General features: G+C 36.7%; 10 protein-coding genes and 1 long non-coding RNA gene across 12 annotated transcripts; 3 read left to right on the forward strand and 8 right to left on the reverse strand.

Moving 5' to 3' along the window:
- Positions 1–2,715: 2,715 nt before the first annotated feature.
- Positions 2,716–7,147, reverse strand: LOC131791686 (thiamin pyrophosphokinase 1-like). Of its 2 annotated transcripts, XM_059109051.2 has the most exons (10): positions 6,926–7,147; positions 6,713–6,820; positions 6,401–6,461; positions 6,107–6,193; positions 5,615–5,684; positions 5,206–5,278; positions 4,969–5,058; positions 4,564–4,710; positions 3,652–3,763; positions 2,717–3,222 (listed from the first exon to the last, which is right to left on the reverse strand). In XM_059109051.2, the coding sequence occupies exons 3-10, from the start codon at positions 6,456–6,458 to the stop codon at positions 3,107–3,109; spliced, it is 753 nt and encodes a 250-aa protein (XP_058965034.2). In that variant the 5' UTR covers positions 6,459–6,461; positions 6,713–6,820; positions 6,926–7,147; the 3' UTR covers positions 2,717–3,106. The 2 variants fall into 2 exon arrangements, with proteins under 2 accessions (XP_058965035.2, XP_058965034.2); XM_059109052.2 differs by lacking the exons at positions 6,713–6,820; positions 6,926–7,147 and adding an exon at positions 6,557–6,679 and having other exon boundaries at positions 2,716–3,222.
- A 1,995-nt stretch (positions 7,148–9,142) lies between these two features.
- LOC131791775 (rho-related protein racA) lies at positions 9,143–17,770 on the forward strand. Its single transcript, XM_059109158.2, has 5 exons — positions 9,143–9,761; positions 12,231–12,481; positions 13,283–14,076; positions 14,911–15,162; positions 15,641–17,770. Exons 1-5 carry the CDS (start codon positions 9,361–9,363, stop codon positions 15,830–15,832), a joined length of 1,890 nt encoding a protein of 629 aa, XP_058965141.2. The 5' UTR covers positions 9,143–9,360; the 3' UTR covers positions 15,833–17,770.
- Positions 17,771–18,344: 574 nt separating this feature from the next.
- LOC131791786 (myc box-dependent-interacting protein 1-like) lies at positions 18,345–29,400 on the reverse strand. Its single transcript, XM_059109176.2, has 16 exons — positions 29,289–29,400; positions 29,041–29,121; positions 27,621–27,675; positions 27,403–27,497; positions 26,856–26,951; positions 26,231–26,293; positions 25,562–25,609; positions 24,718–24,803; positions 24,258–24,333; positions 23,289–23,380; positions 22,557–22,672; positions 22,301–22,345; positions 21,160–21,374; positions 20,693–20,827; positions 20,204–20,305; positions 18,345–19,790 (listed from the first exon to the last, which is right to left on the reverse strand). Exons 1-16 carry the CDS (start codon positions 29,379–29,381, stop codon positions 19,710–19,712), a joined length of 1,479 nt encoding a protein of 492 aa, XP_058965159.1. The 5' UTR covers positions 29,382–29,400; the 3' UTR covers positions 18,345–19,709.
- Positions 29,401–29,417: 17 nt separating this feature from the next.
- LOC131791787 (sorting nexin-4-like) lies at positions 29,418–37,491 on the forward strand. The gene is made up of 15 exons (XM_059109177.2): positions 29,418–29,592; positions 30,665–30,776; positions 31,129–31,158; positions 31,260–31,337; positions 32,495–32,566; positions 32,775–32,822; positions 32,970–33,019; positions 33,286–33,358; positions 33,529–33,590; positions 33,874–33,939; positions 34,096–34,188; positions 34,456–34,558; positions 35,029–35,204; positions 35,583–35,697; positions 36,127–37,491. Exons 1-15 carry the CDS (start codon positions 29,420–29,422, stop codon positions 36,172–36,174), a joined length of 1,299 nt encoding a protein of 432 aa, XP_058965160.2. The 5' UTR covers positions 29,418–29,419; the 3' UTR covers positions 36,175–37,491.
- LOC131791789 (small ribosomal subunit protein uS15) lies at positions 37,383–40,369 on the reverse strand. The gene is made up of 7 exons (XM_059109178.2): positions 40,269–40,369; positions 40,034–40,082; positions 39,291–39,369; positions 38,760–38,843; positions 38,334–38,419; positions 37,823–37,923; positions 37,383–37,460 (listed from the first exon to the last, which is right to left on the reverse strand). The coding sequence occupies exons 1-7, from the start codon at positions 40,289–40,291 to the stop codon at positions 37,427–37,429; spliced, it is 456 nt and encodes a 151-aa protein (XP_058965161.1). The 5' UTR covers positions 40,292–40,369; the 3' UTR covers positions 37,383–37,426.
- A 487-nt stretch (positions 40,370–40,856) lies between these two features.
- Positions 40,857–43,100, reverse strand: LOC131791702 (uncharacterized). The gene has a single exon (XM_059109070.2). The coding sequence runs from the start codon at positions 43,042–43,044 to the stop codon at positions 41,089–41,091; it is 1,956 nt and encodes a 651-aa protein (XP_058965053.2). The 5' UTR covers positions 43,045–43,100; the 3' UTR covers positions 40,857–41,088.
- A 93-nt stretch (positions 43,101–43,193) lies between these two features.
- On the forward strand, positions 43,194–48,567 carry LOC131791783 (proteasome subunit alpha type-2). The gene is made up of 9 exons (XM_059109173.2): positions 43,194–43,260; positions 44,721–44,797; positions 45,298–45,371; positions 45,895–45,953; positions 46,354–46,476; positions 46,597–46,678; positions 47,283–47,356; positions 47,795–47,852; positions 48,051–48,567. The coding sequence occupies exons 1-9, from the start codon at positions 43,223–43,225 to the stop codon at positions 48,168–48,170; spliced, it is 705 nt and encodes a 234-aa protein (XP_058965156.1). The 5' UTR covers positions 43,194–43,222; the 3' UTR covers positions 48,171–48,567.
- A 4,413-nt stretch (positions 48,568–52,980) lies between these two features.
- On the reverse strand, positions 52,981–62,663 carry LOC131791782 (aspartate--tRNA ligase, cytoplasmic). The gene is made up of 20 exons (XM_059109172.2): positions 62,463–62,663; positions 62,284–62,377; positions 61,749–61,778; positions 61,462–61,519; positions 60,674–60,766; positions 60,377–60,479; positions 59,825–59,927; positions 59,580–59,654; positions 59,357–59,413; positions 58,412–58,523; positions 58,113–58,160; positions 57,717–57,803; positions 57,189–57,280; positions 56,977–57,032; positions 56,190–56,258; positions 55,783–55,860; positions 54,842–54,965; positions 54,140–54,251; positions 53,872–53,943; positions 52,981–53,363 (listed from the first exon to the last, which is right to left on the reverse strand). Exons 1-20 carry the CDS (start codon positions 62,630–62,632, stop codon positions 53,272–53,274), a joined length of 1,725 nt encoding a protein of 574 aa, XP_058965155.2. The 5' UTR covers positions 62,633–62,663; the 3' UTR covers positions 52,981–53,271.
- Positions 62,664–68,322: 5,659 nt separating this feature from the next.
- Positions 68,323–69,894, reverse strand: LOC131791760 (dickkopf-related protein 3). The gene is made up of 3 exons (XM_059109139.2): positions 69,644–69,894; positions 69,163–69,536; positions 68,323–68,856 (listed from the first exon to the last, which is right to left on the reverse strand). Exons 1-3 carry the CDS (start codon positions 69,806–69,808, stop codon positions 68,808–68,810), a joined length of 588 nt encoding a protein of 195 aa, XP_058965122.1. The 5' UTR covers positions 69,809–69,894; the 3' UTR covers positions 68,323–68,807.
- Positions 69,895–74,032: 4,138 nt separating this feature from the next.
- Positions 74,033–114,030, reverse strand: LOC131791631 (collagen alpha-1(III) chain). Its single transcript, XM_066173044.1, has 69 exons — positions 113,818–114,030; positions 112,172–112,191; positions 111,528–111,572; positions 110,705–110,767; positions 109,609–109,713; positions 109,159–109,203; positions 108,795–108,848; positions 108,460–108,513; positions 107,795–107,848; positions 106,957–107,064; positions 106,300–106,344; positions 105,466–105,519; positions 105,078–105,122; positions 104,432–104,530; positions 103,938–103,991; positions 103,561–103,605; positions 102,662–102,715; positions 101,779–101,823; positions 101,056–101,109; positions 100,544–100,597; positions 99,977–100,030; positions 99,151–99,204; positions 98,587–98,640; positions 98,398–98,442; positions 97,735–97,788; positions 97,126–97,170; positions 96,640–96,693; positions 96,056–96,109; positions 95,059–95,112; positions 94,473–94,526; positions 94,252–94,305; positions 94,034–94,078; positions 93,848–93,892; positions 93,443–93,496; positions 92,980–93,033; positions 92,517–92,570; positions 92,068–92,121; positions 91,390–91,443; positions 91,009–91,062; positions 90,559–90,612; positions 89,812–89,865; positions 88,805–88,858; positions 88,016–88,069; positions 87,586–87,639; positions 87,417–87,470; positions 86,922–86,975; positions 86,182–86,235; positions 85,594–85,647; positions 85,235–85,288; positions 84,683–84,736; positions 83,642–83,695; positions 83,414–83,467; positions 82,843–82,950; positions 82,274–82,327; positions 82,135–82,188; positions 81,788–81,841; positions 80,701–80,754; positions 80,209–80,262; positions 79,998–80,033; positions 79,442–79,459; positions 78,897–78,914; positions 78,702–78,728; positions 78,091–78,216; positions 77,693–77,716; positions 77,008–77,146; positions 76,635–76,738; positions 75,962–76,045; positions 75,276–75,500; positions 74,033–74,408 (listed from the first exon to the last, which is right to left on the reverse strand). The coding sequence occupies exons 1-69, from the start codon at positions 113,891–113,893 to the stop codon at positions 74,271–74,273; spliced, it is 4,182 nt and encodes a 1,393-aa protein (XP_066029141.1). The 5' UTR covers positions 113,894–114,030; the 3' UTR covers positions 74,033–74,270.
- Positions 114,031–118,665: 4,635 nt separating this feature from the next.
- LOC136284040 (uncharacterized) lies at positions 118,666–119,738 on the reverse strand. The gene is made up of 3 exons (XR_010719042.1): positions 119,658–119,738; positions 119,265–119,449; positions 118,666–118,848 (listed from the first exon to the last, which is right to left on the reverse strand). It is a non-coding gene; the product is annotated as an uncharacterized lncRNA (long non-coding RNA).
- Positions 119,739–124,490: the final 4,752 nt, after the last annotated feature.

Raw genomic sequence — 124,490 nt, forward strand, 5'->3', positions numbered from 1 at the left:
AAACCGGCTAGTTTAATAAGAACACTCCTAATCTACAGAAAACCAACGCAAATCGTGTGGAGTCTGATGAACACCGTCTGTTGTTTATTTTGATAAAGGCCTTATCGGTAATTGGTCATAATTCGGAATATTGGATCGTATTTATCCTCTTATTAAACATTTGTATTTAACTGTGCAATTAATTAGTCGACTGCTAATATCTTTTGAGACTATCGGCGTTAATCTTCTCTCGCTTTTTCTTTTTTTGCACAAGTTGTCTTGATTCTCAGTGAAGCTGGGGTGTCTAATGTAATTATTACTCGATAAAAAGCTTCGATGACTCGTGTTGTTTGTGGCGAGGTAAGACCTGTCTTTCCAGCAGAGACAATCTACCGCACATGTTCTTTACTGTTACTGAGCTGTGAATCATGTTGTGTTATCAAATAGAAGTGCGGTTTAGAGTTATTAAACTTGAATTCATTTTAATTCCTTCTTAATTGAGAGCAAACAAAGGGTAATGGGTGCCTTTTGTTTCAAGTGCACATGTTAATATTAAGAAATCTGCCGCCTAATTAACTCACTCTCGCTGGCTTTTATAAACTCTTTGTTTCACTGTGTTGTTGCTGTGTAAAATTCGCGACCTTTCCATTTTAAATCTCATGCTTTGGGAACAACAATAGATTCCGTGTAAATAATTTATTCCATGCTTGAAGCAAAGAAGTTGGCACTTATAAAAACTATCATTAAGTTTCACAAAATGAAACGTTACCTTAATTCAAACTTTGTACAAACACTATGCATAATTGCTTTTAATGAAACTTCCCTTTATCTTCAATAACGTACAATTACTTCTTCGTGTTTTTCTTGGCAAGACTTATTTTGCTTTTATCGCTTGAATAACCTCGTGATCAAAGGAGAGGTTATGTAATATTTTTTACGCTGTCAAAAGAATCAGAATTCTAATTTTCTGGAATAAATATTTGACGAAGGGTGTGTCAAGAGGTTTATTACCCGAACCTAGACGCTGGAGAAAAAAAACAGAAAATTGTTTATTTCCTTTTCATCACGAGATATATCATAATTCCACTAAACATAAACTATTTTATCACGTAGAAAAAGTAGAACCGAAACACAAAGATTATGCTTTACTACGAGTATCCAAGCAAGTTTCGAGACTTCCAACAAACTTATCATGGTCTGAGAACTGCTCAATCTGAATGTTGATGTTTGATCTTACAAAAGTAAGCATCTGATCTTCTTTACTTTTTCCAAGTAGATTTACTTTTTGAATTTCCCTCACTGTCCAGGTTTTAGTTAAAATTCGTTTTCTAATGTTCACTGATTAAAACATGAAAGACAAAGGCAAAAAATGTCTGTCGCTCTTCGCATGTGACCCGAGGTGAGTTTCACAACTTTGGTAAATATCTCTGCGTAGAAATTTATTAATTGCCCTCAAAAAGGAACGAAATAAAAGTATCACTATTGCTTTTTTTTTATGTTATTTTATTTTAGTGATTCAGCCCTAAGGACGGTTCATTCTTTACGGCGCTTTGCGCTTTAAAACTTGTCACAATAAGAGCGACAATTTTCGTTACTACGAGAAACAGAACTTTTTAGTTTCAATAAATCCAAAAGGAAGAAAGACACTGATGAAAAACCTACAAAGAGAAAAATTGGTGACAATTTTGTCATGGGCCTGAGACAAAGAAAAAAGTACCTTTCCTTACAGGGGCTAAAATCGCAGTTCTGTATTTGCAGTTAGATGCTCTGCCGAGTGAGCCACCAAGAACTGTCTATACTACCTCTCAGGCGTACTGCATGCGGAAAGGATTAGCAATATCGAGTGCATCCTGTGTTAAGATAGAGCAAAAATACGATAAGCTTGCGACACAACTGATCAAAGTAGTATGGTGGACGCATTAAACACTGGCGTAAACCTTGTAATGGCCCGGCCTGACTCTCCAGAGAGCTCTCAGTAGCTTAATGGTGGAGCATCGAAGCGCGCGGAATTTGCGAGTCTGAGGTTCGATTTACTAATGGAGACTCAGATTTCGTCTTTGTCCCACGCTAGTTCATGATATCTTTCTTTGTTTCACTACGTACCAAGCTGAAAATTGTCTATCTTTCCTATTGTACACGGGATCTTTCGTGTTTACGTCCATTTCGGTTTGTCACACTACAGTTCTATTGGAAGGGAGACTACTGTTCTGAAGATATGCACACCAAGTTCGTAAGTCTTCGTTCAAATTTCAATCAATACAAATTTATAAACATAAATTTTCATGAACTAGAACGTGTTTGTATAGAACGAAAACATAAGTGTTTCATACTCTTACAGATTCTTGAACGGCAAATTATGTAGAAGGAAATCCTTCTGCGATATAGGGCAAGATTTCCACCACATTTTGATGGTATGTAGCGGGACTTTAAAAGCGATGTTCAACGAGTCAGCCAGCGCTAGATTTCTAGAGTGAGTCAGCCAGCGCTAGATTTCTAGAGTGAGTCAGCCAGAGCTAGATTTCTAGAGTGAGTCAGCCAGCGCTAGATTTCTAGAGTGAGTCAGCCAGCGCTAGATTTCTAGAGTGAGTCAGCCAGCGCTAGATTTCTAGAGTGAGTCAGCCAGCGCTAGATTTCTAGAGTGAGTCAGCCAGCGCTAGATTTCTAGAGTGAGTCAGCCGGTATAAAACAAATGCATGCCTACCTAAATACAAAAACATTTCTTTCTGAAAAAAAATTTATTTCAAACTCATATTATTGCAATAATATTGTTAGGTATATATAATGATATATAATTTATGAGACAACACAAACCTCAGTAAAATTTCGTCAATTAAGCAACTTACTCTGGGCACAGTACACGTGTTTATTACACCGAGAAAAACGTAAATTGTAAATTTTTTTTGATGCTGTAAAAGTATGCATACAAAAAAATATATTAATAAAAAATTATAATTTATATTACAAACATCGAGGGAAGGAACTCTCAGCTCAAGTGGTTTCAAAAATATACTTTCTCTCATCCTCAAACTGAGGAACTGACTCTTCATTGAGTCACAAGCTATCTTTGAGAACTTCATTTTTGTCCTATATCTTACATGTCTACAGTTTTTTCTTTGGTTGATTTATTTTATTTAACTCCCATGGTCCACAAAACAGTGGTGTCGGTTTCTATGGTAACAACTCCACTTCCGTCATATGTGTTTGATGTACTGACCAAGGTTCCAAACTCTAACTGACCATCACCTGTGATAAAAATTCAATAAAAAACTTGACTGTGAGAAAATCAAAGAAAGAAAACTTGAATAAACATAAGGGAAAAAGGGAAATACGACTAAACATCGGAAGGGCCAACATTCTAGTGTTACCACAGTAGTCGCCAACCGCAATACTGGAGCGTCGCGGGACTGCAGTTAAACTCCATCTAATAGTTCCCGAAGCATCCCTCGAGACTACAGTTATTCTCTGACTGCGGAGCAACAAAATTGTGCAACAATGATCCAACACCTGAAGTCGTTACAAATAAGTGGTGTTTATTTCAGCGAGGAAACGTCAATTTCCTGAGAGTTGTGCAACTTTAATAGTAAGGGTTACAGAGAATCTGTTTTTAGCCCTCTAACTTTATAAAATTTTTTAACGAATATACTAGCCATAAAAAAAGTGAAGTTGACTTACTTAAGTTCCATTTCAGGCCAGTAGTAGTAATGTGTGTACACTTGGCGCCTATCGGTATAAGCCCGCACCAGTCTCCTTCTAAACCAGTGTTCGCGTGGATGATATGATTTCCCTTACATGGAAAGAGAGATCATTAAACGCTGCCAATACTCATCACAAGTAACTTCAAGATTACGCGGAAGAAAGGCATGGGTTTGCAGGGGTGGATACAGGATTTTGCAGTTTTCTACTAAATGTCCGGAAGTATGCGGTCAGGTTTTAAATTCCTTGCGAACAGGCACTCATTATCAGCCCTACGGGACGCGTGTCCCTCCGCCCGCGGAAAGATTTGAGACGAGTTGGAGAGAGGTCTGCCGGGGGTCTGGCACTCAAGATATCAAGGTTAGTTTTCGAACTGGTCCTCATTATCAGTGGACTCACACTTTTCTGGAGGCTGAGAAACAATCGTGTCTAGGGACTCACACTTTTCCGCAGGCTAAGAAACAATCGTGTCGCATGCTACTGGGACAGCAACGAGATCATCGATAGAGTCATGTGCCCTCTCGTGAAGAGCTTTGTGGTTGTGTTTTAAAAATACTTATTGTTTCGGGCTCTTACTGAAGGCCAATGAAGACGGGTAAACAGGGAAGGTCGAAGAAACGCTCGTGTCGTAGCGCTAATAAAGGTGGGCATCATCGAAAGGTAAAGAAGGATTTATGTCTCTCCTAGGGCGTGCCCTAGCCACTCCTTTGATTTGAATCATTTGGAAGACAAGGTCCCAGAAAAGAAGTACAGCTACTCAATCACTACAGTAAGGGAGGTGGGGGAAAGGGGGAAAGGGGGAAAGGGGGAAAGGGGGAAGGGGGAAAGGGGGAAGGGGGGAGGGGGAGGGGAGCAGAAAATTAAGTTAAAATCCGAGGTACCCGTATTTACCGGCATGAGAAGACAAGCAACTGAGTCCTCGGACATCAAATAAAGGGGTTTGTTTGTCAGCTTTGTGATGTGAAACATGGTTTCTATGTTAGCCATGGTGTGGTCAAGACGTCCACCAAATGCATTCATAACAACAATCTGATCAAACTAAAAAAACACATTCCAATATATTAGACAGTGTGAAAAAATCCTCAGGGTGGGTTGGGCAGGGGCTGAAGCTGCTGAAAGGAGCCAGCAAGTAGAAAAAACCTCTCTTTAAGAATTCACCAAATGGTTGTTTACCTTGAAAGTTCTGAGAAATAACGTGGCCTTTTTTTTAGACTAGATGCTAAAACAGGAAAGGTTATTAGGTTCAGAAACCTGTTTTATGTCAAAAGTAAACAAATTACATAGTTTACATTGTACCTCACTGATGCTTTTGTTGCTTATTAAAATTCTAAGACACTTTGTTAAGTCTGTTTCATTCTGGTCTGGGGTAGGGATTATCTCCACGCCCTGCAAAAAATGTAAGAGTGGAGTGCTAATGAAAAGTGATCAGCAGATTTTACATTTAATTTTGTCTGCCCATGGCCATAAGCCAGGATAAAACTCACCTAGTTAATAAAGAGCACAAGAAAGGTTTACTGCAGATTCACATCCTACCTTTCCCTTGTAAAAGTTTAAAATGTCAGGATCAACTGAGTCAAAATCACCACTGATATAGTCTGGCAGATATCTAGTGTAAATCACATAACAGAGGGCAGCACAAATTTAGTATTAGCTTACTGTGACACCTTGAAAGCCTGGTGAACACCATAACCCTTAGGAATGTCATTCTGTTCCAAGGAAAAAGCCAATTGAGTGTGAGAACAAATAAACATAAACAGTAACTATTCATGATTTTGAGATTTTCTTGTGTGTGTTGAATGCCAATATGATTGTTTAGTACACAATCAACCTCTAGGAATTAAATCAAAGTGTTCATGATTTTCTAAGTTTTGGTTTCTAGGTCTCTGGTGAAGAATAACAGAGATGTCTCCTTAAGGCTCATACAAGTTACATATAAACTCACTTTTCTTGCTCCTCACCAACTACGTTAAAAACTTGGCTGCTGCCTCCATCAGTGTAACTCTTAACACTTGCTGCAGAATGACAATAAATATACTTTTGAGCCTACCTCATCATAAAAAAATAATTAATCAAAAAAGCTTTGAACTAAGTAGGAAAATTTTTTAAATATATAAGTTCTTTAACAAATACAGAAATAAAAAATAAAAACATTGGAGAGCATGCATCAAGTTATAAGGATGGAAAAGATTACCAAAGATGACAACTGAAAAACTTGATCAAAAAATTTTAGAGGTCTGATGAACAATTCGACAGCAAGCTATCATGGAATTGAACAATTTAAAATGGCCTTGGCTAAAAGTAAATTTCATTCATTAATGTTCTTATGTAATGTTATTGATCACAATATTTATCTCTGACTCTCTTAAAAATACTTCAATGTTCAAACTGAAATTGATAGAACTTTTGATCACCAGAAAGTTTACATGTCACTCACCAATATTGCACAATTTCTTGAACTTGTCAAACATACCACCTAATGGCATATTTATTACAATAAGGGCAACTTTCAATTCCTTATCGGCTGGAAAAAAATTGAAATATTGTTATCAATCAATCAATTGATTATTAAGTCCAACTCATAGTTAATCCTTCAATTACCAATTGAATCTTATCAATCATTCAGTCAGCAATCAATCAAACAATCAAAAGTACATAACAATTTGCAATTCCACACTTCCTTCCAAAAAAAGGCAGATTGTCCTCCTGGTACAAAGTTTGGGAACCGTACCTTTATTTCTTTGCATGCAAGATGACAAACAAGCCAAAGGAGTCCACTCAGTGGCCATGATCTGGAAGAGAAGAAAAACTCCGTAACCGATTTAAAATGTAATGCTGTAAAAATGCTGACGGAATCAAAAATATACCCTAAGCTCTCTTGAACTACCTTCTCTGAAAAGGAAAACGAAAGTCTTCAATGGACTACATCTGGTTGCAACAGAGGGTTTGAGAGAGTAAAGATTTTTTATCTCCAGTTGTTCTGTTGTCGAACGTGCGTGAAATCTGAAACGGTGTAGTGTTGTCACGCAACATGCAATCTTACCCAATAGTTGACGTCACGAGTGAAACAGTGAAATTCCTGATAGCGAAGCAATTCTGGCAGCAATGGAGCACGAAAAACCACCTATAAAGATTGTCTTCCTCGGAGATTCTGCGGTTGGAAAAACACCTTTGTTACTCCGGTTTATTTCCGTTCGAAAATTTAGTTCCAGTGTTCGACTTTGCTGATAGTGTGACAGTGGAAGGGAAGACTTACCAAGTGGACTTCCTTGTCATCGGCAGCTCCAGCGGCGAAGAATATAATCGCATTCGACCCCTTTTGTACCCAAACACTGATGTTTTTATGTTATACTTCGACGTTACAAATCGCTTTTCGTTTGATAGAATCAAACAGACATAGATTCCAGAAATTCACCACTTCATGCACTTTGTACTAAACGTGTTGGCCGGAAACAACATGGATCTCAGGAAGTAAATCGAACCCAGTCTCTTATCATTCAGTTCTGGACTAGTAGCTGGGTCCGCAAGGCATCAATATGTAGCCTGAAGTATCTTTTAACACAACTTCAGAAGTAAGTGGACAACAGCTCTTAAAGAAACTAGGATTTACCAGGTTTCTATTTTCAGCAAAACCTGACTTTACTTCCTAGAAAGCAATAGATATAAAATTTAATTGTTTATTTTAATAAGAAATTGTGATCAGATGTACAAATACTTGCTCCACAATGATTAGAAAAAAAACCGTTTGGTGCGTATCCCAGTATTGACGGGAAATTGACAGAACAAGGACACAAACTGAGCACAGTGTCTTGTGAAGAAGCCTGGAAACTAGCTAAACTGCATCATATATACGTCATATGTTGAGAACAGTTCATTAACAAGAGACCAAGTTTATGAAGTCGTTCACACTGCCATCAGAAAGGTTGCTTACCTGAGGAAGCTAAAATCTAGGTGTTGTTGTCATCGAGGACTTTTCAAGAGGAATAAATGCAAACAGGACAAATGATAACCCCAAAGAACAAGCTGGTACGATTAAAAAAAAAAAACATTCCAAGCCTTTTACCTGCGGAGTGGACCCTTTTTGGAGCTACCTTTCCCCCTCCTCTTTGCAAAGGTATGTGGAAAATTTTCCCAGCAGTATGCTATTGAAGAATTTTCACGCTTTATGTTTTTTTAAAGATACCTGAAAAAAGCCTAATTTACAAGTTTCTGGCAACAACTGGAGCCCATCAAAAGCATTTATCTGAATATAAAACGGAACAAAAAACTCAGACATCTAAATCCTATTTGTACGCAGGTTCTTCTGTTAACCTCCCCTCCCTTCTGGCTGTCCTGAATTTGTCGCACTTGCCTCCCCTCTGCATGAAAAAATAAGAAAAGTCTTCATATCCGTTTCCATGGCCCCCAGCTGTTCCGGGTTTTCCCATCTTGTCGCTCTGATTAACATTAAAGAACTGAAACGTTCAGCCGTAATAGAAAAGTGGTTGCTTTTAAAACTTACTTTTCGAACTTACTTGTTCGTCTTTTCTCGGGAGACACATGATCCGAATACAGTTCTAAAACGAACCCCCCCCCCCTTACCTCCCGTTCCCGTTCGTTTCCTCCCTCCTATGGGTGAACCTCGTGTTCCGCCCCAACCATTCCCACCAATGATTTTTTTACTGCTTACGGTTGCGACATATTAGTTACACCACGTCTCATAAATGCATCTCTTGAGGCATGTTGGAATTAAAGTGATGATTTCTTTTACTTATTACGGTTGCGACATATAAGTTACATCAAGTCTCATAAATGCGTCTCTTCAGAGTGATGTTGGAATTAAAGAGATGTTTTTAAAAAAGGTTTTACTCAAGTATTGCGAAATCACTTGCACCTGTATTGAGTATAGCAGCTGGCAGTGGTCTCAGGCTCTCCCCAAGGAACATGGATGAATTAAACAAATTCAAAGGGTCGGTTGATAAGTTTAACGACAACGATGGCAAAAAAGAGCAGTTCTAGAATGTTTATAATCCTTTGAAGTTATTTTTTTCGTTGTCTCTTATGTGCGTGAAGAGAAGTATATCTCCAGACAATACGAAAACATCAATGGGCTCTTTTACATTTGCGGAAAAAGTGGAACTGAATTGAATTTCCGCTTTAAAAGCCATTTCCATGAAATTTGTGAAATTGTTTTCGATAATTTTTCCCAATAATACAAAACAATGGTCCATTATTTTTTTTTGCTCTTACTTAATGGAAAAAAGCACTCGGAGTACGCGAATGTGGGTTGGAAACGAAATTATTTACGGTTTTACCGCCACTTTTGCTACATGACTTGACATGATATAGTTCAAATAACATTTTGAACCTGATAGCTTCAGGGATTAGGAGAGGCAACGGACTAAATATCCGTGGGCTTTTGTTTTCATTTCGTCCTATTATTTCGTGATCTTTTGTTTATGCGTGTTGAGAAGTGATTATCGAAGAACAGAAGGTTTACTATAGGAAATAGAACAACGTCGTTGATTGGCTGAATTCTTACTGGTCGAGGAAGCCTGAATCTGAAATGGGTAGCTCTCTTCAAAAGAACATTTCTAAAGATTTCTTCACCTGTATTTTGCATTATACGGCTTCGTGGTGGAAACGTCCTTCGCGGTACTTTTCCTCTAACAGTAGCCTGTTTGTTCTTAAATTGTAACGAGAGGGTAAAGTATGCGTCGGTTGAAAGTTAAAGTAGTAGGGGACGGCGGAGTTGGAAAGACCTCCTTTCTCATTCGTTGGTACAAAGAGAACTTTCCTTCGGAAGATGATATACCGTTATTTCCAGGACGGGAACGGGTTTTACCTTCTGTGCAAGATCCTTTCTTCACGAACATGACTGTGGACCGAGTAAGCTATGTGCTAACTTTCTGGGACACAATTTGTGGAGCTGATTACCTAAAATTTCGACCCATGGAATACGAGGAGACTGATGTATTTCTCGTGTTTTTCGACATCTCGAATCCTAGCTCTTTCCAAAACGTCTCTACCGTCTGGGTGCCTGAATTGAAGCATTACATGCCCTCCACTCCAATCCTCGTCGTTGGAAACAAAACAGATTTGCGCAAAACATGGTAAGAATTTGTAATTTTTGAATAATGCTTTTGCATTATGGTACATTTAACAACCATGCAACCACACTCTAAAGCCTGTTACAAAGAAGCCCAACTTCTCTGCTCAACAGATGTCAGGTTTAAATCATTACGCTTCTAGTCTCGAAATTATTTTTACGGTTTTTCATGTATGAGAATCTGATTTTCTTACAGACTAGACTTTATACTTTCATTTTCTTTGTTTCAAGTTAATTTAGTGGGCAAAAGCGTGTTTTTACTCACGCTACGTCATTAGTGTTGGCCCGAAGCTGAGATTAAATTATTCCGCTTTGTTTCATAAAACTCCCTTCCGTTGAAACGTTGGAAACCGTTTATTTTTTCACTAAGGTTCATTTTTAAAGATAAAAAACACGAGCTCATAAGTTTATAAGTTCAATTTACTTCAGGCTCATTTTAATAAAGAAATATTTCGGCTGTCTATAGCGTAGTATATATATGCTTCAATAAATCTCCCGCGCCGTTTATTGACACAGAAACCATTAATTGTAACTACGAAATATATGAAGCATAACGACTTGTTCGATCTTCAGGTATATCTCTGATTATAGCTCCGTTAAGCTGATAGATTAAGCGGGGAAATTTGCGATATAATCATTTTAGACCGTGTTATTGAGGGGCAAACACGAAGTTTAAGGCGACATTTCATTTGTCTTCATTTTCATTTTAGGGAATTTCCTATGCTATATTGTTCCTGTCTAGCTGTATGTTGACGTAGGATTTACGTAGGTTCAAGACAAGCGGAAATTTTTTCATTGTTTTAGACAAGTTGTTTGGAAGGGCTATAAAGTTCCCATTCACCAGCTGTCCACAACTGTTGTTGTTTGCAATTAATTGTTCGATCTCCATATTTTATGAACTAGTGAAAAATATACGAAAGCAGAATTGTGAAAACATGGCAGCTGAAAGTGTTGGATTCCTTTAGTGTGCAACACATGTAAGCTTTTTATCATGCAATGCAAATCTGTAGGTATCTTCACTTGAAGCTTTCCTAGCGAACCTCGCTGGCCTTAGTTAGGACCTCAATTAGGAGGAATTGGAATTTCTTTTTTTTTTTTTTACTTACATTGCTAACCAAAAAAAAAGAAATTTTTGTAACCACTAGATGTTCTACACTCTCAAAACAAGGACATGAAAATAGTTCTCACCACCTTTTGGCCAATTTTCGATACAATTAAAGATCTTGTAATGGACACCATCAGGTTTATGTATTTACTCAGTTGAAGGATGACCCTACCGCACAAGAGCTGCATCACATACCTGCAGGATATTGTGTTTATTTATTCCATTGTTTTATGGTTTCAATGTTTTGGTACTGTTGTTTTGTTTTCAAATTGAGATCAGTGTATAAAGGCTTCTGAGCAGTGTGTACTTAAATTTTATGACATGGCCGAAAAACTTTGGGTTATGTAACAGCTCTTTGAAATAAACAGCACATTTCTAACACACAGTAATAAACAAAGGACAGACACACTTTGGCAAATTGGATATTTATTTAAATTTTTTAATTTGAGATTGCAGTAGAAGATGAGATAAGTACTTAGGTAAATTTTGATTGTCACTAACTTTCTGTTTACATGTGAGTTTTTGCTAATGTGAAAGTTTGTTATGACTATACGTGAAGCTAAAAAAAAAAACTGTCATCACCCTAATAGAATAAAAAGAGGTTCCTATCACCTGGTTGGCTTCTTCTTAGATTGGGGCTTTCATAGCCAATGTAACCTCAGGAAAGACTATAAAAAGTTTAATTGCATAACATGAAAATTTTTTGTTGGTGATCAATTTGAATTTGCAATCTTCTTAAACAAAAATCTAGTTCACATTTAAAAATATTGAAAATGTAAATTTATTCTTTTAGCAGCAACACTAGTTATCCTATGTTTTGTTGATTGAGTAACATACTATTGACATTTAGCATTCTATTTCTAAAAGAGGTCTATATGTTTCTTATCTCTTCTAGTTAGTTAAATCTGGCTCAAAATTTCAAGTGGCTTTTTTTCCCAGTACAATTCAAGTTGCTTTGAAAACTCATTCTGTTATCCACAGTAGGTTATTTGTGTTTGTGACAGTCCTTTAACAGGATTCCTTAGTCAGCTGCTGATGTTTTTGTTAAATTTGAATAGCCTGGATATCATTTTCACAAATATCAGCTGGTCATAGGCTGGAATGCTGATTATTAAATAATACAGTTTTTATTACCCTTTTTTGTGAATTATTTAAGGCAGAGCAGTTTTCTCCCTTGTTCTATACATAACAGGTATAATAACTTTTCAAAATGGTGGGGCAATCCTTTCACCTGTTAAATTTTCAGAGATCCTAAGCAATTTTAGACAGTAATTAAAGGTACTACAGGAAGTAAAGGTTGTAAAGGAGAACACTTGTCTGATAGAGTTGGTGTATACTCTATTCACACTTTGTTTCTTCTGTCCTCAGCAATTCTCCTGATGGCATGATTACAATTACAAAGGGGCATGAACTTGCAGAGAGATTGGGTACCTGTTACTGTGAAAGCAGTGCAGACACAGGAGATGGTGTGCACAATGTGATCCATACAGCAGTGGGTTTGGCCATTCAGAACCAAAATCCCCCAAAGATCAAGTTGAATTTTAAAGTTTTCCAGTGGCGGGGAAAGACACCAAAAGTCTTACGACATGGGCCAGAACCACCTGTGTTATCTCCACCAGGTCTGTAGAAAAACGGCAGCATTACTCGTTTTTATTAATTTTATAACCCCTTCCACTCTTAAAAAAAGGCCAAAAAGTAATGTCTCCTTACAGTATTGATACATTGTAAGGAGAATGAGATGATGAACAGAAAGAGAATATCAGGCAGGAGAGATTATTGGATTTACAATTTAACTTCAAATTCTCAGACCTAAAATTGCAAGATATGCAGGACTGAGAATTAACATTTGGACAATACGAGTGAAATGGTTTACTCAATGTTGAGATTAAGATTCTCGTCATTTGAACAAAGGACATGTAGCTTTTTCTTTTGTTTATTATTTTGCAATTTATCAAGTGCTGCATCCATGACTCTTGTTTCCTTATCCACCACTTTAGAAGTGTGTCATAATGTCCCTCTACTTTAATGTTGAAGATTGTATTAATAGCTTCCACGCATAGTTTTATTGACTGCATCCAACATCCTTAACCCCATTCAATGCCAAATCATCTTTTTATTTACTTGTTTACCTGTTTGAGCGACATAAGTTGCAACTTCTCTGTACTGGTTTGCAAGGGATGTTAAAGGACTCAGGCACACACATCTCAAAAAGAGAAGGGAATCTAGCTCCTGCTGTTGTGGTCTAGCCTTGTTATTTTTTATACATGACCCCATTTAAACCAGCTTTAAAGCTGAACTGGGCAAGCATGTCTAATTAATGCAATTAAATAAATAGATTGTGAGGCACTTTTTGTGCTCTGTTGTCTGTTTGATTAATTAGGCTTTTGAAATAATCAACTTTTCTTTTCATCACAAACTAGATCCAATGCCACAAGTGAAAGTTCTTCCTTCCACATTCACTGATGATATGAAGAAGATGTACAGAGATGAATCAGGGAATTCAGATATCAAACTCCTGTTCAATTCAAACAATCACCCACTTGGTGCACATAAAATTATCCTCAGTGTAGGTTCTACAGTCTTCCGCGATTTCTTTTTGAACAATGGTGAAGAAGTTGAACTGAGTAGATTGCTTAGTAATACTGATTCCTGTTCATGTCTTACTGCCAAGGAAAGCAGGCCAAACACCGGAAAAAAGAGCAGTGCAAAAGACTTGCTTCACTTGTCTACAAACCTTCCCAATTCAGTTTCAAATCACCAAAGCTTGTCTCCTTCACCAAACTTGGAGAGAAAGTCTAAAACAGGAAGACCAAAGAATTGCTTACATTTCAATAACAGTGTTTCAGGCAGAGCTTTTCAGCATGTTCTAGAGTTTCTCTATACGGGTTCACCAAACATTTCTTCTGATACTGATGAGGCACTGTTAACCAAAGTCATGAGTCTATCTCACAGGTTGCATATTCCTTGGCTGGGGCAAATCTGTGAGAATATAACAAATGGGGAGAGCTACCTTATTCCAAGCATGGTCACTATTCTTCATGAGGAAAGAAGCAAAATTGTAAAAGAGAACTTTGTCAACAAGCCACACTTTTCTGATGTCATTTTTCATGTGAAGAATACCATATTTTATGCTCACAGAGCTGTGTTGATGGCAAGGTCTGAGGTCATGGCAGCCATGTTTGGTGGTGGGTTCAGTGAACGTGATAGCCTTGAGGTATGCCTGATTTGAAATGTTTTGCCCATATTTTCATTTTAATCTTATATAATGATCTTCTTTAAAGTTAACACTTTAAATCCCAAGATCTGATTGATAATTCTCCCCTCTAGCTGCTTCAAATTTCCATGTAAACTTGTTACAAGAATTTTGTGTAAGATCAAGATAGCAACTTCTAACTAATAACTTTGATTATTCTCATTACCTGTTTGCTGAATTAGACAGGATATTACAGGAAGTAGCTGCATGTTAGTCCTTTGTGGGAGTTTAAGGGTTAAGACTTGGGGGCTTTTGATACGGGCTTTTCTCTGTGGTTCAGAGGAAGTTCGATTCCTCATGGGGACTCAGAATTTTTTCTTTGTCCCATGTTCGTGATATGACAAAAAAGAAACAGCTTTCTTTAATGTTATGGTTGCTTGAAGCCTAATCTAGCAATTTGTGGGGAAAAAAAAAGACAGTAGCCAAGTAGATTTTGTGAACTTATTTCTGCAGACCATACTTCCTTAGATGAGGGCCTTCTCCCAAATAAGTGCCTACAAACTAGGGCCACTGTTGAATAATCTCCTCCCCCCTCTTCCCTAACTTTCTTAGATAGTAGGGATATAAGGAAAAACTGTTTCTATTTTCCACTCTATAACTTTTTAAGTTTTAACTACTGTGAAATAAGTACAGGAGAATAATAGGTGCCCCCATGTTGAAGCACCCTCCTTGCAATAAGCACCCCTCATTGATGCCAAAATTTTTTATAGGCACCTGGGTTGTTCATTCAAATAAATACTACTAGTATATCAATTTTTACACCAAGTTATTCATTTGTGGTTTTTGCGACAACAGGTGACCATCAAGGTAACAACAGGGAAGAGTTTCATGGCGCTACTGGTGCACTTGTACACTGATACATTACCTACTGACATGTCTGTCGGTGACTTCAGGGAACTTCTGGTGCTTGCTGACAGGTTTTGCCTGTCACAGCTTATTTCAGTCTGTGAAAATGCTATTATAGATAGAATTGGGGTGGAGATTAAGAAGAAACGAATGACATCTGCGAAGTGTAACGACATCATTAACTTGCTTCTCACTGGACAGGTAGGCTTTCCTTTTGAATTACATTTTTTTGTCTGTAATAGTGTCAGTGACCTTTGATCTAACTTTGAAAAGTGATTATTAATGAATTGAAGGATGATTTTTTAATGACTGATTGAATAAGTTGCTGCTCACATCAACCACTACTCCAAGTTGTGACTGTTTTGGTCATCCAGGTAATTAGAAGAAATCTTAGTCATCAAAGGGGTTGATTTGGCAACTCATGTCAGACTTCATGTAGTAATGAGTTTTAAAGTTTTTACAACTTCATTTTCATCGTCTGGAGTTGAAGTGAACATTGTGAACATTGTCATTGAGTTTTGTTCACATTCCCTCTTTTTCTTCTATTAACAATTTGCCTCTTTCTCCATGGTTACCCAGACTTTTCATCCAAAGCCCAGCAGGTCTACTGCTGAGCCCTGGCATCACCCATATATTTGTAAGTGGCTATGATTAATCCACATTTCCTTTGCTTTGTTAGGCTCATAATGCTCCTCAGTTGGCAAGGTGGTGCTTGTATGTGATCACAACAAACTACCCCGACTTTGAAGCCTGTGATGATTTTGATCTCATTAAGGGTGACAATCGAAGGCACATCCTGGAACATCGCTGGCCACCACTCTCCTATCTGAAAGAATTGGAAGAGTTCAAGAGGAAGACTGGGAGAACATAAAATATTGAATAGAACATACGAATAACTAATTGATACTGAGATAAGTGATGTCAACCATTTAACTCCCAAGATCCATTGAGAAATTCTTCCCTCCAACTTTATTACATTTCTTTTTAATTTAGATATGAGAATTTGGTGTCATATCAAGATAAACCTTGTGGCTGATATGCTTTACTATTCTCATAAGCTGTTCACAAAATAATGATTTGAAGTCATTAGAAGTTACATGTTTATAACATACTGAATTCTGAACTTAATAGGCTCCTATGAATGTAATTCAGATATTAATTTTTTAACAGATTCAAACATAACAGTCAACTAGGATACAATGTAGTCATGTTATCTCAGTCAGTTCTAGGAAATCCAACCTTGAGGTAGCTTTCCAAGTATGAGATTGTACTAGTATTGGTATACAAGTGCAACATTGCCATGGATGTTTCGAAACCTTAATTTCTGAAAAAGTCGTCGTGCAACCAAAGATTTGTGCTAAAGGACTATTTTGCTAGGAGTTGGGCCAACTGTTCATATAGTTGACATGTTGATCATTAGATGAGTCTCTAGCAGAGGACAGTTTAAAGAATTATTATTGAGTGATAGTTTTGTTAGGTTCTCAGCAGAGAAGTTCACTCAAATTAATTATTTGTTTCATGTATAGTGAGTAGCCATTCCAATGAAATCAGTTTTTACAGTAGGAGTACCATTCATTCACGATCAACTGAGGTTTCCTTTTGCATTTGTGACTGCAGTGTCTCATGTATGTTGCTGTATTTCTGACAGAAACAAAGGTAATGAAAATGTCTATTTAATATTTAAACTTGGTTGCTCACAAAAGAGAAAGAATTTTAATGCAGTTTTGTGGCAGAGAGAGGGCTCAAATATGTAAAGTGTACTTCCAATTATTGTAAATAAGAATTCTATTTGAATAGGCATTTTTGTGAGTTTACTTAAAATATATTGAATTTTATGTTCAGTTTGTAGATGTGAAGCAATAAGAGATGTAGGTAGAATCCTACACAAGAATGACAATGTAGCAGCTTGCGTCAAGCCATATCATAGGTTTTGTTTTCTAAATCTTTTTATCATAGGTTTTTTTTTCCTTCAACATCTTTATACAATAACTGTTGATAGGGTTTATTTCATTTATCAGTGCAAAAAAAGGCTGATCTTGTTACAGAGTTTGGTCATGACTAATTTAAATTGATTGTCAATTGAGTGGAAATGCAACCAGGCTTTTTGATTGATTGAAGAAAGACTAGTTGTACAGTCAAACCTCATAATCACTCTTTTTCAATGCAAGACTAGTCAGAATGACTTTTCTTATTCAACTGGGCTCTAAAAGCCTTGTCCCATTTTGCAGATGGGAATTTTCTCAATTGTTTACAGAACTTCAAAGGCTTACATAAACAACATTTTCCTTGTTACAAGGTCAATGTGCATGCACAATTTACCAAGTGTATACCAATTTACAGTAAGAAATGTTGTCACTTAGAAGAGACTTTACAAATAGCTATGATTAACAGTTTTCAATTCCACTGAATAGAATGTAAAATTCTATTCTCTTAGATTCTTACAAGAGAGGATAAATCCCTCCTTGATTCTTACAAGTAAATAAACTGTAAATCTAGGCTCTGTTAAACAGTGCGTCTTGATAGTTTAAACAAGAAAACTAATTGAGTTCAACTGAACATATGATACTAAATGTAAATTAAAGTTAAATTTGAGTTGCTTGCCCTGACCAAACTGTATGACTGTTAGAGTGGACTTATGATTAAAAAGTATATTAATGAAAGTATTATTTAATTTGATTATACCCTGACAACAAAGGTTGCCAATATTTAAAAACATTTACTATAAGATAGTTTGAATACATTCATGAGACTTTCATATAAAATTCTGTATATTAAAAATAAGAAGAATAAAGCTGAACTGAAAAAGTGATACATAGCTTGGAGCTGAATCTGTTAGTGTGCTGTGGAGGCATCTGAGTGACTGGTTTTTGGGGAATTTGCACAAGATCTGAAGAGCCCAAAACGAGCAGGGCAAAGAGGAAGCAAGCTTGCTGCATGAAGTTGCAACTTGGTGGTACTTTTTAACTTGGCATGAAAAGGAGCAGAGGAAGTAAGCATTGGTAGGTTTGGGGAGCACACCTCTTCGTCCACCCTGCTAGAAACTAACCCCAATCTTCCAAACTCCCCTTCCCCCCTCAATAACCTCAATAAATTAAGGCTAAATTTTAGCCTTAAGTGCAAAACAAGGTGGAGATCCCAAACGTACCAAGATCTCAGAAAAATTAACCTGTTCACAAACCTGCTGTGATTTTGGTTATGAGGCATGACAAATTCCCCAGCATATCTGAATCCCTTTTGATGGGTTGTATCCACCTGTGAATGTGTGGCAATTGTAGAATACTCTATTTGTTGCAGATGTATGCAACTGGTAAGTGATTCAAAAATACTCCTTTACATTTTACCAAATACAGACAAATTCATCACACTACACAATAATGTTCCTGGCTGTGACCTTTTATTTAGCATTTGTTTCCATTACTGGCACACAAAATAAAATAATGCATAATAATCTTGTCTCTACGAAATAACTATTAATGAACTATTCTAACAGTATTACTTGTACAAATATGAATAACTGTACAGTCTCTTGATACATTTGGGGTTTCTGGTATCACTGCCATGGTTCTATTTTGCATTAATAAAAATAAGAAAGCAGGAAAAGTAATACCTCTGATATCCTTGATTTATAATCATGGTAATAAGACTGAGTCAAGTCCAATTTGGTCTGTAATCATATGAGTTACTAACAAAATCAGACAACTGTGAAGCAGGAGTCTGATTTGTGAATCACAATTTATGGTTATAATTAAATGCAAAACTATAATACACATACAAGTAACTCAGATGATTTAAATTACAATGCATTCACATCTTCACTCAAAAAGGTTTTCCATATACATAGCTCAAAATGTAGAATTATTTGTACCAATTACTTGGCTATGTACAGCCCAGTCACACTCTCCTTGAGAAAACTCATTACATTTCTCATTTACAACAAACCTTCCTTCCCTTAACTCTTGTCTCAAAGCCACAAAAATGATGCAATTTTGTAATTCAAGAAATTATTGATAATTTTGCACAAGCAGTTTTGGATCTGTATCCCTTTCACAGTAGATTGTTGCCATAGAGGTGAATGCCTTTTGATCATCTAAATACTTTATATTTATGGTACAAAAAACAAAAAAAAAAGCTCATAAATTCAAAGTATGGTTCTTGAATCCCTAAGTGCTGTCAATAATTACAGTGTATGTCTAATGTCAGTGCTAACAGCTAAAGTATGTTAAAATACAATGATTGTGGTTTCTTCAATGAAATATTGTAATGTGGCAAAACTACAATTTTGGGAGCGAATTCAAGGTAACTGAAGTGAGGAGTAATAACAAAATTTTTCCCTCTGTAGACTTTTGCAAACAACCAATGGCCTCAGAATTAGAAACTGATCTTAAAGTAAAGAAATGTAAAATGGTTTCCGTGTTTACATAGCCTGATGTAAACATGCGGGAGGTTGGGAGAACACAAGATAAGCGTAGGAAACCATGACGCGAAGCTAATGAAGCTATGAAAGAGGAATGAAAACCGTGTTTACATATGCTCATGTAAAATGGTTATATGACCAATCAGAGCGCACGTACTATTTGAATTATTTTATAATTTTATATATTAGCCACCATCTCGTTTCTCTATCATGGTATTTTTAACAACCCTAATAAACAGTGCTTTTTAAACATAATGATGACAGGACTGGTGAATAGAACATTATCACCATCATACTCATAACTGAACCTTCTTCACTTGAAGTAAATTATCAATTAAATTCTTTTAGTGAAATTTGCCGGGAAAACACCCTTAATTCCGCTCAGCTCTAGGATACCAAGGAGCCAGCCCTCATCCTGTGGGAGGAAACAGATACAAAACACCATATTAGTTGAATAGATAAATAGAAAGGTGATAAGTTTAAAAACATTTTGAGTTTTGTTTTCATAAACTGTTTTTATACATAGGATCAAGTTTAACATGTGACTATATGAGAGTATTCCATACAACAAATCCTACAGAACAGAACACCTCATTTGCTTGACAGAGAACGGGGTGGGATGAGGTGGTAGTAAACTGTTGGTATGTTCTTTATTTGGATGCTCAGTTAAAAGGTCCATACTTGAGCTTTCAAATTATTAACAAAAAAAAAACACCATTTTCATGGAAATAGTGTAAATTTTGTCTGTCTGTGTGAACAGTATTCCACACTTAAGTGATGGTAAATAAAGGATAAGAAACAAAACCAACAAAAAAAGTTGATAATCACCTGTTCCTCTGGATCCTCAAACTCGACAACATTTATGATCTCTCCTTTCTCAAATGACAACTCATCATCATCTTCAGCAGCATATCTGTACGCAGCTCGAACCTAGACATTCCAATAACAATTTACAATCAGTAACTCAGCCTAATTTTATGGCGTGCAAACATAGAGTGACATCTCTGTGGCTGAGCTGGAAAAGCAGAAGTTAAGTTCTTGGAATTCTGGAAGTGTAAATAGAGCCTGTGGTACCAAACCATGAGATGGGCTTTTAAAGGTTTTCCTCTCTCAGATTTCTTCTGTTAGTGGCAATTTTCAATAATTTATTGTATACCCCTACAAAGGGCACATTATTTTTGCAAAGAGGGTGCCTAAGATGTAAGTTAAGGGCTGAAGCCACCGCATTGGAAGATTTTACTTTGTTCTGTTACACAGTCTGTACTTTCCTAAATATCACTAATCATTTGATCTTAGGTAGGAACTTTTCCTTTTTACCTTGTAAAGAAATCCAGGAATTTCAGGTCCTCTTCCTTCAGGTGGCTGCTGCTGTGCCTGTGACTGTGGCTGTGGCTGAACAGGTTCTGTCTGTGAGGCTGAGACAGGTGCAGCCTCTTCATTTGAGGGTGATCCCTTTTTTGAAGTAAAATTGTCAAATTACCAACACAGCAATAATGATGACATCTGCAAACTGGTTGAGGAGGCCAAATACCCCAAATATTCAAAGTAAAAAATCTGTCAAGCAACCAGGTCAAAACAAGTCAACAGCATGAAAAGCAGAAGTCTCAGGTGACTAAGTTGTGATTGGTGTCCATTTTGAATCTGATTGGCTGAGAAAATGGCAGAAGTCCTCTGGACCGACCACAAAGTACTTCCCACGTTTTGGATATTCAAATGGAAATTGCTCTTAATTAACCTTGTTCTTGACAACTTTTTCCAAGTAATTAAACTGTCCCAATACAGACCTCTGTGCTTTCAGCTTCTGATTGTGAAGGCCTTTTTAATGGTAAAGATGGCACAGACGGTTTCTCTGGTGCTTTCTTTTCTGCATTTTCCAACTGTGATTGTGGGGGTAGTTGTCTGGCAGCTGGCTTGGGTTTCTGTTGATTATCTGCTTGTGTCACAGTCTCCCCACTCCCATCCTGTTCATCATGGTCAGACTGCATGAAGGGGTTTAGGGCTGGAAAATGAATGCCAGCTTATTTTAAAAGTGACATTAATTTGAGTGTTCAGTACACAAAATAGCTAGAAACAGGTATAAGTCCAGCATGTAACACAGTCTAGCTGTCTAAGGTGCCCTACCTTCCCCAGGCACCTTTAGTAAGTATTTAAAACAGACATCTCTGGAGGTAGAAAATTCCAAAGTAATAGACATTTGTGTAAGGAAAACTCATACACTGTATCTGAGGAAAAAAATGCGATGTTCAACTTTCTGAAGAAAACAAATTTAGATGTAACATTGCCCCTTTCTTATTGTTGCAACTATTTAGGAATTGACAGTTTACAATTAATAGTGGACAACTATTTTAATAATCTAATAATAATTTACCTAATAGCACAGAGGGAAAATAAAGTCCTTTCAAGATAACTGTAGACTGCAAACTTAACCCTTTCACTCACAGGATCTCATTAGTAATTCTTCCTCTTGTCTGCCATAAATACTTATGATTTCAATTTCGAGAATTTGGTATTGGATCAACTTGTAGTCCCCTAATTGAGATTTCTTCTTTATTCTCCTCACTTATCTGCTTGATTCTGCGTTGATATTGTCAGGAGAAATTCTGTCTCATAGGAATTAAAGAGTTAAAGATAACTGTTTGGGATGAAGCCTTCAGGATATATCTTTAGGTAATTAGGGTTACTCTAACTATAGAAATTGTTATTTCTGAGGCAAGAATCCTATCATATTAAGTATGAATTCTGTGAGACAATCACTAACACAGAGCTACTGGTATTCCTTTAAATTACTTCTGGTAGCAAAAGTTAAGCATCCTTGAAGAACTTGCTTGTGAGAAATTGCTTGCAAAAATGTATAGCATTCAAAATAGGGTCAAGAGTGAATAAAATTCACTGATCATTATGTTCACTAAAAATTTAAAATAATACCATCGACTCCATCTACTGCTTTTTCAGCTTGGTTGACTGTTCCATCTGAAAGAAAACAAAACTTGTTTGTTTTCATTGTTTTGACTGTGATCTATTTCTTCCTTGTGAATTTTGAAAGCAATGATAAAATATCTGTAATGAAGCAAGAGGTATTCATTTCTATAATCAACAATGAAAGCTATTCGGAGTGATGAATTTAATATACTATTTTGTAAGGTGATCCATTGTTAAACTAGATATTGGACATTATCCTTACCATCACTGGTTTCCACAGGGTTAGCTTCGTCAATGCAGGCTACTGCATCCCCACTCTCTGCATGTGATGAAGTTGTTTGAGTGTCCATTTCATCACTGTCTGAGACTTGGTTCTCGCTTGAAAATTCAAAAGGTATTCAGTTAAAATTAATCATTATACTCTTTAAGACAAAATCTGTCTTAGTTTGGTATTAAGGGTTTGGTGGTGCACAGATTTCATCATAGAATATAAGGATAATGAGTAAAAAGCTCACATCGGAAAGGAAAATATTCTTTGTTCATACAATAGGAAAGATGATAAGTTTTAAACTTGATAAAGAAATAGAGAAAGACGTTTTTTGTCTTGTCACAAGTGTGGGACAAAGAAAAATAATTGAACCTCAGACCTTTGGATTGCACACTCCAATGCTCTACCACTAAGCCACAGTGACTCTAAGGTTAGCAAGGCCCACACTATAGACATCGCTGATCCTGATATCCACTGCCGACAGTGTGCACGACGCGTGTCATGTATGAACTTTGTAATGGGCTTCACTCACCATAGAGTCTCTGTGGCTCAGAGGTAGAGCATTGCAGTGCAGAATCCAAAGGTCTGAGGTTCGATTCCCCATGGGAACTCAGAATTTTTTCTTTGTCCCATGTTTGTGATAAGACCAAAAACATCTTTCTCTCAAATATTCTTCTACACTTGGATTAAAAAAGCAAAGGAGTTTACAAAGAAAACATTACAAACCTAGCCACGGGATAAGGTCTCTTAGTAGTGTATGTTCCAGTTGCCATGTCATGAATTAAACCATCCATTAGATCATTCATCTGAGTTTTTGTCTGAAATAGTATGTAATGATTAGTTTGTAAAGATGGACAAACACTTTCTCAGTTGATAATGAACTTTATGCTGCAGATGTAGTGGCATTGGTGATAGCATGCTGGTCTCAGGATAAATTGGATAGAGGGGGGGGGGGGTAAGCTTCTAAAGAAACTATGGTGCTGTGTCAGTGGGGGAGTGTAACAGGGTAAGTTAGTATTATCAACTGAGTTGATAATGTAAATTGGCCACCGTAAAGAGTTGCAAAGCTGACATTTCAAGCATTAACCCTTAGTTGGAGCAAAGTTTACCAGTAACTGACTAAGGGCTAATGCTCGAAACGTCAGCTTTGAGACTCTTTACAGTGGCCAATTTACGTTATCAACTCAGTTAATAGAACCAAATTACTCAGGTTAAATTGGTTCAGGTTTAAGCCATAGCCAGGTCATTAACAACAGAGTTGTGTTCTTGGGCAAGCTTGCCTTTTTCTACTCAAGAGGTAAACAGTCACTGGTGAATTTTTGGGGGAAACTTCAACCACAAATTCTTGAGGAAGTCATTATATACACTAATGCCCACTAATTCCTTTCCAGAAGAGGCAAAATCCCTTGAGTTATTTCATGCTAAAGAAACTTGGATTGATGAAGGGGCTGTTATGATTAACATTTTTTCTTTTGGTTTCATTTTTTTTAACCAATTTAAATTTTTCAAGCTAGCTTAAAATTTCCAGACTTAGCATCACTTGTAGATTGAGTTCACCTTTGTTTTAGGTATTTTCCTGAGGGTTTCCTTTAAATTATTCTGAGTTCTTCCCTTCGCAGAACCCAACACTCCAAAGCAAAGTGTTAAGACAAAGACTTGCTCCCAACATGTTTTCTTTTTAGTTGCAAAAATTACCTTTGCAGCTTCTCTATGGAATACTCCTTCAGCGGTGAAAATACTTTGGAATGAGGACACATAAAAACCAATACGACTGAAAATAAAGGAAATGTCACATGACTGAGTTATTTTTCACTTTTATAGTCAGGTTAACCTTTTAACCCACATGACTGACTAGGGCAGAATTTTTCCATGGAATATCAATTAATACAATATCAAGTATGCAAGTGATGAGAATAGAGAAAAATATCAGTCAAGGGATTATTAGTTGATCCAATACCCAATTCTCTGAACTAACAGCACAGGAACTGTATGGCAGACAGTAAGGGGAATTACTAATGAGATCTTGAAAGTGAAAGGGTTAATCAGGTTAAAAAAAAAAGGATAACTAACATCTATGAATATTCCAAACCTCTATTGAGAAATTTTATCAAAAGTTGTCGATGATTAAAAATAACTCAAATGACTTCTTTTTTACCTGTCAAATAAAGCAGGTAATTCTTCATATAATTCTGCATGAAGTTTTGTATAAACAGATTTTGCTTCATTGTATTCTTCCTCTGCCTGAATTCGAAAAAAAATGAAAATAATTTCATCAGTTCCTAGGAGTATAGCGGCCACTGTCAAGAGTTTCTAGAGCTGATGCTTCAAGTTTTAGCCTTTCATCATTCACTCTGACAAAGGCTTAAACCATGAAACAAGATCCGATTAGCTGGTGAAAGACAAAGAGTAAGGAATAAAATTTATCAACTGAGGTGATAATGTAAATTGGCCACCATCAAGAGTTTTTTAAAGCTGATGTTTTGAGTGTTAGCCCTTTGTCATTTAGTCTGACAAAGATCTAGTGCTTGAAACAATAATAATAATTATAATAATATTTATTGATTTTTATTGCACAAATATCAATCCAGGAAAACAAATTTTCATCTGCCCATTACATTGACTCTGCAAAATTCTAAAATCCTGGTAAATTATTATTCCAATTCAAAAAAATTATAAAAAACAACATTTAATAAATCATAAAAGTCCTATTTACATATCGTACCTAATAATTTGTTAGAAAATAATAAGTCTTAAATTCTAAAAACAATGACTAGTGATTCTAAAATCCTATTTAAAAATAATTCTTTATAAAACAATAAAAATAATGAATTAGCTAGGAAACACCTTCTGAAATAAATGAGTTTTAAGAGCCTTTTAAGGACATAAAAAAAAAACATTAAAAAAACATAAATTTAAAGCATTTAAAAAAACCAAGAAACATTGGCCGATTACTGGTGAAAGAGGAAAAGAAAGCTCCGGAGTAACAGTGAGATGATCACCTGAGCAAGCTTCTTTTGATCAGCTGCCTTTCCTTTGGATTTTAGTGTCTACAAAAGAAACCAAAGTTTAGTTTAAGGCAAGGTAGATCAGCATTGTTGCTTCTTCTCTGAAGTAAAACAGTCTGGGCTATGGTGAAAAAAGGAGTGCAGAGTGATGTTTTTTTTTTTTACAGAAGACAGCAAAGGACCCAGAACTTAACATTTCTCTGAACAGGCACAATCACAGAGCTTTTTGCCTGAAGTGTTACGGCAACTGAAATTAGTCAAAATGCCTAAAGAAACACTGTCCAATTGATAAGTTGATGTCAAATCACTCCAGAAAGGGTTACATGTACATTCTCTTTCCAGTGACACCCTTCATGCTCTAAAAACATTCGAGCATAAGTTCTTGAACATCATGCCTGAAAAACTTTGACTGAAAATGAGTGAGAGTCATAGAGACCAGGGATGGTAACCATAGCTTACTGGTAATAGTTTCAACTTATGAATACACAATTCTTTTGACCAGGCTGATCAAAAATAACACCAGTTGACCAAAAGTCACCATTGTAATGAAATCACCCTAAAAAATTTAAGACCTTCCATTATAATTGTTTTAAATAACCAATGTGCCACTGATCAGCAAAATGTTTTTTTCAGTAAGTCACAACATCATCTACAAATATTCACCTCAAGATTGTGTCTGTATCGATCATAGTCAACAAGTTTTCTACCTCGTTTATTTATTCTGGCCTGGAAAGGATAAAACAAATAAATATGTCTTTCCAGAACAAACATGTTGACAAGTCAGTCGTATCTTTAAACTAAGAAATCAAACTACAAATTTTGTCTTACATCTTGAATGCCATCTAGGCAAACAACAATATATGTCTTGCTGAAGTCAAAGCATCTTTGCCTAACCTCTTATTCAACAACTATGGTACTAAATATGAGAATGGAAGGTAAATCAAGGAGAATGAAAACTTACAAATAAACTGACAATAGAGAAAAAGATTTACCATTTTTAACAGAGCATATCTTAAGAGGCATTTAAAAAAACAATAAAACTGCTGCTAAAAAGTGGACACAGACAAGACTACATTTTATACACAAGACATTACAAATTTCTCAACATAAATTGTCTTACATTATGCAGTGATATAAACACATCAATAACAAGTACATAATACATTTAATGGAACATGAACACTCACAGCTAGTTAAGATGTAAAGCCAATACACATGTGAAATGGTATAACAAGAAGTGTTTTTGTAATAATTTTATAAATCTTGTGCAAACATTGGCTATAGATACCTTTATATCAGGAAATTGGCTCTGGTATGCTGTCAGAGGAATAATAACTTCATCATCCATTTTTTCTACTAAATCAGACCACTGGCTGTGTAATTCCTGATTAAAGTATGTAGGGGAAAAATACAGTTACTTATACTCTGGTGCTGAAGATAATGGTACAAGTCCCTGGCATTTCTAAGAGACAGCCAGAAATATTAATAGCAATTTACAATTATGCTTGCTAATAAAGATCCTCAGGAGGTCTTCAATATATGGACTTCCATGTAGGTATCTCGGTATAAACTTAAACCCACACAGTGCACTTTCATTGTTTTAGAAAAATGGTAGTTAATTGCAAATGCTGACAAAAAATTTAAACTTCACAATGAAGCTGCTCCAACTAAAAATTATTTAACTACTGATGTATATAAGTCTTAATTTGTGTAACTGCCATGCTACACTAACTATCTTGAATTGAATTAAGCATCTTATTGGGACCCAGCTTTCAGGATGGTAAATATACTCTTGCATAAAATAAGAACAAAATTCAACAATTCTAATCACAAACCTCTATAAGTTGAATGAGTTTATCTCTTCCTGGCCAATCAGGTTCATACACTTCTCTCACTGCATCTGCAAATGCATCACTAGATACTAACATTGCTGTAAGAAAAGATCAAACAAGTCTAAGTCAGACATCTGTCTTTATTCTGAAATAAAAACCTATAAGCCTAAGGCTCTCTGATGTGCAAAGTTGTATGAAGAGTCAGTTTTCCATCATCTCACCTCTAATACACGAATAATAATTTTTCAATTCTTTATGTAACCTTTGAGCTGCACTCTAAAAAGTAAACAGAGCAGCAGTTAATGAGAATTTGTTTAACAATAAAGAACTTCTTTAATGGATGATCATTTCCTTTCATTCTCAAGACCTTCATGTTTGATTAAGGTGTAACTTAATATAAGGAGAAATTAAATGCTAGTCATTCTTAGTAGTCAAAGGGATAATTATGAAGTTTAAGAAGGGCTTGGCATCTTTAGGGCCTTCCAGTGGCAAAATGAAAGGTAAAATTTTTAAAGTTTTGCAGCCAATAATTAAAAAAACCCAACAAATTGACGGGCCAAATTACCTGGCCCAATTTGTGACATATGTCCTCCTCTCAGTGTATATGTTTATCTATAATTTTTTGGACACAATTCATTAATTACTAGCTGTTCAATCCCAATATATCATATTTGGAGCAGCAGATGATGACAAATAACATATTTGTTATTGTCACAGTTTAACTCAAGTAGAAGAAATTACTACCAGGAAAGATAAACCACAAAAAGATTTTAGTATTAGATAAGTCTTACACCTAAGGTTCAATTGGTATCTGGGAGGTAAAGTGAAAACTCCATAATGATTGAAATTTTGATTTTCTCCAGGATTTAATTTTTCTGCAATTCATTCTGAAGCAGTTTTTTGGATATGATCAATTCATCATTTATCACTTTCTTTTCCATTTAAGCACAGGTATAAGAAGGTGAAAAGAAAGAAAGCCCTCATTCATTTTTAATTGAGATATGTAAAAAATTTGCATGACTGAAATAGTGCAAGCTGATCATATGGTTACCATAATAAAATGACTAAGTTGTAGTCCTAATAATTAATTGAAAAAACCTGCTTTCAACTGTACTGATTAAAATCAAGACATCTGTCCCAAAAAGCTGGGCTATTAATTGATGATGCCTTTTTTATCAAATTCATAATTATGTAGTTCAAAAGGTTAGTGTCGTGTACATCAGCTCAGAGCTGAACGAGATTTGCGTGTTCATGTCGATTGTTCAATTCTGAAATTGTTTCATTGAACAGAGTGTAGATCAAACAGTAGGTAAATCCCTCTTAGTTCTTCTCTATCCTTTTCGATCACACTTAGATAAAGTTCAGAAGATTACAATATACATTGTACATAAAGGAAAAAGGTGATCGGAAGTCACTTGTTTGAGTCTTTTGCTTAGCTTTCCAATATTCATCAAAACAAATTCCATCATTATCACATTGCATTACACTGTAATTAAAATCATGTATGAGGGAAAAACGCAACCGAAGGCAAAGTTCTGTATTAAGAATACGCACGCATATACAAGATGGTATTTTTTGACATCTGCATGCGATCGTTATAGACTGACAATATTTTTAAAGAGTCCGTCAAGACCCTATTACCTGTTGTTTATTGAAGTTGTTTACGAACTCATCAAATGTAAGATCCTTTGTCTCATTTGCTTTCCCGAGCTTTTGCATCACCTAGAAATACCAGAAACACTCTTTAGCATGGAAGTAACTTACGACGCGATCACTTCCGATTAGCCAAACCACCTCCCTTTGGCATCCTCTTGGTATAACTACATTATCACCCGAAACTTCTCAGAAATTAGCAGAAAGATGGATAAAATAAAACTCTTTTAACTCGCCTTTTCTTGAGCACGCTTGGCTCTTTTTGTGGTAATGCTCGCCGTACGAGAAAAAAAGCTTTTCTCGGAACTTTTGTCGGGTTTATCCGCCATCTTGGTTCTAACCTATCACCGCTGACACGCGAGTACGCATGCGCTGGGCGAAACATCACAAGATGGCGGATTTTATGGAAGACGAGAAAAAAGTGCAATATTTTCCAGAAGGAAGTCTGTTAAATACAATGATCATATCGATTATTGACTCAGAGAAACGTTTCACTGATATTTTGAAGGAACCGTACACTGTTTACCTCATAGAGACTAAGTGAGTCCATCGCTTTTTTCAGTTTTTACACAGATGGGTACTTTGTTATTACGCGTCATAAGATTTTGATCGCTTACCAGTTCGCGTCACCTTTGTAAGATGCGACACTAGAGTCGATGTACTATTATTTAAATTGATCAGCTTCAGGAGTATCGCGGTATTTTTACTTAATTGTTAGTCGATCTGAAGTGCGACGCATCTTTTCGATTGCCCCCCTGTGACAAACATGAGATCTGGTCCTCACAGACTCTCTTGTCTCGTCGTGATGATAAAGTTCACCTTAGTTTAAGATTTAGAAGCGTTTTCTGCTCGGTCAGATTCGGTAACAACCAAAATTTCTTTCTTGAGAGGGGCTTGGGGAAGGGGTGAAAGGTACTGAAGTACGTTTTGGGTTTGAGGACCATTTGACTATTTAGGTCTTAAGCCCTGTTCAAACGGTCATGATAGATGATGATGGTCGAAGATAGTTTCAAATTTTATTCCCTTTCATTGACTATAGTTTGCGTTTAAGCGATTTGTGATTGTTGATAACAGTCGACAAAATCATGCCATGAGATCTGGGTAATTGTAAACAAATATGGGCTGTGCTGAGATAAGCAATTTTGGTGGCATTTGAAATTTTAGTCAAAAAGGTGGAAGTTGAAGATACTGAAGCTTATCAGGAGACAATGAGATTGAACAATTGGGCTTTCTGCAAAATTTTACCATTTGCCATTTTGGTTTGAGCCCCTTTTTGGCAAAACTATTGACTGAAAAAGTATTACTTGCCATCATCCATTGTTCAAATGCAAAAACTGCCATAAACTATCATGTGGAATATGAACGTGTCCAAACTACATAATAGTTGATGATTGTAGATGATGGTCAATGACAGTGCACAATTATTTGTGTTCAAACATGTGTGATAGTTGAAACCATCAACTATCATGACTGTTTAAATGGGCCCTTAGAAATAAGATCTTTGTTGCAAATTTTTTTGGGGGTTCATGCAAGATTATGAGTTTCTACAAGTCATTGGTTTCTTCCTTTAAAAGTACATCTACTGATGAAATTTGTTTGTGTTTTTTATTAGGTACATTGATGGGGGTCCTCCTGCTGGAGAGCCTGATATGTCATCCTCCATATGGAGAAGATACAGTGAATTTGAGCTGTTGAGAAATTATCTCATAGCAAACTTCCCTGCAGTGAGCATACACATTATGTTAACTTTGTTTTGATATCAGCTAATAGTTTTTGGTATATGTCTTTCATTGTATTTTCTCCAGTAAATAAATATATCACCAAACTCAGTTCACTTGAATTGAATTATCCGAAAAAAACTATAGATTTTTGTAGCTTTTGGTTGGATTGAAATGGTTTAAAAAACTCCTTACTTAGAGTATGGTAGAGTAATTTCAATCATGCACAGTAGTGTGAAAATGAAAATGCAATCTACTTCCTTTGATCTGTAGTGTAAACAAGAGCCTGAATCTGCATCATTTGTGTGATTAATATGCATGTTTATAAAGTTTTAACAGAAATATCATTCCTTTCCAGTTGATTGTTCCCCCTTTGCCAGAAAAAAGGGTAAGTAAAGCAGGAGTTATAAGTTCACTCTTCTTATCCAGTGTATTCAACCCAATTTTTCCTCTGAGAGAGTGAACTTTTTCAATTATCTGTTTCTTTAGATCAACATTGCAGCCCTTCGTATTGCTGCAGATAAGTTTGATCCAGATTTTATTGAGAAGAGAAAGGTTGCACTCGAGGTAACAACTTATTTATATTGCTCAGCAGATAACTTTGACCCACAAGGAATTTAGTTTTCCCTTTGAATCATGTTTATTTTTGTTTTCCTTGTTAAATATCATGGCTTGATTCTCAAAATTATAGAAAATAGTCCTTTTTGAAGATGAATGTGCTTAAAACGACAACCTTTGCAATTAAATCTTCTCCTTTGTATAAGCATTTGTTGTAATTGTGTTTGTACTCAAGACATGATTTGATGCTACTCTGGTTTAAAGGTTTAATGAATGTAACTGAGAAGTTACCATTCATAGATGCAATGTTTCAACACTCCTGTCTAGTGCCTTCATCAGGGGTGATCTAATAGCTGCAGTAAGAGATCCCTTCGCATGCTCACTAATTAGCTGCCCTTTTTTTTGATGAGGTGTAAATAGGCGTCAGATAGTAAGCCACCATCATCAAGATTTAGAGGAGTGTGGGCGGAGTTGATATACCTGGCTTCCAAACAAAGGCACTGGTGGTAACATTGGTTAGTGGTGATAATTTTTGAATTATCACCCCTGATGAAAGCACTAGACAGGCATTTAAGAAAATAAACAATGCTTTTTAAAAACAAGTTTTGACAGTTCTTCTGTCATCTTCAGTTCTGGTTTTAAAAAGTACAAAGGTTAATTTAAAGTGTGTAACAAAATGCTAATTGAACAAACAACAGTAACAGAACAATGTATGTAATTACAAGGAAATTTTTTAATTAACATGATGAAGTTGATGATTAAGTGTAGGTTTCTCCCACTGAATGTGAATAGCTTCTTTAATTTTAAGTTGGAAAGTTGTGGAAGCATGATCTAAGATGCAAAAACACTCATCAGAACATAGAGTGGGACATTGTGGAGAATTATGTAAATGTTTGAAGGGTCTTTCACGCCAAACATATTATATATTTAAAAAGATGAAAAATCCAACTTAACATCTATGTTGTTACAACAACGCTTAGCGAAGTGGTGAACCCTTTTTTGCACTTTTCAATAGACAGGAGTTTCAAAACATGGGTCCATGAATTGAAACTTCTTGGTTACATTCGTTAAATCTTTAAACCAGAGTAGCATCAAACCATGTCTGATTGTCCACCTGGTTGCCTTGTGAACTTTAATATATGTGTTTGTACTGTTTGGTATTTCAGAGTTTTTTATTAAGATGTGGGGCTCATCCCCAACTTTCCCAGGACCTCTCATTTATTTCATTTTTCAATCAGGTAAGTTGATTTTAATCATAATACAGAGAAGAATAGCATCTTACCATAAATGTACTAAATAAGTATTGTCAGTTGCAATACACAAAAACATGTTTGAGTATATTTGAACCAAGAAAGCATTTGAGTTTTAGTTAAAAAAAAAAAAATTGAAAAATTCCATTTATACGTGAAAACAATATGATCCTTAGTGTTAGTGTTTATTTTATAGGAAGAGGGATGGAAAGAAGCTCTGCTGGCAACAAATTTTCAGAGCAAGGTATGGACAGTAGTAGCAGGGAGTGATGTTTTGACAAGTGGAAGTCATCATCAGAGTCAAGTGGAGATATGTTTGTCAGTCAAGTGTTTTTTAGTGTAATTTGTGAAAACTGATTGGTCAGGTTTGCTGTGATTTTTTTTTTTACAGGTTGACTCAAGACTAAAGAGTTGGAGTGCTTCTCCTAAAGAACCAGACAGGTCAGATATCTTCTACTGATTACTAACTTTGATTGTTACTTTACCAGCCAGGGATGGTTTCTTTTGTATTTAAGATCACTGAAAATAGATTTTAAATTACTAAATATAAACCTGCACCCCCCCCCCTCCCCCAAAAAAAAAAAAAAAGAAGGAAAATTCCATAGTTAATGAATGGCTTATTGCATAATTTTCAAATAATTTAACCATTGATTTATAGTAATAGTATTATTAAAGTATTTTTTTGTTGTTTTCTCTTTTTTTATTAGGAGATTTGAAGACATGAAACACTATGCTGAAAATCTAGGAAGTAATGTTGGGGCTATGATAAAAGTCAGACAGGTAGTTAATTTTTTTTGTTTTTTAATAATAATAATTTTTTTAGAACCTTTGAAGCTTGGTGTTGTCTCAGACACCTGTCCTATACAATCCCTTATGTCAATACAGTTGTTCAGTAATGAGTACTTTTTAATAATTGCATGTTTCTTTTTTATTACATTATGTATTTTTAGCGTATTTCAGATACAATATTTTCCATCCACAAACAACATGCCACCTATGGAAAGACTTTTAGGTGAGTAACTTTGCTCTTGTGGTTCATAAATACCTACAACCTTCATTACAATTTTGTCCAAACGTCTCTTCTTTCCTGCTTGTAAATTTTGATGATAGTGACACAAGTGGACCACATACAATCAAACAAACAAAATGAAAAAAAGAAAAGAAAGACTTAACATTACAGGGGAATGGATTGTTTCAACAAAACTTGGTTAAGGTTGTCAGCCTTTTCAACCTATATGTAGAAGAATCTTTGTCTGAGTAACTAATGAGTGATTTTTTCTTCCTATCATCAACAGTGAGTGGAGTTCATTGGAGAAAGAGATGGGTGATGATCTACAAAAATCTGGCCATTACATGGACAGGTCAGCAGCTGGTTTTGATTACACCATTACTTTGATTGAAGAAATATTTTATTTGTTCTTGGCACAAGGGTGTTGATCAAGTTGCCTCTTTCAAATAGTTAAAATTTAGTGAATAGGCATAAAATTTGTAATAATTCATATGTAAAATACCAACAGATTTTCAGCATCTGTTGATGAAGCACTTAATGAAGATGAAATGGCATTCGCAGAACCACTCAAGGAATATCTACACTTCTCTGATGTGTTAAAGTAAGTATACCTCTTTTTCATTGACTGGAATTTTTTATGCCATGTATTGCATGGCAGCCTTATGTTATCATCAGTGATGGTTATAATTTTTTAATAAACTCAACCTGATATTTCTACCTAGTAAACTTTTGGTTTTACTGGTAAACTTAGTAATAAGCTTGAATTTGTGCTACTTAATATGTGAAGCACACAGTGGTCATTGAACATGTTACATGCATCACATCACATTTTGGTTTCCTATTGAACTGTCTCTCTTCTGTGTTTCAGAGGTGTAGCAAGTCGGCAGCTTCTTCGTCAGTATGACATGGAAAAGGCGGAAGAGACTTTGAATAATAAGAAAACGCAGAGAGATGATTTAAATGCTCAAAAGGTAACTTGAGCAATAGGTTAAGTTGTACATCATGAAAGTACAATTGCTTGGAAATTCCAGCCAGTTGTAGCATGTTAGTAGGCCCACATTATAAGTACTAGAGGTTTGGGATCGAGCACCAGACCACTCACAGACCTTTCACCTGCTTGAATTGCTCAAGGTCATCTACCAGCTTGTGTATGCAAAGAAATGCTTATGCCTGAGGGCTTCTAATGATGTTTTTGAGTCTGATGGATCCCTACTTCCTTAAAACCATTTTCAACTGAAAAATTATGAATACTATCATGCAAACACTGCTGATTTCTGTAAAAATTTCAAGTGTGTCAATTTAAATTTGTGAGTGTTGAATGTTACACCTCTCTGTTGAGTACAAAATTGAGAACAATCCATTTTTTTGGATATCTTTTTTATGTAGTCATTAAAATCATATTTATTTTGTTTGTAATGATTAATGATCGCCATATTTGTAGGAAGCCTTACAAAGTGGACAGACCCCACCCAAGTCAGGAGGATTTTCATTCAAGGGATTGTCATCCATGATTTTTGGTGCTGAGACTCCAGAAGTGTTAGAGACCAAGATAAACAATTTGGATGAACAAATAAATGATGCTGAGGAAAATGTGAAAACCACAAAGGAGGAAGTTAGGTTGTTTTATTTATGTTTGCATAGATTTACTTTTAATCACTCATCCACACATACTAATCTCATTGAATTTTTGGGTTTAAATATTCCTTTAAAGAGAGAGTTGCTTTTGAGGTTTCCTCCCCAGTTAAGTAATATAACTTACTGATTAATGGTAATTGATTCATATTTATTACAATGATGCTGATGGTCTTGTTGCTATGCTGTTAAATATGACCCACTAGAGTCACTACCCAACCCCCCTTCTCCCTTCCTCTCCTTACTTTCCAGGGTTTGCTCATGCTACAGTTTACTTCCCACAAACATTTGACAAAACCATAATTTCATCTGTTTCCTGTTTTCCTGTTTTTTTTTTTTTAATTCTCATCTGATATTTCTCAGAATATTCAACGAGGAAGCACTAAAAGACTATGAACGCTTCAAAAAACAAGAAGTAAGAGATTTGAAGGAAGTGTTAGCAGCACATATCAAGACTCAAATAATGATATGCAAATTGGTATGTGCCTGATTTACATAGAATTTTTACAGATTGCATGTACTTTTCATCCAAGATAGACCTGCATTTCAATGTAATAATAAAATACCAAAATCTGGGAGATATTTTTTCAGACCTTAAATGTGAATTCAAAATTTTAAAAAGCACTTTTTACAACTTGGTACTCCTTTACTCATCTAAGTGTCATTGCTTCTTCTATGTACTGCGGTAGAACTGTGTGTTTCCTAGGCATCATTGTTAAAATGTGAAAAGGTGAAACTTGTGCAGAAAGGGCATTGAAATGACCTCGAATTTTCTTCCTAAAATCTGTAAAATGTGGCAGTTTACCAGTATTTAGTTGCTAACTGATGTTAACTTCAAATGATGATAATGTACAATGTGAGATGTGGAATTCCACATTTTATTGTCAATGTTTTATTTATTTCGTAGGGGATATCTACATGGCAAGATATGAAAGAGACAGCAAAGACTTTGTAACAATGAATCATCAGTAGTTGATAAAATGGAATTTTAAGAAGAATACAAAACTGACTAGAAATGTATTTTTTGCAAGATATGAATGAATCATCTTTTGGTAGTGCATTGTAAAATGAAGGAAGATCTCACCACATTGGCTATTACTAGAGTAGGAGAAAATTTCCTTCAAGTTTGTCTAAAAAAAAAGTGTGGACTGGTAATTTTTCAACATCAATCAAACACATAGCACCACACGAACTAATGATAATGAGAGGGGGAGGGGGAGGGGGAGGGGGAAAATATCTCTATTATAATATTTGTTATTCGCTAGATACACTTGGCTTTTTGTGTGTTGTACTCCAGTGAAGCCTACTCAGGGGTAACATTACTTAATTGCAAAATCATACTTGAGTTCTTTCAATCATAACTGGTGATCATAATTACAGTTGATCATTTGTAAATAAGTTCAAAAAGAAAATATGTAGAATAGAAACACATCTAAAGCTCCAATTTCTTTCTTTTCTCTGATTTTTGAACAAAGGACAGTGTGGATTACCAAGTTGGACCCAAATTATTCTATTATAATCCTCAAATGAAAAACCAACTTATTCAGATTAAGTATGGCATCTAATGGATGGCAGTGGTTAATGGCAATCCATTTGCTGCAGTTAGTCAAGGGCCAAGTTGACACAAGTATCGATGGTATTTGAGGAAACAAAGATCTCTAGGCTTGCATAGTTTCAAGGAGAGGATCAATCTCATACGGCTTGTTGATATGGCCATCTCTCTCACTATTCCAAACATACCCTTTTTTTACAGTGGGTAGAATAAAAAGGCAAGCTGTGTTCACAGCCAGAACTCCAATACTGTGGAACACTGTTTATGACTAATGGGCATCTGTAATACTTATTTGTGTGCCTTTACAATTTGTTCTGTTGAGTTTTGTGACAGTCAAATGAACTAAGTACAGTAAAACTTTTCATGAGATCCTCAACTGAGTGGTCATATGGTCTCATTTCAGTTCCACTCTTTATCTTCCAATAATTATCACCAGGAACAGAAAGAGAGACTAAAGACTTCACAGCATATTGACTGAATTAGTGGGGTTTAAATAATAAAAATTTTCAGCTCCTCATCAGGACAAAATGTTTTAGGAAAAGCAAGGTAGCTATGTGGCAAGGTTGTGCATCATACAGAAACAAACTAAGATATAAAATGCAACACAAGAGTGAATTCTATACGATGGTTTTATTTTGTTGTTTACAAATTTAGCTTATGCAACCAAAGCAGAGGCTGTAGATGATTCACTGAAACAATAAGACAGAAAAACAGAGTTAATCATTGGCAAACATTTCAATACTCCTGATACTGTATTTTAATTCTTCAAGACTTGTCTTCAGACTGGTTTCATCCATTTCCACCCTTGGTACCTTACACATGACTTCTTTTATTACTTTTCTATGTTGAAAGATGGGTAGAACAATCAATAATGATCTTAAAATGTCCAAACAGATTGTCTATAATTACCCTCCCTTAGTAAAATGAGGAAACTACAATTTGCTGCTGGAAGGAACATGTACAGACAAGTATAACAAGTGAATAACATCAAGTTTTTTAAACTAAGGACCATTTGCAGCAAAAACCAAATGAGCACTTGAACAAATCTTACTATTTCCAGTTGGCTGGCAGAACTCTTTTGGTCTTGTAATAACGGGCCAGACGATGGATCCTACTTTCAATAAGAATCAGCCTGAATTTAGAGTCCTTATCCTGTAATGTAAAACAAAAACAAAAATAATGAAGCTCAATTCCTCTTGGCTCAAAAGCAGTTTGATGGACTATCTTTGCTTTTCATTCCACACTTACATCAACACAGTTGCAGTTGATGATAAGCTTTTTTGCATTATGTATCTGTTATGACCAGTTCTACCTCAAAACCTCTTCCTTAATTGACTAGCTCAATAAGAAATGAAAAAGGTTTGCTAGAGACAGCAACAGAAAACCAAAGAAATTTGAGCAGAAGGTTTTTCCTCCTGAGCTCCTGCTTTATACATTTGTGATTACCCCATCTCCACATTGATCAAAGGGAAGTTCTCTTGGATAATTACAGATATATTTATTGTACCTTTACTGTACCAATTTCAAGCCTTCACGTAATATAGAAAGCAAAGGTTACCCACCTTTCGGTGCTTCTCGAGATGCTTGCGGACTGCAACAGCTTTTTTGATAAGGAAATAAAGATCCTCAGGGAGTGATCCAGCAAGCCCTGTGAATAAAAACCAACTTAGAGGATAATGTTTCTTTGGAGCCACCCTGATAACTAACAATTTGCTAGATTTAAGTGACATTAATTGATTAATTGATTTAAGTAATAATTTGGCTTCCAGATAAATTTTACAGTTTCACCACAACAACAGACATACAGCACAGTTGAAAATCTAAGTCAACAAAAAGCTGCACACAGGGTAGCAATTTCAAGGATATTATTAACTCTTGACAATCACAAATAAATAAAAGAAATGTTCGGATGGATGCCTTCATATCATTCTCCAAAATATGCAGGTTAGAAATCCATTAGCTGATTGCTTAGTAACAAATATAAGTACCTTTAGCTTTGAGAATCCTGAGAATCTTATTTCCTGTGATGTAACGTACTTGTGCCACACCATGTGAGTCACGCAAAATCACACCTGTATTGAAACAAACGATTTCTTTTTCAGTTGGAGTCTTGAATATTCCTTTGTTTGATCTTCAGTAAATAGCTCTCCAAAAGGTGACAATTCTGGTTGCTACAGCAAGTAGAATAATTCTTTGGGGACTGAACTTTCAGCAAAAGTTGCCAAATGAGTAGCCAGAATGCAATGATTTCCCTCTTAAATTTTTATGACCTTAAATTCAATTGAGATAAAGATTTTCATAGAATATTACTACTTCCTTTTGTTTCTTTAATTTCTCTAAGGTTGTGCAAGTGCATTGTTTCAAGACACTACAAAAGCTTTCAGGAAAGACTGCCAGTTATTGCTGAGTAAGACTTTTTTCCGGCTATAATTTTCTGATTTTCAGTCACCAAAGAGCAACTTGAAAAGCTCTGAACTTGAAGCACTGCTACTAGAAAAATTCAATGCTTCTATACTAACCAATCTGAGAAGGAGTCAAGCCCTTCTTGGCTAACTTGTAAATTTGTTCCTTGACATCATCAGCTGTCAACTTGAGCCACTTGTATGAACAAAACAGAAAAATATACAAATCACAATTAGTTAACAAGCATCATTATTGTTTACTGAATAAGTGAAACTACAATATTTTTAAAACACCATAAATCCCAGGTAAATTGATGCCTTGTATTTGAAAATGCTGCATTTTCAATGTTAACCATTCAATAGACCAAATTACTCTGACATTTCTCAATGAACATACAGTTCAACTCACAACTGAGGGAAATTTATAGTAGTTCAACGTTCGTTTGGCTCCTTATCCTTACATTAAAAATAAGACTTCTTTAATTCAATAATCTGCAAAAATTAAAAAATGTACAATCCATTTCTTTACCACTCAAAATTTCCATTTATACGTACATGTAACTAACGAATCACATGTAAGAAGATCACCCATCGGAAAGTATGTCGAATGATGCTGTTTTTTAAGCATTGTTGTTGAGATCAACTCAAGACAGAATTCAAAGTAGTTCATCAATATCTGAGAAAATTCTTAATTTCTACGGCATCAAAGCTGAAAACGAGTCTTCAAAACAATAAAAAAATGTTAGCGCATGAAGACAAATAGAAAATTCACCCATAAAGAGCATGTATGCGTGTGTACTTATGAAGAAATTTAACTTATTTTCCTTAATCCACAAGCAATTATATCGTAATTATCTCACCGTTGGGACACTTCGGCGATAAGGCAAAGCTGAACCAGATATACCTTTCCTTTGAAAAAATATCAGAAAAAAGTCAGGAAAGTTGCGAAGAAACGAAAAGCTTGAAGTTCCGATAGAACATAATCCACATCATTGAACATGCCTCTTACACTCTTATTTAGAGTACAAAGCTACATTCTGAGTATATCAGCTGGTTCAAACACTCTTTAACGTTTTTCTTGTCAATTTTCCTTACCCTGGTGCGTGTAATCGACCCATTCTGGGAGTTTTCTTGTAGCACTTACGGAGCTACACTAGAATCCAAGATGGCCGCAGAAAAAGAGGGCTAACTCACGTGTCGGAAAAGCTTAATTTCCCAGGATTCCAATAAGGGGCATACTAGTTCCCAGCTTCCCTCCCAACAGTGCGATATCGACCCAAAGCCGCACAAAGTTGACTCAGTTTTTTGTTTTCGATTTTACCCTAACATTTGAAAAATACATCCGGTTGATAGGACGGAGATTTTCTTTTTCATGTGCAAAAAAAAATTCCCAAAAAAGTCATTGGATGGTCATATCAAGCATCTGACTGAAATTATTTTGCCACTGCTCCATGTCACCTGAGCAGTGTTTAGCAATCATTCAGTACCTTTCGCATGTTTTTATCGCTTGCCTCCAATTAAGCAGTATCTTTTTACTATTTTATTTGAAAAAAAGCTCAAAAGTTATGACTACCTTCTTGTTCATATTCCAAGAAGCATGTGTTTATGTATCATTTATTTCATTTCAGCAAAGATGAGGATGAACACAGAACAGCTGGAGTAAAAAATGATACAGAAGAGAAATGAAATACAAAAATAACCTTTATTTCATATTTTGATTCACACCAGAATTTAAATGAAGGTCTCCTTCTGAGAAGAATAACATGCCACAATCTTTCCCCATTCCATCTAATGCAACAAGATACAAGTTTTCTGCAAATAAATGATTCTAGATAAGAAAATTCAACTAATAACAATCTAAGAAAACAAAACACAAGCTCAATAACATGTTCCAGAGATCAACTCAGAACTACTTTCAGTTTATATTTTTGCACCTCTGAATATGTTTAATGCTTTGTGAGTTTTGAAGTAACCTGTTACAAAATGGACATTGCACATGCCCTACTTCTCTAACATGCCTCTTGAGTACTTCTTCATTCTTGCACTTCTTTCCACAGCCCTGGCACCAAACTGTGACATCATCATCAGTTTGACCTTCTTGCACCAAAGCCCTACCAAAAGGACACTTCTTCTTGTGCTTCTTGGAAATTTCTGACAAAAAAATCTGTCCACATTTGCACTGAGGATGAATTGTGCTGTGTTTATTCAGGCTATCTTGACCTTTAACCTTTTTGCCGCACACTTGACACTGGAGAGTCTCTACATGCTTCTCCTCATCATCCTCCTCCATAAACACTTGTTCTTGGCCCTTTACCATTTTCATGTGCAGGTAAATTTTCAATCCAATCCATGCATCTAATGCAGCATAGTGAATTTGTTTAAGTCTCAAGGGGCATCTCTCCCAATTGCTCATGGACACAGACTTTGGTTTTTCCAGGTCAATTCCAAGGAAATGTTTGGCAAGAGCTTTAAGCCCTAGCTTCTGTGAAACAGGTATACCAATTGACTTGGCCATTTTCTGTGTATCCATAAGCCCCTTGCAACTAAGTCCTGTGTCACGATTTAGCTTTGTTACATCTTGTAAAATTCCACTTCCAACTTTTAAGATCAACTTGTTACTCAAAACATTCCTCAACAACACTGGTTTTGACTCCATATGGCAAAGGTGCAAAACCAAACATGACCCTTCAACACTCAGCTGCAACACTGCAGTCTTGTTTCCTACTCCTCCGTCCTTCTTCCTTTTCAGTTGGGGCTTCCACTCAATGTCTAAACCAACTGCTTGTGCAGAACAATCAATAACATTATTCTTTAACCAAGCCTCTGCTTCAACTGGGTCTTTGGTGTATTGCACTTCAACACCTTCGGCTGGATAAGGTAGAGTATGGATAAGAGTCTTCCCTCCTCCAGGATTATGCTTATTTCTCCTCATATCTGGCTTTGAGATGTTTTTTATTTTTCTCCTGCCATTTGCTATGTCACTAGTCTTGTTTAACATAGAACCATGTTCAACTTCTTCATTACTGTCCATCATGGTACCATGCTTGACTTCATCACCAGTATTTTGAGGCAAATTACAGGTCAATGTTTCCTCGGACCCTTGAGTAACAGGGTTGCTTAATTCAGAACTTGTTGTGCATGTCTCAACACTTTTGTCTGAAATGCTACTTTGTTTCTTGCCATTCCCTGATGTCTGACTGCATACGGAATCTACTACGTTTCTCTTAAAATTTGGATTTGAAGCAACAGCCCTTCGAATGTTAGAAATCAATTTTTCGACCGTCAGATGACTACCTTGACCAGAACTTGTAGCTGAGTACTTGGAATGACGGCTTTCACGGAACCCCAAAGGATGTTCGAATTTAACTTTGCGCATCTGGTGATTCTCATACCCATCAGCCAGTCGATCGGAACGTGATTGTCCAGCTTCAGGTTCCAGGATGTTTCTCTCTGCTCTCCTTTCAATCCAAAACTTTCCCTTTTGAGCATAATCCTGAGCACGGTCATTACAAGTTGTCCATGATAACGCTGAATAACTATATTGTTCTCTTACAGTTGGATTACCTGGCTCCTGTTTGATCACAAACTGTGACGACACCTCATAAGCTCCACTATAAGATGTTCCATCATAAGATTCTGATGCTTTACTCTTGAGAATGCGATCGTTAATACTTTCAGCTTTGCGACGCAGAAGGTAATCCCAGCCTGGCAGTTGACTATTACCGCCATTATCTGGTGCAGAAGTTGGATGCAGTGATGATGAAAAGTTTTTATCTTCAAACACTCTTTCTTGCTTGACAGCGCTTGATTCTGTCCAATGTTTGTAGGGATGTTGCCTGTATCGCGTTCGATTGCGATAAGGGCGGCTCATATCCGTGCAATTAGTAAACTTCTCTCAAATCGACGTGGGCAACATCAAAACTCATGGAAAACACGAAATCAATGAACATTGGCAACCAAGCCTACGCAATACGACCGAGTGGCACCCTGGATACCAAGCACTGCTGAGTCAGAGTGTCGCGGTGCATTAGTGTTAACCCTGATCCAAAATGACGGAAAGATACAGCTTTAGTCTAACAACTTTCAGGTACAGTTTAATTATTTTATTCTCTCTTTCCCTCTAAGACCTAAAAGAATCTTTAGCAGTACAAACAAGATGTTATTATGGCTAATTATTCTGTCGGGAAATATGAAACAAGTCACCCAGAATTAGATGCCACCTACCTTGCCTTCACGTAGACTGCATTGTCTTCCATATTACTTTTGTTGAAAAATTTTCGACAAATATCATTTCTGTTGGTGTTTAACCAACTCCCAAGTAATTTTAGAGTGTGAAAATTGGTGATTCAGTAATTTATAGCTTCTACTGTTTCTTTTGTGGACATCTGTGTACCATAACCACGGTCTAAATAACGTTAACACGTGCACGTAAGCTTGAGCTCAGTACTAGCTTAGCTTAGGTGACTTTTATTTTAAGAGGAAATTTTTCAATTTCTCCAGTCAGGGGTGGATTTTTATTTGAACATATCGTACCGTAATCAAACAACAGCATATCCGGTTTCTTAATTGCATTTGTTGAATGAAAATATTTAGGGTATTTTTAAGTAATTCGCCTTTCAAATCCCACCAACACATATATATGAAGTTGTCTTGAAATAGCCATGTATTCTTCAGTGCATGTGTCTCAGTCAATCAAACAGTAAATGGTCTGACTTTCAGTCAGTCATACTTAGGCAAAACTGACAGTGTTGCATCTCTGAGCTAACATTCAGTCACATGATACATGTGGACAGATGGATGTGTAATACATATAGTCTAAATTGAAAATAATTTCAAAAATAATTTTTAATTAATTTGCACCAATTTCTCAATTGTGCCAGGTACATTGCCATAATCCTTAAACAAATGGGGATACAAATCAAACTAGTTTAAAATTATTTATAATGGTAATAGGACCAAGTGGAGTCCAATTCAGCCTGTAATGATATGAGTGATTAAAAAAATTGGATGACCACAAAGCAGGAGTCCAATTTGTTAATCACAAATATGGTTACAGACAGACTTGGATGACACGAAGTTCTGTTACTGATTAATCCAAACTATGACAAAATTTGAGAAAGAAACTAAACATTGGTTGTATGTTTTAATAAAAAAACAACAGTTAACTCAGCAAAACACAAGAAAACAGTATGCACACACGTGCATTCTGTCCACTTTCACAGGCATGACATGTTTACTGTCCCTTCAATTGTCCTATTACACTGTCAAATTACAAGCATGATGTGTACACTGTCCTATTAGTGCTAAAATCAGGCTGGTGATAACCAATCATGTTTGAGAATTTTGTTATAGTTTTGATTAAACCTGAAATCAATTTAAACTTCAACAAAAAAATCTGGGAAATGGCTATTTTTGGAATAATTTTTAAAATCTTTAAATTTGCAAAAATTTCTGTGGACTTGCAAAATTTGCTCTATCACAGTCAGGGGAGAAGACAATAATCTCTGCAAAGTTTTGCTAGAGTGTGTTTTTATATTTGGTCCACAGTCCTTCTGGAAAACTTGTTCAGATAGAATATGCTCTGGCAGCTGTAGCAGCAGGAGGGCCTTCTGTGGGTATAAAAGGTCAGTTTTAGTGACAGTAAATAGTCTTGAATATAGGAGAATGTCATGAAATGAAAACTGTATTCACTGTGAATTATTTCATTGACATGTCCCTTAGAACAAGCCCTCATCAAATAAGTGCCCCTCCTATCAACCAGAAATTTAACTCTGTAATCCCTTACACTGATTACCATCAAACCTCTCCTTACACTATCAACCCTGAAAATAAGGGAGATGATTGTTCTCTAAAGAGGCTTGTGATTGTTCAGCAAATTCTCAATTTCTGCACCATAGCAATTTCACAGGGAAAGTATGGAGGATAAGTACACTGATGTATCTGAAGGGTAAATTGTCATCCCCTATGCTCTGCCAATAAGATAGAAAACTGATCACATTTGTTTAACCACTCAAGTGGGCAATTGTAGTGTAAGTTTTTTACATTTAGGTTTTGTTAGCAGCCCTAATATATACTTAAAGTTTTGCTTTAAATTTTTTACTTTTTTTAAATATTTTAAAAAAAGCATCAAATGGAGTTGTCCTTGCTGCTGAAAAGAAACAGAAGTCAGTTTTATACGATGACAGTACAATCAACAAGGTTGGATTCTATTTGTTACAATCAAAAACATTGCTGACAGATTAAAATGGTGAACTTATTTATGTCCAGCATTTGCACATAAAATCACATTGTTTTTGTCATATATTTTACCAATAAGAAGAGTTGGTTATCAAGAAGGAGGCAAGATTCTTTTGTTAGTTTTCATTTTCCTTTTTAAAATTTGGGCATTTTATATTGAAAATTTTGTCAGTGTATCTTATGCATAACCTAGGACTTGTTGATTTTTTGAGGCAGGCTATTGTAATGCAGTAGCTTTGTGTTCAAGCCCTGCACTACTACAAGTTAGATTTTGTGGTTGCCCTGAGTTCGACAGCTTAGCTGCACTTCATGAAATGATAAATAGCCAACTGATCTGCCTCCTTCCAGTTGGCATTTTTTACAGCTTAACACTCTGAGTTTAATTGAAAATGTTCATTCCATTGTTTGTTCATATTGGCCCTAAAAAAACCCCGTCATACTAGGAAGTTATCTGTGAAGATTTTCTTTTACCTTTTGCTTTCAGGTGGAAATGGTGACAAAGAGTGTTGGAATGGTTTATAGTGGAATGGGCCCAGACTACAGGTTTGTTTGTGGCTTCTACTGCTATATTTGATGCTTTGCCTTCCTTCTGCTAGTTCTGCTTATCTTCTTCAGATGAAATGAGTTGATTTTCTCAAGTTTGCATAAGAAGTGAAATAGGAAAGGTTGAATGTTTATAATTTGATATATTCATTGTTAGTCTTTGGTTGATCTGGTCATAAAGAACTCATTTCCAAATTGCTTTGGATACGAAAAACAATTCAATCCACTGTGTGGCTGGTGGGAAAAAAAAGACAAAGCTAAACAAAAACAGTTTAATATGAGATGAGAGCTGTGACCATCACTCAACTTTTATATAGAATTTGATTCAATCTAGATTCCGTTCTCAAATATGCAGTGGTAATTTTTTTTTGCCAAAAGAACTACTTTTTTTCACTCACAGAGTTCTGGTTCGACATGCCAGGAAGATAGCACAGCAATACTATCTAATGTATCAGGAGGAAATACCAACTGCACAGTTGGTTCAAAAACTTGCATCTGTGGTCCAGGAGTACACCCAGTCAGGGTAAGTACACTACCAGTAGTGCAACTAGCAGAAGAAAATCTCGTAAATTAGTCAATGTTATTTTTCAAGTTGTGCATATGAGATTTATTGCTGTCTCATTGTTTTTGTGTCTTTTTCTAGTGGTGTTCGACCATTTGGTGTGTCTCTTCTTGTTGCTGGGTGGGATGATGACAGGCCATACTTATTTCAATGTGATCCATCGGTAAGGAAGTAATTTGTGTTCTTTGTAAGATGTAAGAGACACACTCTAATAATTTTACATAAGGTTATAGGTTCAATATCAGTATCTGGGCAACTGCCCACCTACCCCTCCCTTAACCCAACATTAACCTCAACTTGTTATCAATTGACTGTTGTTGAGTTAGGTGAGGGGTAGGTGGGCAGTTGCCCAGATACTGATATTGATCCAGGTTATACATGTAAGTTAATATGACAACCGGCCATAAGGGTTTAAAGTTGGAGTTGTGCAGTATGAAACCAAATTTTACAAAACAGCTCACGAAGGGAGAATACAGCTTGTAGCCTGCGGTGTTACAAATGACTAACAACAGTTAATTAGGACTGACAAACTCTGTCATGAAACTTATCAGGCTTGCGAAGTATATGGTTAGTTCATACTTTCTATTAGAGAGTCTGCTGCTTGACTGTCTCTTTTCCTGTTAAGAGTAGTTTTTGTTACTATTGGAAGGTTCTTGCAGTAAAAAATTTTAACTCAGACTACCTTACATTTAGATCAGTCACTTTCATCTCACAGATATTAACTAAGCTCTATGAACAAAATACTTACAAAATTGTGTGTATTTCAGGGATCGTATTTTGCCTGGAAGGCCACTGCTATGGGCAAAAACTATATCAATGGCAAAACTTTTCTTGAAAAGAGGTAAGTTCTATATACTGTGATTATCCTTTAGATATGCCTTGATTAATCAAATCCAAATTTCACAGTCTGTCATGTCACTTGTTGCTTTGTTTGTTTGTTTGTTGAATAATACAAATGGAAGATGGTTATATATTCAAATCACCAAAACTAAAGTCTTGAGATTATAACTGGAGAGAATTGATGTTAACTCTTTCAGTAACTGGCACAATAGTATAGATGGCATCCATAGATCCAAAAGTTGGAAAAACATGTCTTCTCACCTCTTGATTTTATCTTTGAGGGATCCTTACCTGACTTTCCCAATGTGTAAATGACCTATTTCGTTGTCTTATGCTTCAAGACCTAGGTTCATCTCTAGTTTGATGAACTTTCCCATTTTTGTCATTGGTCTCTATTTTAAGATCTCATTTATAGTTAGATGACATCTTCACTTTGCAGGTATAATGAAAATCTTGAATTAGAAGATGCTATCCATACAGCAATCTTGACTCTTAAGGTGAGTTCACAACAACAATTTTTTGAACATCATTTTCCTAAAAAGTGGAAATTGTTAAGAATAATGTTTTTCTAAAATTGTATTTCCTGAGGTAAAAGGAGATTGCCTTAGCCTAACAGGCTGGGAAATAAAATGAGAAAGTGCTAGACTACTAGGAACTACTAAACTGCTCTCTCCTTTGTTTTTGTCTCAATGCAGGAGAGTTTTGAAGGACAAATGACAGAAGACAATATTGAGTTAGGGGTGTGTAATGAGCAAGGCTTCCGTCGTCTCACCCCTGCAGAAGTAAAGGACTACTTGGCCTCTATCATATCTTAATTTAGACATCATCTTCCTTGATATTGGTAATAGACAAGCTGTCTCACTGCTAGTGTTTTTTTTTAAGTTTCCCTTGCTTTGAAGTGTTAAGGAGCCAAAACATGAAGGACTGTGGAAGTTGGAAGTTATCATTAGACTCAAGTGTTCCTTATGCAGGAGCATCTTGTTTGACAACTGCTGTAGTTTTTGCCATGTTTAACAAAATCAGCTGAAATTATTTGCTACTGATCATTCAGGAACATCTTATTTAAATCTTGATGAGGTTAGAATCATTAGATGTTGGTGGTAGTTTCATACTAGTTCTGGCAGTCACATCTTTTAACAGATATTTCCCTTAGTATGTAGGTTTTCAAAACAAAGCCCTCTACAGAATAAAAAAAAATTCTCTAGTTGTGAATTTATGCTGGATTATTCCTTGAATGGGAATGACAAAGAGTTAACACTCAAAACATCAGCTTGGCAGCTGCTTGCGATGGCCAATTTACATCATCAACTAAGCTGATGGAACCAAACCATCCTTTTATACTCCCACTGACCCAGCATTACAGTTTCTCTACAAACTTATCTCCTTTATTTATTCTTTAATAACTTCTTTTAATGATGCTAGGTGGGTGTTACATGTCAATGAGTCCTGTCATGGCATCTTACTGCAGTCAACCTGACTACCAGCTGTTACTCAGAATAGTCAACCCTGCTTCCTCCTCCCCTATGTTCCTTCCCCCCCCCCACTCTATTCCTTATCCCCCTCCCTTAATACATGGGTAGTGGAAATTGATTGAACCCATATAAATTTTTTGAAACTATCTGTAGCACGTCATTGAAGTATTGGTAGAAAGTTTCTTGGGAGTTGATGGACATTCAGGGAAGGAGAGCTATCCCATTTCTTGCAAAAGAATTAGAGAGCCTGTTACATCTGCAGCAAATCCCATGAGTCATGAAACGATCTTGTGCTGTTCTTGTACTTGTTACTCCCGCTGGTTTGCAATAATTGTTGTGTTTTAACTTTTTACACATCAAAGTTTTCCCATTGATGAAGACTGTTCATGATGCTTCTAGTTCGCACTGCTGTCCACACACAAACCATGGAACAACTGGGAAACTACAGTAGTAAGGGTGTGGTATGTAGTGTCCATTGTACATGAAGCTGCGTCTGTCACAAGACAAAGTTTATAAGCTGCCAACATTAGACACACATGTTCATCAGAAGTGATATCTTTTAAGTTCTTTGTGTACATTGCTGTGCATTTCTTTATGGCCACCTCACAATGGGTTGCTCCTCTTTGTGCTGATCTAAACAAATCTCCTAAAATGATAACAAATAGACAAGATGTAAAGAGCCCTTACACCCCTAAAAGCGACTTTTTCCCCTACAATATCATCCTTGAGTCAAACATTTACTAGGTCACAAGAATCAAGGAAATGATCACCAACTGAAGCTCTTGATTGTTAAACAAATTCTCCTAGGCTGCACCTAAGGAAATGTCTAGAAAACAGTATGGAGAATATGTTTACTGATGTTAGGGTGTAAAGGGTTTATAGTAGACATTTCACGTGAATTATAAACTATAGAAATAAGACAAAGTATGCTCTTTTGGTCAACTTAAATCTCAATTTTTTTTGTCATTTCAGAATCATGTTTATAAAGAAATAATTATATTTGGTTGACCTGTGTGGCTGTCTTTCACAATTTCTTCACAAAATAGTTGTTTTAAGCTGTTTCACGGAACCTCGTTACAACATAAGTTTAGTAAAAACGTTTGTTGTTGCACGTAGCAAAAGCTAGAACCCAGTTTTTCAGGCTCGCGTCCAAAATCATCCAATCTTGTATGTGACATGTTATGACGTTTTTATAACCCGTTTCCAAACCTCTAGAGAAATTAAGGCATGCGATATACCCCCCACCCCAAAATGAAAATCTCTCTCTACAGACTAAGTCCATGACGGGGATTTCCCCTCCCCCCTATGGCAAAATACATTAATCCAATTATTATAAATAACAAATCCATTAATCCACTAAGAGGATCTTGATTTAATTATAATTAAAAGTACCTCTCTAAAATATTTACGTGCCCGCCATACCTTCTTAACGGCGGTCAGACTATGAAACCTCGCAAGTATGAATGACAGGATAACAGGGAACATAAACAACCGCAGGGTTCTGTTTATCGGTTCCCACTGTCTAGCCTCTCTTAATACCGCCTCGAGTTTATGAGCCGTTCAATTTGTTTCCTTTTTCGTGGCTACACGTTTTGTCTCTTGAAAAAAACAGTAATCCCTCCCACATTATTAGCGATTTTCCTGTTTTTTCAGATTACCAAATGTAGAGTATTCCGTGGGCGGAAAAGCCAAGGAGAGGTTTACGAGCCATTCGATAATGAAACACGGCATTTACATTATCAGGACAAGTTTGTTTTGGCTGTTTTTTTATAAGGAACTTTGAAAACATTTTGGTATGTAGATTTTTTATGAAAACACGAAGCAACGATGTGTTAATTATAAACGTGTTGTAAAAGCACAGTTTCAAATAATTTTCTGGAGAGTATGATGAAACGCGTCACCCAAAGCTAAAATTCCCGCATTTTCTCTCTTTGAGCCATTACTTGGCAAAGATTTGCGAGTGCATCGTAGTTAATTTCGACTGGTAAAAGTCTCCTCGCAAAATCCATTAGTCTCTTCAAAGAGGCCAGCCCCTGAAGGACAGTTTGGTAATTCAAGGAATGCAATCCATTTTACGTATCTTTCGTTCAAGAAAACAGCTGATTGCAATTTTGGTGTTATGAATTAGCATTGAAATGTGACTATGTAAGTAGTAAGAAAGAGAGGTATACGTTCAGTCACGATACATCTTCTGCAAATCTCACAATAGCGTACCTTCGTTTCCTTCAGCTGTTACCGCGAATATTACAGCGGCTGTAAGGATAATCAAAACAGCGACATTCCTTCTCAAATACACCAATTCTATGGTCATTGCTTCAACAGTGATAGAAGGCCGGGCAACTCGTACATCCGTCTGTGCAATGAAGCAACAACTTCCGAAAATATTTTGGCAAGCAATCGAAATTCACTCCTTGTTATGTAAGTAAACAGCGCCTATGCGATAAAAAAACAATATAACATTCCTGGTGACTCAGTACACAAGTTACTACACTGCAGCTGTGAACAGAGGAGAAGAGATAACAACACTTGATATGACTGGGTTAATTATCATAATCAGAGAGGAGGGATAAGAATTTGTATTTTCATGCTCTGGTAAATTAGTTGTATCCATGCCTTGAGGAATACTCTCAAGTCTGGTGTTTCCTTTAATCGGATTAATTTTACCACCGCCAAGACCGCAAACAATACTTTGAACCACTTACAATAATTCATTGCAGTTTCCCGAACATCCTCACTCTACCACCCTTGCAATTCTGTCTGGCATGATATGTGACCCCAAACTTAGAGTGTCGTATGTTTTTTGGAGAAAACCCACGAAAATGATCCGAAAAATCCGGAAGCTAGGTCAAAAAGTAATCTCAGATTTCTTACACAGCAAGCGTCTTTACACGTCCTTCTCAATTAAGATTTATCCCCATAGAATTACTTGGCAAGAGCTTTACAGAACGTAGCCAAAGTGCTTTCGTGATAATGCGACAACGTGAGAAAAATTCCCTCTTTTTGGCACAGGTTAACAGATGGAAGAAGAAACCTTTCCAGTGTTGAATGACATGAAAGAATGACCCAATCTGACAAAGCTTATCGTTGTATAGTGACTGTGTTTTGATATCCGATCAGATAGCATCGGATTATATCGTATCCTCATGGAGAAACATGGGATGGCTAAGGCTTGCTCGTCATCTAGCTGAAGTTTGCCAGTCATCAGCTAACATTTCTCTTCAGTAATTATGCCACATCAGTATTTTTACCTGTCACCATTTAGAGATGCCTACGAGAATATTTAAAAAAAAAAACGTCGTTACAGTTGACCTTAGTCGATTACAAGACCGGCGAAGATTAAATTATCGTACAAGTGTCAACCGCTTCTAAGCTGCGTTTTTTTCTTCGAGGTGGGGTTAAGTAAACTCACGACACGCCCTGCATAATGCCCTTCAATAGCTGTAATGAAACCTGTTGATGAGTACATGGAAGTCATTCCCACCGTATCAGGTGAGACATCCTTTGGTGGTCAGGCATATCCCAAAATAACCCCACTTCCGTCCATGATACTCACGAGATGATGGAAGGTGATCTTCCATCGCCCGTATTTACTTAACCCTTTACAGTCTAACATCAGTATGCATATTCTCCACACTGTTCTTTATACATTTCCTGAGGTGTTGACAGGGAGAATTTGTTTGCCAATCAAAAGGTTCCTTCCCTGGTGACCATTTTCTTTATTCTCATGACCCTATAAGTAAGAGAATTTGTGCCATTTTGGATTGAAGATCTGGGTACAAAAGCAAAATCCCCGCATAGAAACAAAGTTAGAAGATGCCCGGACGCCACTTGGGCAACTGAACTCAATTTCCCATCGTTTAGGGGTACAGTTTCTTCATGTTTGAGAAAATACATTCTCAGTACAGTTCGAGAAAGAGATCGCTGGCCGACTTGTTTGGACACAACTATACCGGTGATTGTCGTAACAACAAATCCTGCGATGCACCCGGAGAACAAAAACCCCTCTTTTTTCTTAGATAAGGTTGGAAAAATTCGCTCGGCGCGTACTGAATACCTCTTCAGATGTACACATACAAAAAAAATTAAGCAGATGGACTTCGATTAACAAAGTCTGGACAAACTACCAGCAAATTTATGGAAACAAAGACAAACAAGCATTGAAAAGTGATGTATTCCATAACCTGCAATCACGCCTGATCGCATGTTAAAAACTTCAGAGTCAAGTTATCAAAATGAAATTCCTAGTTAAACCAATCATTTCCTAATAGCTTAGATTCAGCAGCATTTCTTGTGTATTACATTTCGTGAAAATAGAATTATCATTAAAGTAAAATAGAATTATCATGAGGTAAAATAGAATTTTCTTTAAGGTTGCGTTCTCATTAAGTAGCATCAGTGACACGGAAATTTGATTGGCTTTCTTCATATGGTTTAGCTCTTCCTCTCATGGAGTGACACGCTTTGGGTCACGTGGGAACATGGAACTCTTTCGGACATTATGAATATCCAGGTACAGCATGACTACTCGCTCAAGGCCTGGGAGGGGAGAGAGAGGGTAAGCGTTAGAAACGAAACACAATTTGAGGTGAACTAAAGGGCGATTTCTCGCATCTGGCCTCCTCGTGCTTGAATATCTTCAAAATTATGGCGCAGTCTAAGTCAAATGAGCCCAAAAATAACAGCTTCTGATTAAATCAAAATCACTTTGAGACTTTTCAATGAAAAAAAAAGAGACTTGCTGAATTCAGAGTCCAAAGTCAGAACATAAGTGTTATTGAAAAAGCTGGACCTACAAAAATTTGTGTAAAATCATTAGGACAAAGAGAAACCTATCCAAGAAATTTGAGACAATATTACCACGCAGTCATTACAGAAATGACAAAGAACGTACTATAAAGTCAATGTAGTCGGGAGAGAACTGGGGCGATCAAAGGAAACTTTAACAAGATAACTGAGAACGCATCGCTCCGAGCGAGCATAAAAGTGAAAAAAAGGCACTTACATGAAAGAAAATGTTGGAAATCAAGTTATTAGAGAAGCTTACCTATTCCTCCACCGCCGTGAGGTGGTGCACCATAACGAAATGAGTCAATGTAGGCCTTGATCTTCTCCAAATCTGAACAAGAGGAATAAAGTTAAACTTTTACATGACCATGCGCGGATGGGGCCGGGGGACTGAGTACGAGCCATTGGCTTCTGAGAACCCCTTCCACTTTATAGTCTTAAGACCCCATCTTGTTAGCTTTTGACCAACTCAAATGTAGGCTACAGCTTCGACAATATACTGATTTATAGACCAAAAAGTAGCTAACCTATTTCATGAAGCTTGGCTCTCTCTGCCAACAGGTCGGAGTCGTGTATTCGCTGTGCTCCACTAAGAACCTCCTCTCCGCGCATGAACATGTCGTATGAATTACTCCATTCCTGTTTTATATAAAAAAAAGATGTGCTTATTTGAAAATGTTATGTTGTACTGCTGTTATGTTGTGTTTTACTGTAGTTAGCAAGCTTTTACTACGACACAAAACAAGCCGACAAACTTGATGATCAGCAACGGCTTGAGTTTCACAAAACCCAAATGAAAGCCATTCTATTGATCAGCAATTGACGGCGCCTACAAGTTTGGCTAAGTATTTAAGTTCAATTTCACGGTCAGTGGACAGCAAAAACCCATGGAACTGCTATAAGAGAGGAACTTCTGCGAGGACAAGAAAACACAGGGTTTGGAATACCAACAGGTTCTCATAAAGGTGGGCAAAATTTCAGCTGTACTGTCACAGAGTCGTGTTTGTTTTCAAGTAAGAGCTTTGACTACTGACTATCAATTTAAAAGGCAAACGCAAAATAATAGAAAGGGGGAAAAACAAACAGCAAAGCAACAAAACAAAAATAAACAAAGAAAAATAAGGCAAAAAAGCCGGAAATACCAAAACAAACTTCGTCGTATATAAAAACATATACTGATATTCTGAATGTTATTTCTTTTGTGCGTTTATGCACACTCACTCACTCACAGGATTGTGTGGGTCTGGCATAGTGTAGAATGGACGGACACACAGTGGATACTTGTCCAAAATGAAGAAGTCTGTGTCATATTTCTGCTTGACAAGTTTTCCCAACAATTTCTCATTTGGAGTGCTATGAAAAAACAAACAAGTTCAGTTATAAACAAACTGACAGACATCATTACTGACAGAAAGAAAGACAGAAAGATACTCAGACAAACAGACAAATGGATAACCATACAGATAGACATACAAACAGACAGACAGATGATAGATAGGCAGGCACAGACAGAGAGACAGACAGACTGACAGACAGACAGACAGAGAGACAGACAGACAGAGAGACAGACAGACAGAGAGACAGACAGACAGACATACAGACATATCAATATGCAGACATACAAACAGACAAATATACAGACAGAGACAGACAAATAGACCAACAGACTGATGGGTGAACAGACATACAGACAGATCAATACGTAGACATACAAACAGGCAGATATACAGACAGACCAACAGACTGACAGATGGACAGACATACAGACAGATCAATATGCAGACAGACAGACAGGCAGATATACAGACAGACCAACAGACTGACAGATGGACAAACATACAGACAGATCAATATGCAGACATACAGACAGAGACAGACAGACCAACAGACTGACAGATGAACAGACATATAGACAGATCAATATGCAGACATACAAACAGACAGACAGACAGACAGATGATAGACCGACAGATAGACAGACATACAGACAGACAGATGGACATACAGACTGACAGAAAAATGGACAGACAAATGAACAGAGAACTAGGCATATCACACTCACAAATACAGACAAATAGTAAAACCAACTAGACCCAAACAATAAAAATCAACTCCATAAAGCTTGCTTCCCTACTTAAGAGATAGAAAAAATAGTTACCCCTTTACATACCTCAGATCTTCATCATAATTCATGTCTATTCCAGCTTCCCTCAGCATGTCAACTCCTTCACAATAGTTCAACACCAAACTGAATAAACAAAAAAAAAATGCCAGCATGAAGGGTGGTGCCCTTGGGTAAATTTATGTTCACAACAATGACAAAAACATGGAGCCAAAAACTTTAACTTGTTTTTTTCCTAAATGTACATAACTGAAAAATTAGGAGTTTCTGCATTACAAATCAGTTGTACTTTTTAGTCAATACTCAAGGAAAGTTAAAATATATTTTTCTGATAGACAACATTTTTTTACTTCTTCTCTCTCCATTCAAAATATTGGCATGCACTGTACTTCAACAAGTATGGCCATCTTTCCTTATTTTCAGCAAAAGGAGTTGTAAGAAAGGCCAAAACAAACCTTGGTTCCAGAAATTTAAAAGGTTCACTTGGGTATTGTTTCTGTACTTTTGCAATATCTTCAGCATATCTGAAGGGAAAAAGCAATATAAAGCATAGTATCAGAACAATCAAACTGCCGATTAAGTAAGAAAAATAAACAGCACAAATAGTTGTGGTTTTCTTCACAATATTAAGTAAAAAACAAGGTTCTTGTAGGCAGGACCTGCAGGGGGAGGGGGGATGGTTTCTTGATCTTATGAAAACTTTCCCAGCAAACTTGTATTTTTAAGGATAACCACATTTGTTTAGTCAACACAACAACAACAACGAAAACAATGACAACAAAGTGGATTACAGAACTGTTATCGATTCACTGCAGCAGACAGGGAAAGGAAGTTGATGGATTTGAGCCATAGTCAGAAGGCAGTGGGATTTTATTTAAGATATTCACTTACTGAAGCTATAACCTCAAAAAATGGTGTAACTGTATTCCTGGAAAGTATTCCTCACCATGTAAGAGAAAATCTACTTCCAGGAAAGTGGAAATGCAGTGTTGGTATGGGTTTTTAAAAAGGGTTTTAACAACCATCTATATTGAGATAACTTTTATACAAATATGGTTTTCATTAAAAAAAAAAGGATCTCATAATCCTTTTCCAAAGGAAATTTAAGTTGTAAGGAGAACTGTCTGCTTAGAGGAGTATCAGTTGAGACAATTTGTCTTTTTTTAAGCAGTAACCAACTGGTAATAGCCTAACTCTCAGACCATCTCTCACACTTTAAGGGTACAGCACATAAATTGTCACCTGTCACGCAATCCTTTGAAGATATGGACAAAGGTGCGACCAATCATGTCAATCACCTGAAGTAAAGGAAATGTAGACCAGAAGATTATTTCTGCTTACTGTCAGACTGGGATGTTATTTGCAGAGAAATGATTGAGGGAATTCACTGAAGAACATTCAGTGAAGCACACCTTACATATTATCATAATTAGCACATTTTTAGGCTGAGTTACCTCATGATAATGCTCCATAAAAGTCATCTCAATATCAAGACCAATAAATTCTGTCAGGTGCCTGTGTGTATTGCTGTCCTCAGCACGGAAAACTTCAAATTTAAAGTAAAAGAATTGATTTCATATGGATTTAATTAAGTCTTGAAGTATGGAAGACTGGGAAACTACAAGAGAAGCCTCCAATTAATGTATCAATGTCCTAATTGATTATGTTCTTTGACAAGACACTTTTAATTAGTTTCACAATGCCTCTCTCCACCCAGGAGTATAAATGTGTACCTGCAAATAGTCAGGGAAGCCTGGTCAAATGCTGGGGGTATATTGTAGCCTTGCAATGAACTGTTATTCTATCAAGGGTGGAGAAGTAATACTCCTAATCACTTTAAGCTCTGGCTAGATGATCCTCTTGGTTTAAGTACAGACTTTACTATGTCCAAATTTGAACATTTTCAGCGGTTACTGTCAATTCATCACTCACGATACATGTTATACATTTAAATAACAATTTTCAAGTTTTAGTCTCTGCACCTGATCCAATGGTGAATACTCTATCGAAGTCAGCACAAAGTACCATCTGCTTGTAAAGCTGAGGGGACTGGGCCAGATATGCCTTTCCTATTTTCAATAAAAACAATAAATTTTACTCCAAATACAAACAAAATGGATACATTCTAGGGAATGGTGGACCAATCAAATAAGGATACATTTTGCAAAATAATTTTGCAACTACCACATAGGATTGGATTTTGAAAAACAGGTTGGCAACCAGCACAGACAAGTAAAACCTCTGCTCTTAAACAGTCTTGTTTTTTTGCAAACTACTTTCAAAATTCTAGACTGTAATTACTATCCTTTTTTTAAGACAAACCTCTCTCATTTCCTGCTAAATCACCAAATATAAAATATGCGAGGTTGAAAACTTACCTTTGAAATAAGTAACCTCAAACACATTTGCACCTCCCTCGCTCGCAGCTATAAAGGATAAGAAAATCAACATTAAAAATGATCACATGCAAATATTATCAACAACAACAGCAGAGCCAATTATTGCAGTCCAGTAATACTGTGTGCAAAGTTGCACAGCTATTAATCCCTCTAAACAAATTATAAAAGATTAAGAGAAAAGTAAACATCAATCTATCTACTTTCAATAGGACATCACTTACAGTACAGAAATCATAATCTATTGCAAATGACCAACAATATGTCTAATCCAATCCAACCTGAAATTATCTTAGGAGTATGAATTTCATGAAATCCTTGAGACACGAGGAACTCTCTAAATAAATGGCACACACCAGCTTGAATACTGAAAATGGCTTGGTTTGGAACAGTCTGTAAACAAATCACATGTCAGACAAGAAAGCAATTGTAATGACACCCTTAAAACAGGGATAGGTTGGAACAGGGAGTAACACTGACAGCATATTAGTTTTAGCACAAATATAAAAGTCCAAAGTGCAAACTTGAAAAAAAGAAAAAAAGAAAAAAAGGCCTGCATTGTGATTCCAATAGTCTCTGGTGAAATTTGAATTTGGAGTTTTAGTTTCAGTGGAAAGAAAGAAAACAATAGAATGAGCAAGCCACAATGGTAAGAGGCAGGTCTTTAAACCTTGCCCCATCTCTACTCTTCTTAACCTTTACATCCTAATGTAAGTATGCATATTCTCCATACTGTTCTCTTTACAATTCCTAAGGTGCTGACAAGGAGAATTTGTTAAGCAAACAAAACCTCTTTTGATTGGTGATTATTTCTGCTATTCTTGTGAACTTAATGTTTGATTGAGGGGTGATATTACAAGGAAAAGGATTCAAGAGGTTAATACATCATGACAAAATTATGCACATCTAAGTGGCTGAAAATGAGTGCTTTTCATGTAACACATGTGTAAATTACAAAAGGGCCTGCATACGCAGTCAAAATTGTGTCTGTCTTTACCTACTGTGATGCTTTTTAATGTACATTATTAACAAGTAACAACATGATTTATCATGAAATTTGGTGTAAATAAGCACTTGTAAATTTTCCAAAGACTACAAATTGCACTTGCCCTACCTGCTTGTGCAATTTTGTTGTCTTCGAAAAATTTACCAAATAAATGCTCATTTACACCAAATAGCACTCAAAATCATGTTATTAGCTATACTAATAGCATGGCAAAGTGTACCCTGAGGTCAATAATTCTGTTATCCAGCTTGGTGTCTTGATTCACATGAGCTTGTTCCTGAATTAAAATTAAAGAAAAAAAATGCTTAATCCAGTGGACTACTTTTAATTCTAGCAACTTATAAAATAGACTTTGAGTTTTTGCTGATATAAGTTATCAGTTCTGTCATGATTTTGTTATCATCCAAAATATACATTTTATACTATATTAAATAATGTCCTACCTCATCAGTTTCAGGGCGTGAGGCATCGTCGATCTGCAGGGGTAGTCTTGGCTCAGCCAAACTTACAACAAAAATCTGCAGACACAAAACAAGTAAAAATACTCCACAAATAATAAGAGAAATAAATTTAATTGATGTCTCTGTCTCAGTTCAACATAGATCTCTGTATTCAACAGTGCGGAGAAAAAATTCAAAGTTGTTTGAGTGAGCAGTTTCCATATATTTCAACTAAGTTGAAAATTAACCTTATCAACAAAGATCTCCACATCTTCTTGAGAGCAGCTCTGAACTTTCTGAGCAGCAGATTTCACTTCTCCTTCAACATCAACAATAGACTCTTTGTTTATCCTATAATAAAATATAATCAAAATAAGACAGAAATTAAATCTGCTCATAAGAGATTCCAGCAACAGGTTTCCATCAGCTGTTGTTACAGTGCCCATCTTTTGGGACACAGTTAAGTATGGGTAATGGTAAGAATCTTCACTGGCAATAGGCTGGTTGTCTGAAAGGACACTGTGTCCCCAAGATTGGAGTTGACTTCAATTTTAAGTTAATCCTTTAAACAATATGAGTGACTAGCATCTAATTTCTCCATTCAATATCACCCCTGAATCACACATAAAGGTCATCAGAACAAAGGAAACAATCACCGACTAAAAAAGCTCTGGATTAAAAATTCTCCTCATCGATACCATTGGAATTGTAAAGAGAACAGTAAGGAGAATATTCATACTGATGTTAGGGTGTAGAGGTTATTAATACAGCTTTAACTTAACTGACTTTATTTAACGTACCCTGTCGCAAACTTAACCATTCCTTTACTGATGACATCATTCACAGCACAGATTCCTTGCACAGTGTACTGGCGGTCACGTAAAATCATGAAGCACTGCTTACCTTTGGGGACACAAAATGTTGAAATATTGATGACAAAAAATATCTAATTGCAAATTTTTAATTTGACTTCAAAACATTCAGCAAGAACCACTTCAAAATAGCACTATTCAAAATTACTCTAGACACCAATAAACCACAATCATACATCAATATTTAACATTTCAAACAAAAAAACAAACAAGAAAGTGTACTACCTGTTCCTCTTGTGGTGTGAAGACGTGCCCTCACTAAAACTCTTTTACCAACAGCCTCAGAGGTCAGATCTTTCACTTTAGTCCAGACTTTGGCTACATAAGACAACAAAACATAACATATTAAACATTATGATGAAGAAGCATTCAAATTATATAGTCCTAGTTTCTAAAAAATCCTGAAAAAATAAACTTTGTAAACACCCAAAGAATACAAAAGAAATAGCTAAACCCTGGGAACTCTAAGGGCCCTATGGCTGTGAGTCTGTTTTCCTAGGGAAGACATTTTAAACTTACTAGGCTTCTCTCCACCCAGGGGTATGGAATGTACCAGCAAACTTTCAGGGGTACTTGAGGAAAATTCTCAGTACCAAACAAGGGGAGGGGAGGGGAGTTTCTGTGATGGACTGGTAGAGCCACATAACTTGAATCTTGAATACAGACTTAACCTCTTGTTATTAGCCTCTTAACCTCTTTACTTTCAGTACTGCTTAAGTAGTGTTCGTTACAGCTCCCAGTTGGCTTGTTATCTCAGTTGGTAGAGTGCTGTACTGGTATCACAAAGATCATGGGTTCAAATCCTGTACAGGCCTGAATTTTTTTTAAGGCCTTATTTTCAATACTGGTTGTGTAGTATTCATTACTGTGAAGATTGCTTTCATATTCACAGACTTAACCTCTTTTGCCTCATTTGAGTGAGGTGGTATTAGAAATACTCCCTAATAGATAAATTTCATCAAGCTACTGCAGGTGCAAAAAGTATTATCTCAAGCTCTTTGAGAAATGCTTACATGTTTTCTCTCGAGATTGGGCCATTGGAAGGACAGCATAGCGATCCTTTGCATAGTCCTACATGAGAAAATGAAAAAAATGTATTTAGCAATGAAACATCTGTAATTTTTTTTGTCACTGAAACAGAGACTAGGGATTAACCTCTAACTCAAAATGATTTACACAATCATTTCAGTTAAGCTACAAAGAGTATTTTTAGTGCATGGATTAAAACATCCTCAACATGTACTAAAGGCAGTCTCTTACAACTTATGCATTGATGCTACACACTCACAACAAATCCTACCTCAGCATCTTTAGCCTCTGCCTCAGCAGCCTGTGAAGGGAAAAAAAAAGATAGAAGTTAAGAATTACATCCAGTACTGGTGATAAGGAAACAGTGGTTCTCTAATGCCACATAAAAATAGACAATTCATCAGGGTTGAAAGAGCTATCAGGTTAAGAAATCTTCCAAAAAAAGAGAGCTTTCCATTTCCAGTCTTTAATTGACTAAAATTCTATCAATATATGTAACAAGTTGATGAAAGACACTTATGAATGAATCTCATCTAAAATGCAGATTAAGTACTTTTCTACTGGTACAGCTGTTTACTGACCTGATTATATAAAATGAGAGTACATGTAAATGAGCAATGGATACAAATAAAAAAAATTGTAGTTTAGATAAAACGAGCTTCACAAAAAAAAGTTAATTCCGGTTTAAATCAAAGCCTTAGGTCTCGTACAGTATTTTTATATAAAAAATTTCCATTGATAGACCTAGAGGCTGGTTGCGTCGTCTTAAATTGAGTTTAATTTTATTCTTAGAAGCTTTTTCCGACCTGTTTGGCTTCTCTTTCCGCCTTCTTCTTCTCTTTTTCTTTCTCCTTCTCCATCTTTTTCAAGGCTTTCTTCGACAAAGGCTGGCCATCGGGTCTGTAGACCAATATAATGTTTAAAAAATGAGGGTTGTCCATTAAGCGAAATTTAAAATATCTGATGCAATATAATTTCCTTATACCCCAATGTGACCTTCTCTTCGGCAGGCGAACCCCCGATTCCATTTTCTGACGACATAATGAACGGTGTCGTGGTGAGAAAACGCTTCAAAACGAAATGATGTTTGTTCCCTCTCAAGAAGACTATACGTGACGATCTTGAGGCAATTTGGGTCACCCGCCACGCTAACATGCAAAAGAACCTTCCTTTACCTCAAGGGGAATTTTCAGTCAGGCGTCACTGACCGGGGTTTGGCTCCAGGACTCCACTGATACCCCCGTCATTTAGGAGGGAATAAAGCGTGCCCATGTCTAAAACGAGGATGTCAAATTAAGCCCTGGTTTAATAGGAAGAGGAAAGAAAGCGTGGAAATAAATAAACAAAAAAACAAAAACAAAAAAGATACAGACAAATGAATAAATACATAGATTTATGAATTAATAAATCGCATAATGTCTGCATGGGAATTGCACCGCGTTCGCCCCCTATCGAGTTCGCCCCTTCGAGTTCGCCCCTACCTTATGCCGTGTTCGCCCCCACACTTTTCGAGTTCGACCCCATCAAGTCGAGTTCGCCCCTTGATTGAGTGATATCCAGATGAGTTGATTTGTGACGAAGGCACTAGCAGAATGTGCCAAATGTCACGTCAGCGACGACCATTTTGAATTTCGGCAATTGCGTGGAACCTGCTTGGGAACTGGGTTGACGGAATCAACTAAATACTCTGCGTGGGATCTGAGGTTACCAGAAATAACTGTATACACTGAACTTGTGATAAAGAGAACCACACGATTTATCTAACGAACACGAAATGTGTTGATCGTAACAACCAGACTTGAGAAGATGCAAAACATGCTTTCATCGCGACAGCATTGCTTAAGTTGTTAGACTTGTACCCGTTTAGCTTTATTTCATTCATTCATCTGGATATCCCTCAATCAAGGGGCGAACTCGACTTGATGGGGTCGAACTCGAAAAGTGTGGGGGTGAACACGGTATGAGGTAGGGGCGAACTCGATAGGGGGCGAAAGCGGCGGATACCCTGCATGGAATTGAAATGGTGTGTCTCCTTACTTTTGGTTTGTTCGAGTTGATAAACCGACTACTTAAAACAAGCGGAAGGGTACTTCCAAGTTTCGATCTCCTTTTAGCGCGAATTTGGTCATGGCTTCTGACTATTGACATTCTTTTTCAGCACATCAACGTCTGAATTGTATTATCTGACCTACGAGTTACCTCGCAATTCCCAGCCATGAGGACAACTTTGATGGTTTTCCCTCAAAGAAGAGCAACAGTAATGTGAGATTAGTGCGATCTTGGCTTGCCTGGGTTCATCTGCCTTCTCCCCACGAAGAAATAAGGGGAGGTAACCCACCGTGTGTCTCTGGTAGGATGATTCACGCGAAAAGAACACTGATTTTATCATACTGCAGGCTGAACGATTCAGTGGGGAAAAAAATCTTAGTTCTAACCCCGCTATCAACATAGGTCGGCGAAACTTAGAAAAGTGTTTCTTTTATTTTTCGTTTCAAACCTTTTCACTCCCCAATTACGATAGTTAGGGTTTCTCTCTTTATTATACCCATTTTGAAATCACTGGTGGTCCCTTTAATCTGATTGGCTCTAATTGGTGCGATTTATTCACGAACCACACCATTTTTTGCCTTAAATCGCATCTTTTTCCAGCCAATGAGGAGGCTACACTAAAAACAAATTTCCAAAACTCTTATTTCCCCCCCCCTCCCCCCCCCCAAAAAAATGGATGAATTTAATTTCAAACTAGCTCAGTACTACATCAATGAAATATTTGAACTGACCAAATCCTGTATTTGGGCGATTTCAAAATGGATGTAATAAAGTGGTAATTGAATCTCGTGTCGTGCAATTTTGGTCTGAAATCATACTTGTGATTTCAAATTGAACTCGCACTGCGCGCTCGGTCGATTTTGAAATCACGCGTATGATTTCAGCCCAAATTGCACTCCACTCAGTTCAATTACTATTATTAATAAGGAAGTATCTGGACGTATGGAAGCAAATTTCAATGCCATGACTCATTAAAAAACTTCGATTAGTTGGAGGCTACTGAGTAAAGATTGTCAGTTTTAAACTTGTTGAATTAAAGTTTAAAACTATTACATCATTTTTGCGTCATCATTTATAATCCGAGTTACAAAGAATTATTTCATTGAGCGGGCAATAAATGTGGGCAACAAAAACATTGACGTTTGCAAATAAACATTCTCGTTTGATGCAAAACGTTTTTAACATTGGCCGAGTTCATATTATTTACTCAATAGAATTTCTTCCAGACTGCGTACTTCAGTAATTTTACCTTTGACATGCGCAAAATATCGTCCAAAAATCCCTAAAGCTCAATGAAATTTAACAACAGATACTCGTTAATGAGTAACCTTAACAGTAACCATAACCCTAAACCCGGTGACCAAATTAGCTCATGGAAAAAAATCTGGTCTTCATCAATTTGAACAAGAGGATTTTTAACTAGATTTTGGTCGACTCGATTTCGATGCTATTAATCGAGTTAGTATCTTTACGTTTCCACAGGTAACGACATTACGGTGATGAATTACCCAGTTTAAATATCAAATCAGGTTAGTTGTCATAGAAATTTCATTCTGTTTTGCATGCTGTGTTGTTGTTCAGAGAAGACGTTGATTAACTCAGTGAGAAAAGAAAATTCAATAGAAAATTAACCTAAGCCACTGATCTCAAAGAAACAGGCTCGGAGAAGGCTACTTAAATTTAGCCTCTTTTAGACCAAAAACCTGCCTTAAACGGGCACTCCATGAAAGTTCTAAGATAAATGAACTTTTCATTTTCAGAGAAAACTGCAGGTAAACTTTCAAAATCTTTCCCACTTCAGCTTAGTATCATTGGAAATGTGTAAAGAACAGTAAGGAAAATGTCTAAACTAATATTAGGGTGTAAACGGGCTTAACAGGTCTCAACGTATTTTCAAATGGAGTCGCTCTCAAATCACTTACAGACTCAATGATAATTTGTCTCCCGGGAATAATTTTGCATGTAGAAACACAACACGCCACATAGGCTTGCATCTGTATCTAATTTATATCGTCAAGCAATCATTTTATTGTCATTCTCTAACTTCACCCGGAAGAACAACCATTGTAGTGTGATCCAGAACAGGAAACTGCGGTACTAAAGTATCGATAGAGCTCATTGAATCATATATTTTTGTTCTTTCCATTTTCGTCAAATTTTTGAGAATTGGAGGACTTCCTCTGAACTAAATAGCCTCATTCTATAGTGTGGGGAAGAGGGGGTGGAGTTGAGACTTCGAAAAATTTATGCAAACGTAAGACGCAGTGAGGAGTTTGCGTAGCTTTCTAGAAGTATTCAGACCCCCTTCCCCCCCACTACTTCCCTAATCCAGACTGTTCAGATGATACAATTTGAACACGAGATAAGGTCTCACGGCTTTAATCAATTATTTTTCAAAGATATGCGCAAAACTCAGAACTTAAATTGTGTTTTCATCGATTCAACTTAACACATCCATCGACCAACGAGAGAGCGCGAGGTATCTCAGTAATGAGATGTGAAAAGTAGTAGGTTATGAAATCTTCATGCATATTTCTTTTTGAAATGATAATTCGTGTTTGAAAACATTGCGCAAGGTTTTTTCTTTTGTTTTTTTGTTGTCAAGCAGTGACGTTTTACTTGATAGCCAGACATACTGCTGAGATCTCCAAGAGGTCCACGATGAAGTTGCGAAAAGGTTCAAGTCTGAAACTAAGACGATGATTAAAGGGAAATGCGAAAAAGGAAGTGCTTAGCGAAAGAACGCGAACCTTACTCAGCACGTGGCCATTTCCTTTTTGTTATAAGCCTATTGGAAGTAATTTTCAGGCTATTGAGATCTTTCCCTTAAAAGTTCGTCCGTCAATTTAACATACACGTTACTCCAATTTGTGGATATTCCAAAACAAAACAAAGCATATCTGAATGTGAAATTGAATTTTCAAGTTAACCATCAATTGATTGCTAAAATAGATAAATGTTGGAAAGGAAGTCAACCACACTAATCAGAATGACTCGAGCTAACGAAATAAAAATAGCTGGCATCTTCTTAATTTACACTCAAGTGCTCTTATTTCGAGAAAGACTTTCGAAAATAATGTTCTAAAATAGACAAGACGTGGATTTCGTACCTTGCCCAATGCGCACTCCAAGGGTGGAAAGACGATATTAGACAGAGAGTAACCCGGATTTAGGGAGGCCAGCCAAAGGTAGGACTTATTTCAGTAGTATCAGGCTTCTGGAGCATGCTATAAGGAAAGTTGTTGTTAGAGAGTTTTATGTTTTTGTTTTTAATTCATTTGTTTTTTTTTTTTGCTTTTAAAAAAAAATTGTTGAATCTTGCTTAACTCTTATATAATCGTAGTCCGTGGTTACGCCAATGGTCATTTCTAACAGAACCAGTCGCTTCGCTTAAATATATGCGTTTCAGTCAGAGATGAGCTTTTTCTTAATCTTGTTTTTAGTTTATTACAAGAGATTGCAGTCTTAGCATTCATTCATCCTGAGGTTTGATGGCCTTTAGGCCTTTAGAAAAGCTCACGGAAAATGTTTCACCAAGGAATTTCATTTTTATGAGATTACTTTACATTCAGGTTGTTCAGTACTTTAATTTTTTTTTTTACTTTTATTTTTAACAGACCTTTCACCTTGATAAAGTGGAGGAGTTTCTAGAAACACACAAACGTGTTTTGTGTTGTAGATCAGTGGCTTGTGTTGTTCACATGTAAAGACAGAAAGAAAGAAAGAAGGGAGCAGAGAGGGTTGGAGATAGAGAGAGGAAAAAAATTATCAGATAAGTTCACTGAGTTGTTTTAAAAGTCTTTAATAAAACATGCTTTTAAAACATAGAGTATACATGTGAACGTGATTCACTAAAAGCGCATTATCGCTTCAGCGCTAGATTTCTTCTCTAAGTCCAGAGACGACATGGCTACTTGGATGTTCTCTTGTAAACAACACGTCCAATTTTAAGTGTGGATTAAACAAATGTCTGGACATCTGTCAGATAAAGAAACAAATTTATGATCACTTCATGACTTTGGTTTGTAAACGGTTTACAAATCGGAAATTTTTAACCCAAAACCCAATCAGTGAAAAGCTGCTATAAAAAAAGAAACAAGTCAAGTGCCTGTAAGTATTTAGTTTGCTTAAAAGCTGAGTCTCCTAAATTTGAAAGACAGCTGCTATAATTTCTGTCAATGTTTTGGCAACAAACCAAGGGTAATTAACGTCACCAGTGTCCAACAAAGTCTCAAGAACCGTGCGAAATTACTCCGGCAAAATCAGTTCGCTTGCAAAACGCGATAAGGCTTTATGATTTTTTCGAGTCATAGGCATTGTCTAGCTTTCTTGATTTCTTTAGCACTATTTTGAAGCTGTCACTGTCAGAGATGCATTAACTAGTCTTTCTACACATTTAGTATCTGCTGTTAAGGAATTTTCTTTTGTGTTTGTTGAATAACCTAATTACTCATTACAGTGGACGAATGATCACGGGGAGGGATCAACGAGTAGTTTAAGTAATCATCTCTTAAAAGTCGTTTTCGTTTGGAACGAAAAGCATTTGAAAACAAAACAAAAAAAAAAAGAAAAGAAAACAGTTGGTTAGAGGTTTCATGGCCTGCCTGTGAGCTTTTACAATTGCGTTACTAGACGAAGACTCAATATTGATAGATGGATTTTAGCAAGCAAACTTAAAAATGCATAATTGTTCAAGACTAGTTGCGTATTTCATAAGAGTAATTTACGTCGTATTACCAACACGAACTGATAGAGCGTAACACTGTTCTTGCTTGCAAAAAAAAAGAACACGGGTACACCTTCCTTGAGCTTTTTCTTTTATTTTGAGAAGAAATATCCTTGGTTTATTCCCTTAACGTTTTATGTCCATTAAATTCATAAATGTCTTGGTTTTGACACCTAAAGGCCATTGTACTGCCTAACAAAAGTTTCAACAATGTTTACTATTGCTTTGCATATTGATGGCTCCACGCTACAAAAATATATCTTTGCTCCTTCGCTCGCTACTCCGTTTCGTGTTAAAGTTGCCTTCATTAAGCCTTGGATTAAGTCAGAAAGAAAACGTACATGATAATTTATAGTGTCATTCATATCTACTTTCCATCACTTGGAGTGTGAAATATGTTATATACATAATTATATTTATCTAGCACTTCAGTAGTTTGGGTCTCTATTGCAGTGGGAATGCATTTAGTGTGCACAGTTAGGCACAATTGTTCCCAATTCTGTAATCCGCAGCATTCCGCGGCTATCGTTCCTCTCAGATGTTACCCTCTGCTGGCTAAAGTCTTTGGCAAACTCTCTTTTTCCTTTCGAGACGTGAAACGAATCTACGATTAAACAACAGACGAGACAAAATGAGCACGGAACAATTTCACAATTCATGCACGTTGAGCAACTATTCCAGTTACTGATAAATTATTAGAAAAGGAAACGGAATTTAAGGTGAAACACTCTTAGACACAAAGGAGAAGACAAAAGAATAATAAAAATAAAATTCTTGTACAGCTCTGCTTTAAATAGCTTTTGATTGCAACCAGTGTGGGAGTTCAGTGCAAACCCATAAAAAATCTCGGTTATGAAGTGTCGTGCGGCTGTTTTATCATTACAGTCACGTCACAGTAACTTGCCCTTACCTCTTGCGATGCCGATGTTTCAGTTTCTTGCAAATCAAACCCGCCGCACACGGGCACTTTTGGTTCAGTGAGTAACCCAGACCACCTTCCGGTACATAGCAGTCTTCACCCTCTTGAAGCAAACGCCTGCAGATTGGCTCCCCGTGAACTTTAACGCAGCATAATCCGGAATCGCATTTGCGATCTTTCCTGCATCTTGCACCCTCTGTACCCCGAGGAACTGCTTTCCTGCAGAACCCAAATACGCACTCCAATCCGTTGCAGCACATGTTATTTCGACGACACGCAGATTCTACTGGCTTGCAAGCATGACATAAACCGTTGTGCTTGTGACAATATTTTCCTTGGCCACACTGTCTGTCTTTTCTACAGTGCTGTTGGAAAAATTTCAATTATAGTTAGAATTATCCTGTTTTCCTACTGGGTTATTGGTGAGCAATTCATGTCATATGCAGGGTTGGCATTTTATCTCCCTACTTACTCCTTGCACAGTTGAGTTTCCCTTAGTGTTGTTGTCAGGGCTGTTGCTCTGTTTCCCTTCGTCCGTATCAACAGGATTTACGCTAAGAATCCAACTGTATACAACACTATTCGCTACTTCCACAAACGCCAGGAGAAACACAACGAGCAGCATATATCTTTTCATGACGATGTGCTTGCCATGCAATTCACGCAGCTTTGACAGCGCTCAGTCTAAGTAGATCGTAAACGACTAATTAACCAACTGCCTTTTCACATAAATGATATTTAACACGTGTGACAGAAACACTGTCAGGACGTGGCCAATAACAGATGGAAATTTTTCAATAGCCGTGTGTACAATAGAAACGGGGGGGCGTGGAGGACTAATTAACGAGGAGGAGAAAAAACGCTTGCTCTGTCATTATTCTATTGATTTGTTAACTAATCTGCTCTTCAGGGCTTATCAAACGACTCAGTCCAAGAAACAACACTACACTTCATCGTATCAAAGCTCTGTTCCTTATTAGAGTAATAAGATTCTACGGAAATACAAGTAGGTTATCTTAATCCTAAAGATTTGGTACAAATATTTTCTGAAAGCGGTGCATTTTGAATACGTTCTAGATCATGTCAGTCTTGGAGGGCCTTGTAATTTATGTTAATTTAGAATGATAAGATGATAATATGGTGAGCTCAACGCTTCACTCGGCTAATATCGAGATTTAACTGAAGTGATTGTTCAAGAATTTCGTTAGCGCGTTGGGTGGAAATTTCAATTTTTGTTTTTGACGCGCACATAGTTTATTACAAATAAATTGTTTTTCATTTATCTTTTCCTTAAATTTATCCTAATTTATCTGGTTTATATCTATGATACGATGCTATTAGTACATCGTTTGATATATGAATACTTGGAAACACTCCATGCGGGGGAAAACAGCCATGAAACACAAACTAACGACGCCAGAAATTTGATAATTAAATAAAGCGATTAACTTCGATTTTCGTGCCAAGGAAAAACTAAAAGAATGTTCTTCCACATGTGGATTTCCAAGTGATAATTTTCTTAAGCACTCGACAACCATGACAGGAAACAGTTCAATTAAATCTTTCAGTTATTTTGGCCTGGAAGGCTGATACAGTCATAATGCAATGAAAAGCGTGTCTGGCCAAAAATTTACTGTTATCGCTACCACTGAGGCAGAGTAGTGTGGAAAATCTGATGTTATCGATTAGCAAGGATTGTGGTCAACCACTAAATTTCCATCGCGCAACATAAACAGATAGGTTGGCGTACGACCAAGGATTAAAAATAACTTGCCCTAAGCGGCCATTTATGAATACGGTGTATGATCCCTGACATGTAGGTCATTTGCTTAGATGACGTGATATAAAGGTGGGTTGCTGTCAACACTTCCATATGCATGACTTACGACGGTGAGTCAGATCTTTCAGCACATTCTCAAAGAAATACTTTTCATTTTGTAACAGTCCAAGGAAGCTACCGATGTATCTGTTTACATTTTGAATCAGCGAGATTTTCGCTCCCTCTGAGATAATTTCCCATCTTCTGTAAAAATTTAAATATTCCGGCAGTAGGTTGTGCAAAGCTCATCTGGAAAAGGACTGAATACGTGAGGACATGGAATTAACCAGCGACGACCATAAACTTAATCCAAGCAAAACCAAGATTCTTAAAGACACAGTAAATTCACCACGTAGCTGCCGTCGTAAATCCTAGACAAAAACAAAGATAACATCGATTATTCCCTTCAAAGCCTTACATGTTGTCACCACAGTGAAATATTGTTTGAATGATTCAGTTGTTCCCGTTCATCTTCTTATACCAGGCGTCAAGCGTGTGTTGATCACGCCCACAAATCTGTTAATTTTTAAAATTCATGAAATGCTGGAGTTCTCAATTTTTCCCTTTTTTTATTCAACTACGCTCTGATATTGTTTGGAAATTTTAACATTGATGGCAGTTTTTCCGTCGGTGTTTGCATCGGTTTTTTCCATTCGAATGAAGATACTTTGAATAAATTAGAATGTGTTCGATTGCATAACTTCATGGCTGCTTCACCCGTAAATCTTTGTATCTCGATATTGTACCATAGTTTATCTATTATCTCCATTAATTCTCAAGCAAACCACAACACGACTAAGACAAATTTTGCTGTTCAATTGCAACTGTAAAATGATAACAGAATCCAATATGAAATTAGTAAAGGCCTTAAAACGGAGCTCACAATGTATTTTTTTTTCTTTGATTACGTCCCATCAATCAAGTTAAGCCCCATTGGATAAGCCCCGCACCTGGATGGGTCTAATTTAATACTTTCCATATTGTTATCTTTTCTTTTATGCTCCAAATGACTTTTAACTTGCTACTGCAATGTAGCAACAGTGTCACTGTAGATAGTATCATCAGGAGCACTATTCGTGACCGCTCTCGATGGCGGACATACTTGTTTCAACTGTAACTACAAGAGCCTCAATATTTGCTGCAGGCGGACTTCATTAAAGCTAATTACTCACTATCAACAATCAATACACTATCTGTAGGATCGCTCTTACGATCATCACTGCGCAAACCAGGCAGTCGTTTCCCCCCGACAACATACAGTGGGGTTGGCCAGCCTTGTCGTGCAGCCACTCTTTCATCCACTCGATATATTTTCAACAGCAACGAAAACCCTTGAAACGGAAAGATGGACGAGTTATGTAACAACCTCAAGTACCTGTGACGGCGAATATAGTTCACTGAATTTTCCTGAGCCATCAAGATATCTTAACTTTGAGCATTTCTTGAACTGTATACGCATGTGAGAAAATTGGCCGAGCAAAGAATCTTTAGTCTTTTATGAACAGTTTTTTCTATCATTTGTCACAGTATCCGAAGCATTTAATCGAAAATATTTCAATTTTTTCTTGTTGTTGTCTCTTTACAGATTATTTTCGTTCCTATCAAGCGTTAAGTTTTCCACTGACAAACTTAATTTTCCAGCAATCCACAGGCAAGTCATAAAATTTAAAATAAGCTCCTTAAGGTTTCAAATGTCATCTTGACAGGAAGCTATGTGATAAATGTGTTATTGCCCAAGCGCGAGGTCAAAATAATTGTTTAATAGCTTTAATTCTCGTTCTTCAGTTCTTGCGGTTCAAGGTTGCTAAAAAAGGCAACAGAGAGCCGGATTTTATTGTATGGCAAGAAGATTACCACAAAGTATTTCTGTATAAACTCTCCAAAATCGCCGTGGTCTTCCCTAATTTGACTTCCTCGAAGAGCGCGCTAGACCTTGTTTCTGACAAAACTGTGGGAAAACATACTTTTCGTAAAAATATTTAAGCTGCCTGGAAATTACGACGAATGTCAACCAGCAACAGGCTCTGTTCACGATATTGAAGCGGGCAATGAAGCAGACATGATTGGTCCGTCGTTTAGCCAATTAGAAAACAAGATCCGCTTCATCTTGCCCATGCGTTGAGCCAGTCATACAATAATTAAAAATATTGACCAAAAAAAAAACAGGTCTATAGCTCATACCAAATGGGAGCTTGATTTATCACGTCGCTGTGCACCGTATGCCAACTAATTTCAAGGGAATGCTGAACGTAATGAACGTGTATGCTGCCTTGACAGAGGACCAACAAGATAATTGGCTTTTTTCAAGTATTTTTTTTTTTACATAGACAGAAACAAACGCTTATGCTTAGTGTGCTCAGTACGGATCAATTTAACCGCACTGAACCATCAAAGCCACACAGTAGTCTCGTTCATTTAACGCTGGGATAAACAGCGTGTGGAATCCTTAGCTCCTTCGTTATATCGGCGCCACAATTTACCAGGGAAGTCGGTCGGAAATGAAGAAAACTGAGGTTATTCAACCCACGTTTCCAATTCGCAATGTAGTTTCATTTAAACTGTTTTTTCAGGGCACTTTGTTGAGATAAACCTTTATCGCATAACACCAACAAAGCTTTGCCGGTTTATCGAGACCATCGCAATGTGCTCATAATAATATGCACATTGCAAACATTCTCTGTAAGCACTTTTAAAATATACTGAGTCATTCGTCCTTGAAAGAATTTAATGTCAATTTCAAATGTATTGCAAAAAAAATCTCGTCCATACAAGTTATGATAAAACTGAAAACTAACGAAACTCAAATATAGAAACACTTCCAGTTGTGCTGGTTGCTGTTGAATCTATGGGCTATAAATTAAGACGACGATAAGAACTTTCACTGAGAAACCTTGTTTCTTGGTAGCACATTTTACTTGTGTTTACAATCTAACCAGTTGTTAGAAATTGGGGCTTACAACACAACGAATACGCTTGGTATTGTTTGGTATTACAATCAATCTTTGATCTGAACTGAATATTTAAAAACTTTTCTTCTAACAATTTCCCGCCTCATTAATCTTTTATTTACTACAGATGACTCTTATGGGAGTCTACACAACATAACAATGCACAAGTTCTCTCTAAAACGCGCTACAACATTTATTCATAAAGAATCTTTCCTTCGCAAAACGAAGCTAATATCGCTAAAAAAAGTCAGTCGCCATCCACAGTCGTCAAGCTGAGGTCCAGTTTTATTTAATAAAATATGGCGGGACGATCCCTAGTTATTATACATAGTTCACCAGAAACAAACTTCACCAATTTCAACTTCTAGTTCTCCAGCTAAATCGTACGCAGCAAAGTCAACAATCGGCAACCGGGAGGCTTGTGTGGTTGTAACAACAAATTGGGTGCTGCGTTGAGATCCATCCTTCACCTGACAAAAAAAGAAAACGCCCTCAGGTGAGAAGGAAAAGATGAATGAAAGAGAAAATAAAATGATGACTTTCTTAATACTGTCGAACTACTTCAGTCTACAGGTGAGGAGTTCAGGGAAAGAGAGGGTAGTGGGGTTGAGGAGGGGATAAGTTCGGGAGACGAGAGGAGAAAGGGTGGAAAGCGGGAACGACGAGGGCGGAAAACGGGAGACTAACGTAAAATTTTTTAACTCAGTAAATCACCGAAATGCACGGCTTCGTTGTAACAGGTAGAAGAGGAGAGTCAGAGATGGTGGAGAGAGGAGAGAGATGGGTCGGGAGGTGACCTCTCCTCTACATACAAGAAAAACGCTTTCATAAAAACCAGAAGGGTCTAAAAACAATCACCTATTTTAATTAAGACTCTATAGTTATAAAAGGTTAAGTTAAAAAAATGTTTAAGGTAAAATTTCACCCATCTTAGAAAAAAAAAGAACTAGTGTGTTACAAGATAATATCTTGTGGTGCTCATAAACTACTCAGCTCCTTTAGGCGGTTCTAACCTTTTTTGTTTCTGAACGAAACCTTTCTTTTATGACCTTTCAGTAAAAGCTAGTGAGCATTACTTTCAAGTGATACTGTTCACTGAGCATAAGAGGATGGTTCTCTCCCTTTAACTGGGGATTAAACCTCATCGTGGGACAATCCAAATAAAAGTTATCTAACAGTTTTTTTCGTTTGGTACTCCTTTCATAATATTCTGTGCAAGATGGTTGTATGTCAGTGAATAATATGTGTGTGACTTGTCGAATGTCGAAAAGCCTTTTTCATAACATGTTATATAAGCTATAATCAAATGATGAAAAGTCAGGTTGGAGAATTCTTACCTTGCAACCGTCATTGGGAACCTTGATCATGGCTTTCTTTGATTTGGATTTGGAGCTAAACTCGTGGCCGTTCACACCCTCAAATTTAACCGCTTTCTTAAAAGTGCGGGCGCTTTGGTCGTACCAGGCCACCGAGTTTTTACATTTGAAGGTGAACTCCTGTTGGGCGTGGTTACTACGCAGTTGTAGATGGTACAGTTGGATGTCATCAATATCGTATTCAATCTAGTGGAAATAAACATACAACGATGAATACCAGGTGCAGACAAGGAGAGTTTGTTTATTAATAAAGAATCCTGTCGTTTGCCTAGATATTTGCCTGATATCGGAGAAGGCTGTTCCTTCCTGCAAATTGGATTATTTCTCTTGACGTCGGTACTGATTATATGTATGATATGAACTATAGAAATGTACGGTGGCGACGCCCGAAACTTTGCGATTTAATACTGCAAGTCTATCCAGTTTTTTGATGGTTTTTTCTTTCGTTAAGTGTTTTTAAACCGAAAGTTAAGTTCCCAACCACGCTTATTTTCTTTGTAATTCAGATCATGAAATGATTTCACCTTAATGTCTTAAGAGGAACGTCTCTGAGGCAGTTTAAACCTGTTTGCTATACTGACATATTTGATTCTTGGATTTTCAATGGGATTCTCGTCAAATGACTTTATTCCAGATCGTAAACTAACCTTGTTCTCATTATTTAGGTCCTCAGAAAACCATGCGACTTTCATCCTAGGATCTACTTGGGTTTTCCAGGTACTCTTGGGAATCTAAAACACAAACATATACAAGTAAAAGATTGGCGCCGCAATCGGTTGAGAAACCACGTGCTCAATGATCCAATCAGATACAGCTTAAACTTGAACCAATCGTATACAACTTACACATGTACTGAATCAAATACAGCTGAAACCAATTACATAGAGCTAAAACTCAAATCAATCAGATACAGCTAAAACGTGAATTAGTCAGATACAGCTTTAACTTGAACAAATCAGATACAGCTAAAACTTGAACCAATCAGAGAAAGCTAAAACTTGAACCAATCAGAGAAAACTAATGCCTGAACCAATCAGATAAAGCTTTAACTTGAATCAATCAGATAGAGCTTAAATTTGAACCAATCAGATACAGCTAAAACTTGAACCAATCAAAACATCTAAAATTGAACCTATCTGACAAAGCTAAAATTGAACCTATCAGATACAGCTAAAATTGAACCAATCAGATACAGCTTAAATTGAACCTATCAGAGACAGCTAAAACTTGAACCAATCGCTAGCTCGTACAAGTGACTTTTATGTTCTTTTAGATTTGAACCTCCTCTAGACGAGACCCACGCAGAATTTTGTCACAAACCTTTGTCATTTTAGGCCTGATGCAAGTAGCTTGGTTGGTAAAATTACAGTGTACAGTGATCTGGTCATTTGGAGATCCACCATTGGGGTCGATATCATATTCGCCTGAATCAAATCAGAAAAAAAAGCGTGTATAACTGTACTCGTCATACATTAGAAAATGGATAAAGAAAAAGTTAAGACCTGTTAACTACACAAAAATCCAATCACGTTTTAAACCATTTTGATTTTAACCAAACTTTATCTAAACGATGATTTTTGTGAATACTATCTTAATTGCCTGGAGTTAACATTGGAAAATAAAATTGTTTTGCTTCAAAGATGTAAAAAACTTAGCCATCAAATCTTGAGAGGGATATGTAAGCCTTCCTCACCATCTTTGAGTCTAATACCAGAGTGACACAGCTGAAGATCTCTACAAGTTTTGGCAGGGAAATACCGTGAATTGTCACGGTGTTCCACATCATACATCTTCTGGGAAAGCTCGGCGATACGGTCCAAAACTTGCATCTCCTAATGACAGTATAGATTTGCTTTAATATAACACTAACAATAATAATAATAATAATAATAATAATAATAATAATAATAACTGTATAATAACAACTATCACATTTACACTAAAACAATTACATTATTCGCTCTCGACCTCTATGCGTGACCGTCGATGAGGGCGAATCATCACGCAAAAGGACTCGAAAGCTCATTATTTAATTGCTAAAAAGACGCACAGGGGAAAGTTTGAAGGACAAAAGAGAAGAAAAGCAAACTGCCCATTTTTATGTTATATTCTCACGGCCCTTTTGCGGAGATATCTTTAAATCTAACAGCAGCATTTAGGAAAAAAGGGAAAAAGGAAAAGAAAAGGAAAGAAAGAAAGAAGAAAGGAGCTAGAAGGGAAGTGAGGAAAATCTTATCTCATTGTTTATCTTAAATCATATACATGCCTGACTCAAGTCCGAGGAAAATCTCACAAGACTAACCAGTCACAAATCAAATCTAATCTAATCTTTCATCACAGAATCTAAATGCAAGAAATGATCTTGGCAAGTTACACACCTCGGATACAGCTGATCGTCGTTTCTGCGGACAAGTAATTAAACAAAAAAAGGTTAATCTCATGTCAGCAAAAGTAAGATGGATATTGCAACAACACAAACCAAATCGAAAAGCCTTTTTTCTTTTACTTAATCAACGCATATTTATTGATTGCTCATACATTCAGTCATTCAAGCTCTCAAAAGTTTATTCAATCGTTTGTTCCGTCAGTCAGTCAGTCAGTCAGTCAGTCAGTCAGTCAGTCAGTCAGTCAGTCAGTCAATCAGTCATTCAATCAATTAGATGTTCACCAATCCATCATCAATCAATCAGTCCCACAGTAAATTATTCAATAAATCATCAAGCAATCAGTCAGTCAGCAAGTCCCTCAGTCAGTCAATCATTCCAGCTGGACGTACCCTTCCTTCAGGCGATTCTTCCTCAGTCTCCTCCTCAATAGGTCCTGGTCCGGGGCCGCCTGGACCCTTGGGTGGACCACCAACGCTCGTACGTATTTGTCTGGGAGCTGGATAGCCAGGTTCACCCTAACAATTACAACAGCTCTTATTACTCTCCGCTACATTGCTTTTGGAAAAGACAATTATATAGAGGTTCTAGAGATGCCACAACTTAGCAGGTTCACCGGCACATAGACTGTCCCCAGTTTTGGTAGGCGCTTATTTCACTCGCTCTTCGCGTTAATTCACCATAAAAGCTTTTGTACGATTTGTTTACGGTTTATAATGGAAGAAAAAAATGAAATAAAGTGGGGGCGAGTGCCTTTGCTTCAGTGCCGCTTAACCCTGGATACCAGTTTTCCCGCGCATGTCTCTGGTTCCATTTTTTCCCGCGCCTGTTCCTAGCTTCGTGTTTCCCGCGCTTCTTAAGCACCAACTTTCTGTTTCCCTGCTCATTCATGTCGCTGACTGCATATTTTAGCCAAAACTGCGTTGTTTGATGAATTCTCTTAAAGACTTTACGCCAAATCCTAAATACTCCTCCTTACAAATTGCTAATTCTTAGCACTTACACGTTCTCCTGGAGGTCCCGGGGATCCCTGTATGAGAAACAGCAATACACTATGAAATGAGCATTGACGTGTTGCAAAAGAAGATTACGAAAAAGTGTACGTTGAACTAAGTATTTACTTGAAATTGACCATTAAAAGTTAACAGAAACTAAGCAACACTACGTAGTGCACTGAAAATCGTTGAGAATAACTTACCTGTTTCCCTGGTGTTCCCTGTCGGGAAAAAGAGGATACGATTAAAATGGACACACACACACACAAAATTCACGAGGATTAGTGTCAACTTTCGTCGTGAAAAATGAAAAACTTCTACGCTTATTTCGATTGGATTTACGACAGATTTACAAAATTTAGGGTCACCACAATAATCACGACTTGTTCTCCGTGCTTCTTCATGTTGAGGCAGGACCACAAGAGAGGCCGAGCCTTTTATGAAACTCGGTAAACAGTGCAAAAAGAAATTATTTGCGGTAAGGAATATGTATCAAAGAAATAAGGCAAGAGAACTAACCCGAACGATAATTAGTTTAGGGTTTGTTATTCGTTAACGAGTCCCGAACCCTATTGTGATTGGTCAATTAACGACTGACAGGTCAATTCAACGTGCTATGGGTTTCGCAGTGAAAATAAGGTTGCATATAGCATAGCATCTGCGAAACGAAAGACTTTCCTGTAAAATTTTCTCCAAATGTTTTTGAAACCATCATTTAACCGATCAGTTAAGATAATATTTATCTTACCCCGAATCCCCTTGGGCCCTGTTAAGAAAATAAAAAAACAGGAACATAAGAAGATAAAAACATAGAGAGATATCAAAACATTTTCGATTTTAAATAAATAAGGTAACATTAAGTGATTTCTCCTAAACAAAATAAACTCTAGAGAAACATCCTGTGAGAGGAAAGTATTATAAGCTGTTTCCCTAAAATCTATGGCGACCACTATTAATATTCAAATGACATTTATTGAATAATTTGTTATTCGCACAATCAAGATCATACACGAATGATTGAGAGTGCTACTAGCAACAAAACAAGGCTTTTTTGTAGTCAAAATCAAGCCAAGTTCTTGTTGTGGTACTCATAAAAATAGCCTCTATAAGGCGCGAAAATATGCTTGGATATTTGTTCCCGGACAGTCTCTGTTTGGTTTTGGGCAATTTACGCTACAGACTGGTTAAGACTTTTATCAAATACAACACTTGATTCAACCTCTGCTGCAGAGGAAGACTCAGCGAAGAACGAGAATCAATGCTTTTTCTTTTAGTGAAGAGAATAAAAAAGGTGTGAGACCCACCGGTCTTCCTCTAGCTCCTTTGGCTCCATTTGGGCCCTACGAACAAAACACAGAAATCCAATATTTCTGATTGAATTAATGACAAAAAGAAAAGCAATGCTCGCGAGAAACTATCTTAATTACTCAGAATGACTCCAGAGGTCTTGGATTTCAGTTTTCACTCCTCATTTTGACACACAACAACAATAAAACAATGAAATTAGCAACTCACCGGTAGGCCCTGGAAACCATCCTGTCCGGGTTCACCAGGAGGGCCTGGGTCTCCCTAAAATAAGAAAGGAATAATTCTTATGATTTGCTTCGTGTTACAAGTAGAACGAAAGCATTATTTTGCACTTTATAACTCTTAATATGAAATTATATCTGTGAGCTGCAGATTAAGAAATGAGTAAGAAAACGATCTCAACAGAAATGAACACCACTTAAGCAGAAGAGAAAAAAGGCCCAATAAAAATTCAGGCCTGCACGTGATTTGAAACCAGTGCTCTACCAACTGAGTGAAGTGCTCTACCAAGTGAGCTAACAAGCCACACACAGAAAAATATAAAGCAAGGAGATGGGAGACAGAGTTTGGGAAATAAGGATTTGTCTTCTTAGAGCCAGCTCTGAACAAAAGAGAAACGGACGAGTAACTTTGTGACAACTCAGTGTTTGTTTTCTGATACCACGACAACAGATTGAGATTTTTGATCATTATACAAACCGTGGTTCCTGGTGGTCCTGAATCTCCGTTGAAGCCTGGGATTCCTGGCTTTCCCTGATAAAAAGAAGAAACACAATCAATTATCCCTTATCTGGTCGTCATGGTTACCAAATAATGAGCAGTGCTGAAGACGAGATGTTTCGTCAAAGTGAGAAGAGTTTAGCAAATAGAAACCCCTTGCTCTCCGCTGGCCTTTCCAAAACCGTTTATTTATATACCAGAGGGCCCTAATTTCACTTGCAGTCTAAACGACGATCGAAGAGAAAATAGGTCTGTGAACAGTCTACCTCAAACTCTCGTTTGATGATACTAACAAGATACAGTGGGACTACCTCTCTGATACTACTTCTCGTGTGACTGCTTTTGCGCAGTGAGCCGCAATTACGTGACCAGATTTGTGCTACTGCCCTCGTGTGACTGTTCTTGTGGATTTAACTGCGTTTACGTGACTGGATTTGTGTGACTGCCCTTGTGTGCCTCTCTTTGTGCAATTGGCTGTGTTTGCGTGACTGGCTTTGTGTAACTGCCCTTTTGTGACGGTTTTTTTGGAAGTAGCTGCGTGAGCGTGAGTCTATTTTTGTGACTGCCCTTGTCTGACTATTTTGTGAAAGTTGCTACGTTTACGTAACTGGCTTTGGGTGGACTACCCTTGTTTGACTGTTTTTGTGCAGGTGGCTGCGTTTCTGTGACTTGCTTTGTGTAACTACCCTTATGTGACTGTTTTTGTGCAAGTAACTGCGTTTCTATGAATGGCTCTGTGTGACTGCCATTATGCAACTGTTTCTGTGCAAATAGCTGCGTTTCTGTTACTCTATTTGAGTGGCTGCCCTTGATGGAGTTAAGCCCATTCCAAAGTTAAGGGGAAAAAAATGATAATAATGATAAGAGTAATAATAATAGTAATAATACTAATAACAATAACGATAGTACTGTCTAATAAACCTTCAACTTGTAATAATAATAATAATAATGACGATTTTAATTATTATTATTATTATTGTTATTATCATTGTTAATACTATTATTATTACTATTATTATTATTATCATTATTACTTTTATCATCTTTTTTATGAAGTCTTGCTTACCAGTCGGCCTTGGAGACCTAAGCGTCCAGGCGAGCCCTGCATACCACGTACACCCTGACAATAAAATATGATATTTTCATAAGAGATCGATCCTTTGTCATTTTTTTCTTTTTAAGGCTTCAAAATGGTGTTATTGTTTTTGCCTTAATCCTAGTGACGTGTAATCACAAATGTTTGGCTATTCAAATAAATGTTACAGATCTACGTATGGTAGGGAGTTGAAAATTTCGGTCAGTTTTGGGAGTTCATTCACCATCAGCGTGTCTTAGCGCTCATGGCATCGTGCACACGGTAAAATAGAAAGCTTTGCTTATCACATAAGTTAAGGCACTCTTGGAAGTCCATACCTTCTCTCCCTTGCTTCCCTGGAGTCCACGAACTCCTTTCGCTCCTATCGGTCCCTAGAACAGGAGCAGGCACCATACAGTCAGAGTTAGAAGTGGTGAAGAAAGCAAAACTGTTGTTTACACTAAATAGCATACTTACAGAACTACCACCAAGTCCTCGTTCACCGTCTGGGCCATTCTCGCCTGGAGCGCCCTAAAGACAAAAATCACTGATTAAAACTGGTTTAAAATGGAATCGGCTCAGATGCAACAAGCACATTACCTTTTTCACCATAAGAGTGGTTTAAGTTGTTTTTTGTGTCTGCTCGCTTGCTTTTGGTGCCCATGTTTTTTGTATTTTTTGTGGACTTTTAAACTATTTTTTTGGCTTTTTTTTGACTTTTCAATCTTAACTATGTTACGTTAATAAAAGCCCACACACGAAAACTGTCCTTTTGGTCTTAGTTGGGAGGGGGGAGGGGGGGGGGACTCACAGGCACAGCCCCTAGGCTTCCTCGCCAGGAATGAGATAATGATTGTATTATTCTCATATGAACATTGTAAATATTTTCTAGCGAAATAACTCAATCAATCAAGATAACAAGTTATTTCTGAAACTGTTCCTCCCCTATCAACTTCTACTTGATAATCAACCAGACAAAATAACATAATCATACTTCAAACGTCTCCAAATGAGTTTACGTCATCACATGACGACGGAAAATGTACCTGTCTTCCAACTGGTCCACGGTCTCCCATGGAACCTCTCTGCCCAGGTCCTCCGCGAGGTCCTGGTGCACCATCATCTCCATCAAGCCCCGAGAATCCTCTATTACCCTAGGGTATGACGACATCACTTGGTAAACAAATCGGCAAATCAAAGAAGCAGATCAACTCTGATCTGAATAACTCTATCGAAACGACAAAAGCGCGATAAAATTACTCCATGAAGCTGATGGGCCCGAGTATTTACTATCCTAAACGTACATGCAGTTTTAAACTCTTCACAAATCCAAAGAAATTCAATTCCTTTTTTATGAAAATTTTTAGTCTCATCTTTGAGCTTGATTACAGCTACTCCGGTATTCAAGATTATTTAGTCCATGTCAAAATAGTTTGTATACGCTGGATTTACTTTACAACAATAGCGCTCGACGATGTTGTATAGATTTTTTTGGTGATGTCCATTGCCTGTTGAAGACGATTTTAATATTTACTCGAACACTGCTATCGTAAATTATAGGCTCCTCGTTTACAAATTAATTTACAAACTAGTAAAACTCCTGAGAATAGTTTTTACCTTTTCTCCGCGCGCACCCGGGTTACCCGGGGCACCGGCTTGACCAGGCGTTCCCTAAAATACAACAGAGTACATATAGTAAAAAACAATCGCTCCTCGGAACAATAAAAAATAGAAAATCGGTGAGGGTACTGAAAATGGTCACCAAGACTATACAGGGATGGAAATGAATCGATAAAATGAGAGAAAATATTGAAAACAAAGTACAATTTGAACATTGCAACTTACATCTGTGCCAGGGAATCCAGGTTTTCCCCGAGAGCCCGGAGGTCCTGGGCGACCCTAAAACAAAGCATGAAAAAAATATCAGTCATGTAAAAACCTTTGACGATAATAATATTAATAATAACAACAATTATAATTAAGATGACGATAATAATAAAAGAAAGTAATTATTTAGCCTAATTATTTCAAAGCGTTCAGTTCGTTAAACGGAGCAAAATAGCCTACGGCGCAATAGTAGCGCAGAAGTGAAAAATTTTGGGTCGGGTCGGGTCGGGTCGGGTCGGGTCGGGTCGGGTCGGTTAAAGTACGGTGCTTCTTAAGCGACCTAACCCCAACATTTTTTTCATTCCTCCTCTTCTGTTTATTATCGCATTTCCTTTAATACCTGAACGCCTGGAACAGACAAGTGATTATTGTATCAGAGTAGAATAATACCACAATCTAAGGGGAATTCCAGCACAGACAGATCTAGAGACATGCTCCGACCGGACTTCGTCATCAAGAACAAAAATAAAAAAGTAGACTACTAATCGAGATATCCATCCCGACTGACACGGACACCTTAGATAAGGTTACTAAAAGACTGGTTAAATATTAAGACTTTGATATTAAGATCAAAAGAAACGAGTTATGAAAGCCACATCAGTACCAATGATGATTGCAGACCCTGAGACTCGTTAAGAAACGAATGGAGATATACAATAAATACATTCAGGATAACGTGAAAATACAAGAACTACTGAATATTACATTACTTCCACCATCCTATAAGACAAGCAATATCCTATAAAAAGACTACTACTCCATTACAACCCTTGACCCGAGAATGGGCCTGGCCACTATGCCTCGTTAGGGCATGTGATGAAGGCAAACTTCATAATAATAAGAATGGCGATGATGATAATGATGATAATGATGATAATGATGATAATGATGATAATGATGATAATGATGATAATGATGATAATGATGATAATGATGATAACAAGAAAATATCAGACTCATTAGTTATATATTATAATAATAACTGAGAGGATAACAGACCCCTTCTCCTGGCGAACCATCGACTCCGTTCTGACCTGGTTCACCAGCTTCTCCCTAAATCCGAAGGAACGCGAGTAAATAAACAAACACTGAATACAAAGCCCTAGTGGTAAGAGCGCCACTTGCCTTTCACAGTGCCTTCCCCCACACGAATTGCCTTTCACATTGCCTTCCCCCCCCCCCATACACACACAATCACAGCACCATCAAGGCGTATAGGTAGGTACCACGAAACCTCACCAAGATTCTGGGGGCAACCTTGCGATGGACAAGCATCCTTTTTAGCGCAGGGGTGTGGGGGATGGAAGTTCTAATACTTCTTGTCACTTCATGTTATTGAAACCGGGATGAAATTCGGTTCTTCTCTCCATTTGTCTGGATAGAAAAGTAGGATTGGAATTGTCTACCAGAGTTCATCGCGCAAAGGCAGAAAATAACAACCTTTGAAGGCGATTGATGATATTTTGGCGCAAATCGTCATAGGATATTTAATCTTTTCTCTTTTGTCGGGAATAAAATCGAACAAATCTTCACTTTCAGGGTGAAACTTACCCGTGGTCCTTTGCTGCCAGGAGGTCCTTGAGGACCACGAGCACCTTCTCCTCCCTACGGAAAGAAATAACTGCATGTTTGAAAATAATAATAATAGTAATAAACTGCATTGGATTAAGCATACACCCTTGGGAAGTAACCATACCTACTTCATGCTTTGAAACCGGAGTTAATCTCGGTCGGATGGATTTTAAGATACGCTAACTTCAATTTCGTTTGAATTTTTAGTGAATTATTTATTGCAATTCGTTATTCAGCTTTAATTCCTTCAACGCTGGAAACGACAAAGGGAAGACAAAGTCAGAGTTACTTCCAAGCTCCATTTCTCTCAGCCAATCAGAATAAAGAAATATACTTACTGATGACCCCGCATCTCCTCTTGGCCCAGGAGGACCAGGAGGGCCTGGAGGTCCCTGGAGAAAAAAATAACAGACAAGTGTGACTGATAGAACAATTTACTGCATCTTGTAAGCGAGTTTGGAACAGCACCAGGTCACTTTTCATATTTAATTCATAAGCGGCCTTTCAAATGGCACTGATTATCGCACGGTACAAGGTGGATAATTTTTAAGGAAACGAGCAAAATCCCACTGTGTGACCATCAAATGAAAACGAAAGAGTAGTTTTCCCGTGTGGTACTGTTTATTATGCTGTTTTAAGTGGACCTAACGTTAAAGTCAAAGAACGTAACCCTAGTGCCTGACCTGGAAGCAATTTCTATGTGTTAATGTTCATTAAAAGCTGCACAAGATAGTTCTTACTTTACTGGGAATTACAGTCAAGTGGCGAGCAGTACTCACTAGTGGTTCACTTTCCTTTTTGTCCAGATAATGAAGTCTTGGCGCGTGATAAAAACTGAAGCGTATTTTCAAGTGGTCTTGTTTGTTTACATTGAATCTAATAGTGATTCATTTTGAGTAATTAAAAATAATCAGCTCGATCCTCACCCGCCTGCCTGTTTCTCCTGGTTTTCCTCGAGCTCCAGGTCGTCCATCTTGACCCTGTTAACACCGAGAAAAAATAACCTCAGAGTAAACTTGTCCATAACGATACAGAATTGCAAAGGGGAATTGTCCACACCGTTTGTGGTAAACTTTCAGAGTACGACATACTGTTACAAAATCAAAGAAACCGTTCATAACCGTTCGTTGTGTGCTTTACGTCACTTTATCCTGACTTGGATTTCTGTATTCGTGTTTTGTCTACCACAATGTTTTTAATATACACTAAGAAAGTTTCGGCAAAGATTTCTGTCATAATAAATAATAACTACTTTACTTAAGTAACATAAAACACAATTTAACCAAAGCCTATGTCTTCGCTTTATCACTACTCCAAGCCTTAACGGTAGTTAATTTTGTAGAGTAACACTGAAACGAGGGCTGCGTAATTCTTATTGGTGTAAAGGTTCTTAAAACATCAATTTCTTCGTCAACTAAACGCTACAAACTTTCAAGGAAACTTGGGGGGAGGGGGGGGGGGAGAGAGATGATGGTTATTTACGCTGGACAAGTATCCCTCCAGGAATCGGAGGAAAGTTTGTTCCTGATTCCGTGGCATGCTATGAAAAATAGGAGACAATCCAGCAAGAACAGCTTGATCTCTTAAGAATGACCTTACACATTAATAAAAACTATGGAAAGAAACGCTTTGAATGAAAATGATAACTGCTGGTAGGAAGACTCACAGATTGACCAGCTAAACCTTGCTTGCCGTCGGCACCAGGCTCACCCGGATCACCCTAAGAAGGAAAGACAACAAATAAATTACGACAGAGACACATGATACGTCCCAATGGAGCACCGTCTCATTAACCTTGAGTTTTCCTTGCTTTCTTCGTTTTTTGTATTTTTGCTCCCTTTTGTCTTACGTCAACTGTGTCTTCTACACTAAGCGAGTTCCTAAATTAATTAGCTTGGGTGATTAACACCTAAGTGAGTAGGTCACACAAAAATTGCCGCTTGAATGGAATCTGTTTGTGCGTTGAGTTTCAATTTTTACGTGCAGATGTACAACATTACAGTTGCTCTGCTTCATTTAAAAAACTGCATTAAAACTGAGTTCTTTAACAATGTATGAGTTAGCACGTTTGTTGCATGTATGTTGGGTTCAAGAACAGACTACGACTATCAGCCTTAGTTTTTTTCTTTAAATAGCTGCCAAACATTGACTACAACCATACCTTTGGGCCGTCCAGTCCTCTCTCGCCATCTGGACCTGGTGGTCCCTCCGGTCCCTAACAAGTGAGTACAAATCAATCAGAGCAGTTCTCAATCATGCGTCAAAACATGGGACAAGGGAACAAGGCAGCCTAAACACGCCCCTTCTTAAGCAAGTAATGAATTACTTACGAGAAGTCCGATAGGTCCTGGAGATCCACCTTCTCCGGGTGGTCCAGAGGAACCCTATTTATGACAAATAGCAAGTAAAAACGAGTAGAAAAAATTCCACGTATGCATGAAGGATCTAAGCACCTCTTGGTACACACATATGTACAATACAAAGAGCCTCAGCTCGTTATGAGCAAAATGTTCACCATTGGTTATAAGAAAAAAAATCTTCGAAAAATAAATGGCTAAAAAATCACCATCACAAAGGCATAGCGCAATAATCAACTTGCGCACAAAAAACATCAAAATGTGACTCTCTATCTAAACATTCTGTCTCTCTCTTTCACGCGCGATAATCGTGCACGCTGCGTGTGGACGACCTAAAGCTCGCGGGCGCTTGTTATGCGTATTACGCCAGTTTATGTCTTCTAACAAATAAATGTTAACTTACAGGTCTTCCGATGGAACCAGCGGTTCCCGGCTGTCCAGGAGATCCAGGGGGTCCCTATACCAAGAGAAGGCAACATTAGCTATTGTGTTTGTTACTGATTTAATAGCCAAAATTTATCCTTGAAACCGCTCGTCATTTCTTTTTTAATTAGGTAATTAGGTCTTTAAGATCTCGTGAGATTACTTCATCTCCAGCTGACATGTTTTCATACTCTTGTCACTCGCCTGCTAGAAGATGTATTGATATTCGAGGCCAAAGGTGCATGTCAATCACATTTGGGACAGCATACTTTTTTAAAGTTACGCCATATTTTGGGCGACTGGCTTCACAGAATAAGACACAGTGCACATATCCACCACCTTCACCGACACTGAGGTGAATGAATGTTTAGTACATAGCGAAACAAAGCAAAAAAATTTTTTTCTATCAGAATACCGAAAAATGGTTCGAAATTTAACTCTTGACAGGCAATTTCGTCTTTTCGACTGTTCGGAGGTAAAAAGTACTCTCTAACCGTTATTCACCTGCGTGGCATCTAAAAATAAACCATACAGTAAAAACAGAGTATTATTAAACCAAGACAAATGACCTACCGGGAAAAAGGAAAATATCACTAGAGAGCCGACTAGAAGGGATCATAGCGAAAACGAACAAAAGGACTGAGGTGTGTGAAAAACTCAGCCGAGTGACCGGCGCGCAAAGCCTTTGCAGGCCTCGATTACTTTTGCAATTCAATTGAAGACTTTTCATTTTTTATTCCTCTAAATTCAAAACAAGATTCAGACTTACAATTGGCCCAACATCACCATCAGGCCCAGGTTCGCCACTATCCCCAGGAGATCCCTACAAAAGTAAAAAAACAGACCGTCAAAGACTGCATGTGGCTACTGGTATAGCACAATTTTTATAGCATTGAAAAGAACTAGAGGTTGTATAATGACGGTAGGTAGTGTTCAGAATATTTGTCTCACATGCAAAACAGAAAACCTGTCGCATCTCACATATTTATGAGTACCCTGTTTAGGGTACACAAGAGAAAGATGATTCGAGAATACAATGTCTAATTGAAATTCAACAATAATTACATAGCAACAAATAATACTATTAACAATAAGAATGATGATAACATTAGAAACAAAATAATAATTCAAATGGGCTAGATCGAAAGCCTTATGGTTGCCTTATCCTCTGGACTCCAACAATGATTACCTATGCTTCATTTAATTTCGCCTGTTTATCACAAAGAATTTATTATTTTATTGCAATTCCGTTTTTGAGACTACTGTTTCCTACATGGACTGGGGCCAGTGTTTTATCCATTGCTCTTCCGTGGTGTCACGGCAAGAACTGAAAACATAGTACGCTAGTGGCTTTAGGCCAGAAATAAATAAAGCAGAGAACTCAACTGAGTATCGAGCGCGAATTTGGAAATATTAAGATACTCAGAAACAAACAATAAGTAGCACTGGGAAACATCAGGTCAAAATTGGGTCAAGATCGGAATTGTTAAACTCACTCATCTTGTAAACATATGTGGCTTCGCCTCCTATGGGAGGCAGTAGCCACAACAACTCATTACGAAAAAATAAATTCTTCAGATGTATGACAATTGCGTTTACTATAAAAGTGACAACATTAAATTCAATAAATTTCATTTTTGTAGCTAGTCACAGCAAGTCATGCTACCTTTTCTTAGCAGATCAAGAGACTCTAAGATTACAGGAAAGTAAAAGACGAGAAATCAGAATCCTGGCTACTGGAATTGTTTGGAAAAAGTATATAATTTTTCTACCAACCTGTTCACCTTGTTCACCCATTGGCCCGGGAGGTCCAGGAGGTCCTGTTGGACCCTTTGAAAATAAGAAAGTAAAATAACTTAACAAATAAATCAATAAATAAAAATTAACCTTATATTAAAGTGGTGTACAGCGGCTAAACTTCAAAGAAGAAAGTCCAGATTTTAGCCATGTTTGAAGCGCCACATTTTATTTACAGCGCTTAACACTAATCAACGGGGAGTCTACACTTAAAGTAGAATTAAGCAAAAGGACACTGTTGTGGAAACTGATAAATATGCCTTGAATGTTCGAGTATGTGGGCATAAAATTCGACTGCACTGTCTTCGAGAAAGTGGAACCTTGATAATTTGATCAAGCAATTGTAAATATGGGAGCTTATGGTTGGCCTAAACAATAATCTCAAAGGAATAACCGTGAGAGCACGGACTTAAACCGCATGAATGCAAAGATTTGGGAATCAAACTTGTAACCTTAGATATGAGGGTTCGACACTTTTGCTTGTTGTGGATCCTGCCCTTCCCTAGCTCCATAGAATTTTGCGTAAACAAAGAAAAGCCAAAGAAGCTTGTTGAAGTCAAATGCGATGCTTTTACGAATTTTCCAAAACAATTTATCTCAGATTGTAAGCTGCAGTGGTGAGAGGTGAGTGGTCTCACGATAATAACGCCCAGCCCCCTCACATCCTGCACGGAGGTTCACGATAAAAATAGGAATGACAAATAAGTGGAAGATCTTCCAACTTACATCTGCTCCATTCTCACCAGCAGATCCTGGCGTTCCTGGGGCTCCACGAGGGCCCTGCAGAAATTAATAGTTGGCAATTTAATAAATAATGAATAAATAAACAATTACAACTTATTGACTAAACTTTCGATTAATGATAGACCAACCAGAAAAATTATCATCGAGTCTTACTCAAATTACACTCCCTTATAATGAGAACATTTGTACACTGGAAGCCGTTAGTAGAATGTGTGCGACGGAAATGTGCGCTCTTCATTGTTTGATGTCAAGAGTGTCTTAAAAACTTGTTTGAATATGCTACAAGTTGCAAGATGAAGTTAAAATACCACAGTGCTAAATAATTCTTTCAGTCTGAGATCAGGTTTTAAGCCCACAAAACTTTTCATTTTTCTTTCATTCCCTCCCCCCCCCCCTTCCACTGGAAATAGGTAAAAAGAAATAAATACTCACAGCTAATCCTGAGTCGCCATCACCGCCTGGTGTGCCAAAGATTCCGGGGGCACCCTTGAAAAAAGAAATCAGATAAATTGTTGAGTGGAGGAGACACTCTTTTAACAAAGATTTTTGTTGTGCAAAGGTAACTTGATTCCTCTCTGGAATTTTCCTTGAAAGTGACGCTAAAACTTCACGCAAGAGGATCAGTTTTCCCCTCAGCTGTTCTCTGGGATTTTTTGCAATACTCCACCCAACAATGAGAGGAGAGTAGAGCGACATCCCTCGTGAAAAACTGCTAGGGAGACTAAAAGGTGATAGAGCATTCTTCAAAATGATGTTGGAAATAAAAAAAATAAAAAAATAAAGCAAAACGCTGATAAAAGCGGTGGTACATACTCTTGTTCCTCGTTCTCCAGGCGCTCCTGGGGGACCTGGGGTTCCAGCATATCCCTGAGAAAAAAACAATAAGTGATCATTAGCATTAACTCGTTTTAGTAAAAGTTAAACTATTCATCCCATATATTTGTGGATCAGATAACCGGAATTGTTACTGAGAATAATCATTCACATTTCCTCTGTAAGCAGTACAACATTTATACCAAGACAGAAACCTTCTCTCCAACTTTCTTAACCGAGCAGAACAGAACCGCGATATAAATAAAGGGGGCGAGTTTCTAAAGAAACTGTGGTGCTGCGTCGGTGGGAGAATATAACAGGGTAATTTAGTGTTAACAACTGAGTTGGAAACGTAAATTGACCACCGTAAAGAGTTAAAAGGCTCACGTTTCGAGCGTCAGCTTTTTAACAATTTACGGTGGCCAATTTACGTTTTCAACTCAGTTGTTAACACTAAATTACCACGATATAAGTACACAAACTGATGCTTGATCTGCGAGCAGAGTTCCCTATTTGATAGAAGGATGTAAAAGTTGTTTGGTATTTTCCTTGAACAGGAGTTTGAAATTCTGATAAAACGTAAGTTTGCAATCCACAAATTCTTAAAAAAAAAACCAGCCAAAAGGTTTACACAACATCGTCTTGTTTATGTATCTAGTTTGAAATGGTATTTCATACCCTCTTGCCGTCTCTTCCTGTGTTTCCTCGGCCTCCTTGAGGACCTGTGTCACCCTACAGCAAAATCAAAATGTTTTAAGCAACTATCATTTCAATACAATGCAGCCAGTGCTCTGCCTTCTTACATGTTTTTTGAGTGATGCAATAGTTACGGCTTGGCATAAAAACTATACATTGTAATTAATACGGAGACTGATCATTGGATAAAAGAAGGAGTTACTGTAATACTAAGATAAAAAGAAATCCCCTCTCTCCCTATACAGATACCTAACGCAGTCTCCCAAATTGTAGAACTTAAATCAAATAGCTATCACACCCAACACGCCTTCCTGTTGGACTTCATTTTAACAGTTATTTTAAAAAAGTCTCCTTTACTGCGGACCATTATTTTATGAAATGTCCTTCCCATTCTCCCTTATGATAAAAGTTCATAAAAACAGAAATCTTACCCTGTCTCCCTTGCTTCCAGGGGACCCTGGTACTCCAGGGCGACCTGGAGGACCCTAAGGAAATGAAAAATTGTTATCTAATTAAGTTATAATTCTTGTTTCTCTTTTTCTAGCGTGTTTGTAAAAGCTGACAACTATGGGACCTCGATCTGCTTGGTCACAGGATGCTTAGTGCCAGTCTACGACAAAATATAGCAGTTTTCATTGCTACTCTGGTGAGTTTCACTTCTGAAATGGACTCAGATATTTGACGTAAAATTCAAGCAAAACAAGTCAAAATGGTTGTTAAGTCTTAGAAACTACAAATCTAAACTTTCATCTACTCATGCAACTTACAAACAACCTTGGTAATAAATATAAAAATATTTTGGCTACAAAAACAGCTTTAAATCTCTACTGGCTGTACAAACATGCGTAATAACTGACATATAAAATAAATAGAAACCTCCTGTCATCAACTTACTGCTGCACCAGAGTTACCCTGGGGACCTTCTGGTCCTCTTTCACCACGTTCTCCCTACACAACAAGAATATGATGTTAGTTTTTGAAAATCAATACAATACAAAGGGGGGACTCCGGAGTACTATACGTTAGTTTTAGTGAAAAAGGCATATCTTGAGAAATTGTATAGATTTTTTAGTGATGAAATGGTTGCTGCTTCTCGTCTTTTTCAGGGTACTACCAGGCCCAGAAATTAAGAGTGAAAAAGGTGTCTTTGTGTGTGTGTACTCACTTATAGAGGATTTGTGAAGCATGTTCTTGTGTAAGGCTTTCAGAATCAAGGAAATATGTAAGCATAGTGTACTTTAATGTCAGAATAAAACTGAATCAAAGTAAAGCTGTAACATCTGTTGTCCTTTCTGTTAACTTTCACTTCATGCTACATCTTAAATATTTTATTTATCCCCCAGCAATAAAAACTCACAGGTGTTCCATCTAATCCATTCTCCCCTGGTTTGCCTTTTTCTCCTTTGATGCCCTGAAGATAAAAGAAATAATTTCAGATCCAAATCTCTTTTTTACCAGTATCAGATTGCTCTAAAATGAATACATTCTCCTGGCAGCATTTGGAAATTGAGAACAAATACTCCTTAATAAACATCCACCTTAGATTACAATAGATTCACTAACTGACCAACCACTGTATATATTTGAACTAAGTGAGGTATACTTTTCATTAAAATCTGTCTGATGATCTTGTAAGTGTGAAATTCAGAGTCAGAAAAGTTATGTCTTATGGATTAGTTCAACCTTCAGAGACACAACATAAATGCCTTTAAAATGAATGTACAACTAGCAACATAATTATCTTCTCTAAGTAACCACATACCGATTCACCCTGAGGGCCTGTTTCACCTGGAGGTCCAGCATCGCCCTGCAAAAAAGCAACAAATGTTTCATATACATCATACAGTCTACTTGTAAACAGCTACTTGATGCATTCCAATGAATGATCTGAAGTAAGGTTAAATCATACTACATGTCATTTGTCTTAATAACAGTAATCATTACTAACAGGGTCTCCAGGTATTCCATCTTGTCCCCTCTCTCCAGGTGGTCCCTGATGAAAGATAAAATAACAAATTTTCAACAGCTTGTTTTGTCCAAGAGTGCAATGAGAAGCTTTTTGATTGGCTCATGTGCCAGTGTAAAATAAGCTATGCCTCAACTGTATTTCAGTGGACTTTACTGTTTAGCTATTTCTTGGAAAGATTAATTTAGCATTTTATTTACCTTCTTTCCATCAGGGCCTGGTGGTCCAGCTGGTCCAGGTTCACCTTGGGCTCCCTGTAAACAACAACAGGCAAGGAGCATCATTAGTTACAATTTATTTCAGAATATACCACACAGTACACATTTAACATTGGATCTATATTCTAATATTTAAATCATAGGGAATACCCTGTGGTAAACACTATATGCAAATGAAAACAAGGGGAAACATATCTACTTACAGCTAAACCTCGTGCACCAGTTTGGCCTGGAAAACCTCTTAAACCTGGTGTTCCCTGTAAAAAAAAAAAGTAAAAAAAAAATATATATATATATAACTAACTGCAGACAGTACTGTTTCGGCCTTCTGGGCCTCATCAGTGTAGTGCTGATACTAGAATGGAGGTAAGGCCATATATCTACCCCAAGTGATCTCACACATGTGGGATCATCTAAGCCATGCCAGAGTGCTCAAACTAGAAAAACTAGTGAGCATGCATAATGCTAGCAGCAATGACTCATCCTAGTAGAGTGCTCAATTTGGACATGAAAGCATATATATATATAGAGAGAGATGCATTTTTTTCTGATAGTAATTTTATAAAAACTTTATGAGTTAAAAGCAACATTGTAACTGGCCCTCAAGAAATGCAGGAAGATGGATCATTAACTTAAGTGAATCGGGGAACTCACCTACCCTGGAATGTTAGAGTTACTTTCTCTGCAGTCTTAACTGATCAAATCTTGTAATAAAAACAGCATAACCCTTTGTTGACATTATAAAAAACAATTTGCAGTCTTTCTAATTTTATCATGTATGGTACTCACATCAGCTCCTGGTGTTCCTTGCTCCCCCATTGCACCATATTCACCAGAAGCACCCTTAAGCAAAAAGACAAAACAGGTACAATAAACAAAGAATAACGTCACATATGAAATGACAAAGTTAACATTAACACATTTTTCCTTCACTGAGAAGTGGGGGAAACTGTAGTGTTAAGAAGTGGTTCATGATGGATTTAAAGGTGCTATGTAATATGGATAGGTGTGATGGACTGGATAAGAAATTGTCCTGTAGAAAGAGGATCCATTTTCCAACTGCATATTTCATGGGGTAATGCATAAAGTTGAGTAATTAGTTTGTTCAGGTTTAGGTTGAGCTGGTAAGACATCTTATATTGATTTGAATAACCTGTTATCTGCTATTTTTCAGTTCAAATGGACAACATATCTAGATGAATGTCAAAACCTTTAAATGGACCACCATACAGTTAAAGTAAAAGGTAAGCTCAGTGTGAATCTATTAAAAAAACCACCTGCAATATTCTGTGTATATAATGGTGGAAACTTGTATAAAGTGAATTCACAGTATGTTGTGCAAAGATATAAAAGCTTTTGCTGCTCAAGAAGGCCAGAATTTCTATGGGAACTAAATTGTGTAACTTTCTGTTAAAGAAATACATGAAAAGGATGAAATAGGAAAGAAAAACTGACAATTTCAATTTTTTTTTCACATCACACAATGAATACTTAATATTCACCTTTTTAACCCTCATAGGTGTTTTAAATGAGTAAATTCTTCATGCAAAGTGAGAGGATGCTATCTTTATCAAAATTCCCCAAACTGATTTACTTGGATAAGTATAGCAAGTCAAAGGGAGAATATATGCTGATCAGATCTTTGGAGTTACAGGTAAAGGGAGAGAAGATGGTCAATGTTTGCAGCATTACATTCATTATAAAGGCTATAAAGTTTACATGCTACATGGCATTTCTTAGTCAGTTTACAGACATATTTGAGAAATAACACATAGAGAGACCATACCGGAGGGCCTCTTGAGCCAGGAGGACCAGATCCTCCAGCCTTGCCCGGTGCACCCTAAAATATGAAATATTGAAAAAGACTCATTTCTTTAAAATCAATGACTAGGCAGTATGTAGCATTTCTGGCCTTCTCTCCATGTTGAAACCTGTAATGGTTTTTATTGAGCAAGTGGGAAATTTGAACCTTTCCTGGATGGCATGGGGAATTTGAACCAGAACAGTCAAATCTTTCCAGCTGAATAAACATGTTTTATCTTTTAAAATCAAAGTGTTTAAGGGTAGAAAGTTCACCTTCACGAGCAGATGGCCAGAGGAAGGGGGATCTTGAAGCTTTAAATTGTTATACATAATAGTCTCAAAAGGTAATTTTTTTTTTAAATTAATGGTTCCCCTTGTTTAGCCTTTTCTTAACACTCATGAACTGTAACAGTTCTTAAGCATAGGATGAGCAGGAATTCTTCTTACATATCTGCTCACACTAACAGTATTGAATCAATTCAGGGCAGTTTTTGTGATGAATCCTACTCTTCCCATGGTTGTAATCAAAACAGTTATAGCAAAGTACCCTCCCCTCCATGTACCCACCTGTTCTCCCTTTTGGCCAGAAACTCCAATGCCACCGTTAGGTCCTGGAGGTCCCTGTTAGATTGATAAACATCAAACAACCCTTAATAATTAAGGTTCACTTTGATCTAAAAAATTATGAGGCCATCAATAAACTATACATCACTTGGTCTTCCACACTTAATAAAAAAAAACTACAAGGCTCAGGGGGGGGCAACAACCCTTCTCCACAAGCCCCATGACTGCTGATTGAAGGGTTGAAGTAATTGTCTGACATTGCATCCAGTGCAGTTATCTTATTTTGAGGGTCTGTAAAAGGGGCAAATATTCAACTAGGGGTGAAAATCATTTCAGTTTAAAAGAGTGTGCTTGTCAGTGGGTAGGAAGGCAACTAATAATTCAAATCACTACTGGTAGCATACTCGGTCTAGAAGTGGCCAACTTTTGCTAGCAGTTGTTCCCGATAGACCCCACTCTTTTCCCATGAAATGGTATTTTAACACTTACTGGTGGTCCTGCTTTGCCAGGTTCACCGTCTTTTCCTCTTGCACCCTATGAAGGTTCAGATAACAAAGTTAAAGTTTCATAGCCTAGCCATATACAATCACAAAAGAACAGGTATTATCTACAGAACATGCATAAAAGTTTTAAGGCCACTATTCAAGTAAGGTTTTCCACCTGAAGCATGCTCAAGCTTCACTTTACACAACAATTAAATTACAAGACAGTGAACACTGCCAGAGATTGCTTCATATTAGAACAAACATAAAGAGTTGTTTTAAAGATTTCTCAATCTGCCCCAAGTTCATGCTCCAAAATAAAAACTTCAGCCCTCAGAAGTGAATCATAGAGAGTTAACCATTAACATATGGTGCTCTGCTCTTGGACTTTGTCCTTCAGGCGTAAACCAAGAACAAAATCCTTTAGGTGGGTCAGCCTTAAAACTCAAGCAGGTTGTCATTGAACTCTTATCAAATGAGAATACAAGTTACACTTCCCTTAACCCATAAAAGGATACCTCCAGATAATAACTATTTCTAACTAAGCATATTTATTCTTATTGAATAACACATGCAAGATAGGAATAGGCCACATATTAGGGATTTTTTTTCTAACCTTTTCACCATCTCTTCCATCACCTCCTGGATCACCAGGTGCCCCAGGAGCTCCCTGGATACAAAAGTGTCAGTCAGTAACATGCAGCCATCCAATTCATTATAACACACAAGTACAATGAAAGAAAAGAAAGTCCCATGAACAGGTCCACTCTGGCAAACTTTCTGAATTGAATTCTTTATAAGGGTTAATTACTCTCACTGTCAAGAAAATTTGAAAAAATGCTGCAGAGTAAACTGGATTGGCATTTCATCCAGGGGAGAATTTTTAAAAATACTCCCTATCACTCCATGTTCCAGAAACCACCAGGAAAAATTCTTGCAAGATGGGTCACAAGACTCAGACGCTGACAACAACTTGATCCTCACATGTAAATAGCTGTAAACAATGTTCAGGCTATCAATCATTCTTCAACCTTCAACCTAATTTCCCAACAAGCCTGAGGGTAAAATTTAAATTATTCTGAATTTTTCCAAAAAGGACTGGAAATGTGATATACAAGAAGTTTATCAACAAAATTGCAGAAAGTAAACCCCAAAACAATAATTTGGGCTTGGCTGGGGTTGAGACTTCACTGACAAATTAAAAGCAATTATACAGTCTTATGACAACTGCCATTGATATCAATTCAAAACAATAAACAAAGTAACACAAGACACCCACCCTTGGACCAGCTAGACCATCCTCTCCAGCAATACCATCAGGTCCCTGAAGGTAAAGAAAAGAGAGAACACAAAATATAAGTATACTGGACACTTTCTCAAACATTAAATAAATGAATAAAAGCCAAAACACTAGTCAATCAAAGTTATTTCATTTTCAAACTGAACAAAATTTGTCATAATACTATACCCGTTCTCCTTTTTGTCCATTTTTGCCAGAATTTCCTGGTTCTCCAACACTTCCCTAGCAAAATGGAGATTACAAAACAATTCATTACAAATATAATTTACATTTATATATTTGAAATAGGTGTAAATTACAATTAAATGTTTGTTCTTGTCTAGTTTTTTCCTTTATTTTCATTATCATAATAGCTGTAATAATGTTGTGTTCTTCAACCATAAAATTTGCCCTTCCCACCCAGAAGTATGAAATTTGACCCTTTAACTCCTAAGAGCGACTGGCTTCTAATTTCTCCTTACAATCTCATTCTTGAGTCAAATTTTAAAAAGTTCTGATTGTTAAACAAATTCTCCTTGTCAGTACCAAAGGAAATCTATTGGGTATGGAGAATTAGGATACTGATGTAAGGGAGCAAAAGATTAATGGGTACTGATGAACTCTCTGGGAATGAAACCCATTAAGATATTGGTAATTAACCATGTGATTGCATTCCATCCAGGAGGAGTAGCAAGCTTACTTCACCTTTTATCACTTCAAAATGACTGCTTTCAAGTTTGCACAGTTACTTACATCTGCTCCTGGTAATCCTGCTGGGCCCATGGAGCCTGGAGGGCCACGCTGTCCCTAATAACATATATTCAAGATAATGTGAGTATAAACAGGTAAATATATGCAGAACAATACAAATGAAAGCCATACACAGCACTAATAAAAAGAACAATTTTATGCACATGTAAGAAGAGCTAGAAGCCCCTCTTCTGTTCCCATACAATGCAAAAAAGATTAAAATTGATCAACTGTTAACCTTGGTATTTTGATAAATACTGTAGTTTACTCCTTGAAACTCACTGATTGTGGTAGACCACTATGTGGCTCAAAGTGCAAAATTTTTCTTGTGAACTACTGAAATATGACTGTTATTTGCATATCCATCAAATGTATTTATAAGACATCTTTTTGTTGTTAATATTTCAAAAAGCATAATAATATCCTAGCTCTTGCTCCACAACAAGAACTCGTTAAAATAATTAAAAGCAAGAATGAAGTTGAAAAACAACATAAATGTAAACTTTGATTACCTTGCATTCAAAGATACATTCAAAATTGTTACACAAAAAAAGGATTTATAATTAAGAAGACATCAAGACAAAAATAATTAATTTCCAATAAATGAAATATCAGAGAAAAGATTTGGAACCAAAAATCAGAGTCAATATTTAATAGCATTTAGCCACTGTAAGTAACAAACTTCTGAAAGTAACCAGAAAAAACCCTCAGTAGTCAGTCAAAAATTTCTAGAAGATTTAAAATTGTTGGACTGGAATTACTAACTAAAGTTAGACAGTGATCTTCCACTCTGTTTAAATCAGAAAAACATTTCAAAGGTCTTCCTTACCGGGGCACCTTGTTCTCCAGGGGCTCCCATCTGTCCTGGTTTGCCTCGCTTTCCCTAAAGCAAAACATTGGCCTATTTAGTAAATTTGTGACATACTCAGTAAACATAATCACTTTCAATTGTAAAAGTGTGATTCATATTCCTGTTGAGCATGCTGATGATGTAAGTAAAACTTGGCAGGAAAAGCTCCACATCATATGCAGAAACTGCAACATACAAACTTTACAAAATAATTGGCCTGCATGACGCTTTGCCAAAATCAGGAAAAAATGCACCTCAGATCTTTTTGCAAACCATTTGGTCAAACATCTAAATTCAATTGTCAGTTTATCAAGCAAGGAGTAGATGGTCTTCTCCTTTTCTTTGTCTCATGCACTGTCTGAGGTTTCCCAACCAGATCTTCCAGAAGGCTTTTTAATTGGTTACCTTAACTTATTATATATGAAGAATCCTTCATACCAATGTGTTTCAATCGATAGTGAGTATTTGCGTGAGTTGATTTTAAAAAATTACATGGATTGGCCACTAATTACATTCTCCTGAAGTTCAGAAAACAAAATGACTCACTTGTCGTCCTCGTGGACCTCGTGGTCCATTTACGCCCCTGGGACCTTCATCTCCCTTAGAAATGGGAAAAAAAACCAAATATATGTCACAAATTTCAATAAACAAGTCATAGTTAAATGTGAATGGAAATAAATGGGAATGAGAACAGAAATGGTAATTTAGCAATGGAAATTCCATGAAGTAACTCTTCTTGTCCACTTTTTCCAGGTCAAATTGGAATTTCAAATGTGGTTTTTGCAGAAGGAGGCAAACCATAAGAGCCAGGGAATAACCCACGGAGTAAGGAAAAGAACCAACAACAAAATCAACACATGTGACACCAGGTTCAGGAATCAAACCCAGGCCACAGTGGTGGGTTAGTCTCTTCAAAGTTAGCCAGGAACTAGGACATGGCTAGTAAGTAACTCACACTTTTATGTGGACTTTAAGTATGTCTGTCTCACACTAACTGAAACAAGTTGAATTCAAAATTGCGTTAATATTAATTATATAATGTTTTACATTAAACATACCCTTGAGCCACTCTGACCAGAAAGCCCTGGAGGTCCTGGGGGTCCAGTCTCACCCTGGTAAGTGCATGGAAGATAATAAATACCTGTTATCTATTTGCAATCAATGTGGATGTACTGAGGGGTGCAAGAATGAGGTTTTTTTCAAATTTAATTTAACATTCTTTAAGATGATTTTAGCTCATAAATTTATACTTCACAAAGTATTTCATTCACATCTGGAGATGCAACCTAAATATGCTTGTAACTAGAATATAACTGTGAAAAGGTTGTAACTTGATGAAAAAATGTTAAATAAAACAATAAAATGGTTAGTATGTTTATTCACAGAGTTGCACTCCAAGTTGTGTTTTGGCTAAAATGGGGGTTTGGAACTTCAAGGTACAAATGATTGTTCTGACTACCAGTTTGAAAATTTCTTTTACCTGCCATGCTTAAAATAAGGCAGAGCACTGAATACATCAGTGCACCTCACCACAGACAGGCAAAAATGCTCTAACCAGGAAGAGCCTATATTTACAAATGTGGCTTTTAGATGTTTCATTAATTTCTTGAAATAATTAAGAATTGTTTTGATTTAATTCTAGTTGATACTTCAAATTCAGCAAGAAATAAAGTTTTCTTATATTGACATGGAGACCTTCTGATTTCCACAAACTGCTAGTTACTTCATGACCGATAGGTCTATATCAATAAGTTAAAAAGGATTTTGAAAACATGACCCACCTGTGACCCGGGCGCACCTTGGGTTCCATCTAGACCAGGACTACCCTAGATAAATTATTATGACAACAAGAAATCAGCAATAAATCCAATAAAAGTCAGTTATTACTATGCTATACAACCAATGAGTCTTCTCGTTATTGACTATCTGTTACCTAATTTGTTAAACAAAAGAGAGCTTGCTTTTATTAATAAGGGATTCTTTCAACAGACTTATTTCTCTTCCTAATATCCTCAAACTAACTACCCTAGCAAAATAAAGTAGTGATCTTTGAGATTAGCTGACCATGTAACCTTGACCCTTCAGACACTCAGAGAGACCAGCATCAAATACCTCCTTGCTGACATTAAGGTCATGAGAATAAAGGAAATGATCACCAATTAAAGAATGAGGCTCTTAATCTTTAAACAAATTCTCCCACTTGGCACCTTAAGAAATATCTGAAGAACAGCATAGAGAATATGCATACCGATTTTAGAAATTTTCCAATTTTAACCTTTTTAGGGTGTTAAAGGTTACTAGGCCCTAGGATTGCTTGAGGTCTCCTCCTTGTCACATACTTCATGCCTTAAAACTATTTTTTGTGAAATGCATGGTGATGAATTAACAGGAACTTAAATTAACATTTGTCTTGACAAGTATGAGGCTTAAAACACCTGGAAATTAGGCTGTTAGCTATTTCTTGTGAATGTGTAAAAATTAGTTAATATGTGTTGCTGTAAAATTCAACAAAAAAAAAAACTAGTCTTTTTACCATAATTATTTTTAACATATTGCAGTATTTATGAATATTTTAAAGATAGGTACAAGTAAACAAAAATTCCAGAACGTGATCTGCACAAGTTGTAAGGAGAAAAATGATAGCAAAAAAAACTCATACTGTACCGTTTTTCCTGGGGCTCCAGGTAAGCCTTGTGGTCCAGTTGGTCCACTGTCACCCTGAGATAAGTTAAAACAAATTATGGAATGCATCCAATCACATATTGGAAAAGGTCTTGATGGAGTAGTACACCAAAAATGTTGAGAATGCCATCAAACATTTCACGATTGCTACACATCATAAATGATGAACATAATATGACCAAGAAGATTACAGACTTAACATGGCAGGAAATTCTAAAACTGTGTGTAATATCTCAAGGAAATAGTAGCTGTATAGAGCAAGAAGAACACTCCACCACATAAACTTCACAAAATTATGTGCAAGACTGGAGAAGGTGCATAAAATTTTTCTAATGATTGATTTTAAATTATTTATTTGCAAAATTAAGAAACACTGGCCCAGTTCAGCTTTAAAACTAATTTAAATAGGGTCCTGTATCAACAATAACAAGGCCAGATCACAACACTAGGGAGTACATTTCCAACACTTTGCAAAAAGTCTGTGTGTTTTTCAATGTCCCCTGCTAACCATTACAAAGAAGATGCAATCATCCCTATCTGAGAAGACAAGTCAAAGAGTGTCTAACAATTTGCAGAAGTCATAGCAAAGGCACAAAATTTCCCTCAGTTATTTTAACACCCTGAGTGCTAGCCATGTCTGGGGCTTGAGCCCCACACCAACTGCACCACAGTTTAGCGCTTTACGACACAAGCTAAAAAAATGTGGTTAAAAGAAAAAAAAAAGAAAGGAAGAAAGAAATATAGAAAAAGAGAAACCTCAAATTCAAAAGAAAAAAATGAAAAAGATAGGATGAAACCCATTGGATCAACTTGACAAGGAAATTGACACAAGTGAAAGTGAAGAAATTTGTGCGATAGCAAAAATAAAAAATGCAAATCACCTGTTCTCCTTTCTGTCCTTCAGCACCATCTGCACCATCCTGACCCTGAAAAGAATGGATTAGTTAGTCGACAAAAGCTATTTTAAGCAACAAAAACACAGAAAACTGTTTTAGATGTGTGACAATTAAAGACCAAGCCCTTGTGCCAGAGAAATAGGTCTGAAGTGAATTCTATACAAACTTTAATAACAAGTTGTTTTTAATTATGCCCCTACATTTGGTCTGTGTAAAGCAATTCTGCCATCTTTTTTTTTTTTTTTTAACTATACATGTAAGTGACAGTATGGTGAGGTTGTGGCTATATCACAGTGTTTTGAGTCTGACTTGCTGTGGCTAAAATAAGATTAAAACACGTTTCACAAAAAGGAATCACTTACAGGTTCTCCTGGATCACCAGCAGGGCCCTGTGGCCCTGGTTGACCGGGTAAACCCTAGAAAAAGAAATTTAACAAATAATGGATTTGCCAACATTTATATACAGTATCTTGTATCAAAATTGCCTGTAACTGCAATATGAGTAAGCCTGCCAATCTGTGGAGCCAATTAACACATGAGATTTTCATCCTCAGAGTACCAGTCCAGAGTTCATGTACAAAACCTGATCATATCCAAAGATGTGAAAAAATATCAAAGACAATCATACTTGCCTACATACTCTTTGAGATAAGTCATGAAGAGCCAAACTGTGAATGTGACTGCAGAGCTTTGCCTTCAAGATCATGTGCAAGGGCTCCTTTCACTTCTATTCAATTTGCTTTTACTTTGCACTAAAAAACTTTTTTATTAAGAAAGTTTTTTACTAACCAAAATTTTTCTACTTTGGGTGTTTCAAACAAACACATGTTAAAATTAGCATGAGGACAGTACTGACCTGTTTGCCACGCTCTCCTTCTAAACCTGGGTCTCCTGTTGAACCTTTCTGACCAGCAGCTCCTGGTGCACCTGCCGTGCCTGCCACACCTTGGGGTCCCTAGATGAACAATGATCCGCAAATTTTAGATTCCTTCAGAATGGATAATTATAATAATTGTTTCAATGTAATATTTGCAGACTTATATGTCAAAAATCATATACAATTGTATTGTCTTTTAAAACCTTAAATGTAGATTTCTTTGAAACTTTGAATGCATTGGACATTGATAAACCAACAGGGCTTAACTTATAAAGCACATGGCTAATTTCCATATCTGACTAAGATAACACTCAAGCAAACTTTGAACATGGTCTGCCACAGGCATTCCATGCAATTGGTCATTGAGGACACTTAGCCTTCTCAGAGTGATAAGCATCTCATTTCTCCTAACAGTATCACCACTGAATCAACCATTAAGGTCATAGGAATAAAGGAAATGATCATGAGCTTGAGAAGCTCTTGATTGCTACACAAATTCTCCTTATAAGCACCATAGGAAATGGGGTGGAGAACAGTAAGGAGAACTTGCATTCAGATGTTAGGGTGTAAAGGGTTAAAACGAGGTTGGGGCTATACAACACAAACTTGCTAACAAAGTACTCACCTGTGCACCAGGAGGTCCTTGAGCTCCAGTATCTCCTGTTAATCCCTAAAAAATTGATAAATATCATGCCATAGATAAAATAATAGAAAGCTGTTCTTTCTGTTTATTTCAGGGGTAAAACTGCATGTCATTCAAAAATGACACATTTCAATTACTTGGATTTGACTTCAGTTTTTTCAAAACAAATGATGATGTTGGTCCATTTAGTCAATCTTGCTGACACTTTTTCTGTAAAGAGTTTTGCATGTATTTTGTTTTAAAAAAAGGCTCACAAACATGCATAATCGATAGATACCTCTGATAACAAAGTGAATCTACATTTACCACTGTACAGTACTCAGCAGAGGCTGGCCAAATCAAAATATAATTGATAAGCCTGTGAACTTACTGGTGGTCCTGCAGGGCCATCAGGTCCAGGTAGTCCTTGAGCACCTGGATCTCCCTGCAAAAGAAATGCAATCAAATCATTCTTAACCCCTTAACTACCAGTAGTGATTAAAATATACCTCCTCCCTATAATATCCATACATTATCCAACAAACAGGTGATGCGAATACACAAAATGTATCTGGCAAATGTTGTTATCTTGATCTAATGCCATATTCTGGTAACCAATTAACAAGGAAACATGTGGCAGCTAGAGGGGGAATTTACAATCAGATCTTAGAAGTAAAACAGGTAAAAGATTTAAAACAGCAAAAAGGACAAAGAGAAAAAGGTACAGATGACTAAAACTCCTGGATATTTCAAATCTAGAAACATTTTAATTTCTAAATTTGTTCAAACCCAAAACACTGAATCTGTCAAGTTTTTGACTGTGCATTTGGGTCCCAATTACATGGCAATCGATTGTCATTGTATTTGTGGCTTGAATCACAAATTGGAAAACTTGCAATAAGTCTTTGAAATCACTTCTTCACCTGAATCAGATCTCAGAACCATACAGTTGGATAATCTGATAATCTGATGATGGCAAACAATTTAAATTAAGTTGGCTATATGAGCCACAATCCTCAGAAAATGAGTTTTCACACTGATGAAGAGCTTTATTTTTGGAAAACTTTATAAACAAAATTCCTATATAAGGGCCTTGCCAGATGAAGCAGGTTTGGCTAAGATATGTCTCATAGCCAAATAATCAATCCACTAAAGACTAATTAAAAGCTAATGATCATACTGTTTTGTGACTTACAACTTACAGTTTACATATCACTGTACTTACATCACTTCCATTCCTTCCTGCAACACCAGGAAAACCTGGTGAACCCTTAAAATTGAAAATAATTATCATGATAAAAATTCCAAAATTAGACAGCTGGGGTGCTATTTGGCTATTTTAGGAGCACACCTTGAGATTTTAAAAAATCAGTATATGCTACCTAGAGGTATCAAACCAGTGACCCTCTGCTTCCAAACCAACTCCGACACATGAACTTTATAGAGACTGACGCTGATCCTGGTCTTACTTGAAGTGGTCTTACTTACTTACTTATTTTAATTATGCACCACTTAACACAGAGCTTTATTGGCAACAAGCCAGTAAACTCAAAAAGGAACCAATGACCCCTTCAAATCCCACTTTCATTCCACCAACTGGCTACAGTGTATTAATAAGAGTCAGAATTATGGACATCATAGAAAATCAAAAAAAATTCAAATACACATCTCTGAACTCTGCAAATAAGCCAACTGTTATCACATCATTCCCCATAAGTTAAGATAATACCCAAAATAATTTAAGTTTTATCCACTAAGAGATTTGGCAAACTGCATGGGAGACCAGTAAATCTGTTCTGCATTCACCATACACAAGCAACCTTAACTTACAGACAAAGTACTAGGAGAAGACACGTGACTATACCATTGTGCATGAACACACCTTTTGGCCAGGATTACCCCTGGTACCCTTTGGGCCTTTCCTTCCAGCAAATCCTCGATCACCTTTTGGCCCAGGTTGACCTTTGGGTCCTCCTACTCCTCTTTCACCCTAAACAACAACAACCACACACACAAAAGAAACAGTATCAAAATACAATAATCATATAATTTACAATTTAATTGTGGTATCCACAGGAAATAATAATATTTGTTTCTTTTGTTCATCCCCAGATTTCATTTCATACTAAACACCTCAAAAGACCTTGGCTAGGACTATTGCCTTGACTATCCACACTAAATGATTGCTAAAGACAGCAAATGAGCAGAATTCATTCTTTTAAATTCATTTTTCTGCAAAATCAATTGATATAAAATTCTGCCTACATTTTTTTCTAAAAAGAGAGTCGATAGATTTATCATTTTATAAAATCTTGGTATAATTATGTACAGCACACCATGACACACCCATAACAACAAACAATGTTTGTATTGTGATTTCATGAACTTTTACCCAACATTGAATAAGAGAGGGAGCCTTTTTAGTGATTTAGAGTGTGTTAGAAATGGGATTTTCATTCTACAAATAAATAGACCTCTTCAAACATGATGTGTCAACTAATTTTAAAAAGCAACACATAAACTTTTGACCTTGTCAGCTGATGAAGACAAGTGGCATAGCAGTGGAAACATTGTGATCAATTAATAATCAACCTGGCTCTTAAATCATGAGACAAATTATAAAACATTCATTTATCATTAGTTAATATCTAATTAATTTTGTTCCAGTAGTATATAAAATGGAATCAAACCATGACTGAAATTTACAATGTGTTACTAACCGGGGCTCCTGGTGTACCAGGCGGACCTGTTAATCCTGGTGGGCCTGTTGTTCCCTAAAGAAAGTACAGATATCAAAAAAATGCAACCTACATTGTCAAACTGCATCACACATTAGAGATCTCTTACTGGAAGTTTAAATAAAGTGTGTAATTAAAGAGGCATGGTGGCCCAACAGAATTCATGCTAAACTTTGAGTTGAAAGGTTTGAAATCCAACCCCAGCTGGGTCTTTATTTTGAGTTCATGGGCAAGACACTTTACTCTTAAACAGGCCTGAAACAGGCCAAAAATGCTGGGTGTTAAAGTGAGATGGACCTATCCAAGGGAAGTAGTAATATGTGTACTCCTGGTCACTTCTGATGCTTTGGAACCCACCATAAGCTTTAACAATAGAGCCTTTTAGCCCCAGTGCCAAGTTTACCATGTAGAAACTCAGGACTAATAGGAAAGTTGACAAGTAGATAAAAAGGGATTCCCAGCAAAGTACTAATATTTTTTACTGTTTAAATTGAAACCATACAGTTAATGAAACTTGTAAATGTATTCCGCTATTGGTAAATGCATGTGCAGCACTTGAGTTGAGTTGCACCTTTTAATCTCTGTATACTGATAAAGATAAGACATCCACAGAAAAAAAAAATTAATAGCCAAGAGTTAGTACTTACATTCTGTCCATTGCGACCTGCTTGACCAATTATACCAGGAGGTCCTGGGTTTCCCTGAAATACAAAATTCCTTGTTAAGATCCCACAACAAAGTTTTGATAAACTTTCCTGGAATAGATTCAAAACTGCAGAATGGCTTTAAAACATCATTACTATGCATATTGGTTAAGGTTAACTAAGTTTAATTACTTGTTAATGGTTCAATAAATGTTGCTTAACCTTTAGACATATCATTATTGTTTGCATCTCTCTAAACTCTATTTTCATGTAAGTATTGATAAATGAACAACAACTTGAAAAGGCAGATTGGATTCTTCTTTCCACAAATAACTTACCTCTAATCCTCGAATTCCCGGAGGGCCAGGTGAACCAATTTCTCCAGGGAGACCCTAGGATTAAAAACGAAACCTGCATTAATAACAAGGCCAATGATGAGGTTGTGATAAAGGAACAGACAAAAAGCAGCAACTTTTAGTTACATGGATTAAGTTGCTCCCTGCCTTAAAAATGTCTTCAAGAAGCAATAAATAACATTATCAACGTATATTTGGTTTTCCCCCTTGATGAGGGTTTAAAAAACAAAAAAACAAAAAATCTAAACTAAAATATAACTACATTTAAGTCAAATAAAACTCTAATGCAAGCTAACCTGATTCATGTCAAGCATTTTAACAAAAAAGTAAATAAGTAAATACATACTGGTGGGCCGTCTCTTCCAGGAGGTCCTTTCTCTCCCATTCTTCCCTATAGGACACAAGCGAACATCATCATATGATCAGTTACTCATTGGAAAAAAGGATCCCTTAAGCCTAGTTAGTAGTCAGAGTATCCAATCATAAGATCACAACTGGTTGAGGCTTTAATGTCATGAGGGTATCATGTTTTTTTTATGATTTCAGCAATTTTTAAGCCAGACAGGTGTCACTTGTGAACCTAAAATGGCACTCAATTCATCCAAAGTTTCCTTTTGGCTCAGTGAGCTAAGCGAGTGATAATAAAAAGTTCTAAATTGACTAAGGTTTGAATACGCTTGAGAAGTTTGTTTTCTCTTGTCCCCTGTTATTACTTATGACCAATGTTTGACATCTTCTTGTACTGCAAACAGTCATGGCTAACTTAATTCATGTGATGTTTCGTTACTTAGCTTACCGGTATTCCAGGAATACCAATTACAGTGATCACAGGGTTACCAGGAGGTCCAGGGGGTCCAGGAGGTCCTCGAGACCCTGGAGGACCAGCAGGCCCAGGAGGTCCCTATCAAAGAACGCAAGAGTGGTCAGAGTTCCTGTGGCATCAATCAGAGCTTTGATCAATTACTATCTTTGAATTCAGAATTGAAACTTTTGTGTTCAGGGCTTTAAATAGACTGAGTAAGATGCTCTTGAAGCATTAACTCCAGTTTTTGAGGATTTGTTATTCAATAAATAAGCGATTTTTAATGAGAGGTGTAATAACTTAGTTATTACTTAGTTAGTTAGCTAGCAGTTTTGTAGGGGAGGGTCTGAACAAGCTACAAACTCACAATAAGTATGAAAAACAAACAAAAATATAAAGAAAGATTTTATTCATCTTGTCACCAGCATAGGACAAAAACAAAAACAAAAACAAAAATGTTAGACAAGTGCAGTTCACACCGACATTTACAATCCTGTGTCAAATTATAGTGCTGTTATAAAAGGAATAGCATAAAAAAATTTTTAAGCTTTTGCCTTTTTTCATCTTGATGCCTCTCAACATTTCAAATGAGTTTTATAGCAGATAGACCAAGGCAAAGCTGCATGCAAATGTGATATGCTGACACAAATTGATCTCACATAAGTCACTTAAGTTGCACAAGACAAACATTAATTTTTGTTGGCATATGTGGGTAAACAAAACCCAAAAAAAAAAACACTTAAAGAAAGCCAGTGTATCAGAAAAAAATTTCTAGCTTACCATCCCTCTTATTCAATTTATAAAGTAGCCTTTTATTGCCAGATCCTTATCCAATGAGAAATTTGTTACACATAAGGAGGAATTTTCCTTACTGAATACCCAATTGCAGCAAAATAGCCTTTTGTTGCCATATCCTTAACATAACAATAATATCGACAACAGAATTGATAAAATACCCAAAACTTGAGAAACTTTGTCGGTAGCTTCATGAAAAAAAATGCCAGTGATTGTAAAGCTAACAAATACAAGACAATGGTAGATCTAAACCAATTACAACCCAACCAGGTACAGATATTTCTTTGTTACCTACCTCAGTACCATCATCTCCAGCTTCTCCAGTATCACCCCTTGGTCCGGGGGGACCTTGATCACCCTAGAATCAAAGTTTAATCTTGTTTTTTCTTTACTTACAGCTAAAAAGCAACTTTCAATAAACCCTATAACTTCCAGAAGTGATTTACATGTAACTTCTCCCTTGAATATCCATACATAATCTTGCTCACAGGTCATGAGAATTAATACTCAAACTTGTCAGGTATAGGTTGTTATCTTGATCTAACACCATATCCTCATGACTAATTTACAAGGAAACATTGAGCAACCCAAGGGGAGAATTAACAATCAGATCTTGGGAGTAGAAGGGTTAACTTAATTTGTAATTTAAAAGTAATATTTGCCTTCTCTCTGCTCACTTTCTGAGAAACTTCTGGGTAAGTGCACAAAGTATACTTCTTCATTCATAATTGTTTCAGTTGTAACTGAGACAAGTTTTTGTATTGTAGTTCATTCAAGTGAATAAGTATAAGATAAATAACAAAATAGATACTTTGGATGATTAAAAATTAATATACAGCCATTCAGCTTTGCAAATTGAGTCCTTCACCAAACTGCCTCTTGGCAACACATGTAAAGTGTTACAGGTTTTTTTTCAAGCATGACATGAAATTTGTATTGTTAATTTTGCATTTTAACCACGAGGATAGGGATGCAAAGTTGGCAAGATCGCATGCTTAAGGTTAAGCTTTCAAGGTGAAGTGTATTTCTGATGTTACTGATTTCAAAATTTGTAACACTATAGTTTACATTCTCAGTGACGAAGCACTGATTAACTTCATAATCAAATTGATACTTACCCCTCTTCCTTTGCTTCCTTTTTCACCTGGTTGACCTTTTAATGACTGTTAACAAAAAGGATAAAAACAACTGTTTTGTTATTCGCAAGGAAAAATAGGTTCATCTTCGTTGTATCTGTTACGCTTCTGAGAGTGCAGAACAAAGAAAACAGTTAAGTCAATACAATGACCCTATTAAAATAACTACCACCAAACAGAGAAAAACTTCATAGCTCCCAAAATTATGATCAACGTGCCAATGATGATTTCACGTTATCAAAGTTTAAAACAGATAACGTATAAATTGTTAGGATTGAAAAAGAAATGACAACTTTAGAATTTCTTAACCCTACCGTACTTAACTCTTAGACCCGTTCATATCCGCTGTAAACAAAATTATCCACATGCATGTGCAGTTTGTGTGTAATATCAGTTGTATGCAACCACATGCGACACGTTTGTTTTGGTGACCGGGTAATTTGGGAACAAGTGTTTGGAGTACGTGACATTTGTTATCACGCACGATATCTGCTGTCACGCATTTGGACAATCAATGCAAAGACAACTCGTCCATGCTCAGAAACTTAATATTCAGGAAATAATTCTGTCCACATCAAAGTTTAATGCAGATCGTAAGTGTAAACGATGAATAATTCACTTCTTACCTCGTCTATTTCAGTTGGAACTAAAACGAAGAAAAGAAATTGAAAGTAAGCAATAAATGAACGGGTACGACCATTTACAACTAAGTCTTTAAAAAAACCATGAAGGAGCACAACATTTTTAATAACAGAACAACTGCTACGGCGTTTTGTAATCTACTACGTGCAAATAAACTCAAGGTTTGTAGTCAGCCACACGGCCGCCATGTTACTATTTGTAAGCCTCGCCATGATGTGGGGTCAACTATGACGTACCTTTAGGACCCTTATCAATTGACAAATAACTACAGATAAAATAGGAAGTCTTTTTCATAATTTAAGATTCGGAATAACAATTCCTTCTCACTCAGACGACATGAACTCATTCTCAAAGCGATGACCTTGAAATATTCTGCTTCACTCATCAAATCATTAAGACAATAACATGTTGAGTTTTAAATAAAACAGCAACTGTTTCATTGAGGTATTGGGGTCACAAAAATGGTAAATCTTTCTCCATTTAAGTAATCTATCAAATGCTTTGAACTGGGTTTTCTCGACCCCGTTGTATGTATATATGCACATAAGCTCGTTATATGTATATAAACATAAGATGAGTAGAAATTCTAGCCCTCCATCCAGAAATAATTCCATTTTAGTAGGAATTTTGACTCGATTATTTTAAATTTTGTAGGCTATTCCCTATTGTAAACGAGAACTTTTATTCCAGCACACTCGTCTATTTTTAACTTATTCGTGAAGAACGCGCCGCGTGCGATTTACGGAGCAAGCCGCGGAGGTTTAATATATGGTTTAAGCATCTATTTATCAGAGATTTCAAATAATTAAGGTAACGTCAACTGATAATGGGAGTTTGTAAAAGAAGGGCTCTATGGTTAGAGGCTTTCCACTGTTTTTTTTTTTTTGTTCCACGCGAGAACAATATATTACAAAATAAAGCCATTTGAGAGATGTTGAATGGCCGATTGTCCTCAGTCGCTGGTATGTAAAATCGTAACACTATACCACAAAAATTGCGCTTTTCGGGTTCACCATACCGATCTAAGAAAACGAATGCTTTAACTTCACAAATATTAAGAAAATAAGATCAAATTCACTGCCAGGGCGAAGAATTACATACAACAGATAACGTCCTCCCGCTGAAAAAAGGTAGAGGCGCCGGAGTTTTATCCTGCGCAAGATATCAAGACGCAAAGGGATATCACACAACACCTCGATTGATCCGAATGCATTCACATGAAAATTCCACTTCATAAAACGAACTGTAAAATATTTGGGTCAATGAGGAAACTGTTTTAACTTTTCCTCTACAATATGATCGATTGTACAGGCACGATTGTGGCACAAAATCTCATAACGAAGAAAAAAATCTGAAATTCACAATGCCCGCATACAACTGAATACAATAAAGCTTTCATCCTGATCATGGTCGGTCCGATGAAATGGCGAAGCAAAGATCCGAAGAAAAGACACAATGATTCGCATAGGGGAGAGATGAATGCTTTCCAAATGTCTACTGAAAAAGAAGCTAATTGAATTGCAAATTAAGCGTCGAATCGAGGGGGAAATGCCCGCTCGCGAAGCTCATTCGTTACCGAAGGAAGGAAAGTTGAGCACAAAACCCTTAGAAGTCTAAAAATGATACTTACCGTTCTGCCCCTGCGTACTGCAAATCCATAAGACAAAGAAAAGAGAAACTACAAATCTAGAGGTATAGAACCCCATCTTTTCAACCCAAGTAGCCTAACAGGGCTGAAGCATGAAGGTTCAATGAACAGCCCCTAGTCTTGTGCGTGCGAGACAGTAAGGTAATGCGGGACTACCTTTCCATCTAAGGTATCACACCCCAGCCACAGCGATCAATAAAGTTTTGTATTGTGTTGCTGTGAAATAGCATGCTTGTCGTCTGAAAGTGACAGACACCCACAGTGTCAAATGACACTACGTAACGCAACGCTCTAAGGGTTGCTTATTTCCCGGTTTTTCTCACCAAAAATAAGCACAGCAAAAGGAAAAAGCCTGTTTAGAGCAAGACTGAATGTTTCTTACCGCTCGCATGAGCTGAATACTGCAATATTTGAAACATACGAGGTTTTAAATTTGATACACTATCACTAAGGATTTTGATCCTGAATGTGGTAAGACAAAAAGCTTTTATGCGAAATGTGATCAAGGGTCATGTGATTCGCCAATCGGGTTTCTCCTCGCTCTGCTGCAGAATGATAAAATGATCATTCACAACAGCCAACCACTCACAGGACCCTACAGTGGAGCTACATTCCCCAGAGAGAGATAAGGTTGTTTGCTCCTCGAGCAGCAGTTTCTTCTAATTACGAACGACGGGTGTGGGAAAACTAATACTCACAGGATACAAGCCTGGAGATTGACCCACCGCCAGAACCCTGTAGCGGTGTAAAATCCACCGAACTGAAGATAGGTTCCTTGCGAGATAAAACACATTAAATTGGCAATTGTAGTCTGAGATCTGGCGTGACATTAAAGAAGCTTCTTGGGAGTTTTATTTTAAATCTTTTTAGTAACAAAAAGAGTTGTTGTAAGTTGCGTGATGCCAGAAGGTCCCGTTGCTCTTCAAATTTATATGGGTCGCCGCAGATACATACACCTCGTTGTTCACTTTCACTGGGACTGCAATTTTCTTATTTACAAATAAAGTTTGTTCTTTTCCTTAACTGTAACTTGTTCCGTTTTTCGCTGCTATTCCAGAGGACTTCGTTGCTGCTTGGAGTAGAAGCACGGGCTCATTATTCGAGCAGTGGCTCCTTCTCTAGCCCAGATCATCAATTCATTTCTTACATTATCCATCTTGTCTAGATCTTTCGTTAATTTCATAGTTTTCGTTTCTCTCATGCTCCTTAACCCTTTAACTCCCATGAGTGACCATGACAGAATTTCTCCTTAAGTGTCGAGAATAAAGGAAAATATCAATTTGAGGATAATTAGTTGATCCAATATTAAATTCTCTGAACTAACATTGTAAGAAATGTATGGTTGATAGTAAGGAGAATTTTAAATCTGATCTGGGAGTTAAAAGGTTAATAAATTTTTCTTGCTATTCCCTTTTTTCCCCCACAGTCTAGGGTATAACTCGAGACAGTACAGTAATCGTCAGACTGTTTCAGTGGTTTAGGGACTTGTCATAGTAAAATTATGTATCCTGCATTTAAGAGGATGAAGCTTGTACCCAACTCATCTGAGTACTCTGAGGTGTAGGGTATTCTTTTAAAAAGCCACACAAACTCTTAACCGTATTTTAGGTTTGCGGAACAGCTGTCTCGAATTTCTGTGATCTCCCTGGTGTTTAAACAAAGAAAAAGTTCTTTATTGCATTATTATTAGAAGACACTTCAAAACAATGCAGCAGCTTACTTTATTACTGACTCAGAATAGAATACAATTTTTCTCAAGTTGCTTAAAAATGTTACAAGTTGTTTTTTATGGGACACTTATGACTTTCAACTGTTGTAAACCAGAACTGAAAAAATTACAGATACAATTACGAATTAGACTCAGGCCTATGGAATCAATTTAGTTCAAGAAGTGCAACTCTTAGTTGTTAGTACATGTTGATATAAATCTTCTTGACTTGGATATCTGAAAAAAAAGATTGGAAAAAATTGTGTCAAAGCTTGTTAAAAAAAAAAAACCAAAACAAACAAACAAACAAAGCAATGGTGGAAAAAATGTGCACAAAACAAGCATTAGGATTTTTTGTGTTCCATCAAATTCAAAGAATATGCAGTAAGACATTTCAAGCTCAGATTAGCTCTTAAACTCTCCCAGGTGATTGACAGTTGACTGTAATGTCCCCACAGTATTCAACAAACAGGTAATGAGAATACTCAAACCTATCAGGTAGATATTGTCATCTTGATCTAACAACAAATTCTTGCTACTAATTTACAATGAGATGCATGTTAGTTAGGGGGGAGAAGTAGCAATCAGATCAGAGTTTAAGGGTTAGACTTAAATGAGCATTGTGATTCTAAGTTTACTTGACCTAAATAGTGAACTACAGAGCAACCATTGAGTTCTGAAACACCTTTTTGAACATTTATGTGAACACTGGTTTTCCTTATTGATAATAACTTGGTTCAGGTAAACAAACATGAAAAACTAATCATTCTTGGACCAAACAACTATTCAATACTGTGCAATATTTTGAGAGTGTGCCAAGTCCAAGATATTTGTAGCAGTTTTAGTTATAGATTTATATTTCACTTGATTCTAATTACTGATGCATACATCTAAACCCTGTGCACATGCTAAAACTGAAGCCATCTTTAACCTTTCGCATTCCTCAAGAAGCCCAGATTAAAACTTAACAAACAGGCACATTACCAGTATACTTACCATAATTATTTCACTACTGCACAATGATGTTATTGATGGGGATGTGTATGAGTTTAACAAAGAAGCCAATGAATCCCATAATGGCAAAACCAATAGCAGTTGCCAGTGCAATTTTTTGGAATTCTGGAAAATATAACCACAAACAAAAACATTAATCAAACCCTTTACATCCTAACATAAGTGAGCATATTCTCAATACTGTTCTTTATACATTGCCTAAGGTGTTGACAAGGAGAATTTCTTTAACAATCGCAAGTTTCTTCAGTTGGTGATCATTTCTTTTATTGTCATGGCCTTAAAGTGTGATTCAGTGGTGATATGTAAGGAGACATTAGATGCTAGCTAATCTTAGGGGTCAAATGTTTAAATTATGTGATGAAGAAATGAACTGTTCAGAATTATCAAAATTTGAAAAGCCTTAATAAAAACATAAAAAAATAGCTAGTGAATATTTTGAAAAAATACATGCACTTTGTATAATGAGTACCCTTCATAAAGAAAGGCTTTTTCACTGTGAATTTCTGGAATTTTAAGTAAATGTATGTGGCAGAAGCAGGTTTACTGTGAAACAAATTGTACAATTTTTGCCAAGTATATTTCACTTTAAAGTTAATGCACACTGTACATTTTACCTGAATATGGAAAACATTGTGGTAATAACACTGAAAATCTTAAATTAATGATAACTGCCATGAGAAAAAGCAGTGTTGAAGCAGAGCTTTCCTTGAAAAGTTATTTGTGAAATTTGATTTACAGTGTGATTTTGCAAAATATGCTGCCAATATATTTCTGTAACTGAAGTTTGCTTGTTACATCGAAAGGTATAAATCTACTTTGTAATTAAGACTGAAGACTAGCATCCATAATTTCATTTCAGCAGTTGCCTGGAGCAAGGTTACAACAACTAAAAAACAATAGTTTTACTGGTGGTACCTAAGCAAAAGGTTAAAATAGATAAAAAATGAGAAACATGGTTGAAAACAAAGGTTTCTGTTTTGTCAAGATTTTACATTACTGGCATCCATTGCCTTTGCCAGCATCTTTGTGGACCTCCCTGACCACTTAGGTCATACAAATGAAAATTTGACACTAGATTTCACCCAGATAAGTCTCCTTTTTGTAAAAAGAAACATTACTCAATTCTTAATAAGAAACCCTGGAGTCCTAAGTTTTTAAAGTTGTCTATTAACCCTTTATAAAACATAGGAAATATAGAAATTTGCACATTCCTTGTTTGTGCTATGATATCTTCTTGACTGTTAAGCTTACAAGAATCTGATTTAGATTTAAATGTTGATATTCCTGCTTTTCGTTAAGATTTCTTGTTATTCAAATCATGTATTGGACTTTGGCGAAGAGTTTATGATTAACATCTTTTCAAACTGAAAGGTTCTTTGTAGTCAAAAGTGACGAGGCCACAAAAGACACACATTGTTTTGAAGCAGAAAGACTTTAAAAGCAAGCAAATCGAACAAGAACGATGTTTAATCGAGAACTAAGCGCTAGATGTCCAAATAATACAAAATGTGTTTTCCAAATTGAAGATTTTTGTACCAGTCCAAAAATATCTTCCAAGTCAGACGATTACATGCCAACTGAAAGTAGTTTGATGCGCTACGAACTTGATCACATCAGGGACTCAGAAGAGGAGGTATGTAATAGAGACGACTGTGCTTCAACAAAAGAAGTAGTAAACGAATTCTCAAAGCAAAAAGATAAAAAGAAACCTACGAGTTGAGAGAAAAAATTAAAACAGTATATATGCACGCTGTTTACAAAATTTACATTTTCCTTGATATCTAGAAAGGAAGCGACCAAAAAACTTGTTACGAACACGCGTAATGAAATGGCCAAAAATTTTAACAGCATAAACAGAGTAATACCAAAAAACAATAAACAAGAATAAAAACAAAACCTTTTCTGTCTGGTTTCGTGCATCTTTTCACAAGTCTCATGGAGTCTTTGGCGAACTGTTTGCATGGTTCGAGAGCGTTGGTAATTTGATCCATTCTTCAGAGTCAGTTGCTTTCGAGTAAAGAAATGAAGGATTAGCATGGCATTACTTACGTTTTCAGTCCGCTTTGCGAAGAAAACACGGGGGAAATCAAAGCGATTCTTACCTGAAAACCTTTACACAGTGAATAAAACGATGTCGTGTCACCAGAAGAGGAAGAAGAGTATCTACGCAAGGAACTATGGGTTCTAGGTTTTTGCCCGCTGTCCGGCTAGCAGGCTCAACTTTAAAAGTTCCTCCTTTTCAGTCCGTCTTCTGCAGAGTTTCGTCAGTCGAGGATCTTTCGTATTCTCTACTAAATAAAGACTGAATTGGGTTATTTCGCTCACTTCTGAGTGTGACTGACTAAGTTATAAGATGTTGATATATACGTATGAGTGAGTCGAGTTTCTGTATTATGGCTGAATTGGATGCGGGTGAAATAAAATATTCGCCGGTTACCTCGAAGCTACTTTGAGCATTTTTTTCAGTAATTTTTTTTAGAGATACATATAGAACAACGTGTAGCTTATGATATGATCAATTATGGCGAGTGATGATCCGTTAAATAACAATGTTTACTTCTGACAGGAATATCAAATAAACAAAAATAAATGAACAAACAATGAAAGCACCGCAAAGTGAGTCTTCCTGGCATTAAATTGTGGCATAATATAAATGTAATTGCAAATTCGAAAAATGGATATACTTTACTGTTATGTACCTGCTTACCTCAATAGAGACTCATTTTAAAGCCGTCAGTTATTCCGAAACCTGATGTAAAACTCTGATGAAAGATTTCCTGTTCCCCCCTCCAGCAAATTACCTTATCATTATAAACTGGAAAATGTTGCGGACCTCTCAACCCTTAGGAGCCAATTCAGGGGAGATGCTAAATCTTGACTGTCGGCTTGAAACTGTTATAAATATAATAATAATTGTGCGGAATGATGAGCCCTCAGGCCAAGTAAACCGACCACTTTGGTACTTGCAGGCCTTGCCGATAAAAAAATTTCCGTTTACTAACGCAAGTTGCTTATCATTTCGACATATTATGGACGGTCAAGAAGTCAAAAAAAGATAACAGGAAATATCTCTCAATGAGAACATCCTTAAAAAATTTACCTCGTGGAAATGTGCTGAAAACTAAAAATTTTCCAAGTTTTTAGTCGGATAGGTTTTCGAGCAGCTACGTGACTGAAGATTTTTTTCAACCATTATCCATTGTCTTTCAACTTGACGTAGAACCATCAACTTAAAAACAGATATTATTACGTTTAAAAAGTGGGTTTTGTTACAAAGAAGGAAACTGGCGTATAAGTTGTTGCCGAAATTTGCACGAAACAAAATTTCATCGGATATTTTGAAAGCAAAATCGACGCCAATCAAGCATTGACAGGTAGATGTGAAAAGTTCTCTTACATTCGGTGAACGATAAAAAAAAAAAAGGAAATGTAAGCTATGATGAATAGTGTATGGTTATTCTAGGCGAGCTGTCAAATGTTATTTTTTTTCTTGTTGTGAAAGTCTAAATATCGCTTTTAGGCCACCCTTAATTCATTTGTCATTTATTTTTAAACCTAAAACGTTGATTGATAAAGCAAATTTAATTCGATTAAGTTGGTATTAGCAACAGTATACAAATCTGCGAAGTACACTAAAATTCTTGTCAACTTCACGATCGTGTGAAATGCATTTCGTGTACTTTATAAACTGGAGAAATGGCAATTTCATCTATGACTAAATGAAAGAAATTTCAATAAAATTCGCGGTAATAACAATACACATTAGAAATCAGTGATATGTTAACGTCAATGTATAGACAAAGAAATCTACGGGACTCCTTTACCAGAAAATTCCCTGATTCTGGTTCAAAAAAATTGATAGTAATAAGAAAAAAAGATTGATGAGTAAATTGTACATCCTTTGATACATGAGATAAATTCGGTTTCATACATGTAAAGTTGTGAACTGGGAGAGTCTTGTAATGGTAACAGTTAAAGCAAAAATTTATTTCTTTTCATATATATATATAGCAATTTTTCAGTGGCCGTATAATATGAGCGATCAGAACTAACTTCGTGGAGGACAATTAACTTAATAACTAGAGTTCTCTTTGTTTAAATATATAGAGCAGATGCAAGCGCGTTGCCTTTCTTGGAGGAAAAATTATAAAAAAAATTAGCTTAACCTTTTGTAAACTTCTGCTCACGAATCATAAACTATCAGAATTTGTCCTCATTTTAAATGGATGACGATTTCAGTCCAATATTAAATAGAGAATTTTTATAAAGATACAATTTTTGATGCTAGCGATAGAACGCCATCTAAATTTTCCTTTCTGTCATTTACTTTAAAGCTCCAGTGTTTCAAACAATTCATTAGTTCATAAAACGTTTTTAACCCATTCGAAAAGGCATTGATTATTCCAAGAAACAATCTTCTTTTCACGGTCAATTCTCAATTGGGTATTGTATTCAAAGGAGTTAAATTTTAGCTTAATGGGATAGCTGTGCAGGTGTAAATATTTAATGAATCTGACCTGACCGCTGTAGTGAGTCTCTAATTATTCTCGCTGTTAGACAAATATTTAGTATCGAACTCAGGGCTTAGAACTCGCCGTGCTATAAACTAAACAACACTGTACATATAATTGCGTGAACCGTTGTAAGTTCCCCAGGTGGTGGTGTGGTCCTTTTGATCTGTGCCGTCCACTCAAACGCATTTCAGCAGCGTTGGATTTTGTCTTCTTAGCACAGATTTGAAATTAAACCCTACCACTTTTTCGAGCGTAATTAATTAATTGATGACTTCTGGGTCAGCGCATGGCGCGCTTCATCGCGGCCACTTCGTACAATTTTCTCAGTCGTACTAGCTTCAGTTCAAGGGAATTGTTTAGAAATTAAGGATCACTTAAGCCCATTAGAAATCTTCTGTAAGGCGTGAAGGGCGGTACATTTGCGACCAGCCGTGCACGTATATCCCGCAAGTTTCCGATAAAGTTAGACATTTGTTTCATTGTAAAATCCCCAGCAAGCTCTTAAGTAGAATATACGGCCTAAAAGGTTCGTTTCTTCCAAGTGATACTGCCTACGTTTCCCGCATAAATTGATGCGACAGAATCAGCCCATGCGGTGTGTGTTTACATTCAGCTTTTTTATAAACAAATTTAGTTCTTTACGAGATAAAGGGAACTCGGATTTCTCTTGAATCTGATAGACTTCATAGAATACGACCGTTTTGAAGCTGTAATTCACACTTGGGTTTTTTCTCAAAGGCCAGAGTTGGGAGTTTATTTTTCTCAAGCTAAAATACCTTCGCTGTACTAAGGTTTTTGGGTAAAATCACAAACCTTACAATCCCAAAGCGTTTTCTCTTGTGAACAACGAATAAAACCGCAGATTATGTTAAAATAAATGTTTGCACCGAACGAATTTAATTGTCTTACGGTAAACTGACTTATTGAATTACTGTCCTGTACGGGTGCAACTGAAAAATCTCGTCGAGGTGCTTTATTCTTGTACCATACATGCAACACAGACATTCGTTAAGTGGAAACTGTTCGCTAGATTGGAACACGGTTGAAACGAAGCACAAAGCCAGCTTTACAGCTGATAAATGGCTCAACTAAGATTGGTTTTATTGAAAAGCTTGGCTTTTAGTATAATTACAACGGTGCAGCGCTTAAGTAGAAGAACCCCGCCGTGGAAAGCGCAAAGAGAATCTTTTTATCAAACCTAAATGCGTTACTATTCTTAATACTCATTTCCATGATTTTTTATCAATGAAATGGAAATCTGACAAAATAGGAAGAAGGTCCAGAATCTTTTTTAAAACGGCAGTTTTCTTTTATTTTCATAGCCATTCTTAAAAATATTCGTATTTGGACTGAATGTCAGTTGTGTGATGCAGCAAAATGGGAATTGAAGACTAATTTCGCAAATTTTTGCAAAAGTCTGGAGTTCAAAGGTAATGACTTTTACTTGAGGTTCAATTTTATTTTTCGCGTCTACATCGTGATTGAGATCAAATTAAAGATATATGGAGCATTTATCTTTTATCATTACGTCTTCAATATCCTCAAAGCAAGCTGCTCAAACAAATATCTTACTCTTCCCATCAATGAATAATGTTTAAAAACAGGTAACAAAGGGCTCTAACAAATCAAACTTGAGAGATGTGATAAGACTTAAGATTTTCACTAGGAAACTTACGCAAATTGCGCTGTAAAGTTGGGGAAGTTATTCGACAAAAATCTTTACTGAGTGTTCAAAGGAGACAAATTTGAAATGAAATTATATCTATGTGGTAAGATAAAGTTTAAAGGTTAATAGATATGGTTTTTCATTAATGATTTCATATTTCCATCAGTTTTATTGAATCATTCAGATTATATACATATATAATGTATATATATATAAACACGTTAATTCATGGATCAGAGTGGGAGTTTAACATTGCAGTAAAAAAAATGATAAAACATGTCACACAAGACGAATTTCAGACACTAAAAAGGACTAATATGGATGGAATTTCAAGAAAGTTTTGAATTGTTTTCGTGTTTGAGTGGAAAATAAGGATTTTATTTTACACTACCGTCCGCACTAAAGACGATTGGCCCGTATCTTTTACCATAAACCAACACGAAATTAAACCAACACGCAATACTTATCTATCTCTTTTTTCGCCTTATTTTAATATCTCTCAAACTACTGTCGTTATTTATTAACATCGTTATATCTTTAATCTCGAGGCTGAAAAGAAAGTATGTCTGTTTTCATTTCAACTTCGCGCAGAAAACAAATCTTCCGTAAAATCGTGTTTGGGAAATATTTGATCCAACTTCCTTGTTATGATATTGAAAGCAAAACTGTGTTTTCCTTTTAACGTTTACGGATTTTAATTCAAACAATTTATTCCTCACAAATAATTAAATCTATTAGCGCGACCATATACGATTAACCTTTTGGTTTTGTTGACAAATTTAGATGCCATATCTGTGAAAGCTTTTTGTCCGTAGGAAAAGAAAAACATCCATCCTCTTTAAGCAGGCAACCAAGCAAATACGGCTAGCCATTTTGAGAGCATTATCCTCACAGCCAGTTATGTTTAGCTTTTGTTCCACTCAAGAAGTTTTAAGTTGCTCGTTTAGTCAGTTAATGATTATTAGTAATTCATGGAAGCATAATGCTGACAAAAATTTTCGGCTGAAATTATAAAATGAGTCAAAATTTCCGTTCGGACAATTCTGTATTAATACGCAATCAAGGGAGTTTCCGACATGGCTAAATTGGTAAATTTTACCGCCCTGCAGGCCGTCACAAATAATCTACCACGGGAATCTTTTTGTAAACTTTTATTCAGAAGGGTGTATTGTTATTTTAAGTTTTCTGTCAAGGAAGACATCTCCGGAAAATTTGTTTAAAATATTCAGTCTAGATAACATAGTCCTTTCTCCTCATTAAATCGTGCAGCAATGGATGCTCCTCTTTTTTCAATTAACTGAGTGAGTGTTATCCATTACTTAAATGAAATAACTAAATACACTCTGTTTCACTTGACTCTTCATAATTTAGATGTTATTGCGCTTTATAGAGCTAAAGCACATCTCAATTGCTTGTTAAGTAAACATGTCACCTTAAAAATGGAATATTTGTCAAGAATCAATGTGATTTCCTCTTGAAAATAATTTCCTGAGAATTTCTCCTTAAACTTGTCTAAGACGGCAAACAAAGGCGTTTTCTAAGTAAGCTCGAATGAAGCAAGGTTTCCAAAAGCCTGCCAATCGACACAAACATCCTCGTAAGTTAAACTGCAAGCTTGAGTGAATTATCCAAATCGTTCACTATCAATTTTTTTAACCGGCTAAATTGACCAAGAGTTGGGTAAAAATTTTTAAGATGGAACGACACAGCGTGTTTATTTTGCTAAAATTCACTTCCAGTTAACAAATGCTGA

This window comes from Pocillopora verrucosa, chromosome 10, assembly GCF_036669915.1.
Source record: "Pocillopora verrucosa isolate sample1 chromosome 10, ASM3666991v2, whole genome shotgun sequence".
Taxonomy (NCBI): domain Eukaryota; kingdom Metazoa; phylum Cnidaria; class Anthozoa; order Scleractinia; family Pocilloporidae; genus Pocillopora; species Pocillopora verrucosa.

Bases quoted from the DNA above. Each gene is read 5' to 3' on its own strand.
- LOC131791686 (XM_059109052.2), bottom strand. From the start codon at position 6,458: ATGGCCACTGAGTGGACTCCTTTGGCTTGTTTGTCATCTTGCATGCAA. The intron at 6,194-6,400 runs GTACGGTTCCCA...ATTTTTTTCCAG, and splicing joins TTGCATGCAAAGAAATAAAG to CCGATAAGGAATTGAAAGTT. The intron at 4,711-4,968 runs GTACAATGTAAA...GTGTTTTTTTAG, and splicing joins GCAACAAAAGCATCAGTGAG to TTTGATCAGATTGTTGTTAT.
- LOC131791775 (XM_059109158.2), top strand. From the start codon at position 9,361: ATGCGTCGGTTGAAAGTTAAAGTAGTAGGGGACGGCGGAGTTGGAAAG. The intron at 12,482-13,282 runs GTCTGTAGAAAA...ATCACAAACTAG, and splicing joins ACCTGTGTTATCTCCACCAG to ATCCAATGCCACAAGTGAAA. The intron at 14,077-14,910 runs GTATGCCTGATT...TTGCGACAACAG, and splicing joins GTGAACGTGATAGCCTTGAG to GTGACCATCAAGGTAACAAC.
- LOC131791786 (XM_059109176.2), bottom strand. From the start codon at position 29,381: ATGGCGGATAAACCCGACAAAAGTTCCGAGAAAAGCTTTTTTTCTCGT. The intron at 24,804-25,561 runs GTGATCATCTCA...TTTCGAATTCAG, and splicing joins ATCAAAAGAAGCTTGCTCAG to GCAGAGGAAGAATACAATGA. The intron at 19,791-20,203 runs GTGATTATCAAC...TTCCTCCCACAG, and splicing joins TTGAGGATCCAGAGGAACAG to GATGAGGGCTGGCTCCTTGG.
- LOC131791787 (XM_059109177.2), top strand. From the start codon at position 29,420: ATGCGCTGGGCGAAACATCACAAGATGGCGGATTTTATGGAAGACGAG. The intron at 32,567-32,774 runs GTAAGTTGATTT...TTTATTTTATAG, and splicing joins TTATTTCATTTTTCAATCAG to GAAGAGGGATGGAAAGAAGC. The intron at 33,359-33,528 runs GTAGTTAATTTT...ATGTATTTTTAG, and splicing joins CTATGATAAAAGTCAGACAG to CGTATTTCAGATACAATATT.
- LOC131791789 (XM_059109178.2), bottom strand. From the start codon at position 40,291: ATGGGTCGATTACACGCACCAGG. The intron at 40,083-40,268 runs GTAAGGAAAATT...ATTTTTTCAAAG, and splicing joins GGTCGATTACACGCACCAGG to GAAAGGTATATCTGGTTCAG. The intron at 39,370-40,033 runs GTGAGATAATTA...TGTTCATACAAG, and splicing joins ATCGCCGAAGTGTCCCAACG to TGGCTCAAGTTGACAGCTGA.
- LOC131791702 (XM_059109070.2), bottom strand. From the start codon at position 43,044: ATGAGCCGCCCTTATCGCAATCGAACGCGATACAGGCAACATCCCTAC.
- LOC131791783 (XM_059109173.2), top strand. From the start codon at position 43,223: ATGACGGAAAGATACAGCTTTAGTCTAACAACTTTCAG. The intron at 45,954-46,353 runs GTTTGTTTGTGG...TTTCACTCACAG, and splicing joins GGAATGGGCCCAGACTACAG to AGTTCTGGTTCGACATGCCA. The intron at 47,853-48,050 runs GTGAGTTCACAA...GTCTCAATGCAG, and splicing joins CAGCAATCTTGACTCTTAAG to GAGAGTTTTGAAGGACAAAT.
- LOC131791782 (XM_059109172.2), bottom strand. From the start codon at position 62,632: ATGTTAGCGTGGCGGGTGACCCAAATTGCCTCAAGATCGTCACGTATA. The intron at 58,161-58,411 runs GTTGGATTGGAT...TATCCTTTATAG, and splicing joins TACTCCTAAGATAATTTCAG to CTGCGAGCGAGGGAGGTGCA. The intron at 54,966-55,782 runs GTATGTAAAGGG...GTTTTTTCATAG, and splicing joins AATTATGATGAAGATCTGAG to CACTCCAAATGAGAAATTGT.
- LOC131791760 (XM_059109139.2), bottom strand. From the start codon at position 69,808: ATGAAAAGATATATGCTGCTCGTTGTGTTTCTCCTGGCGTTTGTGGAA. The intron at 69,537-69,643 runs GTAAGTAGGGAG...TTTTTCCAACAG, and splicing joins GAAACTCAACTGTGCAAGGA to CACTGTAGAAAAGACAGACA. The intron at 68,857-69,162 runs GTAAGGGCAAGT...GTTTAATCGTAG, and splicing joins AAACATCGGCATCGCAAGAG to ATTCGTTTCACGTCTCGAAA.
- LOC131791631 (XM_066173044.1), bottom strand. From the start codon at position 113,893: ATGGGGTTCTATACCTCTAGATTTGTAGTTTCTCTTTTCTTTGTCTTA. The intron at 105,123-105,465 runs GTAAGTTCACAG...TCAATTTTTTAG, and splicing joins ATGGCCCTGCAGGACCACCA to GGATTAACAGGAGATACTGG. The intron at 100,598-101,055 runs GTATGTTTAATG...CCCATTTCTAAG, and splicing joins CTGGTCAGAGTGGCTCAAGG to GGAGATGAAGGTCCCAGGGG.